At 46.4% G+C, this 114,551-nt stretch overlaps 2 protein-coding genes and 1 long non-coding RNA gene across 5 annotated transcripts; 2 read left to right on the top strand and 1 right to left on the bottom strand.

The window, feature by feature from the left end:
- Window positions 1-33,324: 33,324 nt before the first annotated feature.
- Window positions 33,325-68,499, bottom strand: LOC142501386 (uncharacterized). The gene is made up of 3 exons (XR_012803486.1): window positions 68,381-68,499; window positions 56,194-56,511; window positions 33,325-34,254 (listed from the first exon to the last, which is right to left on the bottom strand). It is a non-coding gene; the product is annotated as an uncharacterized LOC142501386 (long non-coding RNA).
- SLC5A5 (solute carrier family 5 member 5) lies at window positions 54,540-93,445 on the top strand. Its single transcript, XM_075611249.1, has 16 exons — window positions 54,540-54,822; window positions 56,049-56,518; window positions 74,075-74,140; window positions 74,222-74,273; window positions 74,528-74,595; window positions 75,445-75,599; window positions 76,481-76,621; window positions 84,248-84,377; window positions 87,128-87,216; window positions 87,564-87,676; window positions 88,776-88,846; window positions 88,919-89,005; window positions 89,593-89,786; window positions 90,261-90,364; window positions 92,021-92,133; window positions 92,453-93,445. Exons 2-16 carry the CDS (start codon window positions 56,156-56,158, stop codon window positions 92,576-92,578), a joined length of 1,872 nt encoding a protein of 623 aa, XP_075467364.1. The 5' UTR covers window positions 54,540-54,822; window positions 56,049-56,155; the 3' UTR covers window positions 92,579-93,445.
- A 2,143-nt stretch (window positions 93,446-95,588) lies between these two features.
- On the top strand, window positions 95,589-107,922 carry CCDC124 (coiled-coil domain containing 124). 3 transcript variants are annotated; one of them, XM_075611252.1, is made up of 5 exons: window positions 95,589-95,774; window positions 96,456-96,618; window positions 104,248-104,419; window positions 105,298-105,418; window positions 106,612-107,922. In XM_075611252.1, the coding sequence occupies exons 2-5, from the start codon at window positions 96,460-96,462 to the stop codon at window positions 106,811-106,813; spliced, it is 654 nt and encodes a 217-aa protein (XP_075467367.1). In that variant the 5' UTR covers window positions 95,589-95,774; window positions 96,456-96,459; the 3' UTR covers window positions 106,814-107,922. The 3 variants fall into 3 exon arrangements, with proteins under 3 accessions (XP_075467367.1, XP_075467366.1, XP_075467368.1); XM_075611251.1 differs by having other exon boundaries at window positions 95,593-95,774; window positions 96,453-96,618; XM_075611253.1 differs by lacking the exon at window positions 95,589-95,774 and adding an exon at window positions 96,235-96,361 and having other exon boundaries at window positions 96,453-96,618.
- The last annotated feature ends 6,629 nt before the right edge of the window (window positions 107,923-114,551 follow it).

Here is a 114,551-nt window from a genome sequence, read left to right as displayed (position 1 = left end):
GAAAGATCGTGATAATATATACACCGGATGTGGGTTACAAATTCCAATTAAGGGGCACGCGCGTGACGTCAATGCGGGTGCACGCAGGCTAGGGAAGCTCCGTGCACTCCGCGGCAAAATGCAATAATAACCCCTGATCACCGAACAGATCGGACCCGCGGGACACCCTATCAGCCGGGGGAACAAGCAGGGATGTCGCAAAAGAAAGCACCAACGCCAGGGACCCCAGATCTCCCCCGCTTCACTGTTGCCGGCACTATAAGCGTAGCCTAAGAAATCTGGCAGAGAGGGCCACAGCAGGTGAGCAGGCAGTGGGGGCAGCTGCTACTAACAGAGAGCCGACTATGGCAGAGGGAGAAACAGTGATTACTAAGCAGGACCTCCAGAACATGCTTAGAGAAATGCAAGCGGGTTTTCAGTCAGCTCTGGATAGAGCTGTAAAGGAATTTAAAACAGAAGTAACTATGGAGCTTAAAAATAAGATGGACATTTCCCTACAAAACAAGGTAAATGCTGCTGATGAGGTCATGCGTCTCAATGAAGAGATAAGAGCCATGAGGGATGGAATGGACGATATGGAGAACACGGAGCGAAGGCAGAATTTACTAATCTGTCATGTCCCTGAGTCGGTGTCCGCAGAAGCCCTCAAGCCATATCTTAAGAGACTGTTTACGTCAATTGACCCCCAGGTACAAAATGGCGATCTTGTGATGGTTAGGGCCATAGAGCCTTGGGTCCGAGATTTGATGACCCCAAAAGAAGCAGAGATGTGGTCCATGGGCGTCCGCAGGGGGGGGCAAGGGGGGGCGCTTGCCCCCCCCTGGATCCTCGCATTAACGTAATAAAATATGCTGGGCCGCGGGCCGGGATTGGATGGGAGGCCGGGGGCGGGGACTGCAGCGGTCACGCAGGGGTGGGGGCCGCCACGCTCTCCCGCGCTTTAACTCCCCATCCTGCACCACGGCACCTCGAACCATCTGCAGTTCCAGCCTCACCGTCCCTCACCGTCCCTCACCGTCCGTCTGCTGAACCCGTGGCCGCCGCCCGCCGGCCTGAGGTAGGCAGCTGCATACGGGAGGGACCCGTGGGACCAGGGAGAGATGGAGATGCGGGGGGAGAGAGGGAGATTGGGGGGGAAAAGGAGATTGGGGGGGGGCGTGGGAGATTGGGGGTGGGGGGAGGTTGGGGGGGCAGGGGTGGGGGCCGCCACGTGCCCTCCCGCTCTCCCACGCTTTAACTCCCCATCCGGCACCCAGACTCTCCCTCTGGCCCTCCCTCCTGCACCCCGGCACCCCTAATCACTCTCACTGTGAGATGGGAGATGCAGGGGGGGAGAGATGGGAGATGCAGAGGGGGGGGGGGAGAGATATGGGAGATGCAGAGGGGGGGGGGGGAGAGAGATGGGAGATGCATGGGGGGGAGACATGGGAGGTGCAGAGGGGGGAGAGATGGGAGATGCAGAGGGGGGGGAGAGATGGGAGATGCAGGGGGGGGGAGAGATGGGAGATGCAGAGGGGGAGAGATGGGAGATCCAGGGGGGGGAGAGAGATGGGAGATGCAGGGGGGGAGAGATGGGAGATGCAGAGGGGGGGAGAGAGATGGGAGATGCAGGGGGGGAGAGAGATGGGAGATGCAAGGGGGGAGAGATGGGAGATGCAGAGGGGGGAGAGATGGGAGATGCAGAGGGGGGGGGAGAGAGATGGGAGATACAGGGGGGGAGAGATGGGAGATGCAGAGGGGGGGGGAGAGATGGGAGATGCAGGGGGGGGGGAGAGATGGGAGATGCAGAGGGGGGAGAGATGGGAGATGCAGGGGGGGGGAGAGAGATGGGAGATGCCGGTGGGAGAGAGATGGGAGATGCAGGGGGGGGGGGGAGAGATGGGAGATGCAGAGGGGGGGGAGAAAGATGGGAGATGCAGGGGGGGGGGAGAGATGGGAGATGCAGAGGGGGGAGAGATGGGAGATGCAGATGGGGGGAGAGAGATGGGAGATGCCGGTGGGAGAGAGATGGGAGATGCAGGGGGGGGGGGAGAGATGGGAGATGCAGAGGGGGAGAGATGGGAGATGGGGGGGGGGGAAAACCCCTTATGCTGGTCGGGCTCGCTCGCCACGGTGCACTCACCACCACTTTTACGCCGGGCACTGGCCGTTAAAATTATGCCCCCCCCTGAAAAAATTTCTGCGGACGCCCATGATGTGGTCCTAAGACTCCACCAATATGCAAACAAGGAAAAGATTATAAAAGGCTGCAGAAACAGAGGCTCAATTGAATTTGAAAACAACTCCATCCAGATCTTCCAGGATCTGTCCAATATGACAATTGAGAGGAGGAGAGGGCTGCGATCAGTGACGGCGGTACTTTTGGAAAAGGGTATTCGCTACCGGTGGGTCTTTCCTTTCCGCCTTGTAGTCACCATGAAGGCAGACAGATCTCGCTCCGTTACACCGAAGAATCAGCATCTTTTCTGTCGGGATTGGGTCTGGCCCCCAGGGATGGATCGGGTCAGCGCCAAAGACCCCGGGACGACAACACAGGTGACGATCGACCGGCTGTGGGTGCAGTTGCCCGGAGATAAAAGGTTGAAGACCACCTGTGTCTTTGAGGGACTCTTGTCGAATCACTCTCCTGCGGTTCTCTAGAACTTTGGAAGATTTAACTGGAATCCATGGCTGTTTTCTCCAATCGACGTTCCGTCTACCTACGAAGACCGCCAGAAGTCTACGCCAAACCTATAATTATGTTTGCTTCCGCTCTGTTTTTCTTCCTCTTGTTTTTCCCTTCTTTACTCCTTAGAATCTTTGTAGGGAATGTTTCAACAGAGACTTGGAGTTGACCGTCTATGTCTTGGAAGCTGGTCTGCTGATCGGTGGAATAAAAACGACGACTGAGCTGTTTGCGAGCCCTGGCTATGGCTCGGATGCAGGTGCGATCAAGGGACTGAGAATACAGGAAGGCGGGGTGTGTGGGGTGGGTAGAAGCCCTGTATGCCCAATGTCAGGTCACCCCAAGTAGGGCCATATGCCTGCCAGGCCAAGCCGAGTAGGGTCTGGCCACAAATTTATGATGAGTGGCTGGTTACACTCATCATTCTTTATAGTTTAATTTTTGTTTTTTTGTGTCTTTTTTGTTGTTGTTGGTATCCAAGTTCCTGTAGGTTGAAAGTTCCCTTATTTTTTTTCCTACCCCCACCTGTTCACCACAACCATTACATTTTTCTGTTCACAACTTTCACATGAGAGAGAGAGAGAGAGAGAGACACAACATTGGGAATGACTAGTCAAACGCCATTTAAGTTAGTATCCCTGAATTGTAAAGTTCTTAATAGCAATGGTAAGTGCAGATTACTGTATCCCTAAAAGAATTTAGGAATTTGAAAGCAGATTTTATATATCTGCAAGAGACACATTTTGACACCCAGGAGCCCCCAAATACTTTCAGTGGGATATGCCCTACAGCATTTTACTCGTCTTTTACCAGGAAAAAAAAGGGGGGGTTGCGATACTGATAAAACAGGGTATTCTGTTCCAAACACTGGAAATCAAGTGGAATAAAGGAGGGAGGTCCCTGATGGTCTAAGCGCTCCTTTCAGGCCAACAGATTACGTTAGTAAATATTTACGCTCCCAACGAGGGTCAAGTTGATTTTGTAAGAGAAACATTGGAATCTACAGTATGGGGTATAGTAGAGATCAGCAACTGATCCTGGGAGGTGATTTTAATATGGTTCCAGACCCATATATGGACAAGTCCACTCACTCAGAACATCCACACTCTGCAATGACCTACAGTGTAGCAAAGAAATCTAGACAGTTACTTAAAGAATTTGGTCTGTGAGATACCTGGCGTGGCTCACATAAAGGACAGAGGGATTATTCTTTTTACTCGCCCCCACATGATTTGTACTCAAGAGTTGATAATATATTTGTATCCCCGAATAGCTTGGAAGTATTGGTCCACTCAGATGTAGGGCCTATTACGTGGTCAGACCACATCCCCGTGGCGATTTTGTTCGATCCCCCATTTATTAGGACTCGATCATTCCATTGGAGGATGAATGAGTCATTATTGAATCACCCAGATATTAGTACTCAAATTGGAGAGTCGCTTAAAAATGATTTCCATATAAATAACGGATCTGTAGAACCAACAGCCTTACAATGGGAGGCACATAAGGCCACGATTGGAGGACAGTCCATTTCAATAGTAACATATAGAAAGAAAATAAAAATAGAGAAACAAAAAATTTTAACGGAAAATATAGTACAGTTACAACACTCACACAGGAGAAATCCGTTGAGGAAAGTTTATAAAATTTTAAGTCAGGCAAGAGTAGAACTCAAGAGCTTGCAATTCGAGGAGGTAGAGAAGGCCCTGAAGTGGACTAAACAGATGTATTACGATAAAGGAGATAAGGCGGATCGTTTGCTGGCAAATAAACTCATAAAGATTAGGTCGAGAACTTTGGTCCCTGCCATTAGAATGAAAGGAGGAGAAGTGACTTACAACCCTTCTAAAATAGCAGAGGAATTTGCTCAATTTTATACAGACCTCTATAATCTAGATAACTGAGCCCAAAATTCTAGAATCCCAGACCTGTCCAAGAAAGAGGATTATCTTAGAGATTGCAACCTTCCGAAATTGACAGAGGAGGATCATAACATTTTAAATGCAAAAATAACTCAGATAGAGCTAGCAATGGCGATTAGCTCATTGAAGCCGTCAAAGGCACCTGGCCCAGATGGTTTTTCAAATTTGTATTATAAAAATGCTATAGGTATCCTAGGACCATGTTTATTAGATTTATTTCACGATTTTCTTAGCGGAAAACATATCCCCTCACAGATGATGAAAGACAATATAGTGGTGGTCCCTAAAGAGGGTAAGGACCCTCTATGCTGTGGCAGCTACAGGCCAATTTCACTGCTTAATACAGATCTGAAAATGTATAGTAAAATTCTGGCTAACAGGTTGAACCCAATACTTCTTAGATTAATCCATTATAATCAAGTGGGTTTTCTGAGCGAATGCCAGGCCATCGGACAACACATGGAAAATAATCAATGTGATTGAACAGGTTCATAAATCCAAAGTGAAGGCAGTATTGTTGAGTCTGGATGCGGAGAAGGCGTTTGATAGGATAAGATGGGATTTTCTGGATAAAACATTAGAGGCATTTCAGTTCTTGGGAGTCTTTTTACAGGGGGTCCACGCCCTTTATCAGACACCGACAGCCACTCTGAAAATCCCTGGAGGGGAGAGGAACCTACAGTAATAACAATTAAGAATGGAACTAGACATAAAGGTTATGTTTTAACCATGTGGTGTGCATCGAAGTGAATTCTTTGCGAGTGCACATCTGTTTGTGTCCTCCATTTTGCTTTGCTTATTCACTCCCAATTCACAGTTTTTGCACCCACCAGTCTGTCTATCCCTAGGACTACTTATCCATTACTCTGGTCAATTAGTGTAGTGATCTAGTCGATCATCAACCTCCCCCCCCCCCTTTTTTTTATCTCTATATATACAAGAGGACCTATGTGATTTAGTTAGCCAAATAAGTGATTCAAGATGTATGGAACTCCCATTAAAGGCCTAACATCTGCCCACCTCTTGACATCTCTTGGGAGATGACACTGAGGAAACTGACTAATTTGTGCTGCTCTACAATAAGACACAAAGCATCGCCAGTCCTCCCGAAAGAGATGGCTTTAATGGAATCAGCTTGCCCACCCTGGGTTTCTTCTTGGACCAAATAAAGAGATATCCCCTCCTGAAGCGATTGTATCTCCTTCATCTTAATTGGGATAGGAAGAGTACTAACTAAATATAATATCTTGGAAGGAGATTTATTTTAACCACATATATTCTGCCTATGTATGGCATGAAATATGTGGACCATGTTTCCAAATCGCTTTTGAGAGCTCTCAATATCGTGGAAAGTTTGCCATATAGAGAGTTGTATACGTTGGTGAGTTTGAAACCCAGGTAGGGAAGATTTGTTTTTTGCTACAGTATTTTAAATCAAAATGTAATAAAAGTAGTTTTACTATGTGGCCAGGGAAATTAATATTTCGTGTCTCAGATTTGGTACTGTTGATTTTAAAGCCAGACATTGAGCCAAATTGTGTCAAAGTATTGAATAAATTAGGAAGAGAGATTAAATGAGAGCGCAATATCATCAGCGAAAAGGTGGTTTTATAATCTTTGGAACAAGATAGGAGAAATATATACATGTCTTTTAGCTATAAATCCAAGGCGTATATCTCACCCTAGCTAGGGATGGAGTTTCTGTGCTCGCTCTGCTAGTTTGCAAACACTTAACAACATCAAGCACTCCTAAGAGTCAGCGAGACAGAGTTCACATTCATTAACTTATAGTATCAGAGATTAGTAATGGTATGTATCTTGACCGTTCTGCTCCGCAAGACCACCCCAGCCTCTGCTCAGATATGACTTGTATTTGTTAGTTAAATTAAAACTTAATGAAGTAGGTGAGCGCGATATAAATCCCTTTGGAGAAATCTTAGGGAGAAAAACAGATCAAATTATTATGATCCTGTATGAGCAAGATGCATCTTACTGCCAGAAAATCGCGGTGTTGAAACGGAGCACTATAACCAGGCAGATATCACTCGGTGGCCCCGTAAAAAAATATTTATTAAGTCTCATGGACATAACAAGTGTTCATACCTACGTGTTTCGCGCTACCAAGTGCTTTATCAAGGTGTGCATGCCGGGGACTGGCAGGGATCCAAGAAGGACAGCAGGCACACACCGAGGATTATGGTACTGGCATTGGATCACATATTTATTATACAGTCCTTTATATTGCATTAGAAGTACCATACTCTCGCACCACAGCCATCATTGTGAGTACTGCTGGATGTCTCAATTGGCGGAGAATATATTATGTGCTTTAGTTCATATTCATAAATTGCCTCAGGTGCCTGCCTAATCCCAATTTCAAGCCATCCCATTGGCAATCATCATGCATTATATTGCATAGGAAGGTCTGACAAGCTGAGCACCATCCCCCTTTTCTGGACATTGCCCTATTGTATCTGACTGTCCCCCCAAATTCTATATACAACCATATGTGTAACATAGTGAGGTATTGCGGACAAACAGAATATAACTATGTGGGGACACTGCCCTCTTTGGTCTAATATTTTCAACACTAATTTCCCATAACCTTAAACAATATCACAATACTTTTTCCTAATTATAAACAGGTAACTATATAGAGTCCAACAAACATAAAGGATATGTTGTCCGCAGGCCAACATACCTCGTCGAGGCTCTCCCGAGGGATCCCTTGACTTGACCTGTCCATGAGTTACAGTTGCTCCCGGTCTGGGGGTTCCTTCCATTCCTCTTGGAATAGGGTTTAACATTGAGCCACCATCACCGCGTCTCCAGCTTTTTCTCCACCTCAGCTCGAAGAGTCTGAAGACTGCTGCCTCTGGGACTGCTCTTGCTGACTCCGCTGTGCCTTGTCATGTCCGACCCCAGTGGGTGCAGTGGAGATGGGACTCAGTCCCAATCTTTAGGGGATGATATTAGAGGATCGCGGCCTGAGGCCCAACCTGGACAGGCTATCGGCCCACCCTATCAGAGTTTTGATGACATGCTGAACTCCTAAACAGACCCATTCCAAACCTGATAATAAATGAAAAATCCATATCTTTTCAGGGGCTAGAAGATATATAGCAGCTAAAGGGAAGAAATCATCCCCAAGTTTACAAATGGTCGGAAACCGTATCTGGAATGTACTGTATGGAAATATTGCCCAGTTTTCTCAGAGATTCACAAATAGAATTCCATAGGACATGGGATCCTTGGGGTAACCATTTAGCACACATTGATAGATTTAATAGATCTTTATTGTCTATTTAATATTGTATGTGCGCTTACACTTAATTATTGTAATTGAAACAAATATAATTGTAATGGATTTCTGTGGTATATCTTGGAGCTGTCCTGTATTCCCAATCTCTGTCTGGTGTTCAATTTTGATATTAAAAGGATTACATCCTACTGGTGGCTATTAAAAATAAGGTAACTGAAATTAAATGTCATGAAAATAAAGATTACCATTTTCATCTGCATATCTGGAAAGCAATGTGCCCCTACCCTCCTACCCCCCCCCCCTTTTATTTTCTGTATCCTCTCACCCACCTCCCTATCCCCCCACCCCCCTTCTCATTTGTATACTGAGAAAATTCAACAACACTGTGTTTTAAAAAAAAAGTTTTGCAATCAGGAGCAAAATGAATTTGAATTCTAAACAGCGGGCTACTTTGAAAGAAGTTAAGCAGCTATGATACATTTTAATTAAACTATCGGACAAGCTGGAAATATTGTCCTATGGCCAGAAGAGACTTACACAGAGTAAAGGGGGGAGGGGGCTGCTCTTTTCAATTGTCCTGGGCCCCATGATTTCTGTTGGCGGCCCAGCTTCTGCTGGTGACAAGGTTGCGAGAGAGGGACTTAGAAACAAAAGGATTTTTCCTGCATCGGATTGATGCCAGGGCCAGGGGTCTCCGGAGCTGATACACATTAATACCAGCACCGGAGACCCCCGGCATCAATCCGATGCAGGAAAAATGCATTTACAGGCAGCTTCATTACCTTAGTGGCTAACTGCTAAGGCAATGAAGGGGTTAACTACCAGTGCCCGGTTTATTGTGGGTAGCGAGGGTTGGGGAAGGTGGTATTTAGCCCATGGTGGGTGTTTAGGCCTATCGGGTGGGGAGCGGGACTGGTTAACCCCTTCATTACCATATCGGTCCCCACCGCTATGGCAGTGAAGGGGTTAACTCATCCCGCAACCTTCCCGACAGGCCTAACCACCCACCCTGGGGCTACTACCCCCTTCATCTACCCCCTCTGCCACCAATAAACAGGCTATTGAATTTGAACCCCTTCATTTCAGGTCCGGGACCCCCTGCTTCCTGAGATACGGCCCTGTTATGGGGTGTCGGTATCTCCATGCAATCTTTAAATGTCCCACGTCACGTGGCCAGGACGTTTAAACGCATAGGATATACTGGCACCCCATATCTGGGCCTGTATCTCGGAAAGCAGGGGCTCCCCAAGACCTGAAATCAACGCGGTTCTGCTCCGGAGACCGCCTGTTCACGCACACTAGTATTCAATTTTTTATTAAAACACTGATATCGCTGGCGAGAGCTGTGCAGGGAGAGGCGGCTCTCTCTGTGCAGCTCTGCAGCCAGATCGCATGGGGAGAACTTGGAGGGAGGGTGAGATGACTTTGCTGCTTAGCTGAGCGATTTAGGCATTTTCCTGCCGCACGGTTTGAGTTGGGTTCAGATTCTTTCTGAATACCGTGATAACTCAACTGACAAACCATTCTGCGAGGACATGCCAAACCTTGCCATGTAGCAGCAAACTCATTGAGGCTATTAGAATAGGCCCCAAAAATGTACATATCTATCTGTCCGTAGTCCAAACATTCGTACATTTTATCAGCTCCCAATGGTGTATAAGAGTTTGGAGAGATCCGCAGGTTGTCCCATTGTGGTTGGGAATATTCCTGCACCTTTGTGGATTTCTTTTTGAAGTCTCATGTAGAATGCATCCCATCATATACACAGGATGCTGCACATCAGATATATTGTTGAAATGTAATGATATCACAGTAGAAGAAAATAATGTTAGTTACAGGTAACATTGAAGCACTGAACTCAAATATTGTTCATCAATTGGAATTAAAAGTGGCCAAGTATTTTTTGGAGTTAGAATTGAGTGTATGTTCAAAATTGAGGGAATGTATTCTCGCTTTGTTACAGTTCATCCTTACGCATACTTTTAAAAAAATATTTAATCAGATATTTTGCATGCAATTTGGTTGTGGGCTAACTGTGCCCCACTAATGCCAACCTATTTTTGGGTTGGTGGGAAAGAGAGGTGGTACTTGGTACTGATATGGAAATCTTTACTCAACATATTCCTCTCTGGATTGACTTCATACTGTAGATGACGTGTCCTTTCTGTGGAGCGGGTCCAGCAATAAATGCTTGGCATTTATAGAATGTCTTCATGTAAATGAATTTAACATTCGACTCACATCAGAAATTTCCACTAAATCTGTTTCTGTGTCTCTGGTCCAGGCAGGATTTAAATGGGTTTGTTCTGCAAGGAAACAGCTACCAATTATTTATTACACTTTACAAGTTCTCATCCACCGGCCCTTCTCAAATGTATCCCAGTTGGACAATATTTGAGAGTCCATCATTTTTGTTGCGATAACACGAATTGACATCTCGTTTGATAGAAAAGGATGATAGTAGGAACATCTTTTAAGAAAGGCTTTAAGTGGGTCAAAGAAAAGTATTCGGGAGGATTTGTTATTCCTAAATGGAAGACAAAAGAGACGAGTGACAATCAGTAGTCAGGTAGTAAGGTTTATTACAAAATACAACTCTCTTTGGGAAACGGTTCATTCTATTTTACAAATACACTGGCATATTGTATTGTATGTCTTTATTTATATAGCACCAAAAGTGTACTCAGCGCTTCAAAAGGAATACAGTACAGGGAATTATAATAATACAATAAGTGCAGCAAAATCAGACACTAGGAAAGAAATCCCTGCCCTGAAGAGCTTGCAATCTAAGAGGTTTGATGGGGAACTTACAGAGACAGCAGGGAATAAGTGCTGTAGATGGCAGTGCTTGGCCACAATGGGTGGTAGGAGTGACTGAGTGTGGGACAGTAACGATGAGTGCAGGCTACTGGGATGGTTGATTTGTGGGGCACGTTTTAAGGTTAGTCAGTATTCAAATGAGAGGGTTAACACAATTTACAGGGGAAGAGATGGCAGGGAGGCATGAGTAAAATCAGGTTTGTATGTCTGGGTTCAGGATTAGGGGAGATCCTCAGCAGCAGGAAGGAGTAGATAAAGGGTGTGAATAGAGGATTTGTGGGGGTGCTTTTTATTGAGGGGTAAAGAAGTTGATGGAAGAAAGGTGTATAGATAATAATAATCTTGTCAAGTGATGCTGACCTGCACAAAATGTGCAGGGTCAAAAGTAAGCATGACTGCTAGACGTACTAGAGATATTAGAGATCATAATTTTGAATCAAAGATACATTGCTTCTACTCACGTGGGTCGTGCAACTTAAGGCGTGTGTTTTTATGAGAACTAAAAAGTTATTCCATGATAGTTCTGGAAATAGGACATTTATAGCTGGAGTCGTCAACAATTGTATCATTAAAGGGGTGATTTATGCCCATTGTTTGCACTTACTAACTCACTTATTGTTGGATCACATCGATCGAATTGAAAGATTACATACAAGTATTGGAGCATGTAAAAAATATTTAAAATGCATGATTAGTTAACAGAGAAAATGATCACTCGCGTTGCGGGAGATTTCGTAAAGTTACTAGGGGTATTGAGAAAGAGAGTAACACAGGGCATTAGGGGAACAGACATTGAGAGACACCTGCCACAAAGAGTGAACAGTTGGATTTTTAATCAATTCAATGGCCCCATTTGGCCTCAATGAAGAGTTATATTTTGGGGGATTTCTCTAATTATAGTGGAGTTCCTAATCTTTACGTAGTTGTATTGAAATCTACAATGTTTCATATGACCATTATTGAGATATACCTTCTATGTTTGTATATTTACACTTAGCTATTTTTTTGTAATTCCCAGTATATGGCGTCACTATTCTGCCACATTAAATATTGGTGCTTGCTGAACAAACATTCCCAGATAAAGCTAATGCAGTCAGCGAAACGCCCGATGGGAGGTTCTGGTTGAGCAGACCATGCGATGGGAGGTTCTGGTTGAGCAGACCATGCGATGGGAGGTTCTGGTTGAGCAGACCATGCGATGGGAGGTTCTGGTTGAGCAGACCATGCGATGGGAGGTTCTGGTTGAGCAGACCATGCGATGGGAATGACATGAAGTTAAGAAAATGAAACCTAAACTGTGATTATAAGGGGAGATGAAGATGAAAGAAGTGTGGATAGAAACACTCTCTGCAAGCAGTGATCTGTATGTATATATATCTTTATTTATATAGCATCATCCATGTGCTGTATATAGCACTTTAATGAATATGATAACAATGTACTACTCAAAGACTATGGATTGAATTCCATCTTTTCCTTATACACTTTTTTGATGGATTTTTTAGTATAGGCGCTATATATACATATATATATGTATATTATATATGTATATATATATATATGCTCATTTGCATGTCATTTCCCAGAATTACTTGCCGCAGCGGAAGCACTGTATGCTAGGTGATCATGTTGAAAGGCAGGGTTGCAGACCTGTCTAAGACATGTGAATGTGCTCACAAGTGATCTTTTTATTTGATATATGTTATACGGTGGAGGTTTTTTGTCGCCTTTTCCACTCACCATAACTTATATAAAGTATGGGAAATCTACCCAGCCTTGAAAATTGCAGAGCCAGTAAAACCAGCCTCACACTGATGAGACCCAAAAGGTTGAAACAGCTGTGAGGATCGCTTCTCTGCCTTTTGGCTAAGATCAAGTGTAGTGTCTATCCTGCCTGTGGCGCAGGAGTAGGATGGACAGTGGCACACATTTGGTCACCTGGTCGAGAGGTGGGATGAGCCCAAAAAGTCTCTGGTCCATGCACCCCAGCTAGAGAAGTCCCGGGGAGTCTGTGTGAAGCTCACAGTGGGCAAGGTTATGCCCTAACGTAGCGACACACTGGTACGTGGAACAGTTCCAAGCATTGGACCCTTGATGCCGAGGATTTACTTCCCTCATTCACGTTGTTCGTGGGCCTTCTGGCTAAGGGGGGACGGATTTTTTTTTTAACCCGCCCGGCCCATCAGAGCTGGGGTGCTCCAGCACGACCCAAGCACTACGGCTAGTCACCGTCCCTCTTCGGAGGGAAAACGACAAAGACTTGGACTTTCTTGCAGGCCTTTTGGTCGAAGGGAGGAAGAGATGGACGTTCTGGATCCTAACGGAGGACGGTGTCAAAGACCCTGGACACCTAAGCCTACCGGCTGAAGATTTTTGGGGAAAAGTAACAAGGACTTATTTGACTTCAGTAGGTCAGTCTCAAGGAGAAGCACCCAAGCCGCTGAAGCGGCTTGAGTTCACAGGGAAAGGGGAGGGGGGGGAAAGCTATCTCTGAGTGCTTTCACTGGCTTTGCATCTGATTCCCATGCTGTGCTTTAAAGCTGTGTGAACAGTGAGCATTAGCTTATAAGGGTTCCACGTAAAAATGGATTTCAGGCAAAAGGTGATACGGTGTGCTCATGTGCATGTCATTTCCCAGAATCCTTTGCCGCAGTGGAAGCACTGTATGCTAGGTGATAATGGTGAAAGGCAGGGGTGCAGATCTGTCTAAGACAAGTGATATTTGTATTTGCTATATGGCGTTTTTTTGTCGTCTTTTTCACCCACCATAACGTATATAAAGTATGGTGTATATATATATATATATATCTTTACATCAGCGATTCCAAACAGGGGGTTCGGAAAATCCTAAGAGGTTTGTGAGGTGTCTCAAAGATGTTCACCCAAAAAGATATGTAATGGCGGATCTCTGGAAGTATGATGGGTTCCTGAGCCTGTGGGGGATACTGCACACTTTAAAAAAAAAAAATTGTACTTTAACATATGCGGTACAGCTGTCATCCAGAGTGAAAATAGAAAATGAAGCAAAAATGCAAAAAATCGGCAGACCGGTACAAAGTTAATATTTAATTGCAAAAGATTGAAGTCAGGTCCTCAACGTTTCGCTCCCCACATGGACCTTTTTTAAGATACAAAAGCAGTGATCCAGCGTACTCTATATATACCCCCACTAACCCCAACACACCACGGAGGGGAAAGGGAAGGGGCTGGTGAGAAATATCACCAAATATACACAGACAAGCAAATCAAACAAACATACTATAAGAAAATAGAACAAAAAAAAATATCTAAATACCTTCACCATAAGTGAATATAGTGCATTTACAGTCTCCTTAATGGCTATTAATCGAAAACCAAAAACATATTAAACAAAAATACAAAAAACAAATGTTTATATAAAACATTGAGCAATGTTTATTAAACTAAAGGGAAAGCTGCATCTGCAGAATTAAGCAATCTCATACTAGCTGAAGTTATGTAGATGGTTAAATGAATTGTGTTTACAGTATGCTTTTAATATCTAAATGAAGGTCCTTTTTTGTTATTTGTAGCGCATTCTTTATTGTGATGGTATACAGGTGTACAGGTTGTATTTAGATACTTTTTTGTTTATTCTATGATGCTATCGTATGTTTGTTTGATTTGCCTGTTGGTGTATATTTGGTGTTATTTCTCACAAGCCCCTTCCTGGTGTGTTAATGTTTAGTTTGGGTATATATATTACACTTGGTCACAGCTCTTTTATCTTCAAAAAAGAAGTCCCTGTGGGGACCGAAACGTTGATGACCTGACTTCAAAATCTTGCATTTAAATATTGATTTTTCTGCATTTTTGCTTAATTTGCTATAACCACCAGCTGTCTGCATCTGTGACCACCCGTGGCTGAAATAACCGCTGTTACTTCAAGAATTGTGAGTGCTCCATTCACTACTTTGTGATATAAATCCACAGTGAAGCGTCTTCATTCATGGGAAGCACTACACTCTGACAAGGATCTAAGTCAAGTGCCCTAGCAGTTCAAGTATTACTACTATTTTTGCTCTAGTATATGTTCAATACTATTTGGGACCTGCTACATTTGGGTTCAATACAGGCTAACATGTTCTATCACTAAGAATCTATAGAAGTGGCAATATCCAGTTGATCTATGAAGAACCTATATATCTGGATATACTTGCCCCAGTTTCATATAATATTGCAGTACTTCAGGTTAGAAGTTTCAATCTATCTATATATTTCTCAAACCGTCGTATGTGTGTTTGCCTGTCTGTCCTTCCCTAGGGGCCATCACATTGGACCTTTGGCCCATCACTCCGCCTCAGGCCAATGAGATGGCTCCCTTGGCCTGCCCGCCCCCGCACACCTCTCATTGGCCTGGGGCGGAGTGACGGGACAAAGGTCCAACACACACACACACACTGCCTCAAACCCCTGTGTCTCTGCCCTCCCTTCCCGCATTGCCTCCAAGCTCACACCCCGGCCGCTACAGTCAGCGCGGGAGCGGCCGCACGGGAGCGAGCACCCGGGACAAAGCGAGGGAGCGGACAGCCGGCCGGGGGAGCGGCCACAACATGCTGCCTCCCGCCTCAGATCCATGTGGGAGCGGGCGGACGGATGAGAGAGCGAGCAGGCGGACGGGTGAGGGAGCGTCCGACGCATGCACGCGCCCCTGTCTGCAGACATCCACAACAGATTGAAGGTTTCGGGGGGGGGGGGGAGACGACCGGCAGACACTGGGGGAAGGGGGAGCAAGCGGCAACATGATACATTAATTGTCACTTACCTCCCCCCCTCACCTCCTGCCCCCCCCACTTCCCCCCCACCCCCCCCCCCACTTCCCTTCTTCCCCCCTCCCCCCTCCCCCTTCACCTCCCACCCTTCACCTCCCACCCTTCACCTCCCCCCTCCACTTCCCCTCCCCCCTTCACCTCCCATTACCCCCCCTTCACCTCCCGTCACCCCCCCTTCACCTCCCGTCACCCCCCCTTCACCTCCCGTCACCCTCCCCTTCACCTCCCATCACCCCCCTCCTCCACCTCCCGTCACCCCCCCTTCATCTCCCCCCCTTCACCTCTCCCCCTTCACCTTCCCTCGCCCCCTCTTCACCCCCCTTTCACCCGCCCTTCACCACCCCTTCACCTCCCCTTCTCCCCCCACCCCCTCCTCCCCCCTTCCCCTCCTTCCACCTCCCCCCTCCCCCTTCCCCTCCTCCCACCTCCCCCCTTCCCCTCTTCCCCACCTCCCCCCTTCCCCTCCTCCACCTCCTCCCTTCCCCTCCTCCACCTCCCCCCTTCCACTCCTCCACCTCCCCCTTCCCTTCCTCCACCTCCCCCCTTCCCTTCCTTCACCTCCCCTCCGCCCCCCCCCTTCACCTCCCCTCCGCCCCCCCTTCACCTCCCCTCCGTCCCCCCTTCACCTCCCCTCCGCCCCCCCTTCACCTCCCCTCTGCCCCCCTTCACCTCCCCTCCGCCCCCCTTCACCTCCCCCCTTCCCCTTCTCCCACCTCCCCCCTTCCCCTCCTCCCACCTCCCCCCTTCCCCTCCTCCCACCTCCACCACCTCCCACCACCCCCTTCTCCCCTCACCCCCTCCTCCCCCCTTCCCCTCCTCCCACCTCCCGCCTCCCCCCTTCCCCTCCTCCCACCTCCCCCCTCCCCCCTTCCCCTCCTCCCACCTCCCCCTTCCCCTCTTCCCACCTCCCCTCCTCCCCCTTCCCCTCCTCCCACCTCCCCCTTCCCCTCTTCCCACCTCCCCTCCTCCCCCTTCCCCTCCTCCCTCCTTCCCCCCTTCCTCTCCTCCCACCTCCCCCCTTACCCTCCTCCCACCTCCCCCCTTCCCCTCCTCCACCTCCCCCCTTCCCCTCCTCCACCTCCCCCCTTCCCTTCCTCCACCTCCCCCCTTCCCTTCCTCCACCTCCCCCCTTCCCTTCCTCCACCTCCCCCCTTCCCTTCCTCCACCCCCCCTTCACCTCCCCTCCCCCCCCCCTCTGCCCCCCCTTCACCTCCCCTCTGCACCCCCCTTCACCTCCCCTCCGCCCCCCCTTCACCTCCCTTCCGCCCCCCATCACCTCCCCTCTGCCCCCCCTTCACCTCCCCTCTGCCCCCCCTTCACCTCCCCTCTGCCCCACTCCGCCCCCTCTGCCCCCCCTTCCCCTCCCCTCCGCCCCCCTTCTCCTCCCTTCTGCCCCCCCTTCACCTCCCCTCCGCCCCCCCTTCACTTCCCCTCTGCCCCCCCTTCCCCTCCCCTCCGCCCCCCCTTCATCTCCCCTCCGCCCCCCATCACCTCCCCTCTGCCCCCCCTTCACCTCCCCTCTGCCCCCCCTTCACCTCCCCTCTGCCCCACTCCGCCCCCTCCGCCCCCCCTTCCCCTCCCCTCCGCCCCCTTCACCTCCCCTCTGCCCCCCCTCCCCTCCGCCCCTCTCCGCCCCCCTTCACCTCCCCTCAGCCCCCCCTTCACCTCCCCTCCACCCCCCCTCACCACCCCCCCTTCACCTCCCCTCACCACCCCCCCTCACCTCCCCTCCACCTCCCCTCACCACCCCCCTCACCTCCCCTCTGCCCCCCCCCTTCACCTACCCTCACCCCCCCCTTCACATACCCTCACCCCCCCTTCACCTCCCCTCCTTCAACGCCTTTCGGCCACCCTCCCGCCTCTGCCTTTCGCACACCCGCCCTTCTGCCTTTCACCCGCCCACCGCTCACAGCCCTGCACCACACAGTCGCCGCATGCACTGAACAGACACCCGCCACACTGGACACACACCTGCCGCCTCCTGCCCCTACGCAACAACATCACTGACCAGCTGTCGCCCGCACTCGCCTCACACCCTAGCAGGACCCCGACCCACAGCCAGCACTCACTACCCACGCGCCACCCATACTGAACACCCACCTGCCGCCTCACACACGCTCACACCCTAGCAGGACACACGCCTCACATTTTTACATCACTTATGTCACCAAAATATACATTGTACTGTGGTGTGTTTACAATAAACCATTTTTATACAACATCGTATTACATTTTCTTCCATCTTTCTTTTCAACATTATTATCCAACCTTTCCAACAAATACTCAACCTATTGTTCCACGATTTATAAATAATACTACCTATTACGCATTTACATCCCGGGCTACGCCGGGAATATCAGCTAGTACTTTATAAACTAGATACCACACGCAAGGTTACTGCCAGTTTATCGCTTGCAGCTGCAACAGTAGAGCAATATTAGAAACATATATACTGATTGCAACTATAATTGTTTCATTTAAATACACACACAAGTGCTAACGAGGCTGCGCACTGATCCCTTACTAGCAGAATCACCTGGATTATAGTCAATTCAATATTATGACTATGATTATCACTTAATTAATAGGTGATTCCCATGACATTATTTTTACGTTGTAATTAATCATCCTAGCATCTCCTTTGTTTTAATTGTTTTTGTTATATTTTGGTCTACTATATTGCGTCACTTATATTTTTTTATCATTTACGTTCAAATAAAGTATATTTTAAGCCCGATTGGGGGTGTTTTCTTAGTGCAGCACTAAAGGAAGTCTCTCTGTCCTCTTATAATACTTACTTCCTGCTAACACCACCTCTTAGCTATTCAAGGGTTTGCAGTTTCTATAAACTGCACCTAACTCAAATTACATCCTCCTTGGCGTTTGAGCAGGGTACACACCCACCCCCTAGGAGGAAACTCTATTGCACAGGTAAGTTTATCAGGTTAACACCTTTTCCTGTGTACCCTAGCACACGCTTAATGTCACACTAGGACAGGTTTCATGTCCAAAGAAATTAACGTTAACTCGTGGCTTAGTGAATCAAAGAATGTCTTCAGTTTAAATTATGATCAAACTGAAACAGTAGACCTTCCTGATATCAAAGACTATTTCCGCCAACTAGATAAAACGTATGTAGCCCGTTTCCCACGTAGCTAAGGGAAACTGCCCATGCTGTTGTTACCTGCGTGACTAACAGGAGGCCTGATCCTCCGCCGCTGGGAGCCTGGGGTGGTCACGTTCGTTGGTACAGAGCGCCTCCACCTGAGAGAGATCCTAACGTAGTAGGATTACCCCTCACAAGAACCAATAGTCGGTAAACTCACAGAGTATATAACAACATATTTTCTGACATATAAACGGACAACACTATAATAACAAGGCCATGCAAGGCCGTACCCACACAGTACCTCCACAGTGTAAGCCCACCACCTTGTCCACACCCCGGTGAGGTTCCCCCAAAGTTATGAGGATGCCCTGGGCACCTATCCACCCGGTGTCCACAAGACAGGCCCACCCCAAAGTGTGTGAGGAGTAGCACTACTCCTGTGTATGGCCATTGGTGCACTTGCAGATACCTTCCTGGTCTTAGACCAGTCCAGGCCAAACTGTAATGTGGATCCGTCGGACCGCAGAGTGATCCCACATCGCGATCTATCCAGTCCTTCCAAGAAGGCGTCCACCTCTGAGGGAGCACCAGTTGCAGTGTGTCCCTTTTAAGTGTCTCTTAGGAATGCCTGTGGTCTGGTCCCAGACCGCAAGCCGCGCACCCTCTGCGCATGCGTGGGAATCAAAGATGGCCGCCTGCATCACGGAGCTCTCCCAGTCTGCCCGCAGCCTCCCCGCATCTATGCCGGGTCTGCCGGCCTCTCCGGCAGCACCCGGATAAGCCGGCAGCTCCCCCACCTGCAGCGGAGGTAAGCGGGGAGCTCGCTACATCCTCCCCCTGGTGGAGACTCCAACATCCCCGCTTGGGAACAACATATCACAAAGATATATAATAACAATGCATTTTTTAGAGACTCATAGTGGGGTGCCCCTGTTGAATCATAAGCCACTCTAGTGGGAGGGCATCTCACTGACTCCCGAGAGTCTCTTCTTCCACATTTTCCTCTTGAGAAAATCTCTTTGGCTTGAGGCCCTGGCCCGTTTCTAAGGGGCAACTCAGTCTCTACAATGTCTCTTAGAGAAACAAAGCTCAGCTTCTTGGATCAAGTGGACAGCTGGTTGAAGCCACTGGGGTGGGTACATGAGGCACGGGCCCATTACCCATTGCTCATTCGGGAGGCGTCCACCAGTCTCCATTTGAACTAGCGGAAGTTCCTTCCATAGGATCTTATTTAGTTCAGTCACTGACTCAGGGTTCTCGTCTGACCCCTGTGGCTCACTGGCTGTTACTACTGTCGTCTAGCCGTTTCTGGTTTGGGGTAACTTTCTCACACTTGAGGAATTGGCAGTAAGTGATTCAGTGCCAGACCTTTACCCTGCCATCGGTTTCTCGGATTCTGTAGACAGTGAGGCCCAGCATCTGCGACTCTACCTCGAAGGGAGCTTCGCGCCAGCGGTCCGGCAGCTTATGTTTTCCAGGGACTCCTAGATTTCGCAGGAGAATGGGGTCTCCATTCCAAAGTTCCCAATGGCGGACTTTGTGGTTATATCGTCGCTTATTGCCCTAATTCAGTTTGGCGGTGGCTTTCTCCACCAGCTGGTATGCGCTGTGAAGACTATCTTGGAGCCGTCTCACATATTTGTAGTCGGCCATGTTGGGTACCCCATCAGTGAATGTCGACAGGCAGTCGTGCCTCTCGCCCGAACATCATGTAGTACGGTGTGAACCCTGTGGATGTGTAGTTGTAGGCATGCACTAGCGATTCAACGTGCTTGCTCCACTCGGTTTTCTGGGAGCCCTTTAGGGTGCCAAGCATGTCGAGCAGGGTTCGGTTGAACCTCTCCAGCAGAGCGTCTCCCTCTGGATGGTATAGAGTGGTCCGAGACTTCTGGATGTTGAGCAAGTTGAGAAGCTCCTTGATAAGCTTGCTCTCAAAGCCTCTCCCTTGATCGGTGTACATCCGATTCAGCAATCCGTAGTGGATGAAATATTTCTCCCACAGTACCTTGGAGACTGTGAGAGCTTTCTGGTCTTTAGTCGAGAACGCTTGGGCGTACCAGTGTGTAGTTCTCGATCACTACCAGGATGTTCCCGATGCCCTTTGAGTCTGCTTCAATGCAAAGAAAGTCTATAGGACCAGAGCTCTTTAAGTGGCCCATTGGGGCTGCACATGTGGGAAGTGTCTTCCTCTGGATACACTGCAGGCCCTTTCTACAGTGGCCTTCTACTGACTCCCTCATTTTGAGCCAGAAGAACCGGTTTCTCACTAGGCCGAAGGTCTTGACTATGCCCAGATGTCCATACTCATCATGCAGTGATCATAGAACATGGTACTCCAAGCATCAGGGCAGTGCCAGTTGTCTCGGGATAGTTATGGTACGGGACGACACTGTAGAGGAGACCACGTTCTAGGCGGAACTTATCGCATTCCCTCATGATAACCACGATGGTGTTGCTAGGAGCGTGCTTCACCAAGAAGGGGTTTTTCTGTCGAATGGCCTGGCGTATAGCTCTAGCCACCGAGCATCTGGTACTTCAAGTCTCTCCATTCTAGTATGTTACCCTGGGTGACTGACATGCTGTTTGGATGGCAGTAAGCGGCAGAGAGTGCCTTGGACTGACAACCCAGTGAATCAGCTACTCTTAGCTCAGAGAATGCCACCTTATCCCCCACTATTGCTGCTGTTGAGCACATTGCCCGAATCCCAGGGAGTCCAGGGATTTCTTCCCATGGGCCGTCGTCTGGAGTGGTATTCAGTCCGAGTCTTCGGGTCAGGGCATTGGCTCCGATGTTTAAGGGCTCCGGCTTGTAATTCAGGGTGGCCGTTAGCCACCTGTGGCCGGTAGCATCCAGCTTGGCGGATGTCAGAATATAGGTCAGCGGGTTGTTGTCTGTTCGGACCTCAAAGGAAACTCTGTATAAGTAATCGTGGAGCTTGTCGACTACCACCCACTTGAGTGATAGGAACTCCAGTTTGTGGACTGGGCAGTTTTGTTCGCTGGGTGTCAAGCTTCGGCTCACATATGCCACTGGGTGGAGGCCAGCAGGGTACTTCTGATGCAGTACAGCTCCCAGCCCGTTGAAGCTTGCATCCACATGTAGGATATACGGCTGCTCCGGGTCGGCATAAGTCAAGACGGGTGCTTCCGTGAGGCTTTTCTTGAGGCGGACATCCACTTGTCTCCGAAGGGTGTCCGTGGGGATGCGGCCTTCTGCCGAGGTTCCTCTGAGTAGATTTTCAGGAGATTGTTGAGGGCCTTGGCTTTGCTGGAATAGCCTTCTACGAAGCGGCGGTAGTATCCGCAGAATCCCAGGAAGGACCTCAGTTCCATCACGTTATCTGGTCTGGGCCAGTTCACTATGGTTTCGACCTTAGCGGGGTTGGTAGCCACCCCATCTGTGGACACTATATGTATGACCCACATAGGTGACTGACGTGCAGCAGAACTGGCATTTGTCCAGGGACAACTTCAGACCTTTTATACCCATTGTCATGATCGGGGTATGAGGGGTTAATGGGATCTGTGTATATGTTGATCTGCATCCCCCTGCTTCAGCAGAATTGCCCCAGGTCTGAGATGTATTCCCCCAGCAATCTGTGTTATATTTCTGCATGTGTAGAAATCATGTCGGGAGGGAAAGGGTTAACCATATTGTGTATATGTTGATCTGCATCCCCCTGCTTCAGTAGAATTAATTGCTACGTTATGTATTAACATGGAGAGAGGGTTAACTGTGTATTTGTCATAATGTAAACCCCATAGAACCATATCTCTGTATGTGTTTGTGCTACAAGGCTGAAATTTGGATTTGCTTTCCTATGCAACGAACACAGGTTGCATAGATATTGTTAATCTGATTTAAAATATGGGAGAAATAGTTATGTTATCGCTGTTTTTACTATAACTTTGGATATAAGTTTGGAAGCTCACCAAATGGTCCCTTTGATATGTAATTGTACAATCAAAGGAGGCCACTTGAAAGCCTTATTGCATATGCAGCCAGGTCTCACAACGAGGTGATAACCGTTTCACCTGTCAAAAGTGACACCCTACATGAAAGACCCCTGCCCAATTAGCATTTTTGCTAGACAGGATGGCAACGAAGGCATCATGTCATAGTTTTTTTATAAATGGGCTGGCCAAGTAGCCACAGGGGAGGGTTGCATTATGAGGGGCTGGGTAAACCCAGCTTTTTGCGTTACCTGGCAACCTGTGATTGGGTCAAGATTTGTCTTCACCAATAACTGAACTGCCATGGTAGGAATGGGGGTCTACGTCTATATAGTTGCGTGCCCCCCTTATTCCTGTGTTGGTTGCTTGTTGCTGTCGTTTTGTCGTGCTTGTTGTGACCTATAACAACTAAGGAGCTGCTATTCAGCTGAATATCTCCTTGTCCAACCTCAGTAAGTGTAAATATTTCTGTAATGTTATTTGCTTGATGTATTGTCTGTTCTGCTCATAGGAAATAAACTCATTCAGTTTACTATATCCTAATCTTGTTCAATCTGGCCCAGTTATTGTATATATGTGCTATTCTCTCGTGACACCCAGTCTGTCTAGTACCTTCAGAAGGCGTTCCTCGTGCTCTTCTAGGGTCTTACCGAACACAATGATTTTGTCCAGGTAGACCAGGCATTCCCGGGGGTTCATGTCTCCAATAGTCTTCTCCATCAACCTTTGGAATGTCGCTGGGGCACAGCAAATGCATTGGGGCATTCGGGTGAACTGGTAGAACCCGAGGAGACAGACAAACGCAGTCTTCTCCTGGTCTTCGGAGCTCATAGGTACCTGGCAGTACCTAGACCGCAGGTCCAGCGCGCTGAACCACTGGCTTCCTGACAGCGCGCTGAGGTTCTCTTCTATCCATGGCAGAGTATACTGGTCTGGGACCGTACGATGGTTCAGGGTCCGGTAATCTACACACAGGCGGACTGGCCCATTCTTCTTGCATACCACCACGATCGGGGAGGCGTAGGGGCTACGGGATTCCGTTATGATGCCCGCCGTCTCTATCCCCTTCAGGACGTCCCTCACGTCCTCCACATCTCTCGCAGCGATGCATCTGGAACGCTCCCGGAATGACGTGCCATCATTCAGCCGGATTGTATGCTGGGCGTTCTTGCGGCAGCCCACATCAATCTTTCCGGTAGAGAACACCTCCCGGTGCTCCTCCAATTTGGGGAGCTCGCTACACGTATAAGCATCAATCAAGGCTTTGGTGGGATGTGATTAGTCTGGAAACATGCATTAAACAGAATTTAATCCCAAGAGGTTAACGGCTAAATCTAGCCCCTTCCCATTCTATTCTGGATGAAGAGTTCCTTAAAGCATGGGAACAGACTTTATCAGCGTGCTCAAAAGAACTAATGCAATTAATTGTTAAGCACGAGAAAGAAAATCTAGAAACCGTTTACAACGATTTACAAAAATTAATTTCAGAAGTGGGCACTTGGAATAAAAGTGAGAAATTTATGGACTATGAGTCACAACTTAAAGTAAACATTGACAAGTTTACCCACGAAATAAAGGATAGGAAACAGAGAACATTTTCTAGAGATACTAACGATTACAAAGAGGGTAAAATATACAAATTCCCTAAGAAATAGACACAAACCACTGGACCACACGTTCAGAGTGACTCATCCACTGATTTGGAGTCATCAGATACAGAGAACCCAAAAGCACATCCAAAAACTCTCAAAAGATTTCACAAAAAGTGCTACAGAATCCTGGAACAGGACCCAACAATTATCTTTCTAAAAGAGCTCAAAATACTCTAAGATCAGGGTCTGACAGATACTGTATGTTACTATCAAAACAGGAATATAAATATATGCTAAACACTACACCTAAAATAGCAACATTCTATAGTTTTCCAAAGGTCCATAAGAACCCCACACACCCACCAGGTCGACCTATCATCTCGGGAATAGGAACCTCACAGAGGGACCAAGCGTATATCTTGACAAAGTTCTAAGAAATTTTGTCACATCCTTGCCATCATACGTGAGAGATACTCAAGACGTCCTGAGACAACTAGAAGGGATAATAGTCGATGAGAACACTCTTCTGTGTAGCCTTGATGTTGAATCGCTTTATACAAGCATTCAACATTCAGTTGTCATAAATGCGGTGACCTCTTTTCTCTCAACCAGGAGTACACATCAATGTCATAATTAGTTCATTTGCGAGCTCTTGACATTTGTACTTACCCACAATTACTTTCTGTTCAGTAATAAAATCTACCTCCAGGTACAGGGAACTGCAATGGGGACTACATGTGCCCCTATTTATGCAAACCTGTACCTGGAGTGGTGGAAGAAACAGACTGTATTCAGTGAGAATATCAATTTCTGACTGGTAACAGTTGTAATGGAGGTAGGTGGCACCTCCCCCCAGAGCTCACTCCTCCTCACCTTTTTAACTTGGGAGGTCTTTTCACTTTGCTGCAAAGGACAGGATCTACTATGGTTGCTTCCCCTCATACAGAGGTAAAGGGAAGGGTTCACAGTGTAGTGTATGACCTGCATTTTTGGTTATACTTTGGTATGCAGGCTTACGACGCTTTAGCCAAAGGGTTTAACTAATTAACCAAGTAATTATTATTATTATTATTGAAGTATTTAAACTTTATACTTATTACCATATATGTTTTGTCAATTGGACGTAGCATTGGGCACCCCTGTCTTTTGTTGTATTGAGTGAGAATATGACAGAATTCTCTGATCACGTAATTTTATGGATTCGCTACATTGATGACGTGCTGGTACTGTGGAATGGGGGTAAAGAAAGCTTTAAAGCCTTTGTTGAAGTCCTGAACTCTAAGCAACACAACTTAAAATTAACTTATGAAGTACGTGAGAAAAGTATGGTGTTTCTGGATCTAAAGGCTATAATTGAATCCGAGGGAATATAATCAGTATAATGGGACATACAAAAGTAGCAGCTACGAATAGTTATCTTAGAGCGGACAGTCATCATCCGACATCGCTAATCAAAGGTATCCCAACAAGACAGTTTCTCCGGATTCAAAGAAACTGTTCAAACATCACTGATTTCAACAAACAGGAAGATATAATAAGAGTTAAAACAAAAGGTATTAGGTAACACCAGAAGGGAGTGGAATAAATAATCCAATAATGGATAAATCAAATTAACCCTAATGGTGGTGACTTGAATCAGGGTGTGGGGTAGGCGTTCCTGAATAAATTCGTTGATGTGTTGAACACGAACTTACATAATCTGAAACTCAGAAAAAAGAAAAAGAACAGCGCAAACAAAGACCTCATAGTGTAGTATATTTAGGAAAGCAATTTATAATTAAAGGGTGAGTATTGCACGTACATAAAATAAATAATCACACAGCATGACATGTTTGGGACATGTTACCCATCTGTAGACAGCAGATCACAGTGGCGGTGCAGGGCTTGACAAATCTTTCCTCTGATGGCAAGAGCACAGGGTCGTGTGGGTCAGCTCTCTGTTGGAGATCCCTCTCAGTCCCTGGCAATATCACTGCAGCTTCAGAGGAGTTCCTCCACTTCCGGACAAGTCCACGGTGGCGTCTGACGTCATCAAATGGCGTCTGTCGGTGTCTGAGTCGCGTCGCGCTAGATGGCGGGCTTTTCTAAATATACTACACTATGAGGTCTTTGTTTGCGCTGTTCTTTTTCTTTTTTCTGTACTAGCCTGGAGTGCCGAGCCTTCCATTTGAACAGCTGCATCAAACCTCATTCCTATAAGGTCGTATTCACTTTTTTGTTTTAGAATCACTTCACCTATTATTTTATTCATATATGAGCGCAGTTTTTTGTTATTTCACATAATCTGAAACTCACCTGTGTCTCAAGTGAATCAAGAATAGACTTTCTTGACATTACCATAATGAAAGATACTGAAGGTAAACTTGAGACAACGATCTTCAGGAAAAGTACTGCGACGAATAGCCTACTCAGAGCTGATAGCCAACATCCCAAGCATGTGATTAAGGCTATCCCCACAGGTCAATATCTTCGCCTAAGGCGAAATTGTTCAACTTTAAGTGAATTTAAGGAAAAAGCTAAGGACATGACACAAAGGTTTATTGAACGCGGTCACTCTAAGGGTAACCTCAAAACAGCATACAATAGAGCAATCGATACAACTAGGACACAACTTTCGGCTGATACACCCCATACTAACCCCACCAATGATTACAAACCGATTAGTTTCATTGGAACATTCAGTGACCAATAGAGTTCAATCTTTCGGATCTTTAATAAACATTGGCACATTTTACTTGATGACGAGGACCTGAAAGGGGTCCTATCCAATACGCCTAAACTTACGAGCAGGAGAAGCCGCAACCTTAAGGACATCTTAGTAAGGAGTCACTATCAAGTTAAATCACAGGCAACAAAGGGCTCTTATGCATGCGGTCACTGTAGGGCCTGTAGATATGTACCCAAAAAGACCGAATTCATGAACTCCATGCAACAACGGACATTCAAAATCAATGACTTTATAAACTGTGTCACTGAGGGTGTCATTTACTTGATTGTTTGTGTCTGTGGCAAACTGTATGTCGGGAAAACCTTTAGACAATTCAAAAAGAGAATCCTCGAACATCTGGGATCTATACGGAATGCCACAGACACACAAGTGGCACGACGTGTAATCAACGAACATCACGGCAATAGTGATCAACTAATCTTTATTGGTATTCAACACATACCTTGGGGCCAACGTAAGGGTGATTGGGACAGGGTACTGCTGCAGACTGAGTGTAAATGGATTTATACACTCAAAACACTCAGTCCCATGGGTTTGAATGAGGGCTACATCTATACGTCTTTTCTATAAAACACTATTTTCAATTATATGGATGTACCCATGTTTCTCCTATTGACATCTTAGAGGGAACCAAGTATACAGCTAATTACTAGACGTCCGTTTTGACCTAAGGGGCGGACACTGAAGGTTAGTTCACTCCTACACTCCATATGCTCACATAGACTGTGGATGGCTTTCATTCAAACCCGTGATACCTGTCCTTTGTGTATATAATATATGGTCCCTCATACTTTATCCACACTCTATCCACACATAGGATATAGCACAGTGTAGCTACGGCACATTTAGGGTCATGTGACCACCCCTTTTTCTACCCCCATGAATACATTATACGAATTAATGTTCTTTTAGCTGTCATTCAACCATGTGGTGTTTGATTAGGTGAAACCTTGAGTACCGCCCCGCTCTGTGGGTATATAGAGTGACAGCGCAACTCAGTATGTCACCTCCCACCTTGAGAAAGCGCCAGCCCCCGAGCGCAAACTGTACGTCGGGATGATGTCATCGCGTTGACGTCGGAGGTCACGGGTGAGACTGTTCCGGTGTACTGGGGGGAGAGGGTGTGTGTTTATTTTAGTGGCAGACAATTCAGCGGCTATATCTCTGCGCATTGAGTACTGTGAGTAGATTTCAAGCTACCACACTTGCATTTGGGACACTTTATTTGGAGTTGGACGGTGAGACTACCATTTATTGTATGCTGTGTCTATTGCATTCTGCCATTATATATAATTGCCTTAATACACACCCTGCCACCAATTCAGGGAGGATGTTCCATTTAGGGGGACATATATCTTTATGGCACACATGTAGATGTTTCAGAGCCTACCTAGATATATATATGTTATATACATTCATTTGTCCCCCCTGCTATTTGTAGTTACCTCCTACCCTACCCCACACCCTGATTCAAGTCACCACCATTAGGGTTCATTTGATTTATCCATTATTGGATTATTTATTCCACTCCCTTCTGGTGTTACCTAATACCTTGTGTTTTAATTATTTTTATGGAATTTGAGTATGCGTCGTTGTCTTTCGTAATTAATAAAACTTTATTGTTTTGCCTATATCAGGCTTTTAATGGTAACTGTCCGCCCACAGTGCTGGAGCGGTTACTTTCAGTACCCCCTACAGCTTATCAGACAATTAGTCAGGGAGTATTATACCCCCATTTCATATATCAGCCTGGTTGTGCAGTGTAAAAGGGATCTTTGGGAGACCACTTGTGTCTTCTTGTGTGTTTGTTCTGTCGGTACCATTCCTTTGCACCGGCTGTCTCTACTATAATCAATTGGTGAGCGGTTAACCATAAGTTATATTTATATAGATATAATGAGAGACAAATTCAAAGAAAGGGGGTATAGTCATACAAATATCAAAAGTAATGCAGTTAAAGCCAATAGAGAAACACTCCTCCAGGTCAAACGGAGAGACACAGAAACAAAGAATATAGTGAGATTCATAGCTACCTACTTTATAATGCCCAATGGCAAGAGATTAAAAAAATCTATACCAAACTTTGGCATATCCGTTTGGAGGATAAGGACCTATGTGAAGTCTTGACTAATGTTTCAACAATGGTACCTAGAAGATCTAGAAACCTGAAGGATACTTTGGTTCACAGTCACTTTCAAGGCAGTATAAATCAAACTGCTACAACCTGGCTCCCCCAAAAAACAGTAGGCCAATTTAAATGCAGTGTTTGTTAGGCGTGTAGATTTATCAAAACAAGCAAAAACTTTGAAAGTAGAAATAACAACAAAAAGTTTCCTATTAAAAGCTTTATTAACTACAAGACCCTAAGATTTGTCTATCTCATTCCCTGTAAATGCGGAATACAATAAGTTGGTTTCCCAGGTCGACAATTTTGACAGCGTATCCTGGAACAATCAGAAATGTCTCGACACCCCTGTATCAAGACATGTCAGAGATAAACATAATGGGGATGTGAATGTCCTTCACTTTCAAGGCATTGATAGCATACCCTTTGACAAAAGAGGGGGAGATTGGGACAAAAAATTGCTACAAAAAGAATCACGATGGATATATCATTTATCCACATTAGCCCCTCATGGTTTAAACAAGGGTTTCTTATTCACCCCATTTTTGTGAAAACAACAGCAAATTTGCTAGAGTTATTAGATTTTGGCATTAAGTGCCAGCTCAAAGCTGAATATTAATATCAGAAAACTATTACTGGACATCTCATACTTACCTTTTTTGACAACCAGGATATAATAATCATATATGAAAACATTGCAATATATGACTGACAGCCGTCTGTCCAATAGGAACGCTCCGTCTCCTGCTCCGGCCACGTGGTTCCCCCGGCGGCTCACACAGACGCTGTTTACCTGCGCCGGTGCTGTGGAAGTGATTCCTGCAGCTCCCCCGCCGGCTGAAGACACTTCCGATGCTGCCACCGCCACAGGACCACTGCTGCTGTTCCAGATGTCGTCAGAAAGGTAAGTAATAAGATTATTTCCAGCTATCCTGACATTACCCGACACCGGGAATTACCCGGCGCTGGGCCCACTTCTCAGTTGCCGTGTCCGGGTAATGTCCGGGTAGCTGGAAATGTGCCTGCTAACTTCCGGGTAATTCCGTGTACTCGGTACACCCCTAGTTACTGCCAGTTTATCGCTTGCAGCTGCAAAAGTAGAGCAATATTAGAAACATATATACTGATTGCAACTATAATTGTTTCATTTCATTACACTCACAAGGGCCTATGAGGCTGCGCACTGATCCCTTACTCAGCTTAGAAACGCAACATACTTAAGCAGAATCACCTGGATTATAGTCAATTCAATACAGCAGGGCCCCGCTCATACGGCGGTTTCCATGCCGCCACCGTAAAGCGTAAATCGCTGTAAAGCGGGGCCCTACTGTACTGTATTGCATTGTACCTTTGAAAACAGAGATGCAGAGCTGTTTCGCTGAAAAATGGCATCTGACAAGGAGTTGCGCATGAGCTAAAACTGTTGCTTAGTGGCAGCCGGATACTCCGCTGCTGAGCACTGCATGCCGAAAAAACGGAACAAGCGCCGGACCTAATGAATATGGGTATACATTGGGAAACGCTGTATGAGCGGAGCGCCGTAAAGCGGAGCATTGTAAAGCGGGGCCCTACTGTAGTTTGACTATGATTATCACTTAATTAATAGGCGATTCCCACCACTTTATTTTTGCGTTCCAGTTAAACATCCTACCCTCTCCTTTGTTTTAATTGTTTTTATTATATTTTGGTATACTATATTGCGTCTACTCCCAACACTTATATTTTTTATCATTTGCGTTCAAATAAAGTATAATTTAAGCCCGATTAGGGGTGTTTCCTTAGTGCAGCACTAAAGGAAGTCTCTCTGTCCTCTTATTTTGCCACAGTGAGAAGACATCACTATTTCCATGAGAAGACATCACCATTACGTCCAATCATCTTGGTGACCTTGACAAATTGTTCTGGTGTCAATATGGTGTCTGGTGTCAGTCTGGTGTCAATATATTGTCTGGTGTCAGTTGCTGTCATGTGATCCAACAGGCTTGATATGGGCATCTAAAATGGCTTTCTGTTTCGCAAAGGTTTTATCAAAATCAGGTGGTATATTTATACTTGCAGTGATCTGGGTGTCTAACCTTATAATTGACTTTTCTACTGCTTCAAACGATATCATTATGCTGTATATGCTCTCAGACAACAGGAGTCAATAGGGCTATCCTGCCTATTGTGGTATCGATGTGCTCTATACCACGGGTGCGCAAACTTTTTTCCCGGTGAGCCTGCTCTCCTCAGCGCCTCGCAACCCCCCTGCCCGGCCCTGGCGTCAAATGATGCGTGGGGTCACATGAGGTCACGGTGCCATGGTAACGCGATGTCACGTGACCCGCGGTGTAATTTGATGCCGGGTTACCATGACAACGCGAATAACCCAGCAAATCGTCAATTTAAACAGATATCATTCACCAGCATGCTGCGAGAAGAAACAGCAGAACAGTGATAATGACTAGTGCAGATCAATCAAACGTATTGACGGATCCGCATAGGCCAACCCTGGGCATATGTAAATCTCACAGCATAGAGTAACTAGATAATAGACATTACAACATAAGAATAAAGTGAATAATAAACCATATAAACTAAAGAAAATAATTAAAACAATGAATAAGTATAAATTAAATTGAATAAATCAAACAAAACAAAAAGGGATAAGAACATGTACCCAAATATATATAATAATATAATGAATGATGAGTAATGTAGATCAAAAATATCATCAAATAATTATATAAACATATTAAGAACCGACTTAATGAAGAGTTAAAACACATACAGTATAACTTAAGGGAGGTAATACATGGATAATCAACGGATGCATCAAAAATCAGTAGGGCGTCTTGATGAGATTATTAAATATCATAATAAATCTCTATCTTAAATAAGAATGAATAGAGAACAATTGATCATATAAGGAGTATTGTAGATAATAAGGGACACAATGAAAACATGGGAGAAGCAGAGAAATACAAATCCAAAGGCAAAAATTCAGGACCAGAGGAGGTATAGATAACTAGCAAATGGCAATAAAAACAGACATCTGAGATGGAACAGTCTTAATATATGATACATATATCGATCAATAATAGTACCAAAAATATCGATGTTATAATGAAACCTTAAAGAAGGAGACCTCAACAAGAGAGACCCCTCCAGAGGAGAAGCATGCGAACAGCCTCAGCCGATCACATTGTAATAACACAAATAAAGATATACAGCGTATGTTGGAGGATGAACACAGATTGGGAGCTACATTAAAAAATGTTTGAGCGTTCTCTGGTGACGGAGCGGAACATACTATAACATAGGCACATGACAGGTAGGATCCCCCCCCCGACTATTCGAATTGGAACCAAGAGGTGGAGTCGTCAGGAGCCACGGAGAAGGACGCCTTACGGACCGACAGCAGATCTTCCACAACCAAAGAAAAGGGTGGCAGTCCATTCCCTTCCCCCCCCCCCTCCTCTCCTTTTCCCCCCTTTGGTGTTTTTTCCTCTGTTGTCTAGTCTCTGGTCCAGTAAGTCAGGTTTGTCTAGTCTTGTGAGTGTATGTTGTTAGTCCCTCGTTGCTCTTGAGTGACTTTACCCCCGATAGTGAGAAGGAAAAGGGTAAACCTCGGGGGGTTTCAAATCGTTTACAATGGGATGTGGCATAATGTTTTTGATGTGAAACCCAATAAAAATTTTGAAGTTGAAAAAAAAAAAAAAAAAAAATGTTTGAGCTCCCAATATGTATTCATCCTCAGTGGAGACAACGAGCCCAAGGAGTACATCCAAAACATTTCTCTGCGGTTCAAAATTGTTTCTCTATTACCACCTCTGGCAGGTGAAAAAAATCTGCTCAAGGGCACTAAATGTGAATGTGTCAACACTGCCAGATGGACACGCAGAGAAATGTCTTGACACTGGATATCTATCATCTTTTTGTTTGACAAATTATTTCAATAATGAAGGTGCTTTACCTTGGCAAGATACATTGTAAAGATGTATACTAATAAACTTTTATTTTTTGGTTATGTGGTTTAAAGAGCAATGCAAACTGTGTTTTATTTGATTGAATAAAAATTGAATTTGAAGATATAATTGTCATGTCTTTATATACTGATGTATGTATGTCATTATGGCAATGTACTTTTTAGTAATGTTGCTTTTTATGTCAATAATGGTCTGTCTTTATAACATATGACACACACAAGTTTTCAAACGTAACCAAATTAATTTATATCATTTTATATTTTTAAAGCGCCAACAGCAAGAACATTATAAAAAAATTTTTTAACATTTAGAACTATACAAGAACAATAACAAATGTGCTTTATTTCCAAACTTTTTTATTCTATTTTTCAAGACATGGACATCGATGATATGTCAAATCAATTCACATAGGAGTGCCAAACATCAGGTTTTTCCTTTACAAAACAAAGAGTCAGAAACCCAGATTATAGATAAACTATGTGGTTTTACAGTGTATATAAATTGCTGAGATGCAAGTTCACTCCCTTAATTTAACTTAGGGGTTCGACTTTTCCTTATTCAAACCCATTTAATCCATGAGAAAGGGGATAGATGGAGATAAGGATAGAAAGAGAAAGAGGAAAGGGGAGCGTGGGAGGGAGAGAGGGAGTGGGGGGGGGGGAGAGGGGAGAAACCTCAAAGGGGAAGGGGGTGGGTGGGGCAAGGAGGAGAGGGCTCATCCCGCCCCTCTGTCTCCCCCACAGACCCGTGCCACAGCGCACCAAATATGCTTTTTAATATCTAATTAAACAGAAGAATTTTGGGGCTTTCATTGACAGCTTCGATGACAAATTCTGTCATCTTTTGTCGCAAACGCAACTTCTCCATTGGCTTTAATTGATTTGTATGTGGGAGTAGACTGTTATGAAAATCTACGTCTTCATTTCTTGCCACTAGCACTGCCATGTGACTTGGCAAGAAGGCATCTTTTCGCTCTTCCATTGCCAGCAGTTGTTTCTTTACATCTGTTCCTTTTTCGCTAGGCATTTTTTTGTTTTTCTTTTTTGCACGGTGTTGGTTCAGGAGAACTAGCTCTCTCACTTTCCGGAAGAAGAACACTTGAGACGGTAGTGTCACTTGGGGCAATAGGGACTTCTTCAAGGTTAGAAGTTGTTGACTCAGGAGTCATCTGGACCTTCAAAGCGGCATTTGGGAAAAATAGGGCCAGCGTGACGTATCTTGACTGCTTGGTCCAGGGTCCCTTGAACGTGGCACCTTCTTTTTTAACTCACGCCGAAAGGAATCCCGAAGGGTCTTCCACGTATTTTTCAATACGTCATCTTAAAAAAAATCCAGTATACGTGTTAAGAAAAAGAACCTCTCCCCCTGTCCCTGCTCTCTCCCACTGTCCCTGCGCTCTCTGCCCTTATGGTCTCTCCCCTGCCCCTGCACTCTCTCCACCTGTCCCTGCACTCTCTCCCCTTATGGTCTCTCCCCTGCCCCTGCACTCTCTCCACCTGTCCCTGCATTCTCCCCCTGTGCTCTCTCCCTGCGCTCTTTCCCCCTGCGCTCTCTCCCCCTGCCCCTGCGCTCTCTCCACCTGTTCCTGTGCTTTCTGCCCCTGTCCCTGCTCTCTCTCCACCTGCGCTCTCTCTCCCCCTGTGCTCTCTCCCCCAGCCCCTGGGCTCTCTTCCCCTGTCCTTTCACTCTCTCCCCCTGCGCTCTCTCCCCCTGTCCCTGCACTCTCTCCCCCTGCGCTCTCTGCCCTTGTGCTCTTGTGCTCTCTCCCCCTGCCCCTGCACTCTCTCCTCCTGCCCCTGCGCTCTCTCCCCCTGCCCCTGCGCTCTCTCCCCCTGCCCCTGCGCTCTCTCCCCCTGCCCCTGCGCTCTCTCCCCCTGCCCCTGCGCTCTCTCCCCCTGCACCTGCGCTCTCTGCAGTTATTTAAAATATATATATATAAAACAAAAGACAGGGGTGCCCAATGCTACATCCAATTGACAAAACATATAAAGTAATAAGTATAAAGTTTAAATACTTCAATAATAATAATATTAATAATAGGTATTATAATAATAATAACAGCCTGCCGCTTTATGCGGCAAACAGATTCCTCTCACAGTACAAATGGTGAGAAAAAGATTAAACTAGGTAATGTTAATGGAAAAACTGACAGCATTTCTCAACCATTCAACGGACCGGTTCTGTACCATATGGGAGCCCTGGCTGACGCATTAATTTTTGAAAACGCCTCGATTTTAGTAACAACCCAAGACTACTGACCGAGAATGAGGACCGCCAGGGGACGGAGGGGGAACCCCCCCCCCCCTCCCTTTCACCCCCCTTCCCTACCCCTTCCTACTCTAAACCCCCCCTGTCAACAATAAGTAAAATATCAATATTATGGTATTGTGTAACCACTACTCTATACTGTTTATTATGTAATGTATCAATACCTAATAAAAATGTTTGGGGGAAAAAAAAGGTGAGGAGGAGGAGTGAGCTCTGGGGGGAGGTGCCACCTACCTCCATTACAACTGCTACCAGTCAGAAATTGATTAACACACACTTTCCCAGCTAGCTCAAACTCCCACACCCACCACATCATGAATATATATTTATGTCAAAAAGAGAGCTACTGAGCGTGGCAAATGTATACAACAAACGACAGGGGTGCCCAATGCTACATCCAATAGACAAAAACATATAAAGTAATAAGTATAAAGTTTAAATACTTCAATAATAATAATAATAGGTATTATAATAATAATAACAGCCTGCCGCTTTATGCGGCAAACAGATTCCTTTTTTTGACAGTACAAGGACAAAACAGTATAAGATCTATCATTTTTTTAACTGTCGTTCAAAGGGTGTTTCTATTAGTTGACGTGTCCGTGCAATTTAATATATACGTAGGCATGACACCTAGGGTGGTGCGCTTTAGAATATTAGAGTACTGTCGTAATATTACATTTGCACATAGGGATAGTGACTCTTTAAAAAAAGACACCTCCTGCAGAAACAGGGTGCTGACAACACGACCCTTTCTGCATTTGCCAATGACCGTGTGTCTCTGGGTATAAGAGGGGGAGATGCTGAAAGGTCCCTCTTGCAGAGGGAGGGCCGCTGGATAGCTCAGCTCGGCTCTGTGACGCCCAATGGCATGAATGACTATCTGGGTTTTGCCATGTTTTTGTAGAATATTGCATGAGGTTTTGTTTTTTTTCTCCTCTTTTTGCCCATTTACTCTCCCTTTTGGGTTTCGTGCATCTATTACATTTGGTTGTTTTATGTCTGTACATAGTATTTTTATTTTTACCAATGATGTTTTGTTTGCACTATTATGTCTCTCTTTTATTTTAACATTTTAACCTGTTTTTCTTATAATTTGATTGGTCAGTATTATAGCTGTGTCTATTGTCGATTACATACTGTAAAACTTTCAAATATCTTTAAATCATAGATGAAGGACCTAGTGTACACAATGCCACACCAATGATGTGCCACCTAATATGGTTGACTGTGTACATCGCGAGGCAAGATCAGACAGATCTTCTACTGGCTTTAGCTATCCTTTATTATATACCTGATGTTTGCTACAATGTATCCCCAATATGAAGCAGTACTACAAGAGCTACATGTACCCCAGTGTGCACAAATTATCTCTACTATACTGGAGACAAAAGCGAATAAACAGAGCTTCTGTTTATGCTTAATCTACCCAGCATGAATTTGCTATGATTTGACTGCAGAGTAAGTCGTTTGGAGGAAATCCTGATGAGACGACGCAGGACCGACACAAAGTTACATCAGTGTTGCATCTAACATGGCTGATTCTACACATCGTGAGGCAAGAACTGACAGACCATCCACTGGCTATGGTTGCCAGGTGTCCGGTTTTCACCCAGAAAGGCCGGTAATTCTGATGCCGGTATAAAATTGGAGGTAATACTGGACACGTATGTGTCCGGTATTACCATTGTTGCCGGCTGCGGCGGTAAGCGTGAGGGCGGCGGCGGCAGCTGCGAGGGCGGCGGAGGCAGTCGCAAGTGTGAGGGCAGCAAGCGCGAGTGTGGCTAAAAGCGCAGTGCCAAGATTGGAGGGCAGGCCTTGTACGGTGGCCGGTCGCCATCAGGAGGACTCGTAAGTCGTGTTATGTGCTGTCCCTGACTGGAGGAGAGGACGGCCAATTGGAGGACATCGGGGATGGAGCCCACACCCCGGCGGCCCAGAGACAGGTCCGGTGATGTCTGTGTCCTGCCAGGAAATAAGGTAAGGACAAAATATTGGGGCTGGGGGGGGATAAGATGAAGGGGGCCATCCTGGGGAGATGAGATGATGATGAGGGGGGGGGGGCAGGATGAGATGAGATGATGATGGGGGGGGGAATGAGATGATGATTATGATGATGAGGGGGGAATAAGATGATGATGATATGGGGGAGGGGATAAGATGATGATGGGGGCCATCCTGGAGAGATGAGATGATGATGAGGGGGGGGGGGGCAGGATGAGATGAGATGATGATGGGGGGGAATGAGATGATGATTATGATGATGAGGGGGGAATAAGATGATGATGATAGGGGGAGGGGATAAGATGATGATGGGGGCCAGCCTGGGGAGATGAGATGAGATGATGTTTCTTTGAGTAGATAAGTAGGAGTTTAAACCAGGGTAATGCAGTTGATGTGGTCTACTTAGATTTTGCAAAGGCTTTTGATACAATTTCACACAAAAGGTTGGTGTACAAAATAAAGAAAATTGGACTCAGTAATAATATATGCACCTGGATTGAAAACTGGTTAAAGGATAGACAACAGAGGATTGTCATAAATTGAACTTTTTCAGGTCGTGAGTGGAGTACCTCAGGGATCGGTACTGGGACCCCTGCTTTTTAACTTGTTTATTAATGACCTTGAGGTTGGCATTGAGAGCAAAGTCACCATCTTTGCTGATGATACTAAATTGTGTAAGGTAATAGAATCAGAGCAGGATGTAATTTCTCTTCAGAAGAACTTTGAGAGACTGGAAACGTGGGCAGGTAAATGGCAGATGAGGTTTAATACAGATAAATATAAGGTTATGCATTTGGGATGCAAGAATAAAAAGGCGATTTACAAATTAAATGGAGATATATTGGGGGAATCCTTGATGGAGAAGGATTTAGGAGTGCTTGTATACTGCAGGCTTAGCAATAGTGCCAAAAGTCATGCAGTAGCTGCAAAGGCAAACAAGATCTTATCTTGCATCAAACGGGCAATGGATGGAAGGGAAGTAAACATAATTATGCCCCTTTACAAAGCATTAGTAAGACCACACCTTGAATATGGAGTACAATTTTGGGCACCAATCCTAAGAAAAGACATTATGGAACTAGAGAGAGTGCAGAGAAGAGCCACCAAATTAATAAAGGGGATGGACAATCTAACTTATGAGGAGAGGCTAGCTAAATTAGATTTATTTACATTAGAAAAGAGGCGTCTAAGAGGGGATATGATAACTATATACAAATATGTTCAGGGACAATACAAGGAGCTTTCAAAAGAACTATTCATCCCACGTGCAGTACAAAGGACTCGGGCCATCCCTTAAGGTTGGAGGAAAGGAGATTTCACCAGCAACAAAGGAAAGGGTTCTTTACAGTAAGGACAGTTAAAATATTGGAATTCATTACCCATGGAGACTGTGATGGCAGATACAATAGATTTGTTAAAAAAAAGGTTGGACATCTTTTTAGATAGGAAAGGTATACAGGGATATACCAAATAAGTATACATGGGCAGGATGTTGATCCAGGGATTAATCCGATTGCCAATTCTTGGAGTCAGAAAGGAATTTATTTCCCCCCTTATGAGATATCATTGGATGATATGACACTGGGTTTTTTTGTTTGCCTTCCTCTGGATCAATAAGTAAGTATAGATAAAGGATAAAGTATCTGTTTTCTAAATTTAGCATAGGTTGAACTTGATGGACGTACGTCTTTTTTCAACCTCATCTACTATGTACTGTAACTATCTAACTATGATGATGATGATGGTGGGGATAAGATGATGATATGGGGAGGGGGGATAAGATGGTGATGGGGGCCAGCCTGGGGAGATGAGATGAGATGATGATGGGGGGGAATAAGATGATGATATGGGGAGGGGGGGATAAGATGGTGATGGGGGCCAGCCTGGGGAGATGAGATGAGATGATGATGATGGGGGGCCAGGATGAGGTGATGGAGGGGGGAATAAGATGATGATGATGATGATGATGATATGGGGGGCCCACGCATCCACTGCCCTCCTTCCACATCCACTATGTGTATTCAGGGGGAGTGGGGGTATTTTTTATATGTATTCGGGAGAGTGGGGGTATTTTGTATATGTATTCGGAGGGCGTGGGGGTATTTTTTTATGTATTCAGGGGGTGTGGGGGTATTTTTAAAATGTATTCGGGGTGGGGGTATTTGTTATATGTATTCCGGGGGGTCACATCTTTTACCATTGTGTTCAGTATTTTTGGACAAGCCACCTGGCAACCCTACTACTGGCTGTAGCAATTTACATGACTGATGTTTGCTACAGTGTATTCTCAATTTTGGAACAGCGCTGCAAGATCTACATCTACTCCACGCATGCGCAATCATCTCTATGACAACGGCGACGCTAGGAAGTCATTAGTGCTTCTGTCCATGTCTAAACTATTTAGTATGTATGTGTCTTGACTGCAGATCGGGATAAGATCAGGATTAGTGAGCAGGCTGACGTTACTATCCTGATGGGGCTTCATGTGAATTTTGTATTATTTACGCATGCGCACTTTATCTCTACAACAACTGAGACGCTGGGGAGTAACCAGCAGTCTGCTTCTGTTATCAACCAATTTAACATCTATCAGCTGTGCTTCCGCGGTGGCTCAGCTATTTGGAGAAATCTGCATACTAATGCCATCACGTGGTAGCAAACAATTTGCCTACTGGCCAATTTGCCATTTTAATCTGCCTGAGAACCCTCACCAATATGCATTTTTGCACTGACATGTTTGCTACCTATAGACCTTTGGGACATATTTCAATTTAGTATTTTCTGCATTCATGTTCCTGTCCATTTGTTCAATTGTGTATTTTACTGCAGCAGAACTAGGTAGGGACTATTTGCTTTTACATATGTGGTCAGCTAGTAGTATCACTACTTTTTAAGAGTATACCTGGTGTTTATACTATTGGTATTTATGACCGGCCGGTCGGGACTTTATTGGGCACTTTTTGTTCCCAGTGCAGTCTTTTTGAACTCAGGAATCTTATTTAGTTACGAAAACACAAGCGGAGTATACTGCTCACTGATAATATAAGTGTAGGTGTAATATGATCACGCCCACAAATGCTTAGAGTGGCATTGGGTGCATCAGATGAGCTAAATGTAATGTATTATCAAAAATTAGAGGGAAAAGGTGTATTTGTCACCGTTTCTCTCTAGCTAGAAGCTCATTGGTAGGTGCACTCCGGGACTATTAAAACATAACAATTATTAAGTATCAAATTAAAATAGGGTCTACATACATGAAAATCATAACATATAATCTGTGTAATTAAAATGGAATGGGGTGGGAGTGTTAGGGTAGAGCTAAAGGTGTATTGCTATGTCAGTATTGTCCTTTAAGTAAAAAGGTAAGTATGCATTAACACCTAGTAGCCCCTAACCTAAATAAGGCAATTGTACCTCATGGTAGCCTCTAAATATGTTGCTAAAGTGTCCAATGCTGGTACAGGTATAAAGTGCAGTCACTAGCACAGCATACCGATCAAGCCAACCTATGACTGCTTCACGTGGAGCCGACCTATTGATACTTACACTGGTGGATACAGGTATAAGATTGTGGCAGATCCCGATGGAATAACAGATTGATGGTAAAACTCATAGACCACAAGACAATACAGAGTTGGCTCTATCTCACTGTAGTGTATACACGGAAGGTTCGACACAATCATAGGTTGGTGGTATGTGGATTAAGCCTGTGCAGGACAACAGCTCTGCACAATATGTTATAATAAGTCAATGTATAGCCACAAAATAAATTGAACACTAACATATAACGTTAAAGATGGAATTCCCTATGTGCTGTAAAGAGAACTGTTGCTGCAGATGCAAATATCAGAGACTGACAATCCACTGTAGAAAATGCTACTATGCATATAAATGCTGTCAGTAACCTGTGGTTGGTGATAATGTAGCTCAAGAGAGGTATACAGTAGCCTATTATTGCACTATATCCTAATAATATGCAAAAGATAATGTAATGATACTGGGGCTTATATAGCAATGCAGCAATATCTATGCAAATATATCATTGTGCAGTAATATAGGCTATATAAGAGCCTCTCTCCATATGTTGCAACACAAAATCATATGTGCAGCAAAATACACTGTATAGATTCAACAATGGTGTAGGGCAATACAGATAAAGAATGCACACGGCGGTGCCAGATGTAAAAATTCAAACAACACACGATTACCAAACAGCATATAAAGCTCAAACGGCACACAATTGCCAAGCCGCCTGCAATAAGTTTGTAGCAACCTCGTGGAGGATACAATTTACCAACAGGCACTGCTCCCAGCCTCCTCCCAAATGAAGTCACTACGCCAGACGCCCCACGCGTTTCCCTCCTACACGGAGATTCGGCAGGGGCGGGTGAGTGACAGCTGAGGCAGGACTTGCATTTTATAGTGTCTGTGGTTGTCATAGCAACCCATATCCAATCCGCATTCGCATGTGTATTATGTACGCTGCTGAACACATTGTCCTAGCCTCCAAGATGCCACTCAGAATGTAGACTTTAACAAATGAAATCAATACGTCAATTACGTTGTTCAAAAGGGTAGGTATCACGTGGGGTGCCTGTTGCTCATTGATGAGAGAGCCCATAGAGCTAAGTTAAAACTGGAAATAGCCACTGGTATAAACTGGCATAAAGCCAGAGATGATTATATGGTTGAGATACTGAGAACAGATAAGTAAAGAGTGGTGCATAGTCAAAGGAGGTAACTAGCAATCACCAGGGAGTATAGTAGAATTTCTCATGCCTATAGTGTATTATAATGACAATATCAATGTTTGTATAATCACTATTGGGGATATAGAAAATAGGTAATATATGCTGAATACAATCTTATTTAGTTAGTAGTTTTTTGTATTATCCTTTAGGTTTCTCTCCGTGTATTTACATTATATTTAGGGGGTCTTTCTGTCTGGTTCCATGTGTGTGTTATTTTAGTGTTTATGTTAGATGTGTTATTGATTTGAATTAAAATTATTATGTATTTTGTATTTTGGACACATCTGTTGTTGTATATTTAATTGATATATCTGAATGCTTGTTAGGGGGTTTCTTTTGTGTCTGATGTGTGTGTATATATATATAAATATATACATATATATACACACACAGAAAAAGAAACAAGAAGTCCCAAGAGGAGCACTCGGAATGTCCACAAAATAATACAATTTTCTCAAATATAAGCAAATCAAAAAAGTACACACTACTTAAAACCAAAAAAAAAAACAGAACTCCAAGACGATGCCCAAAGAATAAAGATCTGCCAAAGCACCGGAATGATACCAGGTAAGTAAAGCTAAGATAACCCAGAGAGTAAAATGCTCACTATGAAATCGTGACTGGAAGGTTAATCATGAAAAAACATGTAAATGTTCCTGAAGAACATGATACAATAAATGCAGATGTAATCATAACATGAACACAAATATTGTAACACTGTCTCACCAAATATGAGCCAACATGACATATGAACTGCTCAGAAATGTTCCGTGTACTCTAAGCAAGGCTAAAGATATGTGTATGCAGGAATGTCTAACGTCAAAGAGCTAAGCCTGAAGTCAAGCTGTGATCTGTAATCAAGTCAAAAAAGTCAGTTCAAAATGCAGACTGCTGTTGCAGAATGAGTTAAGAGTGTTAGCTACTGTAGTTGTGCAGCATACTGTACATGAGTCCAAAAAAGCACAAAAGAGAACAGAGTCCTGAATGTTGCTTGGATCCCAGAGAGAAGTATACATCCCATCTGAAGCTGTAATGTCCCAAAGCATGATCTCACTGAAGATTCCTATATGGATGGATAGTGATACTTATCCACACAATAAGTATGAGTCCTAGATGGTTAAGTGAACATCCAGAATAAGGCTGCATAGCAAAAGGGCAAACGACAGGTCACGATTCTGGTATAAGTAAAAGATCCATGAGTATCCTCAAATGTGAACGAGCAAATACCGCAGCGGGGTCCCGGTCAGTCACTCCCACGCAACACGCGTTTCGCTGTTAGGCTTCTTCCTGGAGTGAGATGTGACAGTGAACAGCCGTCCTTTTTAAAGGGCTTTCTGATGACGGAACTTCATGTTAAATGTCCCAAAGCATGATCTCAATAAAGGTTCATATGCAGTATATGGATAGATAGTGATACGTATCCACAGAAGAAGTATGCGTCCTAGATAGTTAAGTGGACATCCAGAATAAAGCTACGGCCCCAGTGGCTGCTGCGGCGTGCGCTATGGCAAGCATTGGCCATGTCACGGCGGCAGTTCAGCCAATGAGGGCGAGCCATCCACGTGACGTCATGGCTGTGCCCCCGCCACGCCCCCGCGATCTTTTCTTCCCCCCTGTAGCTCAAGCACAGACCGCAGATCGCGGCTTGCACCCATGCACGCGCCGCCAGGTCGCCAGGCGCCCGTGCAGGAGCTGACACTGGGGCCGTAGCCTGAGGCCGCGCCTATAGTGCCGTCTAATGCCTAGAGAGATTTTATCAACTGCAAAAGCAGAGAGGGAACTGTGCAGTCAGAGCCATGTAAACGTAGGAAATGGTTTGATACTGACGGCATTTTTTTTTAAGCGTCCAGATCACGCTGGTGTGGTAGAAATAAGTCAGTCTACTTGAGGTTCAGGAAAATATGACTGACATTTATCCATGTAGCTACATGGAGAGATGTTCACCAAACAAGCTGTTGGTTTACAAATCTGCTCTCTCATTCACAAACATTGGTATTTACAACACATGTTGAAAATGACATACAAGTCAGCATTGTACACATACCAGCTAGCATAGCATGTAAGGATATAGAATTCCTATCCTTGGGACAGGTCAAACCCCTACAGTTCACTCTCCCCCTCCTCCTCAGTGTTGTATAAGGAAATGAGCCAGAAAAACAAAATGCAATCTGCAAGAACAGGGGAGCACAAACTTTTACAGCTGCGCTCCCCAGTCTGGCCTGCTCCGGAGCTCACGCCCCCCTACCTTGCAGCTGCTGCAAATTATGTCACATGACTCCGCGGCATCATTTGACGCCGCGTTGACATGGAGACGCATCACAGTGTCTGAATCCCGGATAGTTTTATTGTTGTAGAGGCCTCCCGCGATCCCCCTCTGCAACCTCCCACCACCCCCCCCCCCAGACAAATTTCCCGCCCACCTAGGGTGCGCGCCCCCCCAGTTTGCGCACCCCTGTCCTAGCAGAATACTTTAACTCTTTACATGCCAGACTAAGGCCTGTATTATAGTGCTGGCATGCACGCGCACAGCCTGGCACACTCCTGCAGTCCCAACGATTAGTGAATTTGGTGCAGGAGATTGGGTGATTAAATTTGCGGCCGCGCCACCACGCTCTGCCATTTGCGCACGTGGCCGCACTAGATCCCCTGTCATAGGAAGACAGGCAATTAATATTGGCGCGCGAGCGCAATCGCCTCTATCAGATCACCAGCCTTGCATGCAACCCGGCATCCGTTTTATGTAAGACACATTTTAAATAGCCACACTGGGCATGTTTAATATTGCGACAAAGCTCGAGTATTCTAAACGTCACCTCCCTTGTGGTCATCCCAACATAAATGAGTATACATGGGCAGGCGAGGTAATAGACTACTCCCTTTGACTTACAGTTCATGAAATAGTAGATCATAAAATGTTGTGTATCAGAACTTTTACAAAAGGAGTCGGTTTGTGTCATGTACCGACATGCAGAGCAATTGTTGCATTTAAAAAAAACTTTTTTAGAGAAAGAGGTCAAAAAGGTGGGTTTAGTATGTGGTACATAATGGCTCTGGACAAGTTTATCCCTCAAATTGGGTGATCTTCTGCTTGTAAGGCTTGCCCTTCCTCCTAACACATGTTTAAGGTCAGGGTCTGTCATTAATAAAAAAAACAGAAAACACAGCGCACAACGCTCATAGTGCATTAAATGATATCTTTAGTAACCAAAGTAAAAGGTAAGTATTGTGCGTACATAAAGGTTAAATTAATCAGGGATGAAGAGACCCATGCGGTTTTGAAACGCGTTGGACTAAGAACATTGCGAACCCTCTGATCCCAGCACTCCCAGAGAACTGATCCGGTGTCTCGTAAGACCTGCGACGAAGTCTCGCGGCTTTTGTGACGTCACAGACCCGGAAGTGTTCAACCAGGACGCCGAAACAGCGTGCGCCCCGCTGCTCCGTTGCAAAGGAGATTGATGTAGTGACGGGCATAACTCAGACAAGCGGAGGTCGTTTTCTGGACTGCAGAGATTGCACTAGCCTCACCCTAAGGCGAGAGGCTAAAATACCAGCGATTGGAGTGGAGACTTTTCCAGGCCCTACACCGAGGTTGTCGGAGTGAGAAGGAGAGAGCCACGAGACCATCACAGGCGTCCGTTGGTGTTGGGTAACATATAACCCAGAAATGCTTGTTTAATTTAACCTTTATGTACGCACAATACTTACCTTTTACTTTGGTTACTAAAGATATCATTTAATGCACTATGAGCATTGTGCGCTGTGTTTTCTGTTTTTTTGTGTGCTTATAGGGGGGACTAGAGCCATCCCTGGTGTCACAGCTGCAGACGCTCCATCTATTTCCATATACACACAAGGTCACCTATTTTATTGTATCACATTTATCACGTCACTGATTTATTGTTGTTGCGCACCTTTTCCTTGTCACCTCTGTCATTAATACCCCCCAATGTTCCTGGAGAATGTTCCTCAGCTCGGACCACTGCTGGTTATAGGTCCCAATAAATCTAATTTTCAGTACATTGTCACAAGTCTTCGGTTTCGATTTAAGAAGTGCGGTAACTCCCTATTACAGGTAAGGCTGCGTTTATATCCCTTCTCAACATATGTTTTACTGTAGCCCGTACAGTAAAATCTCTCCTTCATTTCTGAAGCTCTACCCTTAAATGTCTCTGGAGTAGAACAGTTGCGCTTAAATCTCATGAATTCACTTGCTGTTATGCCTCTTATTTGATTTGAAACTAGAGGCATGAAGAATAGAGTTAGTAGTGGTGTCCCTGCAAATCACATCAGTAGATACACAGCCAGATGGATCAATGTTAATCTTGAGATCAAAAAAAATCTATTGAATCTCTACTCCATTGATTGTGCAATCTTGCCTGTCAGCTGCAATATGGCGCCTGGGATCACTCTAGAAAATGACGAGGGAGGACGTGGATGTCCCTAACATGCGAGTGCTGACGGAATGACGTATCCATCTAAACCCCCCCCCCAAAAAAAAAATTCTAAAATTTTACACGAAGTTCCGTCATCAGAAAGCCCTTTAAAAAGGATGGCTGATCACTGTCACATCTCACTCCAGGAAGAAGCCTAATGGCGAAACGCGCGTTGAGTGGGAGTGGCTGACCGGGACCCCGCTGCGGTATTTGCACATTCACATTTGAGGACACTCATGGCATGGATCTTTTACTTATGCCATAATCGTGACCTGTCGTTTGCCCTTTTGCTATGCAGCCTTATTCTGGATGTCCACTTAACCATCTAGGACTCATACTTCTTGTGTGGATAAGTATCACTATCCATCCATATATGTATCTTTATTGAGATCATGCTTTGGGACATTACAGCTTCAGATGGAATGTATACTTCTCTCTGGGATTCCAGCAACATTCAGGACTCTGTTCTCTTTTGTGCTTTTTTGAACTCATGTATGTTGCCCAACTATAGTAGCGAACATGCGTAACTCATTCTGCCACTGCAGTCTGCATTTCAAAGTGACTTTTGACTTGATTAAAGGTTACAGCTTGACTTCGGGCTTATAGTAGCTCTTTGACTCAATCACTTACAGGTTTTACAGGACGTGCCACATACTGGAGAGTACATACACTTATCTTTAGCCTTGCTTAGAGTAGAGCATTTCTGAGCAGTTCATACAGTATGTCATGTTGGGTAATATTTAGTGAAATAATGGGGTAAGGGAAGAGAAGGAAAAATACCCGTGTCAGCCTAGTAATAATAGAATATGTGATATCGGTGATATACTGTGGTGCAAATAGGGATAAATACAGTTGTGTGAAAAAGAAAGTACACCCTCTTTGAATTCTATGGTTTTACATATCAGGGCATAATAACAATCATCTGTTCCTTAGCATGTCTAAAAATTAGGTAAATACAACCTCAGATGAACAACAACACATGACATATTACACTGTGTCATGATTTATTTAACAAAAATAAAGCCAAAATGGAGAAGCCATGTGTGAAAAACTAAGTATACCTTATGATTCAATAGCTTGTAGAACCACCTTTAGCAGCAATAACTTGAAGTAATCGTTTTCTGTATGACTTTATCAGTCTCTCACATCGTTGTGGATGAATTTTGGCACACTCTTCTTTACATCGTTGCTTCAGTTCATTGAGGTTTGCGGGCATTTGTTTATGCACAGCTCTCTTAAGGTCCCGTCACAGCATTTCAATCGGGTTGTGGTCTGGACTTTGACTGGGCCATTGCAACACCTTGATTCTTTTCTTTTTCAGCCATTCTGTTGTAGATTTGCTGGTGTGCTTGGGATCATTGTCCTGTTGCATGACCCAATTTCGGCCAAGCTTTAGCTGTCGGACAGATGGCTTCACATTTGACTCTAGAATACTTTGGTTTACAGAGGAGTTCATGGTCGACTCAATGACTGCAAGGTTCCCAGGTCCTGTGGCTGCAAAACAAGCCCAAATCATCACCCCTCCACTATCGTGCTTGACAGTTGGTATGAGATGTTTGTGCTGATATGCTGTGTATAGTTTTCGCCAAACGTGGCGCTGTGCATTATGGCCAAACATCTCCTCTGGTCTCGTCTGTCCAAAGGACATTGTCCAGAAGTCTTGTGGTTTGTTCAGATTCAACTTTCCTAAGCCGTGCTGCCATGTTCTTTTTAGAGAGAAGAGGCTGTCTCCTGGCAACCCTTCCAAACAAACCATACTTGTTCAGTCTTTTTCTAATTGTACTGTCATGAACTTTAACATTTAACATGCTAACTGAGGCCTGTAGAGTCTGAGATGTAACTCTTGGGTTTTTTGCAATTTCTCTGAGCATTGCACGGTCTGACCTTGGGGTGAATTTGCTGGGACGTCCACTCCAGGGAAGATTGGCAACTGTCTTGAATGTTTTCCACTTTTTAAATAATTTTTCTCACTGTAGAATGATGGAATTTAAATTGTTTGGAAATGGCCTTAAAACCTTTCCCAGATTGATGGGCAGCACCAATTGCTTCTCTAAGATCATTGCTGATGTCTTTCCTCCTTGGCATTGTGTTAACACACACCTGAATGCCCCAGACCAGCAAACTGCTAAAACTTTGGCTTTTATAGAGGTGGTCACACTTGCTGGTGATCAATTAATCAAGGGCATATTGATTAGCAGCACCTGTCTGCTACTTAGCATCTTAATTCCTATGGAAGCAGTAAGGGTGTACTTAATTTTTCACACATGGCTTCTCCATTTTGGCTTTATTTTTGTTACATAAATCATGACACGGTGTAATATGTCATGTGTTGTTGTTCATCTGAGGTTGTATTTACGTAAATTTTTAGACCTGCTAAGGAACAGATGATTGTTTTTATGTCCTGATATGTAAAACCATAGAAAATTTATTTTTCACACAACTGTATATACTAGTAGAACTAATAAAAGATATTAAATAAAATTGGCGAGCTGGGGATAGGAATGGACTAGGTCCACATATTAACTGAGACTGTGTTACAATATTTGTGTTTGTGTTATGATTACATCTGCATTTATTGTATCATGTTCTTCAGGGACATTTACATGTTTTTCACGATTTCACAGTGCACATTTTGCTCTCTAGGTTAGCTTAGCTTTACTTACCTGGTATCATTCCAGTGCTTTATTCTTTGAGCATTGTCTTGGGGTTCTGTGTTTTTTTTTTTTGGTTTTAAAGTAGTGTGTACTTTTTGATTTGTTTATATTTGAGAAATTGGTATTATTTTGTGGACATTCCGAGTGCTCCTCATGGGACTACTTGTTTCTTTTATTGTTTATATTATTCTGTCCCAGAGCACCGACCAGTTACCATTATTTGGAACATTTTGCTGATTTTTTGGTTCGACGATATAGATGATATAGAGATAGACGCTAAAGACGATATAGACGATAAAGATATATGCTACTCATACTATACAGTGCAGCCAATATGACACATATGTATATACTACATATCACACACACAATTCCTGCAAGCTCTGAACCCAGCACCCACCACATATATATATTTGTGTCAAAAAGGAGTGCTATTGGGTGTGACCAAATGTACTGTATACAAAAAAAGACAAAAAGACCCAATGCAGCATCCAAATGACAAATTATACAGCTAGATACTTATCTGTTTGTCTTCTCATAAGTAAGGGTCATTTAGTTAAACTCTTTGGCCAAAACGTTATAAGCCTGCAGCCACATCATATATACAAATTATATATGTGTTGATGTTGGCCATTAGCCCTATTAGATAAGTTATTTCTATTAACCACATGGCTACCTTAGTGACCGTGAAGGCATGCATAATGTATGCCTTCCTGGCCACTGTGGCTTCTAAGGACTTATTACACAAGTCTTGGCTAACATTTTTTGGTCCAGGGTATACACTTTGGCTTCCTATATTGCTAAGGCAGTATAGATAGTGGGACCATATGTCCCGGTTTAGCCAGGACAATTCCAGATTTAAATGAAACGTCCCGGTGTGCTACCAATTTTAAGGCTGTCCTGGTTTTTAGGACAATGGTGGCAGCAGCAAAGGTTGTGGAGGATGGTGGCAGCAGCAGAGGACAGCGTTGGTTGGAGGAGGGCGGTGAAAAAGGAGAGCAAGGACGAGGCTTGGCCCACAGGTCTGACCCTGAGATCTTTGGTGGGTGCCAAAGAAGAAACCTTCGACAAAATAGCAAATTGTGCAAACATTGGGAGGCTTTTAGCGATAATGGGAAATGTTATTTAGGTGTGCAAAGAAAATGATAGATTTACGAAAAGCACCCAATACCAGGTATAACCATAACCTAATATAACATAGCGTTAAGGCCCGTGTCAACTTTAACGACCTGCTGTGGCTATGTGTTGAGGTGTGTGATGAGGAGGGAGGGGTTAATACCTGATTTGCTATGCATTACTGTGGTTGCCCTGTCCCAGACATTTTTGTTCCCCATTTACAAGCCATTCCCTGGCTGCCATGTGAAAAGACAAAATGCATTGCTTGCCATACCCTCTAACCGACACATGATGGCAGTATAGAAACCGGCATTTCAATGAGCTGTAGGTATTTTTATGACTGAGCCTCAAAGGAGTCTCAATGAGCTGTAGGTATTTTTATGACGGAGCCTCAAAAGGGGTCTCACAGATTTAGAGTCTCCCTGTCTAAAAGGGTGCCAGTTATGAAAAGACCCAGATATCCATAAGTTATACACGGCCGGCATTCTGAGGTATCACAGATGCCAGTCTATTGACATTTATTGGTCAAAAATCAGACAGAGCGGCACCAAGTTATGGGTGTAGCCCAGGTATGATAAGTGGCATGGGCGTCAACCTGACCCATGCACCCTGCCCACCGGACAGCCCTTTTGAGCGGTCTTATGAACTGTGGGTAACTTGGCTATTCGTGGGTTTTTTTGTTCCCATGAGGGGATTGGATCCACATGTTAAAGATAGCTTTGGGCAGTCTATAACTGTGGCTCCCCAGGTATCCCCAGTGTGATTCCTGAATTTTAATCCATGATGAAAAGATGCAAGACTTTGTTCCAGCACAGCAGCAACCAGTCCAGGAGTGAAGGGGTTAATAACAACATAACCACAGGACTTTTAAAACCAAGGCTGCATTTCTTGCACTGGCAAGCAAAGGACAATTTATTTCGTTCCAAGGACAATTTATTTCGTTCCCTTATCCCAGTGAGTGTTGTTTTAAGTGTATTCTGCAGATGTCGTGTGTTTGTCTATTAAGGAAATAAATCACAAATTATTTAGCAACTTGTTCTGTTCAATCAAGTACCCAGAAATATAAATGTGTTGATAAAAGTTGGTGTCATCGTGACAAGGTGGTCCACACCTCTTTGCATATCGTTAGCAGCGTTAACCGCAGGCCACTTTAGCATTAAAGAGAAAGTTGCAAGTACCACAGAACAGGACTTACTCCAAAATAGGGCACTCTAAGGCTGCGCTTAAAGTGCCAGCGACGGCGACAGCGACGTCGCGGCAAAACAAATGCATTGCCGCCGTCGCGTGCACTTATAGGATTGTTCGCGATCACTGAAAGTCCTCTCTATTTGATTTTCCAGCGACCATCGCCTGACCGTCACGTCGCCGGCACTATAAGCACAGCCTAAGTTAGGTACAAAAGATTATAAACGTATTTATTGAACAAACAATTGCAAAGGACAAGACAGACAAATTATGATAAAAAACTAAAAGCCATTTATTGGACCGTCTCCATATTCTGCCTATAATAGGTCAGGCACACTCCCATAGTGGGCAAAAAATACACAACTATCCCAATATTGGGGAGGAGGAACAAAAGTGAATGTCTCTCCCAAACACAGAGTATAACTGTGTGACTGGCTAAGAAATAATTAGCCTAGTGAGTTGTGCAATTGAGTGTGTAAATACATGTAAGCAACAACAAGGTGTACCAATCCAAAACCTTAATAGAGCTACAGCAGTGTTCAATGCAAAAGATACAACTAATTCAGAGAATAATTGCCTAAACTGTAACAATGCAACAGTTTAACTCCCAGAATGAAACGGGCAGATCATGTAGGAGGGCATGAACAAATCTATAGCGTAAATATGTGAAAGCGTTACTTTTTTACTTTGGTAGGAATCACTTCACTCAACCTAGTAATTTGGACAGCACTGGTTTAGCACTCTCCGAAACACAGACAAATACGAGCTCGGGAAGATAGGAGTCAGACAACAGGGCTGCTGCTTCCACACTTCAAAGTTTTATTCAGTTGTGCCCCGACATTTATACAGAAAACCAAGGGCATGTTAATACATAACATATCATGTTTAACAATGTGAGAAATAACACGTTTCTGTAGATGTTATGTATCTGTGTCTTTGGACAAAGCATTAATAAATCATTACATCTTGCTTGTGTTTGGCCGGCAGTTTCTACTTCTACATTACAAAGAGAAATACAGGGAATGTCTATCAAGAGCATGCAGCTGTATTGTTTGGGACATGTTACTGCTCTTGTGCTATTGTATAAAAGACAAACTGAAAACAACAGAAGCAAATAAAGATTACAGCTAGCACAGTGAGTTAATTCTCAGTACTGGAACAGCCCGTATAAGAAAGATAAAGCTAGCAGATTATATTCACCCTTTCAATCCCTGAGACTTGTGGAGCTGACATATAATTTTAACCCCTTCAATATGTAACAATATTAGCCCTAGAACAAATGTAAATAACCAGAAGGACTATATTACACATGAATATCCATATTATCTCTGAATACCATCATAGTTGTATGTCTAAAGTGGTACAAATAGCTTGCATTGAATCCTGTAAAGCCCACAGTCTGTCAGCACTACACACAGCTAATATAAACATGAGGTCCATGGTGAACCAAATCCTAGGCAGTAACGCTACCAATAACTAAAACCTCAGCCTCGGAAGTACTGTAGTGTATTAAATGTCACAAAGCAGGGCTAAATATAAAGGTTACCCGTAAAAGAGCTATGTATTGAGGTGCAGTAATCGTGCAGGTAGCGGAAAGGGATACTGCTGGTGATAGCTGTAAATATGCAGTAACTACCAATGGCTGCTGCTCGATACCAGAATAGAGTCATTTGCGGATTGCCACGTAGATCCGGAAGCAAGAGTCACCGAAAGCTGAACTGAGTGCCGGATGGTGCCGGGATGTTGGTGGGGGTAGCAGGAGATGGTCAAACAGGGCGCCCTGTTCATTCTGGCAGTTAAACTGTTGCATTGTTACAGTTTTGGCAATTATTCTCTGAATTAGTTGTATCTTTTCCATTGAACACTGCTGTAGCTCTATTAAGGTTTTGGATTGGTACACCTTGTTGTAGCTTACATGTACAGGAGGGCCCCAGTTATGCGGCAGGTTCCATTCTAAGGACCCGCCGCAAAACAAAAATCACCGGAAAGCGTAACGGCAATTTTCGTTATGTGCGCATGCGCAGACCGGCAATGCGCCGTTCTACGCATGCGCAACATCGGCAAAAATTGCTCATTCTGCGCATGCGCGACCCCGGACCGACCCGTTCTGCGCATGCGCAGACATTGCGGGCCCCCTTCTCGATACCGCCGTATTGGCGGATCGCTGAAAGCGGGGAGCCGAGAAGCGGGGCCTTGCTGTATTTTCACACACTCTTGCACAACTCACTTTAGGCTAATTATTTCTTAGCCAGTCACACAGTTATACTCTGTGTTTGGGAGAGACATTCACTTTTGTTCCTCCTTCCCAATATTGGGATAGTTGTGTATTTTTTGCCCACTATGGGAGTGTGCCTGACCTATTATAGGCAGGATATGGAGACGGTCCACTAAATGGTTCTTAGTTTTATATCATAGTTTGTCTGTTTTGTCCTTTGCAATTGTTTGCAATAAATAAATGTATAATCTTTTGTACCTACCTTAGAGTGCCCTATTTTGGAGTCTCTGTAAGCCCTGTTCTGTGGGACTTACAACTTTCTCTTGGTTGTTACACATATCTATTTTACTCCAGGGAGCACCACCTGTATTACACAGGGTTAATTGGCAGGTACTTTTACTATTTGGTAGTAGTGCTTTTTCCTTTCTTTTGCGCCTTAGCATTAAGACAGTATTTAAAGCAGCAGTCCAAGCTGCCGTTTTTTTTCCCCCTTTAATAATGTGCATCAATACAATCCACACAAAGATAAGTAATTAGCTAAGTTGCCGATCGATCCGTTCTCCTGTGATCGATCGATGAAGATTCTGCTCGGGGGTTCATTAAATGGCTGTCAGTCCAGCAAAAGAGTACCCAAGATGCAAAGTTCTGTGCGGAAGATCATGTGACCAGGCAGTCACTAGATACAATTGGTGTACTGCTAGAGAGAGGGCAGGGCTCAAAAAGGGGTGTGCCGGAGCCTGTTTCAGAAGAGGAAGGGGATGTGACTTTGTAAATGGCTGCTACAGAAACAAAAAATGCTTGTTACATTATAATACTTTAAATATGTTATTCAGATTTTTTTAAATGCTACAAGTATTTTCTCATAGTACAGAACTGATTTACTTTAAAAACATGTAGGATATTGCTTGGTCTGCAGCTTTAACACATAGCTAAGGAGCTTTGACGATCCCCTTTAGCACTTAGTGACGTGTTAACTGAAGTTAACATCTCGTTAAGTCACTAATCGAAGCTTGGTGGATCTACTCCAAAGTGAGAGATAGCTGTGCTGCCCAGGGTTTGTAGTGAGAGATAGCTGTGTGGCTCAGGGTTTGTAGTGAGAGATAGCTGTGTGGCTCAGGGTTGCAGTGAGAGGTCTGACTGGAGCTCCTCCCTGCTTTCTGTGCCCCGTCCCTGCTCCTTAAAATCACCAGCCTCATCACTGCTCACCTGCTGGCACCTGCAGAGGCTCTCCAGGACTCGTCTCTGCTCCCAGATCCAGGTGAGTCACAGGACCCTTCTATGGTGACAAACCCCAATAAATACAATGTGCTTATATACCACTTGTATATATAGATAGAGAGAAAGAGAGGGATATCTATCTATCTATATATATATAGATACATATATATACATATACATACACTATTCATACTACGTGAAAATATAGGAAAAGGGGAAAGGACTCTCACATCAGCCTGTAAATAAATAGATAATGTCTTATTATCTATTTAGTTACAGGCTGATGCGAGAGTCCTTTCACCTTTCCCTATATTTTCACGTAATAAAAGGTTTTTATTTACTTTATCACTATGCATTACTACTCTACTGAGTGCATTCTACAGGGAATCTGTCTTTTCTTGTTTACTAACCTACTATTCATACTACACACAGGTATAATTACCTTCCTAGTCCCACGTTCATATACAGTAGACCTCAAACTGAAGTCTTCCCATGTGAGCAGTGTCCCGGTAATTAGTGGTACTGAGTATCACTCCAGAACCAAGTTCACATTTTCGATAAGAGTAAAATGGACTGATCTTTTAATTTTGTGGTATCAAGAATAGAACAGAAAGTGCAGAGAGACTCCCAAAAGGATGTACAGATTGATATGAGTGATGGTAAACTGTAGACCTACTATTTTGATAATAATATACTTAGCTATTAATATTATTAGGTTTTATAATAATAAAAATGATAAATAATAATAATTTTTGAAAACTATCATGTATCATTATTTCTGAAGGCGCGGCTCGGTGAGTAAAGACACTAACTCTGACACTGAGTTTGAAGCAGGGGAGCCTGGTTCAAACCCCGGTGTCAGCTCCCTGGGTAGGTCACTTTCTCTCCCTGTGCCTCAGGCACCAAAAACATAGATAGTAATCTCATTTGGACGGCATCTGTTACATTCCTATGTGCTGCGTACTGTGCTCTATTCTGAAATTGTGAAGCGCATTGCGTCCCATTTGGAGAAAAGCACTATATGAAATAAAGTTATTATTAGAATTAGAATTGTTAACTATTATTAATAAGAACTGTATCATTATTAGATATTAATGTTATCATTACGATTATTTTTTTATTAATAATAGCATCTTTATTGTATTTGTATCATGATTATTCATTATAATGACTATATTGTCATTATTATTGTTATTATGATGGGGGTGGGGTTATTATTATTACCACCATTTATTTTATGGAATGTATTTTTTTTTTACTCTATAGGAAATATATCACGTTGGATTCTCCCATTTCAGGGGCCAGTCATTGTGCCTGCGTTCAAGGCCCTCTCCTTCCCTCTGTAGCCTCTCAGGTCTCCACACAGAGGTGTAATGGATGAGTATACCCCCTTTGTGCCAGAGAAGCTGACCTTCTCGCTGTGGGATTATGGGGTCTTCGCTGCCATGCTCCTGGTGTCCACAAGCATCGGTCTCTTCTATGCCCTATCCCGGGGTGGGAACAAGACCTCTGAGGATTTTTTCACTGGGGGGAGGCAGATGTCAGCGGTGCCTGTGGGTCTGTCTCTGTCCGCCAGCTTCATGTCAGCAGTGCAGGTCTTGGGGGTGCCAGCCGAGGCGTATCGCTATGGTGCCAAGTTCGTACAGATGTGCCTGGCCCAGACCCTCAACAGTATCCTGGTTGCCTACATCTTCATGCCAGTCTTCTACAGGCTGGGACTCACCAGCATCTATGAGGTGAGAGTGATCACTGTTACAATGCTGCCACATGTAGAGGATGGTATCAGTGTGTTAGCCCATAGAGTAATAATGTATCAATAATGTATAATCTATCAGTAAATAGGTAAGGACTCAGGTATGCAATATAATGTTCTACCATGGGTTATACACATGCAGCACACACAAAAAAGAAATTACAAGGTAAAATAGAAACCTTGTGGCTAAACAGATATAACAGGGGTATTAATATTCTGTAGTATCTCCTTTATACAGTCATCTTAACGTGGCAATCTCACATTAATCACGCCGTGGTATATATCCTCATATGCTGTCAACAAAGAAGTCCCTGATTGCTATTCTTCTAGAGCTCTGAAGGTGGAGCGTTACCGTTAAAGAGAAACCCCATATACCCTTCTTCAGAGACCCAGGCTACAGTTAAGAATAATGTTATCGTTACTCGTTAAAAAGCAGGTAACACGCTGTTAAAAGCCTCGGTCCCTCATCATACCCAACTGATTTCGGCGTGGAAGTGAGGAGCTTCATCTTGGGGTTAACGATTGCTAGAAGTGAGGGGGGTCTCCGTCCCTAGCCCTGTATATACTGTACAACACTTTCTTCTGTTAATGGAATCATTTTACAATGCAATCTCTAATATCAGTAACCATTTAAAACTAACCTGATACAGTATGACTAGCGATATTTTACCAATACAGCGCACTAAGTATATAATAATAATAACTTTATTTCATATAGCGCTTTTCTCCCAATGGAATTTAAAGCGCGTCACAATCACAGTATATCGCGCGGTATGCAGCACATAGGCATTTTTACACACAGTCCCTGCCCAGATGAGTTTACACTCTATGATTTTGTTGCCTGAGGCACAGGGACATAAAGTGACCTACCCAAGGTCACAAGGAGCTGAGCCCGGGATGAGAGCCAGGCTCCCCTGCTTCAAACTCACAGTTAGAGTCTTTACTTACTGAGCCATATCTTCAGATTAGCCCAGAAAAGCTCCCCCTATACATTCCTTATTTAACCCTTGAACATTCAGGGCTCTCAATTCCCGCATCAAATAGGTTTCTCTTTGTAGGAGTATTTTGTATCTATTGCCTCCTCCCTGCGTGACTGGGATATGCTCAATTCCTATAAACTGAATAGAAGATGTGTTTCGAGCTGCATTAATATGGATAGCCATAGGGTTTTCACATTCTTTTTTTGGTTTTCAATCCTTCTTTCCCCATGTTTAATTGCTGACTTGTGTTCAGATAATCCTCTGATTGTGCCCCCTACATCACATTTTGCACAGGGACACTTTAATGTGTAAATACTGAAAGTGGCAGATGTAGAACAGGGGCAGCCAAATCCAGACCTCAAGAGCCACCAACAGGTCAGGTTTTCAGGATATCCCAGCTTCAGCACAGGAGGCTCAGTCTTTGACTGAGCCTATCTGAATTGAGCCACCTGTGCTGAAGCACAGACTGATTGAGCCTACATGTGCTGAAGCAGGGATATCAGTAAAACCTGACCATTGGTGGCTCTTGAGAACTGGAGTTGGCCGCTCCGGATGTAGAACAATGAATGAACTGTTGTATTTTGTGATCTTTTTCCCCGTGTATGGATGTGTAAAATAACGTAGTGATGGTTGTGTGGCCACATTGGGACCAGTGTCCACATCTGTCCTTTCCCTTTGGTGGATTAGCTAAGCAGATGTTCTGTGTAACTGTTTGGAGAGAACTGTGTGTTTATTTATTTGCCACATTCTAAGCTCTGCTGTAAACTATTCTAGGTGGAGTTGGTATAGTCTGTAATTATATTTTCTAATTAAATTATATGCTAATGTTTCCTTATACCATGGCTGCAATTGTAGCCCATAGAGTAGACAGAAAAAAGGCATTTGTAATATAAAACAACACTAGGAAGGTAAAGTGATCCTTTAATAAAGTGGTGGGCACCAGGATATACCAAGGGCCACACCACCTTAAAAGGGACGCATATAACCATATTATATTGCCATATAACCGCTCCGTATAACATCTCTCTCTTTCTGTGCTAATCTGTCTCCCTCTCTCTCTCTCTCTCTCCCCCTCTCTCTGTGCTGATCTCTCTCCCCTCTCTCTCTCTCTCTTTGTGCTAATCAGTTTCTCTCTCTCTCTCTCTCTCTCTCTCTCTCTCTCTCTCTCTCTCTCTCTCGATCTCTCTCCCCCTCTCTTTGTGCTAATCAGTTTCCCTATCTCTCTCTCTCTCTCTGCTGATCTGTCTCTCTCCCTCTCTCTATCTCTCTGCTGATCTGTCTCTCCCCCTCTCTCTGTGTGCTGATCTCTCTTCCCTCTCTCTCTCTCTCTCTCTCTCTCCTCTCTCTCCTCTCTCTCTCTCCTCCCTCTCTCTCTCTCTCTCTCTCTCTCTCTCTCTCTCCTCTCTCTCTCTCTCTCTCTCTCTCTCTCTCTCTCTCTGCTCTCTCTCTGTCTCCTCTCTCTCTCTCTCTCTGCTCTCCTCTCTCTCTCTCTCTCTCTCTCTCTCTCTCCTGATCTGTCTCTCCCTCTCTCTATCTCTCTGCTGATCTGTCTCTCCCCCCTCTCTCTCTGTGCTGATCTCTCTCCCCTCTCTGTGCTGATCCCTCTCCCCTCTCTGTGCTGATCCCTCTCCCCTCTCTGTGCTGATCTCTCTCCCCCTCTCTCTCTCTGTGCTAATCAGTCTCCCTATCTCTCTCTCTGTGCTGATCTGTCCCCCTCTCCCTCTCCCTCTCCCCCCTCTCCCTCTCTGTGCTGATCCCTCCACCCTCTCTGTGCTGATCCCTCTCCCCTCTCTGTGCTGATCTCTCTCCCCCTCTCTCTCTCTTTGTGCTAATCAGTCTCCCTATCTCTCTCTCCCTCTCTTTGTGCTGATCTCTCTTTCTCCCTCCCCTCTCCCCCTCCCCCTCTCTCTCTCTCTCTGTGCTGATCTCTCTCTCCCCCTCTCTCTCTCTTTGTGCTAATCAGTCTCCCTATCTCTCTCTCTCTTTGTGCTGATCTATCTCTCTCTCTCTCTCTGCTGATCTGTCTCTCCCTCTCTCTCTCTCTCTCTCTGCTGATCTGTCTCTCCCCCCTTTCTCTGTGTGCTGATCTCTCTCCCCTCTCTGTGCTGATCCCTCTCCCCTCAATGTGCTGGTCTCTCTCCCCTCTCTGTTCTGATCTCTTCCCCCTCTCTGTGCTGATCTCTCTCCCCCTCTCTGTGCTGATCTCTCCCCCTATCTCTGTGCTGATCTCTCCCCCTATCTCTGTACTGATCTCTCTTCCCCTCTCTGTGCTAATCTCTATCCCTGTCATGGAACAAGAACTACATTTTTGGTTCACCCCCCTCTTTCCTTTGCAACTTCTGCCTGTCAGTTCTGATTTCAGCTGCATGGAGTTTGCACACACATACTGTGCCTGTGTGACATGTAACAATGTTGCATTTCGTGCCTCTGGACATGAAATCAGTGAGCTGCTACTGCAGCCTCTGAGATCCTCACCAGAATGGGCTAGTCTGCCCCCCCTCATGTTTGTTCAAAGATAGTCTGTCCCAAGACTACTCATTTTACCCACATTGCCCCTCACTTCCTTTTCCACCCTGGAGACAGTGAGTACAGCAAACACCCTTCTCTGTTAATCTCCCATGGTGAGGCCATCTCTTTCTACCGGTTTCTAACTATAAATCACCACTACACACACTCCACAAGTATCTGTATTCTGCTGCTTTTCCTAATAAAGCGGAGGAAATATTATAGGACTTGGAGTGATTTAAAAGGGAGCTGAGTTAATGCTATCGGGGGCCATTCACACATCAATCGTGACCCTGGCTTCAGAATAATCCCCCTCTCTGTGCTGATCTCTCTCTCCCCCTTTTTCTGTGCTGATCGGTCTCCCTCTCTCTCCCCCGCTCTGTGCTGATCTCTCTCCCCCTCTCTGTTCTGATCACTCTCCCCTATCTCTGTGCGGATCTGTCTATCCCTCTCTCTCCCCTTCTCTGTGCTGATCTCTCTTCCAATCTCTCGCTCCCCTTCATTCTCCCTCCCTCTCCCTCCTCCTCCCCCTCTCTCCCACCTTCACCCTCACCCCCTTCCCCCTCCCTCTCTTCCACTCCCTTCCTCCTTCTCTTCCCATCCGTCCCCATCCCTCCCCTCCTGTCCACTTCTCCCTCACCTTCCCCCCTCTCCCTTCCCCCTCCATCCCCCTCTCTCTCCCCCTTCCTTTTTCCCGGTACTGGGTTCCCCCACTCCCTCCCTGTCTCAATATTCCCCCTCCTCTCTCACACGCTCCCCCCTCACTCCCTCCGTCATTCTCCAGTTCACTTCCTCCTCCATTATTCCCCCATCTCACTCACTTCCCGCCCTCACTCTCCCCTCCATCCCCCTCCCTCACTCTCCCCTCCATCCCCCTCCCTCTCTCTCCGTCTCCCTCCCCCCCTCTCTCTCTCTCCTGATCGCTCCCCCCTTCCTTTTTCCCAGTACTGGTCTCCCCCCGCCCCCCTCCCTCAATGTTCCCACGCTCCCCCCTCACTCCCTCCATAATTCCCCAGTTCACGTCCTCCTCCATCATTCCCCCATCTCACTCACTTCCCCGCCCCCTCTAAGTCTCTCTCTCTCTGTGTCTCTCTCTCACCCTCCCTCTCACGCACACTTTCCCTCTGACATCCCCCACCTCCCTCTACCCCTCCTCTCTCTTTCTCCCCTCTCTGTAACTCTCACCCACTCTCTATCCCCCTCTCACACTCTCTTTTCTTACTCTCCCCTACCCCTCTCTCCCTCACCCCTTTCTAACCCTCACCCACACATCTCACCTCTCCCACGCCCCCTGTCATTACCTGCTCTGTCTGCAGCTCCACCCCCATTTGCTCCGCCCCATATGCTCCCATGCCCGACTGAAAGTTGGAAGGGAGGAAAGGACCGGGGAGAGAGGAGGTTGGGGGCCACAGGGGAAGTCCCTGCAGGCCGCCTTTTGTCCACCAGCAGGGCTGTTGACAGATTTCCCGGGGTCCTGGACTAGATTTTTGCCCAGGGTCCCTCTCCCCCCTTTTCAACACTCACTCACTCATCCCCCTACCTCTCACTCTCCCCCCCCTCTGCTATCACTCAATTACCCCCTCTTACTCAATCCCGCTCCCTCAAATCCCCCAATCTCACACTCATTTACCCCTCCTCACTCCCCCCACACAATTCCCCTCAATACTCATACAACCCCACCACACAATAATTACCCCCTCCCAATACACACACAATACCCCCTCACAATACAAAATAACACCACCCCCCAAATACAGACACCACAACACTACCCAGATACAAACACCACTATCCCCCCGATACCAACACCACTGCACCCCCCAAATACAGATACAAATTCCCCCAGATACAAACACCACTACACCCCCCTAGATACAAACACCCCTCCTGATACAAACACCACTACACCCCCCTAGATACAAACACCCTTTAAGATACAAATACCACTACAGCCCCTAGATACAAACACCCCTCCTGATACAAACACCACTACACCCCCCTAGATACAAACACCCCTCCTGATACAAACACCACTACACCCCCCTAGATACAAACACCCCTTAAGATACAAACATCACTACACCCCTAAGAGACAAACCCCACTACCCCCCCAGGTATACTTTGCGCCCCCCACTTCCCCCACATACAATAATCACTTACTTCTGGTTGCCACTGCCACTCACGGCTCTCCCCAGCTGCAGCCTGCCTCTTTCTATTCCGGGCCTGCCTCTTTCTCCCACCGTTGAGCGCCAGAAGCTGGGCCTGACTTACGGGTGTACGCAGCTTCTGGGGCGCACCGGCGGAAGAGAGAGGACTGCGTTGGAAGACGCAGACAGCAGCTGGAGAGAACAGGGGCCCAGTGGCGGAAACCAGAGGCAGCTGAACGCAGAAGTTGGGTCCGGCCTCTTGCCGGGCCCATACTTCGAGCGCTGGCCGGGCCCCCCACAGCCTTAGGGCCCGGGACACTTGTCCCGGCTCTCCCCCCCTGTCAGTGGCCCTGCCCACCAGTGCTTTAATAGCTAACTAATGTTTGCATAGAGTTCAATCTGGGGCGCATACGCGGTGAGAATGACAGACGACGCGGTTTAGTTTGGCTCTGCTCGTGACTGGGAGCAACACCACAAAAGCAATCTTAAGTACCTAAAAGGATCTAAAAAGACCTCATAACTACTAATCTGAACACCACTGGGTCCATTAATGCACTCAAAAGTTAAAATATCTGAGTCTGAGATCTGACTTCTCAGACATCTTCACTTCAAGAGAAGGGTCCCTGCTGCAGAAGGGCAGGAAAATGGCGACATGGCACATGGTGAGGAAACCGATGAGGTGTCGCTCTCTGAAAGTCAGAGCACATCAAGAGCAGATGAGATTATTGAGTTCTACAGTAACAAACAAACATGGCGGCTCTAAAAGACTTTAATTCAGAGCTCTCCAGTCTGGGTACCCACACGCTGGATATGGTATGATTGAGGCCTAAAAAACCCTGGAACAAAATCTTAAAGAAACCAGGGACGTGACTGAGGAATACGCGAGAAAGAGGAAGATCTGGATAACAGATCAATAAGGAATAGTATATGCATACGAGGTATACCAGAGTAAGTGGAAAACCTCAACGCCAATATACAGTACCCCGTCTGTTTTCACAGCTCCTACCCAATACAGACGCTCTACCATCTTGATAGAGCCCATCGTGCTCTTAGACAAAAACCTGAGTAACCATGGGACGTTATCATGAGTTTCCATTACTTCAAAATTAAAGATGATATACTCAAAGTGGCAAATAATGAGCAGTGGCTTGAGTTTGAAGGAACACCCTTCCAGATCTTCCACAACTTGTCTTCAACTACACTGTCGCGCTGAAACTCCATCACAAAAAAAATGAAGGGGAAAGAACATCAAATGCAAGTGGGGCGTTACCTTCAGAGAGACCTCGCCATGAAGCCGCAACTTGACTACCGCTTGGCAACCCGGAACAGCAGGACGGCCGCACCTGAGTCACCGACCAGCTGTATCCTCCGACAAAAGGTTGCCTGGACTCTATTGTTGCAATAAGTATGTTATGTGTGTTGTATTATGTTGTGCAGAATGACCAGTTGGCATGTATTGTTATACATGGTACCAAATGAGCAGGCCACAGAATTGGCACCCAAATAAGGCACCTTGTGCTACCCTACTTAGCCAACAAACTAAACCCCTGTTATCCCCAAAAGGTGAGCTGAATCAGTATCTAGAATGCAAGTGTCACAGGAGACCAGGTTCTACAACACCTTTTTATAACTGGGATCATTTGATTGAGCGAAACAAGATGGTAAAATACATGGTAATTTATTTCTTATATAAGACAGACACACAAAGTTACACAATTCAAGATTAACACACTTACTGGGGATGGGGCTAACGAATAAATCCGTTTCCGGAACGAAATTCCTTCAGATCCCCTTTTTAGAGCACTTTCCAATGACTCACAAAAAGTCCCGGGCATTTGTTAATTCGCCGCTGTTGGTGTGGCGCTTGGAATCTCCTTGGAATCTGCGCTCCCCATTGGCTGCAAGCCCTCTTAATCTTTCAGGCCCTCATACACTAACCTGGACAGCTTATCAGAGCGTGAGAATTCTCCTGCCAGCCAATCACCGACTTGCCGGTATTGTAAATCAGGGTGGGCACCTTTTCTCAGGTAGCAAGGGGGCATGGGTTAACTTGACCCCTATGCCTCTTTGCATACTGAGCCCACCCTCTGCTCAGGCTCCACAGAGTCTGGGTTTTGGCAGATGGTTGTGGATCGCCTTGTGTTAGCCCAGGATGGGGGTACTCAAGGATAACTGCAGTGCCCCTCCTGTTCTAACACCTTGGCATCCCTGAGCCTTTCAAGTAGGGACTCTGGACAGACACAGAGGTACCAAGCTTGGTCGCCAGCTGGGCTTTCCTGAATCCATGCCCATCCATTCATATACAGGTTATCAATATTTATACTCATTAAACTATACCCATTTAATAAAAGATATTGTGTCCTGCTTCTGTGTGCTAAAAGTTATGAGTTCCTCTTCTGGTGTCATGAATGGGAGTATATATTCCCTACAATCACGAGCCTCATTTCTGGCACACATGAGAAATGAACTTTAAAAACTTTTAAACACTTTAGAAACCTGCTCAGTTTTATAACCGAGCTGGAGCAGCCCCTGAACCCCTAAACTAGGATCAGTATACCTGGGCATGTATGTGGGTACCTCTGCTATACTGGGGAGCCCCTGCTATACTAAGGACTCCGTGTATACCTGCATATCTTTTAACCCGTTCATACACCTTTACCTTGCTGGAAGATGCTGCAGGAGGGACTCTGGCGGTGAGTCGTAAGAACTTTTCCAGGGTCCGAGGTTGGTGGAGTAATGTGCATATCTGTATCTGAGGATATCACTCAATCCCCGGATACAACTTTTGGGGTATCCCATAACTCCGGAACCCCGCTACATAGACACATTCTGGAAAGACTTTCTCCGACAAAACCACCCTGAAACTTACAGCCTAGAAATCTCCCGATCCCAGCATCCCAGTAAAGGCAAAAATCACATAATTCTTTAATGTCGCAAACTCAGTATACAGTTGCAGTAATACATTTTCGACATCTGGGTCCCAGAGCTGACACTCTAAGACCCTAACACACGGGTCAGGGTTAACAAAGTGTGCTTGACCTTTATTATAAGCCTAGTTAACCCATTCATCATCACACAAATAGAAACCAACCCTCAAGTGTACATCAGGTTGATAATGGAGAGAGGTCCCCCCCTTAACGTTCAAATCACAGCTATACCTATGCCCAGAAGCAAAGGTTATAAAGTACATCTCACCTGCTGTCCTTTGCTAGTACTGGACCAGGAAATCCTTACAAGTAATGGTTAACCTATATAATACCAAAGTATACCTGCTGATCAGATAACATACTCCCTAACTACGCGGTGCTGAAAAATTCTAGGTCAAACCGCAAAGGAGACATTGTTAAGAATGTTTAACATAATTGTAATATATGGAAAACATATACATAGAACCCGCGCTCCTTCCTTTATGGACTGTGCAACTAGGAAAAAGGATTGGCCTTCCAATAATGGAAAATAAAAGTGCCATTCCAGCACTCCTCCCAAATTGGCTCTCGCAATTTATTAGTGAGAGTTCTACATCAATTCATTATTTCTAATCCCGCCAAGGTCAAACACAATAATAATAATAACAGGATCCTACTATGGACTGAACGTAGTGAAATATGTGAAAATGCCCAAAGGGTTAAAGCAGGGGTGCTGAACTCCAGTCCTCAAGCCCCACCTTTCCCCCCCCCTCCGCCCCCCCAACAGGTCGGGTTTTCAGGATATCCCTGCTTCAGCACAGGTGGCTCAATCAGTCCCTGTTTCAACAGGCTCAGTCTTTGACTCTCTAATCCACGGGGGCACAAACTTTTTTCCCTGCGCCCCCCTGCCAGTGGTCCCCTTACTCCCGCGCCCCCCACCTAACCCCCACTTACCTGCGCTCCGGCGTCATGACATCACGTTGCCATAGCAACATGCCGTCACATGACCTTGCGGCGTCATTTTGCGGCCGCGTTGCCATGGCGACGCAGGAAGGAAGCCGCTGGAGCCAAGGTAAGTAGGTTTACAGAGGCCCTGCAGCTCCACGGCACTTAATTTAAGTGCTTTCGGGAAGCGCGCGGGGCCCCTGTAAACCCCGCACCCCCCCACTGGCAGCCTCGCACCCCCCCGAGGGGTCGTGCCCCCCATTTTGCGCACCGCTGCTCTAATCCCAACATAACTGCTCATATCACACATTAGATCCCAGCTCACGCAGCAACTGCTTCTGGCTAGTAGCCCACACCAAGAACTCCCTCTATCCCACCCTAATTCCTAGCTCCCGCCCCCACCCCAGCTAAACATACACCTGCTGGTCAACGCATAAAGGTCCAAGAAACTAGTAGTCACGGCTTATGCCAGGAACACTCTAGAGTCTATAGCTAAGCCTAATTACAACAGGAAGCACAATCGTCCCACAGGCTCCCAAAACAGCATATGGAAAAACTTCACATAATGTCAAAGGCTTTACCAACCCCAGAAAATGCCGAATGGCATTCACCGACTACAAGAACCAAAAGGAAGGCATACCACTCCTACAAGAGACACGTTACGATGAGACACCCCGTAACCTATTTTAACATATCTTATTCACAGGTATTCTTATCTTTCTCACAAGTAAAACAAAATGGAGTAGCAATAATATTCAATAACTAGGGTGGCCATTCAATAACAAGGGTGACTATTCAATAACTAGGGTGACCATTCAATAACTAGGGTGACCATTCAATAACTAGGGTGACCATTCAATAACTAGGGCGACCATTCAATAACTAGGGTGACCATTCAATAACAAGGGTGACTATTCAATAACTAGGGTGACCATTCAATAACTAGGGTGACCATTCAATAACTAGGGTGACAAGATTTCCTGGTTTAGCTGGGACAGTCTCACTTTTAGGGCTCTGTCCCGACTTCATTGGGTGCTTTCCCGTTTTTTTGGTCCCCCTGGCGAGCTCCCACTTCACATGCGCAATCGGCACTTGTCTACTGCGCTTGCCGGCAAGCTCCAATCGCGCAGTCGGCAAGTGCCGATCACGCATGCGCACAAGCAGCCGGAAAGTGACGATTGTGCATGCACGGTCAACAAACGCTCTTCGGTCACCCTATCAATAACTGAATCTCTTTTGTTCCAGAAAAACAAAACTAAATAAAGAAGGCAGATACTTCATCTTAATAGGCACAATTCACAAAACACTAATTAAATGGGGATAAATTGGGGGAATCCTTGATGGAGAAGGATTTAGGAGTGCTTGTAGACAGCAGGCTTAGCAATAGTGCCCAAAGTCATGCTGTAGCTGCAAAGGCAAACAAGATCTTATCTGGCATTAAATGGGCAATGGATGGAAGGAAAGTACTGTAAACATAATTATGCCACTTTACAAAGCATTAGTAAGACCACACCTTGAATATGGAGTACAATTTTGGGCACCAATAATAAGAAAAGACATTATGGAACTAGAGAGAGTGCAGAGAAGAGCCACCAAATTTATAAAGGTGATGGACAATCTAACATGAGTAGAGGCTAGCTAAATTAGATTTATTTACATTAGGAAAGAGGCGTCTAAGAGGGGATATGATAACTATATACAAATATATTCAGGGACAATACAAGGAGCTTTCAAAAGAACTATTCATCCCACGGGCAGTACTAAGTACTCGGGCCATCCCTTAAGGTTGGAGGAAAGGAGATTTCACCAGCAACAAAGGAAAGGGTTCTTTACAGTAAGGGCAGTTAAAATGTGGAATTCATTTCCCATGGAGACTGTGATGGCGGATACTATGCAGAATAGTCACAATCAGAATGACTCTATAGCTATATTTAAGCAATGCATGTAAAGAAAAGGCACAGAACAATAGTATATTACTGGAGTATAATGCTGAATATTATGCAAGGCACAAAACCACGAGTATGACTTTTTAATAATTGCTTCAGAGCAGTAGATAAGATCATATATAAACCGCCAGCAAAAAACACTACATTGCAAGCCAAAAATGGACTAGCCTAAATTCCACACAATTCATGGACAGCAACATCCAGTAAAAAAAGACTATACGTTCTACTCCAACCTGCAGAAATCCTACTCACGCATTGACTACATTTTCACAGACTCAAGCACATACACTTTAGTACAGGACACCATAATACATCCAATTACTTGGTCAGATCCCGCACAAATAGAAATTACGCTCAAAACCGCTTAAACCCCCCACCCCATCTTATTCACAGTAACTCAATAACTCCCAACTTACCATCCCAGAGGTGGTAGACGAAATTTGCCAGGAACAAGAAAGTTATTACACTATCAATGCGTCCGCAGAAATCTCACAAAACATCTTATGGAATGCACATGACACTGCTATCAGAGGAGTGCTAATAAAAATACCCTTGTACAGGAAACAAACTAGACAGGTGAACATTACTCGCCTAGCAACAAAAATAGAATCTCAAAATAAACAAATCGTCTCCCCTGACCTCTACAAGGAAATTAAAGAGACCAGAAATGAGATAAACTTTTTATTAGCAGATGAGGCGGAAAACGACCTTAGATGGACAGGTCGACTTTTTTTTTATCCAAAAGAGAATAAACCAGATTCCATACTCGCAAGAAAACGTAGAAAATAAACAAAGTAATACACACATCCACTCATTCAGAATGCAGGCAAGGGAAGTGTCACACAACATAGAGCCAATAATTGATTTGTTTCATAATGATTCCTAAACCTTTTGTGATGGGCAAAAAATACATAAGGACCAAAGTACACTAACAAACATGAAAGACTTCGTAAGAGTCTGCAACCTTCCACAATTGAGCCTCCTACAAATGGAAAAACATAACCAACCTGTGTCAAGAGTAGAGGTCAAACAGGCAATAAATGTCCCGACGCTCACAAAAGCCAAAGGCCCAAATGACTTCTGAGGGAAGGGTTGTCCAGTAAAAAATGAGTGGTAATACTGGACATGTATGTGTCCGGAATTACCTCTCTGGATATGTATACGTCCTATTATTATTACCTCTCTGGCCATTGTGACCTGACCGGGGGTCCGTGTGATTTCCCCGAGCAGGGCGAGAGCAGGGCTGTTGCTGGGGGGCTGAGCAGCTTCCTCCATCCCGATTGACTACATTACCCAGTGGCAGCCAATCAGGAGGAGGTGTCAGAAACCCTGGCGGTGGGGCCAAGGAGAAGCGGAAACAGCATGGAGCGAGCGGAGAGAGGTGAGAGCGGTGTGTGTGTGTCTTTAGCGTGTTGCATCTTTCACCGTTATGTCCAGTATTTTTGGAGAAGCCACCTGGCACTCCAAGCCACAACTCATACCACACATGACCAAATTCCTCAATAGCTTCTTGAGTAGTAGAGAAGTACCCGAGGAAATTCTTAAAGCTTCAATATCCAAAATTCATAAACCAGGGAAAGATCAGACTGATTGTAAAAACTACTAACCTTTGTTACTAAATTACTAACCACAATCCTTGCAACCAGTTTTAACAATTTTCTGCCCATCCATATCCACCTAGACCAGGGGTGGGGAACCTTTTTTCTGCCAAGGGCCATTTGGATATTTATAACATCGTTTGTGGGCCATACAGACACAGACAGGCAGGCACACGGCAGGCACACAGCAGGCATGTAGGCACACAGAACCCCGCCCCCCTACCTCTGGTAGTTGCTGCTGCTGGGGGGATCGTGTAGGGCGGATGCTGGGGTAAGTGTGGGGGGAACTGCTGGAGAAGCATGGGGGAAGTGCGGGGAATGCTGGGGAATGCTGCGGGGGAAGTACGGTGGCTGCTGGGGGATTGCTGGGGCTAGTACGGTGGCTGCTGGGGATCGTGTAGGGCTGCCGGCGCCTCACACCACCTCCTCCCGATCGGGCGCGCGGCAGCCATTTTTTTGCCAATTAGCGCGACCCCGGTTATAGCAGTTGACTTAGCAGGGCCAGACCAAATGATTTTGAGGGCCTTATACGGCCCTCGGGCCTGACGTTCCCCACCCTTGACCTAGACCAAGTAGACTTCATCCCAAACAGACAGGCACCCGACAACAATCGTAGAGTAACAGATACAATCCATATTGGTAACATCACTAACACACCAACCATGCTCTTGACGCTTGTCATAGAAAGGGCATTTGGTAGGAACGGTTGGGCCTACGTATTCACTGCCCACAGAGCCAACAGGATCAGAGTGAATGTTCTCAACTGGATCAGAGTCCTATATAGACATCCAACTGATAAGCAGCTCGGGTCATTTACATCATGATATACACCCTGAAATGTATCCCCTAACCCCATTCCTATCCCCTTCTCACTTATGTACCCCTTATCCCCCCCCCCCCCTCATTTTAATTTCTGTAACCCTTATCCATTAAAAAATAAAAAAAAGTCAGATTTCCCTTTAGGCCGGGGCTGAGGGCGGCACATTTTTGGTGCGGCGTATGCTTTTGCTGCACTCTCAGGCCTATCGGACCTAATTGGAATGCACTTGCCTGTGTGGTCGTCTCCTTTCTGCCGCCTTCCTGCTCCTATGGCATCGCAGCGTCAAATGTCACCACGGATGGCACGAACGTGGCATCACACGGTGTCTCGTTCCCATGGCAATGCGCCGCCGTGCGACATCACGTTGGTTACATTCGCGGCGTCATTTGAAACTGGGATGCCAAAGGAGCAGGAGGGCGGCAGAAGGGAGACGGCCACACAGGTAAGTGCCTAGAGGAGGCGGATATTGAAATCCGCCGCTGGGTCTGTTCTTCAGACACCGTTTTACAAAAGAACCTGAGATAAAAAGGCATATTTATACAGGGCTCATGTATTAGTAAGACTGGAGATACAGATGCTAATTAGTGTGATACAAATGGTTAGTGCAACATACAGTAGCAATTCAAAGAAGGAAATGTAATGGGCCAGGGATTAGCGTGGAGGGTTGAGGTGCCTGGTTTATTGGTAGACAATGCCTATAAAAAACCATTACCCCACACACATCAGGAGTATAACATGTGCACTACTTCCCCTGTGCTTCATGTAACATTGTTTACCCGATCATTTGCACACATTTTTTTATTGGTGAAACTGGATAAATGAGAAAAAAAATGAACATACTTCACTATATATAAATATGCAAAAAAATAAAACACAGAAGCGGGTGCTCCATAGTACAGAACAGTTTTAATATAAAAAGGGGAAAGTAAAAACCAATAGTATCACACTCACAAACATCAGTAAAGTTGTGTATAAGGTGTAAAAGCCTGATCTCAGGTAACGATGGTAATATCCAGGAACACGCCACAGCGTCCAGTGACATACCACAGCATCCAGTGACATACCACAGCATCCAGTGACATACCACAGCATCCAGTGACATGCCACAGCATCCAGTGACATGCCACAGCATCCAGCGACATGCCACAGCATCCAGTGACACCCCACAGCATCCAGCAACACACCACAGCATCCAGTGACACACCACCTTGTCCAGCAACATGCCACAGCATCCAGTGACACGCCACAGCATCCAGTGACACGCCACAGTGTCCAGCAACACGCCACAGCGTCCAACAACACGCCACAGCATCCAGTGACACGCCACAGCATCTGGCATCATGCCACAGGGTCCAACAACATGCCACAGCATCCAGTGGCATGCCACAGCGTCCAACAACACGCCACAGCATCCAGTGACATGCCACAGCGTCCAACAACACGCCACAGCATCCAGTGACACGCCACAGCATCTGGCAACATGCCACAGGGTCCAACAACATGCCACAGCATCCAGTGGCATGCCACAGCGTCCAACAACACGCCACAGCATCCAGTGACATGCCACAGCGTCCAACAACACGCCACAGCATCCAGTGACATGCCACAGTGTCCAGCAACATGCCACAGCATCCAGAAACATGTCACAGTGCCCAGCAACAAGCCACAGCATCCAGAAACACGTCACGGCAGCACAATTTCACAGTTATCAATTTATTTATTTTGAAGTCTTTCTAACACGCTGCTCACCAAGAAACTTAGTACTAGAGCGCGTGTGGGAACTTAGGAAGGTCACCCACCCCAGGCCTACAACCGGGGCCAACTGAAAGAAAACATATAGGGGAACGACAAGGAAGGCCAACAAAGGGCGGGAAACACGAACGGGAGCAGGAAAGCTGGCTGCCAGTATTAGGGTCTGTTAGCCGTGCTTTGTTTAAAAAGGAAGGTTTATCATTCCTCTCTGAATGGAAGTAAAGCTTCCTCATTTCTTAAAGCAGCAGGGAGCTTATTCCACAGTCTTGGGGCGGTTCTTGAAAAAGCTCCCACCAGCTTTATTGACCTTAACTCGAGGCTCAATCAGGCTCATCAACGTACGCCATACCCTTGAGGAAGTCGCAGTGAAACGCGTTGGGGCATTTCAATAGGAGCAGAACTATAGTGACTTATTTGAAGTCACGTTCCTCAACTATTGTGGTCACTCCCACGGAACAGGGATTCCTGTTTGCTGGGTTGGGAGACTCCGTGTTTACGGACAGTCTCGAGCAGATATACACTACAAACCGAGCAGCCCTTACCATCACGGCGGACATTGTTGCTGAATTCCGTTACGGACGGTGCAGCTGAAGCGTGCCATTGATGACTGCAAATTGTGCTGCTGTGGTGTGTTGATGGACGCTGTGGCATGTCACTGGATGCTGTGGCGTGTCGCTGGACACTGTGGTGTGTCACTGGATGCTGTGGCGTGTCATGGATGCTGTGGCATGTCACTGGACACTGTGGTGTGTCACTTGATACTGGGGCGTGTCACTGGACACTGGCGTGTCACTTGATACTGGGGCGTGTCACTTGATACTGTGGCGTGTGCTGGATGCACAATTTTAACCAATGTCTGTGAGTGGGATACTATTGGTTTTAATTTCCCCTTTTTATATTAAAACTGTTCTGTACCATGGAGCACCCGCTTCTGTGTTTGTTTTTTACATATCTTTTCTGGGTGTGGTTTGTACAGTAGAAGCTGCTACGGCTCCTTCCTTGAAAGTTAATTTATCAAGCCATTGAATATCCTTTTTCTTGGACTCTTTATTTGACTATATTTACTCCTAACTTAGACTTTGTTCTATACACTAATCACTTGAGTTGATACTTTGGTTATTCGCATTTATATTAGTTATATGTACTGTATATCCACTTGGGAAAAATAGGGGGGTAGCAATATTTAGATTTAGTTTACACTTTCACACCACATAAATTGAGCACTGATGTTCTCTTTCTTTTTTGTTATATGTAAATACGTCTTGCTTTTTTCGTTTCTTTTGTAAAAGATTTCCTTAATAAGAGACCCCATCAGTTAGCTATTAAAAGGGATCCCTGTTACCTAACTTGTGTTCTTTTATTAACAAAGCCTTTGCTTCAGTAACCATGCTGTGTGGCTTCCTATGCCTCCTGCTCCTGTGACTCATTGTTCTTTGACGCCATGTGCTCCTTGTTCTTTTACTTCCTGCTCTCAGCCGTAGGGTTGCCAGATCTCCAGTATTAAATGGGACACTCTGTACAGTAAAAAATGAGAGGTAATACTGGACATGTATGTGCCCGGTATTACCTCTCTGGACATAGTGACCTGACCGGCTTGGAAGGGCCGTGGGATTTCCCCGAGCAGGGAGAGAGCAGGGCTGATGCTAGGGGGCGGGGATGCTTCCTCCATCCTGATTGGTTGTTGCTGGGCAATGCAGCCAATCAGGAGGTGGTGTGAGGAGCCATGGAGTGGGGCCAAGGAGAGAAGGAAACAGCATGCAGCAGAGCGAGAGGTGTGTGTGTCTCTCGAGCATGTGTGTGTGTCTCGAGCGTGTCACACCTTTCCCCATTGTGTCCAATGTTTTTGGAGAATCCACCTGGCAACCCTATCTGTGACTCCCTGTGCCCCCTGCTTCATTTTGACATCTGACCCTGCCTCCTCTCTCACCTGATCCTTGCAGTACCTGGAGTTGAGGTTCTGCAGAAGTGTCCGGCTGTGTGGCACAGTCCAGTACCTGGTGGGAACGGTAAGGAGCTGGGTCTCAGGGGAGGGGACGCAGTGACGAGGGGGACATGAGGCAGTGACACGGTGCTCTGTATTCCTGCAGACGCTGTACACGGGAATCGTGATTTACGCTCCGGCCCTTATACTCAACCAAGGTTCTTATATTCTCATTATTATTAATAGTATTATTATGTTGTCTGTGCACAGTAGGTCATGGGGGGGTTTGACTTGTAGCTAAGACACCAACATTTGATGTGGGAGAGCCCAGGGTGAGAGTAATGCCAGCTTCTTGGTCAAGTCACTATGCCTTAATACTATATACACATATTACAAGTATTATATATTTGCCGTGTGACCCCTCACAAGGTTTTATTCTTGCCTCAGCCTCTCTGTCCCATTTTTCTTTTAGTTACTGGGTTGGACATTTGGGCTTCTCTATTTTCTACTGGAGCGATCTGCACGTTCTATACCACGGTGGTAAGTTAAGAAATACCTGTTGCCCCCAAAAGTCCAGCTCCCCCTAAAGTATACCCACCCTGCTCCACACAACATACCCAACATTGCTCCCCACAACAGACCACCCACCCTTCTCCCAACAATGTACTCTCACCCTGATCCCCACCGGTAACAAAGTGAGACTCCCTTCCATTGAGCGACACTGCCTTCCAATGAGTGAGACTATTCCCCAGTGAGTTAAACTGCCTTCCATTGAGTGATGCTATTCCCCAGTGATTGAGACAGCCTTGCATTGAGTGATACTATTGCCAGTGAGTGAGAGTGCCTTCCAATGAGTGAGACTATTCCCCAGTGAGTGAAACTGACTTCCATTGAGTGATACTATTCCCCAGTGAGTGAGACAGCTTTCCATTAAGTGAGACTATTCCCCAGTGAGTGAGAGTGCCTTCCAATGAGTGAGACCATTCCCCAGTGAGTGAAACTGACTTCCATTGAGTGATACTATTTCCCAGTGATGAGTGAGACTGCGTTCCATTGAGTGAGACTGCGTTCCATTGAGTGAGACTATTCCCCAGTGAGTGAGAGTGCCTTCCATTGAGTGAGATTATTCCCCAGTGAGTGGGAGTGCCTTCCAATGCGTGAGACTCTTCTCCAGTTAGTGAAACTGCCTTCCATTAAGTGAGACTATTCCCCAGTTTGTGAGACTGCCTTCCATTGAGTGATATTATTTCCCAGTGAGTGAGACTGCCTTCCATTGAGTGATACTATTCCCCAGTGAGTGAGAGTGCCATCCAATGAGTGACACTCCCTCTATATTAATAAGAGGCTTCCAGTACAGCTGCCTCACTGTTTCTTGGATGTCCCCCCCAGGGTGGCATGAAAGCCGTGATCTGGACAGACGTGTTCCAAGTGCTGGTAATGCTGTCCGGTTTCTTTGCGATCGTTATCCGTGGCACACTGCTGGTGGGCGGAGTCTCTGATGTAGTGGAAATTGCAAGGAACCACTCCCGGATTAACTTTGGAGAGTAAGAATGCACTGTGACCAGGAACAGAGAGTAACAATGATGACAGGGTCATTACTTCCGTCCCTTCCTCCCAAGATGACAGAGGGACTTCAAGTTTTTTGAGCATTGTCCAAGACAGAAGGAAGCAACTGAATTCCCCCGACTTATGTTAAGACACAGTAACTTAGTGACAGAGATAACACTGAACCGGTATGTCTGTGACTTTGAGAGAGAAGGAAATATTGAGTATTACCTATTTAGTGTGTTCAGCCTATGAGTGACATGCTGAGGCACAAGGCGTCTGCCCCAGATCACCATGTTACGTGATGTTGGAAGGAATTCACAATTGTTTAAGTCAATCCATTGTCTATCTCAACCACAGCAGGGTTAAATGTTGACACAAAGGACATATTGCCCATCAAGTGTCACGTTCACGCAACAAAATAAGGTGACAGGGAGACACTGACAGAAGAAACCAATGGCGCATACAGACTCTCCCTCCACACAGTGATACAGGGACATTAAAACTCAGGATCCATGGCACTTTGCGTCTGTCCTAGTGTGACATGGTGGCAGAGAGACAATGACCAAAGAGCCGTAAACTTGCATTGTATTGCAGGGTAACATAGTGACCCAAAGAGAGAAGGGACACTCTACTCATTGAGTTAGACCTACACTTTTCAACATTATGTCGTGATACTAGGTGATACAAGGACGCACAAGCAGGTGGGAGTGGGACTTATGTCCCAGTGAATCTTTATCACAAACCTCAAGGTGACACAGTAACACAATGAGCCAGTGACCCACTCTGTGACACAGAGACCAATAGTTCATCGTGGATGGCTATCTGGTGTTTGCTATAACTGTGACATGGCAGTGACGGTGTCCCTTTGCCTCCGCAGCTTTGACCTTGACCCCCGCAGGCGCTACACCTTCTGGACCTTCATAATGGGAGGCACGTTCTTGTGGCTGTCCATGTATGGGGTAAACCAAGCGCAGGTTCAACGTTACGTGGCATGTAAAACTGAACGGGAGGCCAAGCTGTGAGTAACAATCATATATTTTTTCTTACATAGCACCGACCGTGTATGCAGCACTGTACATAGAATATCCACCTGTAGTGTTCACACGCTAATTTGTGGCGCCTGAGGCACAGGTAGATAACGTGACTTGCCCAAGATCACATGGAGAGCCGACACTGGCATTCGAACCCGGGGTTCACCCGTTTCAAGGGCAGTGACATTACCACGGAGTTACTATATCAAAGTTAATTTATCTGTTTAATCAGAGGAAATAAACATGACATTATTTATATAAATGAAAGTAAAATATAGTCAAAAGCTATTTGAACTGGGGTTCTATTTGATTGGCCACTGTGCTGGGTTTCCTTCTTTTGGGCGAGTAGTTTTCAAGCAGCGATGGTAAGGGTAAGGCCGGGATTATGGTCCCTGCGTGGCCGCGTGCGAACGAGCGCGCAGCCGCGCGCACTCCTGCAGCCCAAGCGATTTGTGAACCTGGCTGCAGGAGATTGAACTGGCGATGCGGGGGCGTGGAGGGGGCGTTACGAAGCTAGTTCACTGAACCAGTTCACGTGCGCTGACGTCAAGCGACAGCCGCCTGAAAATACTACATTTGTTGTCTTTTCAGAGCGCTGCCGCGTCGACGCGGCTCTTCGCCGGCAGGCGCGCTAACACTGGGGTAACTTGCATAGCCCCCCCACCCCCCTCCACCCTCTCCTCCAGGGTTCCCATGATTTCCACAGGTGGGTAGGAGGAAAATGTGTGGCCTATTTTATGGCTAATCCAGGCTGCCTATTAAGTGCCATATTGTACCTTCCACCTACATAGATCTATATTTCCCCCATCAGCCCTCCCGGGAGTGAATTAATTGAAAAAAAATTGGAAAACAAGTTTGAAACATAAAAAGGGCAAATTTACCCAAGCCGTGCATTTTCTTAGTTACCTAAGGATATAGAAACAGTGGGGGTTATCCCTTAAACTGTGAAAGTGGCGATCAGGGCGTTATCACATGAGACCAGGGCCGCAGACAGCTTTCCCGGGGGGGGCCCAGGACTAAAGTTTCCAATGGGACACCCCACCTAAGTTTCGCGGGAACTCCCCCCCCAAACATCCTTGCTCTTACCCCCCTCTTACACTCCCACATCACCCTTTCTCCCCTCCTCACCTCTCCCAACCTGTCCCTCCCCCCATGTATTTCTCCCCCCTCCTCATACAATAACCCCACTCCCCAATATACAACCACACATAGATAAGCCCCCCTTCCCCCCCCACATACACAAATAAGCCCCCTCCACACACACACACACACACACACACACAAATAAGCCCCCATCCACAAACAAATAAACCCCCATCCACACACACAAATAAGCCCCCATTCACACACACACACACACAAATAAGCGCCCATCCACACAAACACACACAAATAAGCCCCCACCCACACAAACACACACACAAATAAGCCTCCATCAACACACACACAAATAAGCCTCCCCCCACACACACAAATAAGCCCCCACCCACCCGCACAGACACACACAAATAAGCCCCCATCCACACACACACACAAATAAGCCCCCATCCACACACACACACACAAATAAGTCCCCATCCACACAAAAACGCACACACAAATAAGCCCCCCCCCCACACACAAATAAGCCCCCATCCACATACACACACACACACACACACACACACACACACAAATAAGTCCCCATCCACACAAAAACACACACACAAATAAGCCCCCATACACACACACACACACACAAATAAGCCTCCATCCACCCACCCACACACACACACACACACAAATAAGCCCCCATCCAGACACACACACACAGACACACAAACAAGTCCCCATACATACACACACACACACACACAAATAAGCCCCCATCCACACACACACAAATAAGCCCCCATCCACATACACACACACACACACACACACACACAAATAAGCCCCCATGTCCCACACACACACAAAGCCACCCTCCACACACGTGCACGCCCCCCTACACACACACACACACAAGCCCCCCATCACACACAAATAAGCCCCCCTAAACACACAAATAAGCTCCCCTCCTCCTTGGGGAAAGAAAGGGGCCTGGCAGGGTGGTATAAGGGGGATATGGGGGCTTACGTGGGGCCCTTGGATGGGGCAGCATGGCCAGCACAAGGCAGAGCACAGCAGGCCCGCAAAGGCCCAGCAAAGAATCTGGAGAAGGGAGGGACAGATGGGCGGGGCTGAGCAAAGGCCCTTCTGTCCTGTAGGAGGGAAGCGGCATCCAGGAAAGGGGAGGTCCCGGCAGCCATGAAAGGGGAGGTTCGGTCTTGATTGCAGAGAGTGTAGGGTTGCTGGTAGGGAGGCCGGGCCCCTTAAATGGCGGGCCCAGGATAGCAGTACCGGCTGTCCCCCCCCTGTCGGCGGCCCTGCACACGACCTCCCATTGATGTCAAAGAGTGGGCATTGCGATAGTGCCCTTGGATAGGTACAATTGCAGTTTAATGAATAACCCCAATTGAATTTGACGGCAGATAACTGCCCCTTGGCGTAGCTAGTCTGCCTATTTTGCCATCTGCTGTAAAACCTCAGACCCTATGTTATGCTTGGCTTTCTGTCATACAGATGTAGTCTGTTTGTATCCGGGGTTTTCCTGACCCGAGCCTGTCCCTTATGTGAGATTTCCCAAGAAATTTACGAGAGTTATCCACGATTTAACCTGGGTGAAGTGAGACCTGAAGGCTGGCAGAAATTCGATATGTGGCGTTATATGCAATACCAGCCAGAATCTCAAGCCGGTGATCGCGAGTTATTGTGTCCCCTCCTGTATAGCTGGAAAAACACTCAGACAAGGGCTAGGCTGAATGTGTACTACATGTTACATGAGGAACAGGGCTAGGCTGAATGTGTACTGCATGTTACATGTAGACAAGGGCTAGGTTGAGTGACACTCACTGTACTGCATGTTACATGCTGACAAGGGCTAGGTTGAGTGACACTCACTGTACTGCATGTTACATGAGAACAAGGGCTAGGTTGAGTGACACTCACTGTACTGCATGTTACATGAGAACAAGGGCTAGGCTGAATGTGTAATGAATGTTACTGCTAAAGAGTAAAAACATCTTAAAATAATGAAACCAGTGAACACTTTATAAAACAAAACTTATTTTTTATTATATGAAAACGTACTTACTGCAATCTGTGTGTATACAGTACATTCGTATAAAGATAAATAAATATATATATATATATATTCAGTACTGAAGTCTTGTGTACTCATATACTTTAGATTTTTGTTTATTGCATTGTCTGCGCTCCACCTTTTTGTTGATGTTGCGGTTAATGGATCAAGCTGTGCAGAAGAAGGGTCTCCTTCTGTGATGCCTACAGTACTGTAACCTCTGCAGACTCTGCATACTGTATACACTATTAAATGATATCCACAAACCCTCAACCCCCATCGCCAGCCAGCCAAACTCCCTCCCCCGTACCTGAGAGAAGAGAATGTAAGGTTTGGAACACAGCATAATTCGCACGCACGCATGCGCAATATTAACTACCATCCCACAACCGACCCTCATCACCAAGACAGGATTAGCCTCCGAAACAAGATAACAATTCAATTTCGGAGTGAAACAAATTAGGAGAGAATTTTACACTGGTTTTATTTCTCCCAACAGTACTGTAGGACTGAATAACAGAATACCACACGTTTGTACATAAAATATACTGTATATATACAGGCATACCCCGCATTAACGTACGCAATGGGACCGGAGCATGTATGTAAAGCGAAAATGTACTTAAAGTGAAGCACTACCTTTTTTCCACTTATTGATGCATGTACTGTACTGCAATCGTCATATACGTGCATAACTGATGTAAATAACACATTTGTAACAGGCTCTATAGTCTCCCCGCTTGCGTACAGCTTCGGTACAGGTAGGGAGTCGGTATTGCTGTTCAGGACGTACTGACAGGCGCATGCGTGAACTGCCGTTTGCCTATTGAGCGACATGTACTTACTCGCGAGTGTACTTAAAGTGAGTGTACTTAAAGCGGGGTATGCCTGTACGTATGTAGTGCATGTTACAAGGGCTAGGTTGAATGAAACTCACAGTACTGCATGTTACATGAGGAACAGGGCTAGGCTGAATGTGTACTGCATGTTACATGCTGACAAGGGCTAGAAAACCTTAGTACTTTACGTACAGTACTACTGTAAGTGTATTAAATGTACTGCTAAAGTGTAAAAACGTCTTAAAACAATGAAACCAGTGAACACTTTATAAAACAAAACTTATTTTTTATTATATGAAAAGCAATCCTAGTACATTTTTAGTTGATTATTGTGAAATTAATTAAATAAGTGTTCATCCCCATAGCCGTGGGTGTTCCAGGGAAGATGCCTTTTATGCCTTAAAAAGGCATTTATGTTGTCTTTACAGCTCGGGAAAAAACGGGTCATAATGAAATGCCCTTTTTATTTCGTCCATAATATTTCTGCGCAAATTCGAAGGCAGCGCTTTCTTGCACCTATTGCCATCATAATTAACCACCTTAAACCACTGAAGATGTATGTAACTATGTAACAATGACATGGTGTTTCATAATGAGAACGGCTAGTATGGTAACTTTTCAAGCGCTTCTCAAAGTATTTTTCCTGTATGCTCTGCGGGAGGTCTGTTAGCGTCATGTCTGGGATCGTGCCCGGATTGAGTTGTATTTGAAGCTGTACTCTCGGTGCTGAGGGTCGTGCAGCAGGCGTGCTTAATTCACTGGGCGAGGATAGATGGTCTGGGGAGCTTCGTATTTGCACCAGTACACCTCTGGGTGCAGCGGGTGTTGGTGGAAGAGGTGTGCTTCTGTCAATGGGTGAGGGTAGAGTGTCTGGTAGGATGCTTTCCTCCGGTGGTGTGTGTTGTCTTGGCGGCGTGCAGGCCAATTCCAGTGAAGAAGAAGGTGCAGGTGGTGGATGGTGTTCCTCCCGGTCAACCTCCTGCTCCTGCGTTGGACATACAAGGGGAGGGACAGAAACAAAATAATAGAGCCCAGCAATGTCATTGTCAATGTTGACCATGCCCCTCTCCATCACCTCCATTCTCTCCAAAAGTTGATCCAACTTTGCCTCCATTCTTTCCCTGTATTGCTTTGTTGTGTTGCAAATTCTTCCGTAGTCACTTAAAAATTCCAGTTTGCGACCTACGGAACTCGGGCTCACAAAAGGTGTGAGGGTGGAATCGTGTTCTTTCTCTAAGAGGCTGGGTGATCGGAGGGGGACATCGGTGGGACAGGGGAAGTGTTGTTCTGCTTCCGTTGTCAGAGGGCCATCTGGTTGTGCATCGGTGGGGCAGGGGATGTCTGGTTCGGTGTCTGTTGTCAGAGGTCTGTCTGGTTGTGCATCAGTGTGGCAGGGGATGTCTTGTTTGGCTTCTGTGGTTAGAGGACCGTCTGGCCATGCATAGGTGGTGCTGGGGACTTCTTGTTCATCTTCAGTTTGGGTAGACCGAGGGTCGTCTGGTTCGGCAACATTCGCTTGAACCCATTCAATGTCCTTATGTATGACAGTTCCAATTTCCTTCCTGCAACAGGATGTTTTGACTTGGGAACTTTTAGTACTTTTTCTTTAGGCACCATAGGCTTTCTGGCCATCTTTGCCTTTGGCACACAGACAGCTGCTTGTTGCAAATGTAGAATTGGGACTGATCAATGTCAGACGTTTAAGCACAATACAGTATCTGGACAGAAAGCAGTTGTTTCAGAGACAGATAAGCCATTGTGGAGGAGATCCATTTTGGTTGACCTTTTATGCACTGTATGCCCGACTCGATGGTACAGGTGTTAAAAGAGTGTAACATTAACGTTACATAACAAATGCTTTGCATATTTACTTTACTGTATGTTCACTGTGCTTCGTTTCATTTCTTGTCAAAAGCAGCAATGCCCAGAACAGTTATTTCAAAGGAGATGAGCATGACAATACAGCAGATGTACCTGAAAGGACATCAAATAAGCCATATCCAAGCCTAGTTAAATAGCTCGGGCGTCAACGTCACTCATAGCTGTGTCTGCTATCATGCCCATGCAAAGACTAATTTTCAGAGCGTGACCTCTTGTACTCTCCTCTCTCTCTAGAAACTCCTGCAGAATGTGACACTACATGTGCCATCTATAGCAGTGGCTCCCAACTCCAGTCTTCAAGGATCGCTAACAGTCCAGATTTTCAGGATACCCCTGCTTGAGCACAGGTAGTTCAGTCAAAATGAGTGGGCCACTTGTGCTAATGAGAGCATGTCCTTAAAACCTGGACTATTAGAGGTCATTGAGGACTGGAGTTGGGAGTCACTGATTTGTAGCATTCTCTAATGGAGGGGTGCTAAACTCCAGTCCTCAATCCCCCCTCCTCACCCCTCCCCCCCCCCCCCCACAGGACAGGTTTTCAGGATATCCCAGCTTCAGCACAGGTGACTCAATCAGAGGCTCAGTGTTTGACTGAGCCAGCTATGCTAACGCTGGGATATCCTGAAAACCTGACCTGTTGGGGGGATTTGGGGACTGGAGTTGAGCCCCCCTGCACTAATGTATAAAAAGGTTAAATCCCGGGCAGTGGAGAATAAATGTCACTTTTTAACTAGCACGATCTTGCTGGAAGCAATTTATTGGCACATTTTCTCAGTTCTGGTTTCCACTTTGATAATATGTTAAAAGAAAATATTTGATTTTAATAAAACGTCCCTAAATGTTGGATAGAAGAGGAGCCCAGATTGTGACCTGCTGTGATCCGTATCTCTTCCCTGTCCTCCGTTTCCCCCCTCCTCCTAGCCTGCAGATTAACCCCGTCAGAGGCTAGCAGACCATTGCGAACTCTCCCAGAATTTCGAGTTTGCCTTTGGCGCCCAGCAATTAATCCACTTTGGTCCTCCAGGGGTTAAAAAAATGTTGGTTAATGAAATGCAGGAAAGATTTTTTTGGGGGATGCTAAGAGTAGGGAAATGCCTTTGTTACTGTCAGTTTAAAAATCCCCTTGATGTGTATTGTTCCAGGAGACTTGCTTAGTAAAAGTATACACTCTCAGCCAATCTGCCACTCTGTATAATGATCCTGAGTATCCCTCTAAATGTACAGCAGTGTTACTTCTCCTTGTGTGACCTTGGGCAACTTACTTTAACTGCCTGTGCCCCCGGCAGCAAAATTAGATTGTAAGCTGTATGGGGCAGGAATGCACTGTGCCTGAAAAAGTCTATGTGCAGCGCTGCGTACACTGCCAGAGAAAAAAAATATTAGCACAAATTATTCATTCCCTCTAAATATGCATAAAATACACTGGATAACAATGTATTGCATGCACCTCTGTCAGCAAATGGGTTAACCCATCGTAATAATCAGCATCCTTTCCCTAATATGTTTGCCTTATATAGTGTGTACATATAATTTTGCAGGCACAGTGAATCCCTGCAGAGCTTGCAATCTAAGTCTGACACAGGAGGCTATTACAGTCTAGGGGGGAGGGGGGTTACGCTAGCAGGAACAGGGTTAAGCCCCCTCAATGGTAGCAGAGGGAGGCACTCTCTTTGGTCTCGGTTGGGCTGAATTTTGAGGGTCTCTCTGCGCGGGTTCTTCTCTGCTCACAGAGCCATCCTGGTGAATCAAGTGGCTCTCTGCTTCATCATATGCAGCGCAGTGGTCTGCGGCATCATCATGTTCGTGCTGTACCGGAGCTGTGACCCAATGCTCGCCGGATACGTCTCAGCCCCTGACCAGGTAGGGAAAGAGGGAATGAACTCAGAAATTCCCCATCTCCTCATACGGAGTCAAAAAGGATCTTAGACTTAAAAAAAAGAAATGATAAATAATGTCTAGCAAATAGAAATATCACGTGTGACCACGTTCACATGTGTCAGACAGATCTGCAGCTAGGGTTGCCAGGTGGCTTGTCCAAAAATACTGGACACAATGGTGAAAGGTGCGACTCGCGCGAGAATCGTTGGTGGGGAAGAATGTTATTTATAAATGACCTGACTGTTACGTAATTTTTTCTAAATTTCACTCCCAAGTGTACAAAAATTTGCACCAATTTATATTCTATTTCGTAAAAAGTCTGGGGAGGGGTCTTGGGAGGGAGTGCCCTCACTAGGATTTTTTTTAGGAAATAGAATATGAAATGGTGCAAATTGGTGCATGCTTAGAGTGAAGTTTAGAACAAAAGACGTAATGGTCAGATCATTTATAAATAACTGACCTGCAGTCATAGAGGACCATGGCGAGCAATACTGATCTTAATGCTCCTCCCACAAATTCCAAGATTGTTGCACCCCTCCTCATCCTCTCTCCCCTCATCCTCTGTCATCCTCCCCTCCTCCTCTTTACCCCTCCCCTCATCCTCTCACCCTCCCCCATCATCCTCTCTAACCCCCCACCCCACATCCTCTCACCACACCCTCTCTCACCCCTCTCCCTTCATAATCTCACCTCACCCTCTCTCCCCTCCCCTCCCTTCATCCTCACCCCCCTCCCTTCATCCTCTCCCCCCCCCTTCATCCTCTCCCCCCCCTTCATCCTCTCCCCCCCTCATCCTCTCACCCCCCCTTCATCCTCTCACCCCCCCTCCCTTCATCCTCTCTCACCCCCCCCTTCATCCTCTTACCCCACCCCCTTCATCCTCTCACCCCCCTTCCCCTTTCACTCCTCCCCCCTCACCCCCACAAGACAGGCATAGAAAACACACACACACACACCAGGACAAAACAGTACAAGTACAGACACACAGACACACCAGGACAAAACAGAATAAATACACACAGGACAATAACACTCTGGTTAATAAGTCCAGAGACCTAATACCGCACACATACATGTCCCCCTGTCCCCCCCCCCCCCCCCCGCACACATACATGTCCGTCTCCCCCCCCCCCCCCCCCCGCACACATACATGTCCGGTATTATCTCTCATTTTTTACCGGACAGAGTAACCAAATACCGTGCTGTCCGGTTCCATACTGGACACCTGGCAACACTATCTGCAACCCTGCCTTTCCCCATTATCTCTTAACATACAATTCTGCCACTACAGCAAAGGGATTCTGGGTAATGGGATGCAAATGAGCACACAGTAAGTCACTAAATAATAAATACTGATTTCTGAATCATCCAAAGAGATAGTTCCAATCAGGGCTATTTTGGGGGAGTGAACGAACTTCCTGCTTCTTTTTTTGTATGGATCACAAGAAACCCCATGTCGCAATGTTGAAATGATTATGAATGGGGTTTGGGATACTGACTGGGACAGAGGGAGAGATGTTTCTTGTAGGACATTTATTTATTTAAAGCTGAATTGTCTGTTGTAGTTTAGAGGTAAATTCATTTTCTTTGCTCAGTGCTCTGGCAACATCCTGCCTGCAGTACAACAATCTCCACTGTTTAGATCTACAATTTTTGGAATGTATGTATATATAAACAGAGCCACCGACAGCTTTCCTGGGGCCCAGGACTAGAGTCTCCAGCTGGGCCCCTGGTTGTTGAGTGCTCTAACCAGGAAGGGGGTGGGGGGCAGGTTTCTCTCTCACCCTGTTGCTGGCCCTGTGAGTCTCTCCCCCCCCCCCTCTTCTCTCTCATTCTATATCCGTCTATTTTTCCCACCTTACTCTCAATTCGGCTCTCTCATTCACCTCCCCTATCTTTCATTTAGTCTCCTCTCTCACCTCCTTCCCTCCTCCCTTCTATAATATGACAATGGTATGAATTACGTAATTATGTTTGTCTAATGTAATTGTCTAATTGCTTGCTTTACAAGCAGGATTAAATAACACCCTTTTTACAGCATTGTAAAACTTTATTATGCGCCTGTATATAAAGTGTTTAATTGAAGTGAGTTGCAGAAACTCCATGCCCTGCCCCAAAACGCTTTGATTGTAGATGAAACACAATGATCCTAGTATAGGGAGCAATAGGAGGAGTTATAGGGAGAGGTTATATGGAGCAATAGGAGGAGTTATAGGGAGCGGTTATATGGAGCAATAGGAGGAGTTATAGGGAGAGGTTATATGGAGCAATAGGAGGAGTTATAGGGAGCGGTTGTATGGAGCAATAGGAGGAGTTATAGGGAGGTTATATGGAGCAATAGGAGGAGTTATAGGGAGAGGTTATATGGAGCAATAGGAGGAGTTATAGGGAGAGGTTATATGGAGTAAATGGAGGAGTTATATGGATCAATAGGAGTTATAGAGAGATTATATGGAGTAATAAGAGGAGTTATAGGGATATGGGGCAATAGGAGTTATAGGGAGCAGATATGGAGCAATAGGAGGCATTATAGGGAGGATTAATATATAGCAATAGGAGTTAATAGGGAGCGGTTATATGGAGTAGTAGCAGTTATGAGATAGAGAGCGCTAAACGTGGCACAGACAGGAAGTGGTATGAATGGACATGGGTTTATTTCTGCACAAAGCCTTAGTTATGTGTCACCCCCATCTCCTGAACAAACCCTGCTGTTCCTGTGCCTCTCGTTACAGTACATGCCGTACCTAGTACTGGAAATCTTCGACCAATACCCTGGTGTCCCAGGGCTCTTCCTCGCCTGCGCTTACAGCGGGACGCTGAGGTGAGAGATTATTGAAGCCTTCTGACAAGTATCGCTGCTTGTGCTTTCTAACGGAGAATCTTCTACTGAAGGAACATTCTGTGGGTACCGCACTGACGCAATGCAGAAGACTTTGCATGGCGGGGGGTGGAAATATGTCCAGAGATACTCTTTAGCAATATTCACTAGAGCATCATTATTGGCATGTATTAGAACCTTTTTCATTTGATCTGCAAGAAGTCCCCACATCGCTATGACACTCATTACACTGGGTTAACAAATTGGAAAACAGATTAGTTAAATTGACTGTGTCGCTGGCCACTCTGTCAGCTGTCTTTCAACCTCACCTCCAGTTTTTTCCTTCCCAGCACGGCGTCCACTAGTATCAACGCCATGGCGGCGGTAACCATGGAGGATCTGATAAAGCCATGGATGCCAACATTGTCCACGAAGAAGCTGACCCACATCTCTAAGGGGCTGTGTGAGTTCCCCTTCGCAGAGAGCCTTCCCATCTCACAAAGTGCAGGATTTGGGGGCGCACAGGAGAAGGGGGTTTGCAGAGTGAGACAGACAGGGCGTAGAGGGACAGGACACTGACAATCCTAACATAGCTTTGTATAACGCTGGGGACACTTTATTCCAAAAAAAAAACATTCAATGCCAAAGGAGCAAGTGATGTGCAAGGAGTTCAAGCACTGAGGGGGGTTACAAGGGCCTTCTTATTTTAGCAAAGCATATCCTTTGTCCCTGATCCCTCAGCTTCATCTCACTGTTACTGTCTCTTTTCTCTGCCACTGCCCATTTTATCAGTCTACTTTCTTCCTCGTCACCTTTTTGTCTGTCACTGTCCCCTATTCTGCTTGTCACTGTAATGTAAATATTCCTTGGTCTCTGTTCTGCCACATGCACCGTCCGTAGCCCTAGACTTGTAATATTATGCTTGCGTTTCAGACACTGAACGAGCTCAGTGGTCAGTGTGCACCCGTCAGGTAGTGAGTAGCTTACTCCATTATACTGCAGGTCAGACCACTGTATATAGAAGCCCTGAAGGGCCATATTCTGGTTCAGGCTCCCTCTTCTACAATAGCTAATGTCCAAACAACATTGCACAAGGTCCACATTTTTAGAACTAATGCTACTGTGACTTAACCCCCAATGTTAGGGGTGGTGCTCCCAAATAGTTAAATGCAAATCAAAAGAAATGTGATAATAGTCATTCTTAGTCACTATAGGCAATTATATCTTTCTATAGGTTGTTGGTCAAAATGCAGGCATTTTTTTTTTTTACATTTGGTTTCTATGATTTGTTTGTGGATAAAGATAAAAGGTACTGTATGTATATAATTGGTCTACTCCTCCTAGTATATAGATAGAATTGCCAACTTCTAAAAACCCTGGTTGTTATTGTTGATGTATCATTTATAATTGTAACGAGCATATAGGTTTTTATGTAATTGTCATCCATGCTGCGCAAGCTTTTGTGTTTTCATACCGGCTTGAAATGTTGCTTTTTGTGTCTCAGAGTGGCCATTACAAAATGCTTTGTCTTTTAAATTGCATCTCTCTGTTCGCTCTTGCAGCTCTGCTCTATGGCTGCTTCTGTATTACTGTGGCTGCCTTATCATCGTTCCTCAGGGGCGGAGTTCTTCAGGTGAAGTAATGGTTGCAAGGGGTGTGGCTTTGTCTGCCTGCGGAGCTTCCTGACTCTACCTCTCTCTTACAGGGGTCATTCACAGTGATGGGAGTGATCAGCGGCCCAATACTGGGAGCCTTCATCTTAGGGATGTTCTTTGTTTCATGCAACACTGCTGTAAGTCCAGATTTGCCCCTGGTTTCTGTATTAACCTTTGCTGCCATAGGGGCCAGGAATGGCTTGAAGAGAAACAGAATACAATGCAGACACTTCTGGGAGAGGTTATAGCAGGTTATTTGTGTGTGTGTGGGGGTGTGTGTGGGGGTGAGAGGACACAGCCCGCTCTTTATCTATTGTTTATAAGTTAGGCGCTTAATAGGGCAGTGTATGTGAGGAGCCTGGCATGGCTACTGCCTGTGATTTATTTATGGTGTGGACAGTGTGTTTATGAGGACGGCATGCACGTCCAGTGCTAACTCTGTATCTACCAGCCTGTAAACCCTGGGTCTGTTAGAGCAGTGCGTCAGCCAGTACACCTATTCCTGTAAATGGAGGGATACACAGGGGTGACAAACTGCTATATTGTCTATGTCCTTTCTATGAGTAGATGGTGTTGTTGGTGGGGGGGCAGCAGCTATGAGAGGGGAGACTGGTGCATCTGTTGATCATATGAATGATTAGCGATGCTGGCATCACCGTAAGTGTGTGCAGAGAGGGTGGCTCTATGTTTAGCGGTCTCCGCACTTACACTCTCTTATCCTCAGGGTGTGTCTTCAGGACTAGCGGTGGGCTTTGTCCTGTCTTTCTGGGTGTCAGTAGGAGGTACACTTTATCCCCCCTCCCAAGAGATGATGGGCGGCCTGCCGATCTACGCAGACCTCTGCCCCTTATACAATTCCAGTGAAGGGATCATATACGGGCCTCTCCCTCCACTAAACATCACGGCTCCATCTCATCGGTAAGGTTATATTGAAACCACCACTCCTACCACTGGGTCACTGTACTTCCTACATGGAGTGTGTTCCTCCTATCAGTGTGACACAGTGACAGAGTTATGCCTCATGGAATCTGCTCCCGCCATCACTCAGTGACAGATAGAAGAGACTTGTGGTACATGGAATCTGCCCCTCACTTTACAGACAGATCTGACTTACAGCCCACAAGCATAAGGGGCCCAAGAAGTGTGTCTTCACTGCAGTAATTGACAGAAGGAACCTATGAGCCATGGATTGTCCCCAACAGCAAAGGCGATACAAATAGATCTAGGGTCCACTGACATTTTCTCTTCCACTTATTACCAAGTGGTATTTATTAAACAGCAATGCTGGCACCTCCAATAGTGAAGAATACTCACTCCCCCAAATAGATACAGTATATCATGTAACCAGAACAGGTTGAGCGGCTTGTACACTAAGTGCCATTTTCTGCACAGAACGGACATTGCTGAGGAGTTTTACTCCCTGTCGTACCTGTACTATGGAACCCTGGGCACATTCAGCACTGTGCTGACCGGAGTACTGATCAGCCAGCTGACAGGTAACCAAACTTCTGCTTACAGCTGGGTGCTTTTACACATCCCCCAACTCAGAGTGCAGGGGAAGGGGTCTGTGGAGTTAGGGGAGGGTCAAGGTGTAGGGAACGGAATCTGAAATTAGTGGTGTATAAATATTAGGGACATTTCACCCCAAAATATATCAACCCCCATTCAGTGCCAGATATAAGAGGCTCTGGTGCTGAAGGAGCTCTGTATAGTATTAAATAAGTGTGTCCCCTTCTCACCGACTGTCCATGTTCACCGTTTCCGATATGTCGCGTCTACTCACTCACCGTCACATATTCAGCTCAGTCCTTCCCAGAAATGCTCTTCATGCAATTCATATACAATGTAATGGGGCAAGAGGGGACAGGCTTAGATAAACATATTATATAAAGCACTGCTAAACATGGTCAAAAACAAATTTCTAGAACTATACATATTTTTTAAAATTAAATTTCCTATATCAGGAAAATAGTTTCTCAAGCCCTTACTGGGGTAGCATCAGCCAACCGTGCTTTTAAGATAAATAATGCAACGCGTTACAGCAGCAGTCCAAGCTGCCAGGTTTTAAAAAAAATGTTATTTTCCTTTAATATGTGCATCAATAAAATCCACACAATGATAAGTAATTAGCTAAGTTGCTGATCGATCCGTTCTCCATTGATCGATCGGGGAAGATTCGGCTCGGGGGTTCACTAAATGGCTGTCAGTATAGCAGATGAGTACCCAAGATGCAAAGTTTGGTGGGGAAGATCATGTGACCAGGCAGTCACTAGATACAATTGGTGCACTGTTGGAGAGGGGGCAGGGTCCAAAAGGAGATGTGCCAGAGCCTGTTTCAGAAGAGGAAGGTGATGTGACTTTGTAAATGGTTGATATAGAAACAAAATGCTTGTTACATTGTAATAAAAAAATCTGACTTTTTAATGTAAATGCTACAAGTATTTACTCAGTACAGAACTGATAAAAAAAACAAAAAAAAAAACGTAGGATATTGCTTGGTCTGCAGCTTTAATAAGTTCCCTTATGCTTAGTATTCTGTTATTTCACTGCTAAAAGGAACACTAACACAATGCAATTGACCTGGGTGGCATTGAGAAGCGATACCAGTCAGACTGCATTTAGAGTATATGAAGGTAACATGATTGCATAATGCCATCTAAACCCAAATACCACCACACGTGTCCTGAGCCTATGCAGCCTAATTTGTTAAACTGTGAGTTTGCACTTTACAAACTGATAGATATGTACAGGCAGCAAAAAAAAGTGGAAATTCACTATTCAGAGCATTTTCAGTACAGAAAAATACACAGCTCATTTACACACACTTTTTCTGACAAAGGGTTAGGATTCTGACAATGTTATTCTTGTTAAAAATCTATATAAAAAAAACCTATAACATCCAATGGTGCGTTTAATTTAACTATTATAGCTTCCAAATATTAAATGTAAAAAAATATTTAAAAGGATGAATTTTCAGTCAATCACATAACTTTAAACTACTTGACCTGTTACCGACATGTTCATATAAGACTACCCCTTCGGTGCAATATTCTTACTAATTATATATATGACACGCCTGGCCCCTCTAAGGGTTAATAAATAGGCCTCACTGAGTAATACACTCCCTTTCATTCTACCCTTCTCCTGTGCAGGTCCTACAAAGAGGGAGGCAGTGACTCATGGCCTGCTGTGGTGGGACCTTGTTATGGGATCCTGGCTTCTGCCAAAGGAGAATAAACAAGACTCTGAAAACACAGTGACTGAGGTAAGATCCGGGCACAGGGCAGGACTGAGGTTCAGTGCAAGTTATTCATACTGGAATAGCATTGTAGTGTTTGGGGCACAGTGAGCGTGACACAGGGAAGGACTGAGGTGTCCTGACAGTTGTGTGTGGGGATGGGGGGAGATTATTGAAAAAGCTGTAATTGCACCAAAACAGGACCGAGGTACAGTAAGAGACACTATGTGGGATGTCAGTACTGTAATAGTAGAGGATGGTAGAGGTCCAATGCAGTGACAACACTGTGCGTGTTGGAAATTGTCTTGCCATGATGGACAAATGATTTCACTGTTACAACTTCCAGGGCAACCACAGATCAAATCCTGAGAGCAACTGGTTCCTTCTCGGGCAGAAAGAAAACAGCCAACCGCCAGAGGAGCTACACCATATTCCAAGGAGCAGCCTTCTGGACAAAGAGTCCCATGTGTAAACCATTCCCACACAAGGAACAAACAGAACTTGAGCTCTTAACCTGTGAGACAAGCAGTCTGGCCTTGAGATAGGTTAAATGTCCAGTTGCTCCTGGGCTTGCATGAACTAACTGCACTAGTGTTCCTTTGGTGAAATGTGAATAATTGACACCGTTTTGAAAATCAGACAAGTATTTTTTTTTTTTTTTAAATCAATCTTTCAACTTGATTTTTCCACGGCAACAAAATTATTTGGAGGGTCTTCAATCTTGTGAAAATATTTATAAACTATGATCCAGATTTAGTTTCATTTGGCTAATGGTTACAGCATAATTATTTTAAAGGGAAATGAGTAATTACAAGAATTAGCAGCTAACATGCAAATTAAATGAACACTACGAAAACTATTTTTTTTTCACAAGAAGTGAAAAATGTAGTTTAAAAGGGCACTGTATTTCCAACGAACCGATTACATTAATAATTGATTTGCCTAATGTGTGGGATAAATGAGCAGGAATGCCAAGTAGAGAAACTACATATAGATCTAAACTAGAAGAATAAGAAAGATGTGCCAATGTGTTGCAGGTCTCCAAACGGTAAGGGGGTTAAAATAAGATTATTTTTTTTAGAACAAAATCTTTGGGATGACTGCAGTGGAACAATTGCAGGATAGGATCTGATTATTAAAGTGTAAGCTCTTTTTGGTAGTGGCTGCCCTTATACACACAAAAAAAATCATATTGTGCAAGTAGTTTTTGATATAAACAGATGAATAGGATTTCACCTTCTAGCCTTGCAAGGCAATGTTACTTAAATCTTTATACTGTATTTACACAATGATTTATTTATATATTAAAATAAAAATGCATACAAAATAAAAAAGTAGAACAGCCTAAGAATTTCATTACAAAAGAATCAGCTTTAAACATCCAAAATGTAACACTCCAGATAAGGAGGCAGGCTGTGTTAAGATGTCTAAGCAGTGGAAGTGCACCTATGGCTGTAATGGACCTGCAAGGGGTGTTATTAGATAAAATAATTTTCTAAGCGCTCACTATTTCAGAGCAAGTGGTGGAAGACTAGAAAGGGATATAGACCCCTTCAGCAATGTGCTGCACACCCATTCAGTGCTGGAGGGGTTTAAGGAATACAGATAATAGGTCATATTGCACCTTTCAGAGAAATAAGAGATTTTGCCATTCTCGTCCCGTCTAACAACTGAAAGAAAAAAATCCTGTATTATAACTTCATGGCAGGGGGTTCTTATGCTCTATAGTTGGATCGCCATTGGGTTTCTCAAATTTTCGACTAATCGGATAGGGTTTCTTTCTGCGCATAATCTAACTGTACTGTTTTATTTTAAAGCAGAAAACTCTGGTTCATTAACACAGGCTAAAAACAGACCAGCAAAGGTAAAGTCCAGCACTTTTTTATTTTTATTTTACGTGGCTACCATGTAAATCACTTCGCGGCAACAGGTATGGATGCAGACACTGTGTTAGAGATGGTATAGACTCTTTGGTGCAACAGACAGGATGACGTCTGTGAGATATGGATAAGTATATACAGCAAGGGATAAAGCTGAGGTGTTACCCCCATGTAACAGATGTAGCGTTTAAGATGGTAGCCATTAGCCACTTTGGCAAGACTCTCGTCACGAGAAGAGTACTCAGTGGCACGGTTGACAACGGTGTACATTTTACCATCGGGACTTGCAGTCAAATCAGAAGTTGTGCCTTCCACCCAGACCAAAAGTCCCACAACGCGTGCGACAGTATAACATGCAGACAGCCAGAAAATACAGGGTGTTTGTAGAGAGGTCAGGCAGTGTCACAAGGTGAAATTACCACAGGTGCACTCAAGGATCACTGTATACCTGTTCTGGCCCTGTTAACCCGTTGCTAGCTTGTGTGAGCTCTCCAGGCCCCATTGTTTGTTTGGAGGAGGGATGTCTCACTGCTACTGTATGCTAGATACCACAGCAGCAGTGGAGAACTGAGCCCAGGTGTACAGGTTAACTGGAGTAAGATGTCTCCACTCAGGAGCAGCTCCAGTTAGCCTTAGCACTGATGGCCCCCTAGTCTCACTCGATACATCCCATCATTCCTGTATGCCTTGTGACCCTGATCCCTGTAACTTCGGGGCCCAGCCCTTCAGACACCGGCACTCTATCAGCTAGCCCGAATCGATTTATTCTCTGGGGGAACGGTTCAAGTCCTCCTTTTCCAGCCGGTGACGAGATCTCCACCTTCCTCTCACTCCTCCTGCAGTGTCGCCAGTCCTCCATACAGCCAGTGGGAGACCAGTACGTTACAAGTTACTCTCTTCCCACCCCCTGTAGCCAGTCTCGGTCCTCTTCTAGCCGGTCACCAGCTCCTTTGCTTCCTCCAACCCACTGAAATCCTCCCACTTCAGCCGGAGACCAGCTCACCTCCTGCAACCGGTTGAAGTGCCCCCAATAGGTCATCAGCCCTTAAAGCCCTCTTTCAGCCGGTCTCAGTCTGGACCTCCTCATCCTTCAGTCTGTCAGGCCTCTCCCTCCTTCCTCCATTATCAGGCTGGCCGGTCACCAGTCCTCCTCCTCCTTGTCTCCCTCCTCCTGCCTCCGGTTGGAGTCCCCCGTCTCACCCGGCCCCGCCGCCTCCTGCACTCTCCTCAGGAAGCCATCCTGGGCCTGGCTGAGTCTGTGTTGCAGGGAAAGGAGAAGCCTGGCATTCAGGCGATCCGTGAGGGTGAGCTCGGCCCGCTCCGGCCCCTCCGCTTCATGCCCGGACTCCCTCAGGCCGCTCTGCAGGGCCGCGTTCTCCCGCTCCTTGCTCTGCTTGCTGCGCTCTCCCTCCGCCGCCATGTTTTCTCTCAGGTCACGTGAAACGTGGGTGGGTAACGCGTCATATGACGGACCCATCCTTGGGAAGGGCGGCGCCAGGGCCTCAGGGCGGACGTTTCTGTATCGAAAGCATTACGGAAACTGCAATCCAAATAAATGGGGGCGGCGCGTAAAGTATGTGCTACCTGGAGCAAGCCCAGGGGGAGCTGCCGCTTCTCCCCTGAGAAAGGCCCAGGGACGGTTTGAAAGGAAAGGGCAACCGGAGCCGGAAGTGGCTTCGCAGGGAAGCAGTGCGCCTGCGCGTAGCAGCGGCTGCCAGGCGTGGTGCGGATTGATGACATTAGAAGCGCGTCCAGGAACTGGCGGTGGAAGGAGGGGAAGAGTCCCGGGTGTGTGAGAGAGACCCGGCACGGGGGAGGGAGGAGGAGATGCTCAGGGGTCAATGGGTCGGGGCAGGAGGTGTTCATGGGCAGTTGGGAGTGGAGATGAGATCAGGGGGCCAGTTGGGGGGGGGAGATGAGATCAGGGGGCCAGTTGGGGAGGGGGGGGGGAGATGAGATCAGGGGGCCAGTTGGGGAGGGGGGGGGGGAGATGAGATCAGGGGGCCAGTTGGGGAGGGGGGGGGAGATGAGATCAGGGGGCCAGTTGGGGAGGGGGGGGGGGAGATGAGATCAGGGGGCCAGTTGGGGAGGGGGGGGGGAGATGAGATCAGGGGGCCAGTTGGGGAGGGGGGGGAGATGAGATCAGGGGGCCAGTTGGGGAGGGGGGGGAGATGAGATCAGGGGGCCAGTTGGGGAGGGGGGGGAGATGAGATCAGGGGGCCAGTTGGGATGGAGCTCAGAGGCCAGGGGTTTGGGGAGCTCAGACAGATCTACAGGAGGGTGAATAGGTGTGGGCTGTATCCTTGGGGCAGTTTAGTTATGGAGCAATAGGGGGATTATAGGGAGCAGTATATGGCACAATAGCAGGAAGTCAGGTAAGGTTAACAATCTTCTTCCTCACATAAGGTTGTTGTACCTAACGCTGACCATCCTCAATAATTTTCTCCCTTCTCTCACCCCCTCCAGCAGAGGGATGCCCAAAAAATTTCAGGGCGAGAACACCAAATCTGCCACTGCCCGCGCCCGCAAGGCTGAGGCGAAGGCAGTGGCTGATGCCAGGCGCCAGAAGGAGCTGGAGGATGCATTCTGGCAGGACGATGACAAGCACGCTAATCGCAAAGGGCAGCGGAAGGTACAGTAGGGTGCTGGGGAGAGCAGCCGTGTAACTGTATGCTGACGCGTGGCATTGAAGGGGTAAATAAACCTGAGGAGGTTTTTAGCTGTGCAGCCAGGAGACTGATTAATAACCTGCATGATTATTTGCAGCTGAATGTGCAAGTGCATGCAATGCTCAACCTGTATGCTAGAGGGTGGCAGAGTCCCATATCTCTCCAACTTACATCTGTATCCAGCACTGCAAGGCAGAAATCTGTGTTACTGGGAGCTGCAGGAAACGCACACCGTATATGCCACAGCTGACGCTGGAGTTGCAAATGATGGCTGTTTGTGTATCTATGTGTTAATACACACACTGTGTATGTTGTCAAAAGAATTCGATACAAAAAAAAAAGAAATTGCACAATTTATTTAAGGAGTTGGGTGCTAGAATTTTGAAGGAAACATAATTTGTATAATTTTCTAGAAAGAAACAGTTGCATGGTTAGATCTAAGGTACGCAGGTATTCTCCGTAAACGACATTGCTTAATTTTCTACAAGGTAGGGAGCGATGCGTTGTAGAGGCCAGCGGCAGGATGTTCAATACGTCCTCTATTGTTTCCACGCTTCGTAATTGTTGTCCTGCCATTGGGTTCTTGGCTTATTTTCCAGTTCTGTCGCCACGGGAACCAACACTCCCCATTTTTCATCTGGGCTTGTGACCGGCATTGGCTGGGTTACTTAGATCTAAGAGAGCAGCAACATTTTGTAGAGGACCAATGAGGGACTGACCCCATAATCATGTCTGCCATTGGTACACATTAGTCATAGGTTTCCTGAGAAGGCTAAGGTTGGATTGGAGAGCGAACAGAGTGCAAGAAAAATAACTGCTGAATGTTTACAGCAGTGTTTCCCAACCGGGATTCCGTGGCACCCCAGGGTTCTGTGAGAGAATCAAAAGGGGCTGCAGGATTTCCCCTGATCTCACAGAGCAGGGAGAAAGCAGGGCAGTTTCTAAGGGGCTGGGTAGTTTCCTCCATCCTGATTGGCTGCATTACCCAGCAGCAGCCAGTCAGGAGCCCTGTGATTAGGGGAGCCCCAAGAGAGAAACGGTTTGCATTGTCTCATCTTGAGATATTTTATCTACTGTATATATTTTCACATTCACTTAGAAGAGTTTATTAATAAAATGTTATTTATTTATTATTTTTTATTTGTATTCCTCGTAGATATATCCCATTATGTGGCTCACTGTATGTGTGTGTGTAAGTTCATTGGGGTTTCTTTTTTTCTTCTCTTGATCATTTGGCTACATAGTTACCCATTCCCCATGCACCCCTAATATCCAATCTATGATACTAATCGAAATATTAAGGTTGAGCTTTATGTGATCTTGTCTGGGTCTGCAGAGCTGGAATGAATCCGGTTCAGCTCTGTTAATAATAGAGGCAAGATTTTTTAAATATTTTATTAGAGTGTTTTTTGATAGAAGAGTTTAATAAAATTTTATTTTTTTCATTGTACTTACCTCCTTGGTGTTTGCACTATTAATGCAATTCTGGGACACCTACTGTTCAATCATAAGGAAATAATAGGCCGAGTGCAACATAATGGGAACCTTCTGGTGATCAATCTCTGATCACTTTTTTGAAAATATATCCCGTTTTCCCATTGCACCGCCATTTTAATTATACGCTTATGAATATTAAGGTTGAGAAGGGATGACCCTTTTTCCTACCTAAAATCAGCTCTGGAGACCCCCTGATTTTGGGGAGTGCAGGGGGTGGAATGCACCTTTAAAACAGAAAGGGCAAAGTTAGCAGCAGAGAAACGGTTACCTTATTTTACTAGTTGAAGACAAATTGGGGATGGTTTGAAGATGCAGGTAACCCTCAATATGAGCTATAGTGAGTGAGCTCCAAGTGACGCCCTTAAAAGTAGATAGCATTTTCTTTCTTTTTTAAAGGCCCAAAGCCTGCAGTAGAGTGCCCACATGGCAACTGCTGCTGCTGTTTTATTCTCACTTTCTCCACTCCACAAGGCAGCACCGAGCTGGTTTCCATGCAGACTACAAAGGTTCGTATTAGAAAACAATATCATCACTTAATCTTCTCAGGTCAGGTTATTTGATGTCGCAGCGATATGAATTTAGGCTTTGGGCTAATTTGTATAGGAATAAAGTATGCAATTTAACAAATTAGTGAGCAGTGAAAGAAATCAGGGGAAAATAGACTGTATTGTACCAGATTGGGAAGAAATCTTTAAAACGTAAACAGGCAGGCGGATCTGTCCCCTTAAAAGTAGTGGGCAGGTTTCAAGGGTCCAATGGTTATTATCTAGCGCAATTCCTTTTTTGTCTGTCAGTGATGGGGTTAAAAAGATGTAGGACATACTGTCCCCAAATAAAACTAGTGGCAGCTTTAACCCAGACACTGATGGGGCCTCCGGGCGCCATTTTTATTTTTTTGTTTAAATTTTTTTTATTAGACTTGAGATGGACAAGACTCCTGGGGCCGTAGCAGCTAATGGACCAGCATCTAGACAATGCGTACCTCCCAGGCAGGACAGCCATTGACAAGGATGGAGACGCATGGTCTATGAGAAGCCTTGTGCTTCCGCCACCACTTGCTGAGATTTTAGTATTGGGGGGGGGGGTTTAATCGACTCCCTCCCTGAAAATGTTTGTTGTTTGCTAAAGAGATTGTCTCTCTGTTTTGTTTTAATGGTTATTTGGAAGCTTTGGGGATTGGAAGCAAATGAGAGAATGGAGCCTCAGGCTTGAAAGAGCGGAGAGGAGATTGCAGTAACGTGGGAGCAGGTTGTGAAGCCTTTTCACATGTTATAAGGGTCTGGCATTTTTGCTTTAACCCAGCTAGCTGCAGACCACCTGGCCCTTGGATTTTATACTTTCGCCATTTCTTTTTCCATTCATTTTTTGTTTTATTTCCTCTGGGTGCGTCCTTTTTTGTGATATCACCACCGAACAGGAGTTTGCAGAGGAAAAGCCCCACTGTCTCATGCCTAATCTTTATTCACTTTGCCAGGATGGGTTAGAGCAGGAGTGGCCAAATCCAGTCCTCAAGGGCCACCAACAGGCCAGGTATTGGGGATATCCCTGCTTCAGCACATGTGGCTCAATCACCTATGCTGAAGCAGGGATGTGCTTAAAACCTTGTTTGTGGCCCTTGAGGACCGGCGTTGACCAGCCCTGGGCTAGAGGTTTAGAAAATACCTGATTTGATAAACGCCGGCCCAGTCAGAGGCCACGACGGAAATAGGGAACAATTTCCTTTAAACACCCCTCATCCCCCCCAAACAGCCAAATATTTGCCGAAAGTCTGTACGAGGCCTGCAATACAAAAGGGTCAACATTTAATTCAAAAGCACCCCTGCTCCAAAAAGCTTAGTCTTTTATTACCCATAGTCACCTGTTTGTTTTTTCAAGATCATGGATCTCTCCAGAGGTAACCAAACCCCCTGCAGCGTCATGCCAGAATCACTGCTGCTGCCTCGCCAGAGCTGCCCTCTGATTGTCAGCTCATCTGTGAATAATTCACGGTGAGATTACACCGGGTTACCTTGTCCTGCCGCACTCGAGCTGGCGACGATAGGATAGGAGAGCCGGGTTTCCTTTTGCAAACACCCGATACCTGTACCTCATGCATTAACCAGGGCTTCTCTTTCCACTGCTTCAGGGTAAAGCATAATTAGCGAAATGGCTCACAGTGGGAGTTCATGTTGAGAAGCTGCAAGCTAAAACAGTACAGCGTATCCCCACGCACTTATAAGCAGGGAGTGCCTAGTCGCCAATCTATTTGTGTTCCTAACTGCAGCAAAGCCTCAGACCCTGTTTGATCCCTGCACCTCTACATATTTAGAACCCCCTTCTTGCTGTATCAGCCCCCCTCGTCCCTGCTTGGGAGGCTGTGCCATGGATCCACTACACTTTCAGTGAAGGACTTCCTTCTGTTTCCCACCCTCCAGCTTCAGTGTGTACCTCTTGTTGTAGCATCAATCTGTGTATAGGAAATGCTTCCTGAACCTTACTAATTCACCAATTCGCTCTCTTTTCTTTCTTAAATTAAAATCTGAAAAATAGTTTGAAAGCTTTAAGCACTAAGATTTGACACCTTAAACGTCACTGTCATTTGGTTACTTTGCTCCTGCATGGGACTGGCTCTTTAATGCAACTTACCTGACCCTGTCCCTTGAAGCTGGTGCGTGGTCCTCCAGGAGACCCTCCTGGTTCGTAAGCCACCAGTTGAATAAAGCACAAAAAAAACCTGCAGACATAGGCACCAGGGTCACCAATAAGAAGGTGCGATATCCTCTGATGACGTTGCAGTTTCCTATTGGCTACCGGAGACAAGAATAACCTGCAGGCATTTTTGGTTCCCTGGGCACGCTCGATAAGTAGGGGCTCCCCAGTCATCAGGGGACCACTGAACAGCTCCCGGCGACACCCAGTAAAGGTTGGTAAAACAAATGTTTAAAAAACTTAAATAAAAACGTTGTACGGATTGCTGTTTTTATCTATTAAACTAGACACTGTCATCGGTAACTTTGCTCCTACAAGGGATTGACCCTTAAAACCATTGTACAGGTGAGTCGTTATGTCACTTTGGTCCTACATGGGACTCGCTCCTTAAGCATGTCCTGTATGGGATTGACCCTTTAACACCGCTCTGGCTCTTGCCTGGGTTAGTAACCTCACACCGCTGCTCACTGCACCTCAGACTGATCTCCTGCCCTGAGCATTGCTTACCACACAGCCCGTGCCAGCACTCGCTTTGTTTGCTATCAGAGCGGAGCGGTTATTAAACACCTGGTCAGACAGCTATGGAACCAGAATCAATAATGCACAGGACATAGCATTAAGTATGCTCTGCAATCCGACACCAGGGATACAGACGTCTGACTGTGTGCACTGCGCGTACATTATGTGGATCACAACTCGGTGGAACCCAAGTGAACTGATGACAGTGACATGTTTTAAAGCGGCTTCAGGTTGCGGTTTTGTATTTATTTATTTGGTTTCGTTATAGGATTGAAGCAGGGGGTCTCTGGTGCTGAACTGAGTTCATTTCCGCTCCGGGACCCCCATGCTTCCCGAGATACTGAACTCCGTAGTGGATGCCAGTATCTAGGCAGGTAGCAGCTCAGACGGGGCTTGTTGGGGCTGACATAATGGCGACTTAAATGTCCCGCGGGCCAATAGGAAGCTGTGACGTCATTCCTTGCGGCTTCCTATTGGCCCGCGTGACCTGGATATTTATAACCTGCAGAGATACCTGCACCCCAATACGGAGGTAAGTATACCTGGAAGCAGGGGGTCTCCAGAGCTGAAATTAACAGTTCAGCACCAGACGCCCCCTATTTCAATCCTCTAACTAAAATAAACAAGCCACTACATGTTGTGCTGCTTTAATGTGTTAAAGGGTTAGTCCCATTTAGGAGTAAACTGACATAATGACAGTGACCTGTTTAAAGGATAAGTTCCACATAGGAACTAATGAGTGACATGTTAAAGGGGGGAAATCCCATGTAAGAGCAAGGTGACCAAATGAGTGACATGTATTATTAATTTTTACTTTTTATGTCTGTCATGGAACAAGAATCACATCTTTGTTTCACCCCCCTCTTTCCTTTGCAGCTTCTGCCTGTCCGTTTCTTATTTTCAGCTGCATGGAGTTTGCACACACACACTGCCTGTGTGATATGTTACAATGTTGCATTTCTTGCCTCTGGCCATGTAATCAGTGAGTTGCTACTGCAGCCTCTGAGATTCTTCTCAGAATGGGCTATTCTGCCCTCCCCCTTGTTTTGTTCACAGATAGTCTGTCCCAAGACTATTCCTTTTACCCACATTGCTCCTCACTTCCTTTTCCACCCTGCAGACTGTGAGTACAGCACCCATCTCTGTTACTCTCCTATGGCATGGCCATCTCTTTCTACCTGCTTCTAACTACAAATCACTACTACACACCATCCACAAGAGCCTGTATTTACTGCTGCTTTTCCAATAACGTGAAAGAAATATTATAGGACTTGGAGTGATTTGGAAAGGGGGCTGAGTTAATGCTATCGGGGGCTATTCACACATCAATCGTGACTCTGGCCTCAGAATAATGTCAGTATTTTATACATGGGATACAGAAAGAAAACGGGGGGGGGGGGGGGGAAGGTTAGCAAATAAACATTACACTTTACTTGTACCACTTGTGCTTATATTAAACAGAGGAATGAGTGACATGTTTAATGGGTTAAATGGTCAATCCCAGGTATAAGCAAAGTGGTCTAATGACAGTGACTTGTTTAATGGATGAAATCTTGCATGGGTCAGCACCTTTCTCCCAATGCAGTGGGTCCGGGAAGGAGTAGTTTGTACCCAGACTGCACTGCATCTCATCTGCCCTAGGTTTGACTCCGTGCCTCTGGCCATGACACATTTTCGCATGGGTGGCTGTCCTTGGCCTCCGTGATTCAGGTTGTGTGGCATCTGTCTCTCTCAAAAATTGCATTGGTCAGCAACTTGAGCTCAGTTGCCCCCCATTCCACATAAGGTTGCAGTCCCACATCAGACTAAAGTGAGCTGTGCACTGATACCTGGGTTTAATCTTTGTGGGTGGTGCATTGGACAGAAGTATTTTCAATGCGTTTGTAGGTTGAGCGTAGGAAGCTGTTCTATTTCTGTACGTTTTGTCTTCACGTTAAGTATCCTTCTACCTTCCTTTTTGTTTCTCCCCTCTACTGTGGCGCTCTGGTACTGTATACTGTATCACCTTTGGTACTACAAGGGGGTTTGACATCGCATTTATATCAAAATATTTTTTATCAAAAGTTAAAGGGGATGTGTAAAATCCTTTTTTGGAAGCATTTCGGGGTTTAACCCTTTTTATTGCCCTCTACACCACGCAATCGGACATTTAGTCGCAGCCACTCTGATGCTGGACGATTCACCAAGGTAATTTAATTTAAGGGTTAATTTAGCAGAGAGGGTAAGGGTTCAACTTTTTAGGGTAGGGCAGGGGTGCTCAAAGTGGGGGGGGCGATTTTTTTTGGGGGGGGGGGGCTGTTACAGAGGCCTGCGCTTCGCTGAAGGCATTTAAAATTAATGCCGGGGATCGCGCGAGGCCTCTAACTTTTTTTACTTGCCTTACCGCGACGTGTCTCCATGGCAACCTGGCGTACGACGCCATTTGGAAGGAAGGGAGCGAGCCGGGGGGTGGGGGGGGGAGAAGAGACAGGTGGATGCATGTAGGAAACTTTGCGCACCCCTGGGGTAGGGTATTGGGGTTGGGGTAGCGTTAGTATTGGGGGATTTAGGGTTACGTTAGGGACTTACCTTAGCGGCAAAGCGGCCGGCGGAGAGATGTCCATGCAGCGAGGTGAGTAGTGGCTAATCGCCGACAGAGATTTAGTCATGGCAAAAGGCCGTAACCAAATGGCAAAAGGCCGCTGCACAATGCACTCCTGGTACCTCTGGAAAAGAAGGGGTTAACGTTGCGTCTGGACACCCGTGAGTGGAAAAGGAATTTCTCAAAGAATAATATTTGTGCCTTGTCTAAAAAAATAAATTTAAAAAAAAGAGTGGTGTAAAAAAGTATTACTTTATGAATTTAAAAAATAATAATGGAAATGCCTCTTTCTCTCGGCTGTGGTCAGGAGGACAGGGAGAAGCGTCGCCTGGAGCTGCTGGAGAGAAAGAAGGAGTGCCAGCGTATGCTGGAGGAGGAGGACTCCATGATGAGGGGGAAGCAGCTGAAACCTGTTGCTCCATCTAAGGTGACCAGGGCGCAGATAGAAGAAACACTGCAGATTGAGGAGCAGCAGAGCGGTGAGTATGGCAGGCGGAATACCAACAAATATATATATTCACCGCGCTTCTCCGTTTAAGGAGCATGGTGCTGGTGAAAATTTTGGTCATACATATGTGAAAAAAACAGTGAATCCCTGCGCTAACAATAAATGGGGAAATAAATACCAACACAGCCCCCCGAAATGAGGCCGAGCTGACACAGCCCCAACCCCCCTCAAAAAAAATGTTTGATATATACGTCACTCTAATAGCTAAACAAATCAAGGCTTTAACCAATTAAAAAACACGCAGGTAAATCTTCCTGCCGTAAACATTAATTTGATACGATCTTGCACGAATTAATTTTTTGTTCGTTGTGACCTTTTTTTTTGATCTTTTTTTTTTGATTTTTTTTTATAGTTCTAGAGATGCTCGTTCGTTTTTCAGCTGTGGCAAAATTCAGAGAGGCGGACATATTTTAAGAGGCGCCCCAAAAAACGATGCACCGTCTGATATGCTCTGGAGCCGAAAAACGCCAGTGGGTGTGGCCCTGACATTTTAAAATGGGAATGCTGAAACAAAAATATGTTGACACTTGACATTTTTTTTTTTTACCCGGAGGTGGCCAACCCCAGTCCTCCTGGGCCACTAACATGTCAGGTTTTCTGGATCTCCCTGATTGAGCCACCTTTGCTGAAGCAGGGATATTCTGTATACCTTACTTGTTGGTGAACAAGTTGAGAACTGGAGTTGGCCACTCCTGGGTAAACCGCTTTGCAAGCCTCTGACTAATAAAGAGTTAACACCAGGTCCAGCAAAGCATGCTGACATGAGACACGATCAAATGAAAGTAACCTTCCCCCCCCCCCCCCCTACTCTCCCGATTTATCCCCTATGGGTTTTATTATTATTGCCAGATCCCGCTGAAAAACCCAAGAGTCATCTGGAGATCCCGCTGGAGGAAAACGTGAACCGGCGCCTGTTGGAGGAGGGGGAGGTGGAAGCACGGACGGTAGAGGACGCCATTGCGGCTCTGAGGTGTGTCATAGTCAGTCGCTGACCACTGGACCCTCTAAAACTGCCGGGGCTTAGTCCTGGTTTTTAGTGCCTTTTTGTTTTTTTTAAAGATCAGACCCTTCTAGGAGCAAAATGAACCAATGGCACGGACGTGTTTAAGGGGTTAAAGACGCAATCCCAACTGTATTTTTTTTTTCTTTAGCATGGGTGGGGTGCAGGGGGTCTCAGGAGCTGAACCTCATTAATTACAGCTCCGGAGGCACCCCCTGGATCTCGAGAGACATACCGGAAACTACAGCGTTGGTATTTCCTGGTTATGTTGCTTCCCCATGTCGTGTGGGCTAAAAGAAAGACTTGGTGTTGCAGCTTACTATTGGCCTGTGGGAGATTGCCACCGCCATTTTGTTTCCCCTGGAGGGGACGATACTGGCGCTACATTTAGAGGTGTGGAACTCGGGAAACAGAGGATCCCCAAAGCTACAATCAATGACTCTGCTTCCCACCAGTGTGAAAACAAAATGGGTTGGGTCAGAAAAAACGAGTAGGGGGGGCGCCACATTTAATTTAGACCTAGACAGTTGATATATACAGAAATCGAACGCAAAGTATTTTTAAATCTATTTTTAAGCAACTTCACAACGGGATAAATCCGAGTTAAATGAAAGATTTGGCTGTGTAGGCTTCTTTGGAAATCAACAATTATTTTATTTTCATCTGAATGAGAATCGCATGAAAGTTTAGTGTCGGTCTACTCAACCTCTAGCTTATTCTGTCTCTCTGAGAGCCATAAAGTTGAGGACAGAGGGGGGGCCTTGCCTGTGCCAACTCCTGTTCAGCACATGGTGATATCACAGAAAAGTGAGCTGTCATAGGAAATCGACCCCCTCCCAAATATCTGCTCACCGTACTTACAGACGGACTTAGTTAAATAATTTATTCATCACCGTGGTGTAGCGCCTTAAAGGTGTCACGGTCTGGTTCAATTTGGTCCTAGGAGGGACTGTGGGCCATATTTTCTAAGCAGCCTTCTGGCATAAGGTACCATACTGCCTATTCAAGTCAGCCGGCTTTAATGTGTCTTTCTGCACCGGATGGTCCCAGCATCTTATAACCATTGCGAATAGTGACATTTTGTGTCAGCTGAACTTCTCCCTCGCTGTCACCATCTCCTTCTCCCCCCCAATATTTACCGCCTGTCCCCCTTCTGCCCACAGTGTCGGCAAGGACCTGGACCGTCACCCAGAGCGCAGGATGAAAGCTGCCTTCACGGCCTACGAGGAGATACACATGCCTCGCCTGAAGCAGGAAAACCCCAACATGCGTCTGTCCCAGCTCAAACAGATGCTGAAGAAAGAGTGGATGAAGTCTCCCGAAAACCCAATGAATCAGCGGCACGCAGCCTTCAACACACCTTAACCTCCCAGGATGGGGTGATGGGAGGGGGGCTGGACATGCTCCTTCAGGAAGGGAGAGAGTCAGGTTGTTTCTGGGGGTGAGCAGGGGTTTTGGGGAGAACCCTTTTGGTGTTCTGGCAACCCATAATGCACTGCAGAGCTGTGTGTGTGTGTGTGTGTGTGTGTGTGTGTGTGTGTGTGCGTTGAACAGGTCACAATGGGTCCCCCCTGGTCTGGATTAGCACAATGCTTTGGGGTGGGTAATAACAGCAAATCAAAGGGGATAAGGTGTCTGTTATTAACGGTCCTACACAGGACAAATTGAACTAATTGCAGTGAGATATTTCGTAAATTAGAAAACGGTATGTCCTTTTTATTTAATCATGAAGCGGTTGCTCTGTGTGGGAACTTTCAGTGTGGGGATCGGAAGTCCTGTTTTGTAATGGGATTTGTTTTGCGCTTTTCCTCCATGTGGCCGGTCAGAAGAGGAAACCACCTAGTTTTAACCCGCTCAATATATCTATTTGGTGAACTTGATTCTCAGTGGGACTGCACCTTTAATGAGAGCCTCACTCGGCAAAGCTAGAGATTAGAACTCCATATTCTCAAGAGCGGGACTTTTAAGCACGAAGATCTCTGATTGGCTGAGACAGTCGTCAAGGAAACACCAGACCCACCATATTGCCAACGATTCTTGGGGTGGAGGAGGGTCTACAGCTATCATTCTAATGTCAAACACAGACATTTTTTTGTCTTTTTTGTTGTTTTTTAAAGTGAGACTTTGGTTTATAATGGGGTGATTGGCACCATCCTCTTATGTGGATAATATGGTGTCACAGAAGAGTGAGTCGGAGTCCTACAGCTCCCTCTGAGAATGGTAGGAGCGTCTATCCCCATCAGAGCCAGCCAGGCCTGGCTTCCCGGCAAAAGAGGATAACTGTAGAGAACCCCCAAGTGTCTTACCATATAGTAAAACCCATTAGCAGCCTTACTCCCTTTCTCACGAAGGAGTTGAAATGTTGTACTAAGTAGACACCCCCTCTTCTCTCCCCCCCCCCTCCTTCCTTTAAAAGGGCAGATAACTAAGAATTTTATGAACAAAAATTAAATTTGTTGAAACCCTTTGCTGTCCCAGTGAGTTCCAGAGTCCTTTTTATTTTAGGGCTGCTGGGAGGGAGCAAAAATGCAGAAATGGACATCCCAGTGGATAAGCCAGAAAATGATCCTGCTGTTCAAACACTGCTCCTATGTTGCTGGCAGGGAAGATTACTTCAGCCCACTCGGCAGGGAAGGGGTTAATGCTGAGCAATAATCTGTTTGCCCTACAAGGGGAGGTGGTATGTGGGAGGGAGGGGATGGTTTGTATTGAGATTCACCAGCTGTCCCAGAGCTTAAGTCACCTGCCAAATTCAGCAGTGATAATGGCAATGGGATTCTAGGACTGTACTCACTGAGCAAAGGGTTCAAGGACACAGAGCCTGTGACCTTTACAAGAGGAGCTTCAGGAAAACGAGTGGTACTGCTAGGATTGGGCAGTTCAGGGGACAGGTGAAGGGGTGCCAAGCTTGGCACGTCAAGTATCAGTTTTGTATAGACATACTGTACCATGGCATTTAAAGCTGGAAGAGTTAGGGGCTTGGAGCAGTGCATGCTACCTCTGGCACTTGACAGTTCAAGCTCGGTGTACAGAGACTTGACCATGGGGATATAAAGTCTGACATCTTCTAGGGATACAGTTTGGCAGTTCTAGGGATAGACCGTCAAACTACAGTGTATGCCACCTCTAGAACTGTCCACCTGAGCTCCAATGTGCAGTATTGTGAAAGTTAACAGACAGCTTGACATCAAGATGTAGGTGGTGCCCATCCCTCCCACAGGTTTATACATTTTTACATTATGGTAATGTATGTATGTTACTGCTTTTGTATCAACAGCACCCCTACCCAAAAAATAGACACACCGCCCCTCCCCCAGCAGCCAAACCAGTTGCTGACGATGATAACTGTATGCATGCACTTGTGTATAAAATTACCCTGTACAGGTAGCCCTCGCTATCCAAAGTTTCACTTTACAACGCATGGCATATCCAACACTTTACAATGCAACCCTAAGGGCCGTTTTTCGACACCTGAATGCGTTATCCAACGCTCGCTGCCACTGATTAACATGGGACTCACTTTACAACGGTTTCACTATCCAACGCTACTTCCAGAACGGAATCTGTTGGATAACCGAGGACTGCCTGAACTTTTTTTTTTCTCAACCCACTTAATGTCAAGATGACCTGCAATGGACAGTCCTATATACAAGGTACTGCCCCCTGCCCTCCCAGAGTGGCCTGATTGTCTGCAATAAGCTAAATGGGCCATAAGTCTTGTCACTTTGTCACTCTGGGGTGTGGCACTTAATGGGCCATAGTTCCCTTCTGTCTTGATACTGACACCCTGCCCGAGGAGAGACAGACTCCATGAGCTACAGATTTTCTATCGCTTTGAGTTTAACCTTTGCTACCCTAGGAAGTCATCTCGGATCAATGAATTCTATATCACTCCAGTGCTGGGTTGCGCTTAAAATTCAGAATGAAATGTAAAAGAGTTTACATTTTAATCTGTAGAATCATTACTTTAATCAGAACCATTAGTGCAAACAGGAGTGTCTTCTGGGTAAATTATCACTTAGATTGTAAGCTCTTTGAGGTAGGGACTCCTTTTCCTATTGTGTTATGTGTGACGCTCTTATTCCCGTTGTGTTATAAAATTATGACACCTGTATTGTAAAAAGCTATGTATCTGGATGGCGATATATAAATAAAGATATACATACTTCCTCGAGAAAATGGGACAAATATAGAGGGTGATATTTTAACTCATTTGATGCTGGGCAGCCTATGTAAGAACTGGTCCCCTGTTCATTTGCAGTCAGGATGTCACCCTACATATACACCCAGGACTGTCTGAGCCTGTCCTTGATAATCTGCAGTCAAAAGGTCACCTGACATTAGATATGTATATATCTTTATTTATATAGCGCCATTTATGTACATAGCGCTTCACAGCAGTAATACATGTGACAATCATATAAATAACAATGGTAAGTGCTTCAGACATAAAAGTGACATTTTGGAAAAGGAGTCCCTGCCCCCCAGGACTGTATGAACCTGTCCCTAATAATCTGCAGTCAGGCCACCCTACATTACATTTTTTTTTTTAAACAGGACAGTGAGCCTGTCCCTGATATTCTGCACTCAGGAAGTCACTCTACATTATATATAAACCCAGGACCCTGAGCCTGTCCTTACATTATATATAAACCCAGGACCCTGAGCCTGTCCTTAATCTGCAGTCGTAGGTCACTATGTTAGGATTGAATTCATTAGACTAGGCAGGTAGCAACTCTACGCTGTGTGGTTGGTGTCTAGCACATGGGTACATGTTTTTAAGCAGCAGTGGGGGGTGGGGGTGCAGATGTATGTTATAGTAAGGGACTGGATGAGAATTCCCTGGAGCTGAACTAGTAATTAACCTTTAAACTGCAGATAAATGGGGCACTTCAGCTTCTCAGCAGCTGTTATGGAGAATTAATTAGTTTACCGCATCACGTGAGTAGCGAGAGAGAGAAAAAAATGGGGAGCTCAGATGTAGAAATAGCGGGGGGAGCTGCAGGGCGGGAATGAGGTACAGTGAGCGCAGCATGTGTGAGGGATGCGGTGTGTGTATACAGCTCTGTATCGGGTGGGGGGATCCACACTGTCAGGAGTCTGCATCTACTCGTGCTGAACCCTAATGACCTTCAGGATGGATGCAGGGCTTCTGGCTCCCCCCCCCCCCCCTCTGTCACACACACACACTCCGTTACTCTTTATTTAGCCACCTTTCTCATTCACTCTCTCCCCCCTCTCTTGTCTCTTTCTTTTCCCGTTATCTCTCCCTCTATTTCCCCCTTTGTCTCCCTCCCCCTTCTTGTTTCCCTCTCCCCCCTTTCTCTTTCCCTCTATTTCCCCCTTTGTCTCCCTCCCCCCTTCTTGTTTCCCTCTCCCCCCTTTCTCTTTCCCTCTCATTGTTTTCTCCCCTTGTATCTATCTTCCCCCCCCTTGTCTTTCTCTTTCCCCAACCTTGTCTCTTCCCCCCCTATTCTCTCTCTCCCCACCATTGTCTCTTCCCCTCCCCTTGTCTCTCTCTTCCCCTCCCCTTGTCTCTCTCTTTCCCCCCATTTGTCTCTCTCTTTCCCCCCCGCCCCCCTTTGTCTCTCTTTCCCCCCCCCTTTGTCTCTCTTTCCCCCTTATCTCTCTCTACCTCCCTCCTTATCTCTCTCTCCCCCCTTGTCGCTCTCCCCCTACATCTCTCTCGCCCTCCCTGTCTCTTCCCTGTCTCTTCCCGCCCTCCCTGTCGCTTCCCTCCCTCCCTGTCTCTTCCCGCCCTCCCTGTCTCTTCCCGCCCTCCCGCCCTCCCTGTCTCTTCCCGCCCTCCCTGTCTCTTCCCGCCCTCCCGCCCTCCCTGTCTCTTCCCGCTCTCCCTGTCTCTTCCTGCCCTCCCTGTCTCTTCCCGTCCTCCCTGTCTCTTCCCGCCCTCCCTGTCTCTTCCCGCCCTCCCTGTCTCTTCCCGCCCTCCCTGTCTCTTCCCGGCCTCCCGCCCTCCCTGTCTCTTCCCTGTCTCTTCCCGCCCTCCCTGTCTCTTCCCGCCCTCCCTGTCGCTTCCCGCCCTCCCTGTCGCTTCCCGCCATCCCTGTCTCTTCCCCCCCCTCCCTGTCTCTTCCCCCCCTCCCTGTCTCTTCCCGTCCTCCCTGTCTCTTCCCGCCCTCCCTGTCTCTTCCCGCCCTCCCTGTCTCTTCCCGCCCTCCCTGTCTCTTCCCGCCCTCCCTGTCTCTTCCCGCCCTCCCTGTCTCTTCCCGGCCTCCCTGTCTCTTCCCGGCCTCCCTGTCTCTTCCCGCCCTCCCTGTCTCTTCCCGGCCTCCCTGTCTCTTCCCGCCCTCCCTGTCTCTTCCCGGCCTCCCTGTCTCTTCCCGGCCTCCCTGTCTCTTCCCGCCCTCCTTGTCTCGTCCCGCCCTCCCTCCCTCCCTGTCTCGTCCCGCCCTCCCTCCCTCCCTGTCTCGTCCCTCCCTCCCTGTCTCGTCCCGCCCTCCCTCCCTCCCTGTCTCGTCCCTCCCTGTCTCATCCCGCCCTCCCTCCCTGCCTGTCTCGTCCCGCCCTCCCTCCCTCCCAGTCTCGTCCCGCCCTCCCTCCCTCCCAGTCTCGTCCCGCCCTCCCTCCCTCCCAGTCTCGTCCCGCCCTCCCTCCCTCCCAGTCTCGTCCCGCCCTCCCTCCCTCCCAGTCTCGTCCCGCCCTCCCTCCCTCCCAGTCTCGTCCCGCCCTCCCTCCCTCCCAGTCTCGTCCCGCCCTCCCTCCCAGTCTCGTCCCGCCCTCCCTCCCAGTCTCGTCCCTCCCTCCCTCCCAGTCTCGTCCCGCCCTCCCTCCCAGTCTCGTCCCGCCCTCCCTCCCTGTCTCGTCCCGCCCTCCCTCCCTCGTCCCGCCCCCCCTCACTGTCTGTCTCGTCCCTCCCTCCCTGTCTCGTCCCGCCCTCCCTCCCTCCCTCCCTGTCTCGTCCCGCCCTCCCTCCCTGTCTCGTCCCGCCCTCCCTCCCTCCCTGTCTCGTCCCGCCCTCCCTCCTTCCCTGTCTCGTCCCGCCCTCCCTCCCTGTCTCGTCCCGCCCGCCCTCCCTGTCTGGTCCCGCCCTCCCTCCCTGTCTCGTCCCGCCCTCCCTCCCTCCCTCGTCCCGCCCTCCCTCCCTGTCTCGTCCCGCCCTCCCTCCCTGTCTCATCCCGCCCTCCCTCCCTGTCTCGTCCCGCCCTCCCTCCCTGTCTCGTCCCGCCCTCCCTCCCTCCCTGTCTCGTCCCACCCTCCCTCCCTGTCTCGTCCCAACCTCCCTCCCTGTCTCGTCCCAACCTCCCTCCCTCCCTGTCTCGTCCCGCCCTCCCTGTCTCGTCCCTCCCTCCCTGTCTCGTCCCGCCCTCCCTGTCTCGTCCCTCCCTCCCTGTCTCGTCCCGCCCTCCCTGTCTCGTCCCGCCCTCCCTGTCTCGTCCCGCCCTCCCTGTCTCGTCCCGCCCTCCCTGTCTCATCCCGCCCTCCCTCCCTGTCTCGTCCCGCCCTCCCTCCCTCCCTGTCTCGTCCCGCCCTCCCTCCTGTCTCGTCCCGCCCTCCCTCCCTGTCTCGTCCCGCCCTCCCTCCCTCCCTGTCTCGTCCCTCCCTCACTCCCTGTCTCGTCCCATCCTCCCTGTCTCGTCCCTCCCTCCCTCCCTGTCTCGTCCCTCCCTCCCTGTCTCGTCCCGCCCTCCCTCCCTGTCTCGTCCCTCCCTGTCTCATCCCGCCCTCCCTCCCTGCCTGTCTCGTCCCGCCCTCCCTCCCTCCCAGTCTTGTCCCGCCCTCCCTCCCTCCCAGTCTCGTCCCGCCCTCCCACCCTCCCAGTCTCGTCCCGCCCTCCCTCCCAGTCTCATCCCGCCCTCCCTCCCAGTCTCGTCCCTCCCTCCCAGTCTCGTCCCGCCCTCCCTCCCAGTCTCGTCCTGCCCTCCCTCCCTGTCTCGTCCCGCCCTCCCTCGTCCCGCCCTCCCTCCCTCCCTCGTCCCGCCCTCCCTCTCTCCCTGTCTCGTCCCTCCCTCCCTGTCTCGTCCCGCCCTCCCTCCCTCCGTCTCGTCCCGCCCTCCCTCCCTGTTTCGTCCCGCCCTCCCTCCCTCCCTCCCTGTCTCGTCCCGCCCTCCCTCCCTCCCTGTCTCGTCCCGCCCTCCCTCCCTGTCTCGTCCCACCCGCCCTCCCTCCCTGTCTGGTCCCGCCCTCCCTCCCTGTCTCGTCCCGCCCTCCCTCCCTCGTCCCGCCCTCCCTCCCTGTCTCGTCCCGCCCTCCCTCCCTGTCTCGTCTCGCCCTCCCTCCCTGTCTCGTCCCGCCCTCCCTCCCTCCCTGTCTCGTCCCACCCTCCCTCCCTCCCTCCCTGTCTCGTCCCACCCTCCCTCCCTCCCTGTCTCGTCCCACCCTCCCTGTCTCGTCCCTCCCTCCCTGTCTCGTCCCGCCCTCCCTGTCTCGTCCCACCCTCCCTGTCTCGTCCCGCCCTCCCTGTCTCGTCCCGCCCTCCCTGTCTCATCCCGCCCTCCCTCCCTCCCTGTCTCGTCCCGCCCTCCCTCCCTCCCTGTCTCGTCCCGCCCTCCCTCCCTGTCTCGTCCCGCCCTCCCTCCCTGTCTCGTCCCGCCCTCCCTCCCTCCCTGTCTCGTCCCTCCCTCACTCCCTGTCTCGTCCCATCCTCCCTGTCTCGTCCCGCCCTCCCTCCCTGTCTCGTAACGCCCTCGCCCCCTTTCTCATCCCGCCCTCCCTCCCTGTCTCGTAACGCCCTCGCCCCCTGTCTCGTCCCGCCCTCCCTCCCTGTCTCGTCCCGCCCTCCCTCCCTGCCTGTCTCGTCCCGCCCTCCCTCCCTGCCTGTCTCGTCCCGCCCTCCCTCCCTCCCTGTCTCGTCCCGCCCTCCCTGTCTCGTCCCTCCCTCCCTGTCTCGTCCCTCCCTCCCTGTCTCGTCCCGCCCTCCCTCCCTGTCTCGTCCCACCCTCCCTGTCTCGGCCCGACCTCCCTCCCTGTCTCGTCCCGCCCTCCCTCCCTGTCTCGTCCTGCCCTCCCTCCCTCCCTCCCTCGTGTCTCGTCCCACCCTCCCTCCCTGTCTCGTTCCGCCCTCCCTCCCTCCATGTCTCGTCCCGCCCTCCCTCCATGTCTCGTCCCGCCTTCCCTCCCTGTCTCGTCCCGCCCTCCCTCCCTG

This window comes from Ascaphus truei, chromosome 8 (assembly GCF_040206685.1).
Source record: "Ascaphus truei isolate aAscTru1 chromosome 8, aAscTru1.hap1, whole genome shotgun sequence".
Lineage (NCBI taxonomy): Eukaryota > Metazoa > Chordata > Amphibia > Anura > Ascaphidae > Ascaphus > Ascaphus truei.
The sequence above is the reverse complement of the archived record's forward strand: the minus strand, read 5'-3'. Positions and strand labels throughout refer to the sequence as shown.

Excerpts from the sequence above, each read along its gene's own strand:
- CCDC124 (XM_075611252.1), top strand. The coding sequence starts at position 96,460 with ATGCCCAAAAAATTTCAGGGCGAGAACACCAAATCTGCCACTGCCCGC. Across the intron at positions 96,619-104,247 it reads ATCGCAAAGGGCAGCGGAAG|GAGGACAGGGAGAAGCGTCG; the intron begins GTACAGTAGGGT and ends GGCTGTGGTCAG. Across the intron at positions 104,420-105,297 it reads GATTGAGGAGCAGCAGAGCG|ATCCCGCTGAAAAACCCAAG; the intron begins GTGAGTATGGCA and ends TATTATTGCCAG.
- SLC5A5 (XM_075611249.1), top strand. The coding sequence starts at position 56,156 with ATGGATGAGTATACCCCCTTTGTGCCAGAGAAGCTGACCTTCTCGCTG. Across the intron at positions 76,622-84,247 it reads ACTGAACGGGAGGCCAAGCT|AGCCATCCTGGTGAATCAAG; the intron begins GTGAGTAACAAT and ends CTCTGCTCACAG. Across the intron at positions 88,847-88,918 it reads TCAGGGGCGGAGTTCTTCAG|GGGTCATTCACAGTGATGGG; the intron begins GTGAAGTAATGG and ends TCTCTCTTACAG.